The sequence below is a fragment of the Ursus arctos genome, unplaced genomic scaffold (assembly GCF_023065955.2).
Source record: "Ursus arctos isolate Adak ecotype North America unplaced genomic scaffold, UrsArc2.0 scaffold_4, whole genome shotgun sequence".
NCBI lineage: Eukaryota > Metazoa > Chordata > Mammalia > Carnivora > Ursidae > Ursus > Ursus arctos.
In genome coordinates, this window is record NW_026623056.1 from 2344438 (window position 1) to 2488616 (window position 144179).

The 144179-nt window shown below is 37.1% G+C and overlaps 3 protein-coding genes across 8 annotated transcripts; 1 reads left to right on the forward strand and 2 right to left on the reverse strand.

The window, feature by feature from the left end:
* Nucleotides 1–1030: 1030 nt before the first annotated feature.
* Nucleotides 1031–44486, reverse strand: PDCD10 (programmed cell death 10). Of its 5 annotated transcripts, none has more exons than XM_026499137.4 (9): nucleotides 44361–44473; nucleotides 43815–43897; nucleotides 26785–26891; nucleotides 18209–18262; nucleotides 11517–11634; nucleotides 10747–10873; nucleotides 4730–4808; nucleotides 4372–4454; nucleotides 1031–1512 (listed from the first exon to the last, which is right to left on the reverse strand). In XM_026499137.4, exons 3-9 carry the CDS (start codon nucleotides 26878–26880, stop codon nucleotides 1431–1433), a joined length of 639 nt encoding a protein of 212 aa, XP_026354922.1. In that variant the 5' UTR covers nucleotides 26881–26891; nucleotides 43815–43897; nucleotides 44361–44473; the 3' UTR covers nucleotides 1031–1430. The 5 variants fall into 5 exon arrangements, with proteins under 5 accessions (XP_026354922.1, XP_026354914.1, XP_026354905.1 ...); XM_026499129.4 differs by having other exon boundaries at nucleotides 26785–26996; XM_026499120.4 differs by lacking the exon at nucleotides 43815–43897 and having other exon boundaries at nucleotides 26785–26996; nucleotides 44361–44486.
* A 459-nt stretch (nucleotides 44487–44945) lies between these two features.
* Nucleotides 44946–114022, forward strand: SERPINI1 (serpin family I member 1). 2 transcript variants are annotated; one of them, XM_026499099.4, is made up of 9 exons: nucleotides 44946–45393; nucleotides 88055–88321; nucleotides 89355–89585; nucleotides 91467–91661; nucleotides 92966–93170; nucleotides 98777–98874; nucleotides 111673–111759; nucleotides 113384–113473; nucleotides 113705–114022. In XM_026499099.4, exons 2-9 carry the CDS (start codon nucleotides 88072–88074, stop codon nucleotides 113779–113781), a joined length of 1233 nt encoding a protein of 410 aa, XP_026354884.1. In that variant the 5' UTR covers nucleotides 44946–45393; nucleotides 88055–88071; the 3' UTR covers nucleotides 113782–114022. The 2 variants fall into 2 exon arrangements, with proteins under 2 accessions (XP_026354884.1, XP_057162740.1); XM_057306757.1 differs by having other exon boundaries at nucleotides 44946–45382.
* A 14411-nt stretch (nucleotides 114023–128433) lies between these two features.
* On the reverse strand, nucleotides 128434–128658 carry LOC113256747 (protein CEBPZOS-like). The gene has a single exon (XM_026500600.3). It carries the CDS (start codon nucleotides 128656–128658, stop codon nucleotides 128434–128436), a length of 225 nt encoding a protein of 74 aa, XP_026356385.2.
* Between the last annotated feature and the right edge of the window lie 15521 nt (nucleotides 128659–144179).

The window sequence follows — 144179 nt, forward strand, 5'->3', positions numbered from 1 at the left end:
TAGAAAAGTTTGCTGCTCAGAAAAAGATAAAACAGTATATTTTTTCTTCATATATTCACAAATCTATTTTGTAAACAACCATCTGTCTATTTCCAAGAATGAATAATTTATATAAAAAATAAATTGTATTAAAATCACCAATTCCATTTGTTTTACCAGCTATGCATTTAAAAAAAAATCAATTCAGTAAAATACCCATAAATTATGAGATTTCATCGAACTGTCTATTGGCTTTTTTTTTGTTTCTTTCCATATATTTCCTGTTTGTATCTAATAGGACAATTTCCTTTTATATTGCCAATGATAGTAATTCTTTAAAAATCTATTTCTAAAAATAAAGAAAAAAGTTTAAAAATAAATTGCATTATCGCAAAGAAATTTATGTTGCCAAACAGAAATTTAGTTTAACATTTAAAATCTTTATAAAAGATAAGCAAATCCTGATTTTCCCTTTATTTTATCATAATTGAAAAATGAAATCACTTGACATGACCACTTGATACATAATTTCCTTAAAACTTCTCTATGGTGAAACAAAGCTCTATTTAAAGAGTGTATATAACATTTATAACACTCATGACAATTTCAAACCAACTAGCATTAGTATAGCTTCAAAGTACTATCAGTTGTGGCTATTTTTGGAAAAAAGGTACAAAGCTTATTATGGCCCAGCATACTAGAAAAACTTAATTTTACATTGTCATAGAGTTCAAGAAGTGACATTATAGTGTGAAGACACTATAAATTGCCATTTCTTTCTCGTAAGTCTCTTAAAACAGGCTGCAAAAATATTCAGTACCTCATATATATTAACTAACAAAAATATTTCCATTGACTACCTTTTGCCCAGAGTGATTAAGGACCAAAAAATAGAATTCTTGTTGCTTTATTATCTGATAAACTGCTAGTAAGCTCCCGTTAGAAGTTCTTTAGACATTACACCAAGTCATCTTGGTCTTCTGATCATATATATATATATCCATATATATATATACATATATATATATGTATTTTTTCAAGTAAAGAAATGTTTAACAGATGTAAACTATTTATTGAATATTTGCCACCAAATATTGTTAAATACATTATCTTGCAGCATATCGCTTTCAAGTTAAAATGTCAAACAAACACCAATATTTACAATTCTTTTAAGGAATGTTATATAATGACACATTAAGGCGTAAATTCTTTTGGCTTATAATTCTTAAAAGAATGATAATAGCAAAAGTGATGCAAAATCTTCAGTGTGAGATTATGATTAAGCTACATTTTACAAAAATATGGTGTAAGATGGCAATAATCCCATTCAACATCCTGGATTAGATCCCTTCAGGAGGGACTGATAATTTATACAGTCAAACTTTAAAATTTACAGATAAAGGCAGTCCAATACTGCCACTGAGAAGTACATCTCTTAACATATACAACTTTCAGGCCACAGTTTTGAAGGTCTGAAGTATCAAGTTGGTTTGATGAATTAGTCGGTTGGCACTTATGAACACATTTATTGCCCTGTTAAAAAAAAAAAAAAGCATTAATTTTATCCAAAAAATTCATCCTTTAAAAATATTATACTTGATGTCATCTACTAACAGTAGCAAGGAAATCATTTTAGGGAAAAAAAAAAAGGGAAAGTTAGTACTGAGGACCATATGTTTTATACTAGCTTGGAACTGAATGGGCCTGCATCATTTGAAACTATCTAGGAATTACTGCCCCCTAGTGGTTCCGACTGGCAATAAGGTGCTGGTGGGCTGCTAATGATAGGTGGCGCCTCAACAACCAGATTTCGCGAGGTTGAACAAATAACTGGCCAAGAGGATTCAAATGCAGTCTCCAGCTCTGGTTTCATATAAGTTACCAAAATAATATCTGTTCCAGTATTACACTCAGCCCTAAAGTCTCTACATCAATGGATATAATAAATACTTAAGAAAAAGTTAAATACTTCTCATTTGATTTATCCCAATCTCTCTTACTTCTTTCAAAAACAAACAAAAAACAAAACTAAAAACTACTGAGAATTCTAAACTACTTTTAGAATAAATCTACTTTTAAAACAAAATAACCATGTGGTTTCAATATTTAAGAGCTAATGATATATAAAAATATGTTCTTAAAAAATTCCTTTCTGCTGCACACATTTATCCTATCAGCCCATCTTCATGTGACTGGAAGAACTGATGCCCTAGTCCCAACTGTGTGGTCTTATCAGTTTCTCAGTATCATAGCTAAAACTTGTATCTTCATCCTAGACATTTCTCAAAAACGAGGGACCAGAGAGAATTAGTCGCATGAATGCAAATTCATCCCCCTATTGGAGGATGGCTCAAAGAACAGGCTCTATTAACAGTTTTCAGTTTCAAGAAAACAGGTACAAAACTAAAACCAAAAATAATGCCACATTATTCATATACAAATAATTATAAAGAAGCTACTGAATGGAGAAAAAGTCATAGCAGGGAGCCTGAATAATCTATATGCAGAGTACATAACTTCAGATTAATGAAAATTAGGCTCTAAAGGAATTTCTACCTTTTGATGTACTTATTCCATGATAGTTCTTAATTAAAATCAGAAATAATGATCCCATCATGTAAATTATTCTTTTGATGTGTTTTGGTTATTTTGGCTTAGCAGTGGAGACCAAGAAAAAACAGATGTAAGTTTATTTTCAGAACACACCTGCAAGCTTATTAAACTAAGTCATCAAGGAGCATCTCCCCTAGACTATCTGAAGAGTAACAAAACCATTAATAAAATGTAGCTCAATATCTTTAACTCATAATATAAATGTAAGATTTCAACCTATTTGAACTGTTAAAAATAACTGAAAATTAACAGACAATTCTAATGTATTTTTATTATTTTTAAATATTATTATAATATTATAATGTTTGACATGGATATAGGGATCTTTAAACTTCAATGGTAGGATAAAATGTTATAGGTCCCTGCCAATTATATATGAAATAATTACTATTTAGATTGTTTTTCTGACTTTAAGCACTGTCAGAAAATGGTCTTGTCCACAAAATTTCTAGTATTCTACTTGAGATACAAAGAACTCTCTACAAGGTACAATGCTACAGGAGACATGGCCTCTCCATCAGCTTGTACTTTATATGTACTTATGTAAACTGTGTACGTAAAAACACATAAAGTTTTCTGGTTTTCTTGAGTGTTCTATAGGTAACTGTATGTAAACTTAAAAACAACATCCAATTTACCTTTTCAGTATGCTACTTATCTTACAGAACAACAGTGAAAGCCTTCCTCCTTCCAAAGAGTGGGTCACAAACTTTGTAGTACTTTTAAATCACCTGGAATACTTTTTATAAAAGACTTAAACCCTGGTCCCACTCCAAGCTACCAGTATCAGAACCTCTGAAGTTGGGACCAAGGCACTGGAATTTTAAAACACTGAACCAAAGTGATTCTAATGTGCAAATGGGATTGAGAATCACAGCTTTAACTTTAGTTCTCAACAGACCTGGCTAAATATAAGTATTATCTGGAAACTTCTTAGAAATGCAAATTCTTTGGGCACCTGGGTGGCTCAGCCAGTTGAATATCCGACTCTTGATTTTACCTCAGGTCATTATCTCAGGGTCCTGAGATCTAGCCCCGAGTTGAGCTCCACAGGCAGAATGCATGAGATTTTTTTCTCTCTGCCCCTCCCCCAGTTCACGTGCTCTCCCCCCCCAAATTAAAAAAAAAACAAAAAAACAAGAAAACAAAAAGAGAAATGCAAATTCTTGGGCCCACCCTAGACCTACAGAATGGAGGGGGGGGGGGGCTCCAAAAGCAATTATATGTACATGTGTAAAATGTCTATTTTGTTCTTTAATAAGCCCTCCAGGTGATTCTGATGCTCCTTAAGTTTGAGAACCACAGCTTCAGCGGCTGGTAAAGTAGGCCAGTAAGCCAAATCTCACTTCCCAGGTTTCTGTACAGCCTGTAGGCTAAGAATACTTTTATATATTTAAATGACAAAAAAAAGGAATATTATTTACATGAAAATCAAATAAAATTCAATTTCAGTGTCTATAAAAAAAGTTTTATTAGAACATGGCCATAATGTCACTTGTTTCCATACTACGACTGCTTTTGCACCACAACAGCAGAGTAAAGTAGGCAGTTCCGACAAGCCCACCAAATCAAAGTATTTGCCATGAGGCCTATATCAGAAAAAGTCTGCCAACCTCTGCTCTAGACTAGTTATGGCTAGATTATCAATCAACAGTCTATCTTAGTTACTAGTTAACTCAAGTAAGAACAATATAGTAAAAGGGTTTAATTTATATGGTTTTAGTATTATACAAAACCACATAATTTAATTAAAAAAGGATGATAAATGACAATACTTACTTGCCATCTTTAAAATAGGTTTTCAGAGTATCACTGAAGCTTTTGGAGTACTTTACAAATTCTTTCTTTTGGTGTTCAAGTGCCTACAGACATCAAAAAGAGTAAGAAAAAAATATTAAATAAGAAAAGAGAAATAACAAAAACCAAAATCAAAGACAAGAGATTACACAGAATAGGATGGACTTTATATTACAAATTAGAATTTTTAGAAATATTTACTTAAACGTATTTTAATTCAAGGACAAAACCAGTGGTTAAGATACAAAGCTATTTTGAATAATCAAGCCATCTTAATAAACAACTAAGGATAAATCAACATCTAGGGTGGCAGCTTATATAAGGCTTCTACTAAACTTACCCTGCGGTTCTGGTATTGATACTTCTTGAAGACATTATTCACTGTATCAAGAAGTTCTTTTATTGCACTAGCTATATCCCTGTTGGATAAGAAAAAAAGAATCTTCTTAAAATCAGTTATATTTAGAAGAGGGGTGTATATATACATTTTTTTTTCTTTTTTTTTTTTTAAGGATTACTAATCACACCGTTAATTACCACACTAGCACTGCACCAAGCCCAAACATCTGACTAGTTGGCTGGATGGAGTTTTTTAGCCTGTACCCTTCTGTGATCCTGACTTCTCTTGCACTGCTGACCAAACGTTCTACAACTAACTTCAGCCTTCCCAAATCAGTAACATTTCATTCAGCATTACTTACTCAAATTTGTAAGAATTACCTCTGCTTATCTTTTCTAGCTATGATTTTTCCTTTCTTTGATGTAGCTGAATTCAAGCTACTATATTCTCTACTTTTGCTATCTCATGAACAATTATATAAAATTTTACTATTACACGTAACTCACTTCTGTATTTATCAGCACTTCAATAGTTTTGATGCCTAATAGTTTTGATGTTTAAAATGAAATATTTCCTTCTCAGACATAGCTCTTCTAAGACACATCTACCTTCTAACAACTGCCTATACTCTTCCAAAAACTTTGTTGTCATTATTTCCTTTGGAAAATATATTTAAATTCCTGAGAGAGACAATATCAGAATATTTTTCTACCTTAACATTTTCAGCAATTATCTTTGGACTATATATGCATCAACACCTTCCCCCCCCCCCAGCTTTTTAAAGATTTTATTTATTTGATAGAGAGAGAACAGGAAAGCACAAGCGGGGGAAGGGGCAGAGGGAGAAGGAGAAGCAGGTTCCCCACTGAGCAGGGAGCCTGATGCTGGGCTTGATCCCAGGACCCTGAGATCATGACCTGAGCAGAAGGCAGTTGTTTAACCAACTGAGCCACCCAAGGCACCCCAACCTTCCTCTCCTTTTAACCATATAAAGAGAAGAAATCAATAATTCTCATGAATTGACTGTTCTTCCTAGCCATTAACCATTTTTTCCCCTAGACTTTTCTTATCTTTTGTATCTATGCTCTTTTCAATTTTCATCTTCTAACTGCATAGCAATTCTTTTGGTCAAACTGAACTTAAACTTTTGCTGTGCAAATGCAATGCAAGTGTGAAGATATGAATTATTAAGACCTAAATCTAGACTATCCCAAACATCATCTTTTATTACTTCTTAATCACAAATGTCAGATTTTGGTTATTTCATTCCTAAAACATTTCAGCTTTACTAAAGAAAAAACTGAAAAACTCTGTATCCAGATTTCTGTGTGTATATGTGTGTTTCACAGCATATTTCTTTTTCTTTTTTTTTTTTTAAAGATTTTATTTATTTATTTGACAGAGGGAGAGAGGGAACACAAGCAGTGGGAGTGGGAGAGGAAGAAGCAGGCTTCTAGTGGAGGAGCCTGATGCGGGGCTCGATCCCATAACGCTGGGATCACACCCTGAGACGAAGGCAGATGCTTAACAACTGAGCCACCCAGGCGCCCCTCACAGCATATTTCTAGTAAATAAGTGGGATGTCTAAGAATTACAAATATCCTAAGATATACAGGATTTGGGTATAAAAAGTATTTTAGCCTATTCTGAAATACTAATGACATTTATATTAAATACTTTAATAAATAATTACTTATTACCTCCTGTATGTCCAACATTGGTATTGGGCTGAACATCAAAATATTAGATTAAAATAGGACAATGAATGTTACATAGAAATGGTATTTGTCCACTCATTTTTTTTCTCCTTTGCCTCTAGTTTAGGAACGGCAGTTTTAACTTACATAACTGTTCCCTTCATTTATGGTTTCCAGTAAGTTGACTCCTGTACTGCTGTGATGTGCATAAATTCACCACTGCTTAACAAAATGATGTCATAAGACCATGACACGAGAAAAACTACAATTTCAACAAATAATTATTTGGAAGGTACTTCAAATCCACAATGAGCCCATTTAAAGCAGAATATAATGGAGCAAACTATAGTGATCAAACAGTGAGGTATTTATACATAACTACTTTATAGAATACTTGAATATTCTGCTTTAAAAAAGGGATTATAAAAATGTGCTTTTAGGGCCAACTGACAAGATGAACATATGCTCCATATACAATGATAATGGCTAGATTCCACAAATCAAAAGAGCAGATCAAAAGACCTGCAAAGAAAAAAAAAAAAAAGGCAAAAAAAAAAAAAAGGCAAGGGTTTTCTGAATGGTACCCCAGACTTACTAATGAATATTGGGAATCTGTCTGTACTTTAAAAGAAAACTTAAAAAATAAGTCCCCCAGGTGATTTTGTTGATAACCAAATTTGGAAACCCATGTTTGGGAACCTAGAGCCTAGAACTAAGGTTTGATCTATCATTGGCCACAGAGCTTTATAAAGAACTCTATAGAATGACCCAGGCTGCTTATCCCCAGGCCTGGCATTCTCTAAAAACAATGTGTGGCAATTTACATCAAATATTACATCATCTGTATGTACACAGAACAGTATTTTTATTTAAGGCGCTACGGTTTGCACCAGGGAAGCTAAATTATATTAGTAACTAAGGGTTTGTTTCCTACAAGAGAAAATAATCAGCACCAAAAAAATACTCCAGACAATTAAACAGACCAAGAATGGGAGAAAACTTGAGGGTAAAATAACTACAGTGTAATTATAAACAGTCTGGAGTTAAGTGATTCTGTGACAAGGGACATACAGTATGGGTATAATAGAACAGAATTTTAGCAATTTGCAGCTTTTAGTGTGGCAACTTTGGGGAAACATACACTGAAAAGAGAAGACAACAGGCATCAGAGGAAATGCAAACATACATCTTACCAAAAAATTGCCAATAGTAGACTTTATAATCATGTAAGCCAAATTTATATAACATATATTTATGTGAACATTCTAAAGGATGAAAATTCCTATGCTGTGTGTTTAGTTAGGTCTAGACTGGACATCTCTGGAAAAGCTACTCTGAAGCCATCAGGAAAACCAAACTCTGGTGAAATTTAGCGCATGAATATGCAAATACATATTATAAGAGTAAATAGATAAATGCATGGCTTTCTGGTTTATTAAGTCGCAAGTCTCTCTACTAGTCATCCATTAGAAAGTTATGAGACCTAAAAAAAACCCTATAAATTAAATTTATTAAACATTTGCATAAGCTTAAATGTAGTCAAACAGAAACATTCATTAATCAAAAGAACTTTTAAGATCACAGAGAAAAGGGGGAAAGAAAACCCTTATTTCACCCTTATTATGTGCTGCGAGCGCATACCAGGTTCATGTGAGGCCCTTTATGTACATCCTTTCTCTCAATTCTTAAAGTGTTACCCTCATCTTCATAGGCAGAAACTAGAATAACAGAAGCTAAGCAACTTATCCAGGGTCACACAGCTAAATGCAGGAATGGAAATTCAAACCTAGGTCTGCTAACATACACAAAAATACCTGGATATTTGTTAGCTGACAGGAATATTTTTCTACTTAATATAACCTATGAAATTACACATAGTACTTGGAATAGTTAGTATTTGATACATGTTTCTTGAAAAATACTGCTAAAACGAATGAAGAAGATAACTACCTTAAATACGAAAAAGTAAGATATTTTAAAGAAAAAAAAACACACAGTACGTTGTGCCTGAAGGATAAGCCATTTTTTATTCTGGTGCAATTTTATCTACTAATTTATTAAACAATTAACCATGGGGACAATATGTATCAAAATGTGTCAGTATGTATCAGTGATACAAATAATTACACCTTACCTATGTTAATTTATACATGGTCTCATAAATATATATTATCAACAAACTTTCCAGGGTCAATTATACCTCCTAAAATGGTTAAGATATAAATTTTAATTGCCAATACTCTTGATTCACCTGTGTGGAGTACACTCCAGAAAACAGAACTGAGGTATTACTACTGCCCCATAAATGAAAGACAAGCCCCTAATTCAGCTTCTGTCAATGGCTACAGACAAGGCTCTTTGGCTCCTGACCTCAACTTCCTTATGATTAAAATGTGGCTGTTTATACAGTGTTTTCAAACCTATCTGTCTAAAGCCACAATGGGTTCAGCAGAGATGCCTTGCGGACTCCCCCAGAGGGGTAAGACGGTGTCAAAGTAGCAGGGTGAGGGCTCTGGGCCTACCATATTTACCCCAGCTTCACCCCAACACTCTTCTCTCTCTTACCTACTGGCATTCTATATTAAGATATCCTTTATCACACCTCTTCCAGATTAGCTCAGACTTTTTTCAATCACCAAGTTAAACCAGCACTATTCATCTCAGATTGGGAAGCAGCAGAGTAGACCATGGAGTCTGTCTGCATTCGAACCCAGATCTACCAACTTACCAGCTCTGTGACCTTGGAAAAGTTACTTAATTTCTTCACCCATTATTATAGCATTGTTATAGTAAGTTAATATATGTAAAACGCTTAAAAAAGCACCGAGAACGTAATTCTAATAAGTGACTACTATTATTAAGAAGGCATTCATTCAATAAACCTCTCTTTCAATGACCTGAGGCAAAAATTTGCTGAAAATATTATTTTAAAATGTCAGATCGTCACAGAGAGGTAGCACAGATCATAAACAAATGTACAATCATCAAAACAAATTAAAATCTTATTCAATTATTTGAAAATTCTAAAAATAAGCTGTTTAAGCAACTGTGTGCTTCTGATAACTGGCAATTTATCCTTTTATGAGCTAAGCATGTTTACTTTATATTAGACTAAAAATAAAAATCCATAAACAGTTGACTATCTTCTTTTTTCACATATTAAAAATAATTAAAGGAAGCTGAGGCTTTCCTAGCAAGGTAAAATATTTACCTTGGGATTTGTTCCCTGTGACATGAATTTTAGCTAGGCAATGAAAAGTCTTTTTCATACTTTCAGGTTCTCAATTAGAAGACCTAAAAGAGGAGGGTCCCTCCTTAACAGCTGGGTTGTGTACCCATCACAAACTGTTACTTTCTACAATGGGATACTCTGCCCCCTATACCACTCAAAACAGGTGCCCAAACTAGCTAAAATAGCATTTTACAATGTGAATTACAAAAAATGCTGTTTCCAAGAGATGAAATCCAAGGTGAATTTACTAAAAGTGAACCTCTTTCCATTCTTTAAAGATACAAAGTATGATGATGCAGCCTCTTTCAGAAAACAACAACAAAACCTATGCTAAATCTTTCCTTTTCAGCAATTTCTACTTGTGGTTTCACCAAAAGGTTGTATTGACAGTGCCGCTCTAATTATTCTAAATTTTCTTCATATTATATCCAGTCAGGCTGAAGAAAATTGAAACTCTTTACTCACCCAAAAATTGTTTGGATTTTCCCCTCACTTTCCCACCCTCTCAACCCCTGAGGAGAGTGCCCCTGGTTTGAGAACCACTGCTCAAGGATGACCTTTTTTGCTGCTGCTCACCAGTCAGCCCCTGGCCCCCTGTGTATTCTCGGGCTTATTTAACCTGTATCCCAAAGGTAAGAATTTGGAGGTTTACAATTTAGCCAATATTTAAAAATGCTATTCAAGCCTGAGAGTACATTACTCATTCTAATGACTTATGCTATTTTTGAAACAAAAACAATACTACTGATATCCTTTGTTACCAATACAATAATTTATCTAATTTCTCTATTTACTTTAATCTGACATTTACATTTTTGCATTATTTTTGTAGTCTACACTACATTCCAATTTATGTACATTTCATTCAATTTTCATATTAACATTCTAAAAAATGTTATCATACTCTAAAGCCAAATACCACAGCTTAGAAGTTAATAATCAAAATGCAGCATTTAAAAATTTCAAGTCTGATTTCAAATTAAGATTTCAAATTAATATTAATATCATACCAAAATAAAACACCTAGAATGAGTGGTTCCTTTGAAGTACTTTCAAGAAAAGAAGAACCAAAGCCAAAAGTTGCTTACTTGATTGTCTGCAGAAACCTCACTCTGTCATTGATCTCATCTGGGATCTTACTGAGAATTTGTTTAAGTGCTCGTGCCTTTTCATTTAGGTCCTGGAATTCTGGCTCTGGTCGTTCAATCATATACTCTGATAAAATAAATACATAATAAAAACCATCATGCAACTCCCTGTCAAATTAAGTCTATGAATTCCCAATATTGGTTAAAGATGTGGCGGGAGAAGAGAAAGGGAAAGGAAAGGAAAGACAAGGTTGCAAGGCAGAATTCATTAAAGTTCAACTTAGTTCAGAAATAATGTTATGGCTCTCCCCAAGTATCGGAAGATGAAAAACTAAACATTCTCAATTTGGGATAAATGGACACTCCATGAAATCTTAAAACAAACTAATAAAAGATAGGCTCAATCAAATTTATCAGGTTTCTGAAGCTGTATTTCATAAGGAAACCTTGATGTAATGACATTCATAACAAATATAACAACAATATATATCTGTCAAGGGGGAAGAGGAGTTTAATAAAAACCTCTACACTGAATATGAAATGGGCTCATGGTATCAAAACCCAAACAACCTCTAATATCGTTAGCACATTCTTGAAATCTCAAATCAAAACACAAAATAATTACATAGATTTTTTCCCCGTTATCACCACAATAATAACAGTAAGAAAGGGGAGGAGTAAGGCAGGGGCAGAAGAACTATTTGTCAAATAACGACTTGGAGGAAGTGCTTTTCAACAACTGTGAGAAAATTAAACAAGGCTCTGACTACCTTCTACATCATCAGCTGCCATTCGAAGAAGGGACTCTGTAAAGTTAACTTCTACACTTTTTTTCTCTAAAATTTTCATAATGATGTCTTGTGTGAGTCCTGGATTTTCTTTTTCAGCCTATAAAGAAGAGAAAGCTAGTTTTAAGATACAGAAGCTCAATCAGCACTTTTTTTTTTTTTTGGCTCTTTCAGCCATTTCTTTTTATTTACAGTTTGTGTTCAATGCAAATCAATTCCATAACATGAGAAGTTACTATGAATCAAGGCATAAATACACAAACACAATATACAATCCAAAACAGATGTATAGCATTCAGGTATGAAACAAAATGCAATGTTCATTCACACACAGTAGCAAGAGATCTGTTGGATATGGTTGTTCTTGGGTAGGTTCCTAAAGATGGGAAAAAATGACTTTGGTTATCAAGACTACTGTGGCCATATTAGATACTGGAACATCTAAGCACCAGTGTGTGACCATGTGAACAAAAGACCTTAAGAGTATCTATTTTTAAAAAGCTTTCTGTGCATTGAGGCAGTTGTAAAAAGATTTACTTTTCAGAATCAAGTCCACTTTAGGCTTAGGACCAGGTTCTAACTATCTAAAAATATTGACTAACAGAAGTGTTCCAAATGTGGCTATTCTGATTCAGAGTTTAAAAAAAAAAAAAGGTATTTACAAAAAGAGTATAAAAGTTTTTCCGAATGTAATGTAAGCTTCCAGTCTTCACTTCCCAAATACTTGAGTTACAATTTCAGCTCCTGCATGTATTTTGCCTTTTTAATTTCAAGATTTGTCAATTTTACCTTCAAAACAGATCATTTTTTAAATTATAAAAAGTATTCAACATATGCAGAAATAAAAAGCACTTTGAAATTAGCTAAGGTCAATGTTCTACTCTTTGGAATCAGTTTAGCTAAATGAATCTGGCACTCTTGTTGAATAGGAATAAGTGATCAGTATTATAAATAAAATGTACTCATTATGCTTCAATTGGGGGGTCGATTCCAATCCATCATTGCCCTGGCACATGTCAATTACTATATAAAAAATCAAACGCAATGTCAAATCCAAAGCCTTAGAGGAAAGAGTTCATTTCCCAAGAAACAGTGATAGCTTAACGAGGTAGAACTTTTATCTAGAGTACATAGGCATTAAGTTAGCTGCAGAAACAATGCACTGAGGATTTACAGTAACACCTGGAAATTCCTTCTAATGTACACATAATAAATAGAATCAGGAAGCTTTTTGTATTAACTGTTTTATGGCCTTAAAAAATTTAATGAACCAAATGAGAACTGAATCTGTTTACATCCCATCTTTTATATCTAGGTGAGATAAAATCTATTCTCATTGTCAAGGTAAAATTTTACATGTCCATATTTCTTAAGCCACATTTAAAGAAATTATCTCTTAACTAATTATGGATGTTGTCTCTTCATCTTGTACGTGAAACTCCAGTAGAATTAACAGACATTCATCACCTAGTCAAATCCTTCACATGTTCTTCAAACCAATCAAATTTGGGAACCTTAACATTTTCTGTGTCAATAAAATAAGGTGTGGAATTAGCAGATTCAATGAAGACATGTTTTTTTGCTTGTCACTCTGGATGTCTAGACACCATGTGGATTGGGTTTAGAAGATAGGGAAGTATACATGTTTCTTGGCCGGAGTCTTTTAACAGTAGAGATGCAGAAGGGAGAACAAGATCATGAAGAGAATACCTGCTGACCGCAGAGCCAGTTGCTGTGGTGGTGGTATTAGGTGGATTTGGGGTAGTCAAGGTACTCTGGGAAGAAGAGTTACTTGAAAGTGTTACAACAGCTGTTTGATTTGAATAAATCTGCGTGGGTAGGAGCAGCGCCAGAAGCAGTAGGCCCCAGTCCAAGCCTGGCCACCATTGCTCAGCCCATGTCTGCTCCTTCAGTGTCAGTGTGCAACGCGTCTCATTGGATGCGGGGTGAGTGGAGAACTGCTGGCTGGGGCTGGCGCAGGAAAGGTGCCTCAATCAGCATTTTAAAGCCAAAACTTAATTGTTTAGAACCTGCTGGGCCCTTCTTAATCAATTTATGACAGCAGAAATCTCTGTAAAATAGGCGTGGCAATGGCATTCACTTATGTTTTGTCGGAGCTTACGCATTGTGACTCATTACAGCCATGGTCCCATTTGCCATTTGAACATAAAGTACTTAACATTTCCTATTTCTCCTCTACACTCACTTGCAATCAAACTAGTAACAAAAAAAGAAATATAGATTATATATATTTTGGTAATCCTTCAATTACTCTGTTCAGTAGTTTAAATACACTAAAGATTTTTAGCTTTTTTTTTCATTAGTTAATATTTCAACTTGAGGATCAAGCAATAACTCATCTTACCATATTTCGCAGATTCTTTGCATTTAAATGAACAGGATGTCAGGAAAAACAAAAATGAAACAAAAGATGGGATTTCTTTTGTAGGTTTTATTTAAGCTATATAATCCTTTACTTTTCCATATAATGATTTTCATTTCCTATTTTACTTCTGAAGCAAAAATATTTCCTTTTGTAGCAAGAGTAACTTATAGAACATCATTTAATCCTTTTGTTATCTCCTGAGCTTGTTTCACTGATGAGTTTGCATTAGTTCTATGTTACTTACACTCACTTGGGCACTAAAATCTTCTAGACTAAACACAGAAAGTTCTGAGTTTACCAAAGTTAATTTTCAGATTTGGGTTTTACCCAGTAATTCTGCCCCATTTTATTATTTTTAAAAATTTTGTAATGACACTCTAAGTTCGTTTCTTTTAGGATGCCTGCCAATTTTCATCATTATGCTGATGATTTCCTATCTTTTTTGCCCAATATTAAACAGCAAATAGAAACACAATTTATGATCCTAATCAGACAGCAATCTATTTGCTTCCGTATGTGTCAACCACATTTAACCTCTGCCTTTCAATTCCATTCTGGTATCACTGCAGATCCAGTTTTCTTCTGTTCCTACTGCTCTTTCCATTATAACATCTTGTTTCTCATTAGGCTTCAATATCAAAAACTGAAAGGTTATGGAATGGGAAAAGAAAATATTCACATTTATCTCAATCCTGGGATCATTTTCACTGCTGTCATATGCTATTCAAGGAAATCATTTTGATAGATGATTAATAACAATGAAGTGTGTTCTACCAAATTCCATTTCCTTTATAACCTGTTTTGATTTTTCCTTCCATGAATATATATTTAAGATAGAATCTATTTTTAAAAAATAAGAGATGCCTTTAAAGGAAAAGTAGTACAAACACGGGTTAAGATGGTGTCAACATTATTAATTTGGTGACCTTCCACAAAACTATATACACTATTTAGATAAGCTAGTATTTGATAAAGTGGTTTATCTTCTTTCCCTAAGTAGCATTAAATTACCGATATAATGCATTATCTTACGAGGTAGGGGAATACTCTCCATGTGCTTACAAAATATGCCAGCAGAAAAATGCTCTCTCTGATTAAGTTATAATAAATTGCCAAAATCATTAAATGCTGAAGCCTGAGAATAAAGTTTTCAACACCAAGTTGGTGTGGAGCCCCAAACTGCCAAAACTGGAGCACTACAGAAATTTAACAGAGGTCTCTAACTTTCTCAATTTACAAGTGTTCTTAGTGCTAAGAAAATAGTGGCTATGTATTGAGTAGTTAGGTTCAAATAACTTAGTAAGTACTTGTGTCCTAACAATTGTCCTTAAAAAATACACAAATTGAAAGAATAACATTTTATTTCATTCTTAAATAACCATGATTACTTATTAATGAGATGCATTCACCTGTTGGGCACTACACAATTTCTCAAATGTTGGAATTAGACTGGATCCTCCCATCCTCATTTCCTATTGGACACTGATCTTCTTGTGGTGCTTTTTATCACAGCAATGGCCAAAATTCTAACTTCACAAAAATAATGACATCACTGAAAGGAATGTAGCCCAATCTAGTATGTTGAAATTGCACCTAGCTACCTCAAGCTAGCATAGTTCACACAGTATCAGATGTTTAGTATCGTTGTGTTCCTTTAAAGTTTTAAAATAATTCATGGCACTCTTCTGAGTTTGCTGTGGGACCCCAGGGTGCCTCGGCACCTAACTTGGGAAAAACTCTGTTAGTATCTTCTGGCTGAAATCCTGATTAAGTTCTCCTTCTTTTTCATTTTAAAAGCCTTAAATTTACCCAATTCCTCTGATTGACAAAATAAATAGATCTGTGCTTAAATTGGAGACTTTTAACTATCTGTACCTTCAGGTTTTCTCCCAGAATACAACCTTAATTCTGTGGGGATCCAATTTCTACGAAGAATCCAACTGTGAGAGAAAACTATCCCCCAAAGGCAGGAACATCCACTCTCATGATTCAGTGATTCTCAAAGCACAACCTATCAGAACTTTCCAGAGGAGAAAAGAATCAAAGAGAATAGGTATCTTAAAAGATAATATTCATTAGTATTTTATCTTTGGGAAAACAATTTTAATCCTTTTTCTCATGATAATAAAAATAAATATTAAACCTTGATAAATGACACTTGTGGTCAAAGAACTGGAAATATGCACATATATTTTAGGGATATATGGGTGGGTAAGGCATTTATTTTATTTATTTTTTGAGAGAGAAAGTATGAGGGGAAGAAGGAGAGGGAGAAGCAGACTCCCCGCTGAGCAGGAAGCCTGATGCAGGGCTTGATCCCAGGACCCTGGGATCATGACCTGAGCTGAAGGCAGATGCTTAGCCAACTGAGCCACCCACGCGCCCCTGGGTGAGGCTTTTAAAATCTTTTTTCAAAAAGTTGTAGTTTCAAAAACATAAAAATCTTCATCTTTTAAATGCATACCCTTTTAACTCCATTTGAAATTTAACAAATTAAATATGATAATAAAAATAATAAAAATAAATCAATGCAAAACTGACTAATTTGTTTTCCTCTCAAAATAACTTCCACTTTCCCCAATTAACAATCAGTGCCATGGATAATAAAATTTATCCATATGTTAAACCAGATCTATCATAGCCACATACTTTAAACATATTGTTTGCTTTTAAATTGTACTTTAGTGTTAAAACATCAGATTATATGTAAGGGTGTTTATAAGAAAAAGCTTAATGAAATTCATTATTTTATCTCTTCTAGAAATGACACTGAGGAAATCATCTACTACCTCAGACAGAGTCCTCCTTATGATGATCCATAGAAGAAATTTCTCTCTGTTCTTGATATCAGAAAAGCTAAAACTGACTTTTCCTTATAATACTATATTGTGCAACAGGTCATCTTTCCTTCCTTTGGCCACAAAGAAAATAGTCAGCAAGTTAGCTTAAAATAGTTTCCATCATGCCTCCCTAATAGCCAAATATGCCATTCCAGAGCGATACTGAAGCTCAAAGAAAAAAGAAAAAAAATTGATGGTGTTGCTTCATTCATTCTCTTCATTAACCCAGTGATTTGTCAGAACATATTTTAATTAAGCTACTACATATATATACATAGGGGCAGCATTTTAAGAGTATTAATCACATCAAAATAGCTCTAATACAATACACGCAATGTAGATTATTGTGGTGAGGTAAGAGAGATGTCTAGTGACATTACCTCTGCTGGCAGTTAAGAGTGGTATCAATAAACTACCTTTGCCATAAAAAGAATTCAAACTTGATGGATTTATAGTTTTAATCCAATAAAACTTAATTATGAATTTATTCTAGATTTAAACATTAAAATACTTTACCTGAAATATAAGTTATTTTAGCTATTGATGGGAACAAACACACAACAAGTAAATAAAAATTGAAGTTTTGGGCACCCTGATATGTACTGGGAAAGAAAGCGGTATGGATAAAGTTTTATATGAAAGAATGCACCCAGGGTGTAGAATAGGGCTACCTAATAGAAATGTAACACAAGCAACAAATATCATTCATTCTAATTTTAAATTCTCTAGTGGCCATGTTACAAAACTAAAAAGAAATACGTGAAATCATTTCAAGAGTACATCCAAAATATTATCATTTTAACATGTAATTAATATAAAATACTTAATACTAAGTTATTTTACATTCTTCTTCTTATAGTAAATATTCAAAATCTGGTGTGTATTTTATACTTGGGAGTACAACTCAATTGGAACTGGCCACATTTTAAGTACTCAAGAGCAACACGTGCCTAGTACTTATCAAACAGTTCAGGTCTAGAGACAACAAAAAAGTTCACTCTGAGTGACTTGGCTGTTATGTTTGCAAGGTGCCCTTAATCTGACCCCCACACAGGTCTTGTTTTCCCATCAAAAATACTGTTTTATACTTATGTTCTATAAGTAAGCAATATGAAAAACATCTTTTTGAATTATAATTTTACAAAAATTTTTATTAAGTCAAATAACAGAAAAAGAAATTCAAAAATATACCCTAAAGATAAACAGAAAAGACACCAAAGAAGTCAGTTCCGAAGCACAAAGTGACAAAAAGATGAATGCTAAGGAAACAGCATTTGTTTCAATTCACTTTGGAGAAGTGTTTTAAGCTTTACGGAGTACACTAAAACAGACATCAGACAGCCAAAGAGGTTTTCACTAAAAAGAAATAAGGTGGCAATTACCACATGGTATCCAGATTTATATACAACATACATTTTAATCATCATAATAAATTACTTGCACCTCACCTTAATGAAAGCTGCTCTCAGTGTCTGAGCTGCAGACAGGTTTACTCGTTCTAGCTGCAATATAAATTTTAAAACTCTATTAATATCAATTTCCTTAGAAAAAGCACATTTCTGATATTCCATTCTATAGTAATAACACTGATACAGCCATCATTTGATCAACAGAAATACTGGCTAATGATTCTAAATCACCTTAATTCTTCAAATACACAGGTCATCTAAAATTTTCATTAGAAACCATGAGAAATTAAGGGACGTACGAGTTCTTATTTTAAAAACAAGACACACTCTACCTTAAAAGTAGATTTAAGATAAGCACAGAATGCAAAATACTATCAAGTCCCTACAGAAAGAATAAGCACATTTTCTTCAATTATTAAAAACAGGGTTCAAGATCAACTCTCAGTGCTCTGCTGCAAGTATAGAGCAAACTGGATGTGCACTGAATAGAAAATGATCAACACCAAGAAAACATTTATTATTTAAGATTCTTTGTACTCATTACCTTATTCCTTTTTAATTATTTTACAGTACTTCAGCCAGGGATTAAGCTGAGGTTAGTCTATTTTATTAATTAGCAAACGGCACTGACAAAAGGTTTGATACTAAATAAAGACTGCAGATCATCTGTCCTCTATATTATCTGGATTAAAAAAAGGTTACCTAAAATACTGAATCAAAAGTTCAATACCAAAGCTTTTAATTTTAATATCAAATATGTGAGGTTTATAATTTTGAAAGATACATGTCCTTATTATATACTTAACAGAATTCATTTTTCAGTGAGCCAAAAAAGACATACAATTCCATTAAAAAAATGCCATTTGTTGAAGAGTTAACTGCTAGGCTTAAAATAACCACCTTCAGTTAGATTCATATTTTTTTAATCCCTAAAGATTGGGCTAATTAACGCAATAAAACTCAATATATATATATATATATTTTTTGTTGTTGTTGTTGTTGGGGACAATACTGAATGTTCAAAAACAATGCTGACTTTTACAGGATTTTTATGCAAGTGGAATCTTTTTACAAAAATCTTATAAACAAATCATATCTCACAATAAATATTCCTTTCAATCCCTCAAGGCAATAAATTGAAGTTTTCCTTTATAAACAACATATATACAAATACACATATCTAAGGAATGGCCTACACTTTATTAAATCAATTTATTTTCTAAACAAGACAGAAAAGCCAAGAACCTTATCTCCCTAAAAGTTATGCACCTTAAGCAAAAAAAGCAACAAAAATGTGCCAAGATAAATACTTTATCTCCAGAAATAAATAATAGGCCATGTAACTCAGTTTTTAACTTGGCTTCTACAAATCCAGTAAAATCTAACATTGCCTTAGTAGATAAAAGGGAAGACACAAGAGGACCAGGTAGGCAAATACAGCAAAAAAGCAACTACGTAAGTTTATAAAATTAATGAAAATATGCTGCCACAAATGAAAATTTTCTTTTTCCATGGAATTCATTTAATTGTAAGGAATCCTATTTAAGAATAAAATAATAATACAGCTCTTCTGATCTCAAGTTGTGTAAGGGAGGGAGAGGCAGACACACAGGATGAATGTTCCCATTCTGATAGGAACCACTTCCTTATTTGGGTTTACACCACACTCTGACCTCTTTCAACAAGTCAAAGGTCTGAGTCAGATGTGTACCTTCAAGTTTCAGCATTATTAACTCATTCTGTACTGCCCTGACTGGTATGTGAAAGGGTCAAGGCAAATAAAAGAGGCCCAGAAGAGTCAGCGAAGAACTAATAAAATTAGCCAGACAGACATCAGATTTCTAGATTAAGTTTACTTACGTGTATCTTAGAAAAGAAAGGGAAAGGTCAGGCATATACTAAATTAAATCTGTGAGCTGTGAAGCACCTCAACCAGAACTCTGTGGGAGTCATTCTGGGATACATCATATACCCACACATCTTGCAATAAACCCCAGGCTTCATTACTCATATGATATCCCCATTGCCCAGGGAGTACCAGGCATACAGGCATGTATATACTTTTTGAATTGAACTTAATCTCTCATCCATAAATTTATCTAAATTATTCCTGAATCTATTTATAATATTCAGCTAATACTTAGCAAGATATGTTTTTATCTTCCCTAATAAAAAGTACTTCCCTTTTAGATCTTTCACTTGTGATAGATGATTGGATGATAAAATCATGTTCACCTTACCTTTCATGACAGTATAAGGTTCTGGCAGTATCCTAGTAACAGTTATCATTTACTTAGCACCTATAATGAACTTTGTTATGTATTTTTATAGAGAGGATCTCATCCTCACAATCTGTAACTAGCTATCATCATCTCTATTTCACAGAGGCAAAAATTCAGTTTGCATAAATTTACCCAATGTTCAATAGCTAGTATGTACAGAGGCAGGATTCATAACAAATCTGTCTGAAAACCTGTGCACAAGCCACTTAATGCTATCCTGCCTCCCTGAATTCACCGTTTCCAGACTGGCATCCACTCTCTCACTGAATCTCTTCAACTCCTTAAGAACTAACAAATTCTTGAGTTTCTACCATGTGTAAGAAAGTCAGTGTGAGAGATACAAAGAAATAGATTATAGTCCTGGAACCCCAGAAGATCAATTTAAGTAAGCAGCTACATGGAAACTGGTGGGATCACTATCAGCTGAAGTAGAAAAAAAAAGTCTTTATAAAGGTGAGATCTGTGAGGAATGCAGCTTCTTAAAATCACCTTCCTTGGCCACTTGCCCACTTATGGGTTTCTTCGGGGTTGGTAACATACGGGAGTAAAGTTTTTATGTAAGTTTGGAACAGAAAAAATTTCCATTTTGCTTCCAATACTTCCACTAATTAGTCCAGTAATTTTTTTTAGCTTTTGAGATAACAGTTGTTGGCTAGGGTATCTTTAAAAAGCCAATGCAATCATTTCTTAGTAGCAACTGGTTCTGAATTCAAAGGAGGAGGAGGGAACATACGATTATACCTTGCCTTAATGGATATCTGGACAAGGAGAGGCTTTCCTCAGGTCTCAGCCATCTAGGAATTCCATGTCACCAGTAAAAAGGTAAAGGAAAAAAAGAGAATAAGCACAAGAGAACAGGGCAACTAATCTCATTTCATCAAAAAGATAAGGAAAGTGCCTCCTGAAGTCCCAGCTAGAGGGAAATGATAGGCTGGGTGAACCTAACAGCCGGGCTCTCACCCCAACCTCACGTTCTGCCTCCTCTGTTTTGTAAGCTCCTCCTGTAATTTATTCTTGATAGCTACTGAGAGCACTATTAACTGCAAACTTGTCAAATTTAACTCTCTATAATGTTTATAAAAATATTTCAAAAGCTTACACATAATTTTGATTCCCTAGAGAGTGCATTTATTGCATTGGTCCCTCCAAAGGTATCGGTTCATTCCTATACTTATTTTCTAGTTATCAAGCCCATCTCTTACATCTGTAATTAAAAAAAAAATCCATTTAACTCTTTGGTTACTCAAGTTTTATAGGTCTTGCATAAAATCTTTTGAAAGCATGCTTTCTTTTTTTAAGGTCAAAATAATCAGGCTAGTTGGTTCTAAATTATCTACAAATTTTGCTTCCTCAAAATCAGGCATGATTTCTCCATACTGACATCCTTCTCCCCTCCCCACAAAAACTATTGATCCTATTCTTTAAAAGGAATCAAACAGGGCCAAGACACAAGAAAAAGGGGCGCCTGGGTGGCTCAGCTAGTTAAGCATCCAACTTGATTTTGGCTCAGGTCATGATCTCAGGGTCCTAGGATGGAGCCCCTAGGAGAACTTGGCTCCCCACTCAGCAGGGAATCTGCTTGTCCCTCTCTCTATGCCCTTCCCCCTGCTCACATGCTTGCTCTCTGGAGCGCACGCACTTTCTCTCTCTTAAATAGATAAATCTTAAAAAAAAAAAAAAGACACAAGAATAAAAGGTACATCTCTTATGACTCAAATGAAAATGAGGTGAGTCAGGTAAAAAAAAAAAGCTAGAACATAAATAGATGGATTCAAGAGACACCTATTAACTTTTGTGCTGCCACAGAGAAGACAAATGCAGTCATGTGTTTTATACATACTAAATGCAATAACTGTTTCTAAAAATAATCTGTTTCTGGGGTTGCCAAGTTGTCCAGCAAAAATGGTAAACAGAGCCACCTATTATAAAAACGTTTCATTAAAAACTGCCTACGAGAATGTAAAACCCTAAGGAATGATCACAATTTTATCAGAAAATTGCACGAAGACTTCTGAGTAACAGCTCTAACACTTAACTACATGCCTGGTACTATTCTCAGTACTACTATATATTAAGTCATTTATTTCACAGAGTTATGAGAAATAAGTATATTACTGTTTGTCATCAGTTTATAAACAAGGAAGGAAAGAGAAGACTACATAGCCTAGAATAAGGGGCAGAGAAGTAATTCTTATGCAAGATACTAACTGATCACCTCTGGTTGGTGGGACTGCAGGTAAAACTCATGCCTTTACTATGGAGAAGTATGTTTACTATGCCCCAGTTTTGGGGTTTGATTTTTTTCTTTCAATTAAAAAAAGGGATAGTTAGGTAATGTGAATTGGAGAAGTATTCGCAGATTTCATTTGCTTACTGAAAAAATTAAGAGTTGCATATTCTGCTGAGTTGGTAGAAATAACTGTGTTGGATGCATGTGAATAGAATATTAATTACTTATTCAGAAGTACCATTTTTGTGTGATTTATAAACAAGCATAAAAACCCTTGGTGATCTAAAATTCATATTTGGTTGCAAAATTGTTTATTCCTATCTCAAAACACAATACATATTTCTTCAGAAATTATACTTCACCTTAAAACAGTTCCTCTAAAAAGTCATAGGAAATGATGATACATGGTGCATATTTTCCTGGAATGAAGAACTGAACTATACCTCTCTCCTCCTCCATACACAATCAGAAGAAAGTAATACAGTACTTGAGAACCTGATCTAAGACTTGTCATGAGGCTTCCATAAACTATTATTCCATAAGGTAACCAGGAGACCTATTTCACAGTACATTTACAACACATGCAATATACCTGGACTCTGAACTCTGCAGCAGCTGATTAAATAAGAAGCCTACTCCTTTCTCAGCTGTCTCGGCATAGCTTCATTAAGTTTAGCAAGCATCAAACTCCCAGAATGCCATAAATAACTTTGCTTTGTGAGCAGGAGTAACAGTACTAAAATTTCCCAGGTGTAAGGATGCCCTACTATCTAAAAATCTGTTCTACAAGATGACTTTCAGACTACCATTGTTACTACTATGGATATAATGTTAAGGTGAGAATGCATAAGCTTTTTTAACTCTTCCAATAATACACTGTGGAAAAAATTAAGTGTATCATTCAGCTCCAAAGTTAAACATTTATCCCTACTCTGGTACTATTTTCTGTAAGATTAATTTGACAACCATTTTATCTTTAAATCTGCATAGCAGAGAAAAACAGAGCCAAACTAAATTTTAATTTCCCCATTAGTAGATCTGTAGAAAAATCTATGTTTGAACTACAGTCAAATATTTTTTTTAATATTTTATTTATTCATTCGACAGAGAGAGAGACAGCCAGTGAGAGAGGGAACACAAGCAGGGGGAGTGGGAGAGGAAGAAGCAGGCTCCCAGTGGAAGAACTGGGACGCCAGGATCACGCCATGAGCCAAAGGCAGACGCCTAACGACGGAGCCACCCAGGCGCCCCTAGAGTCAAATATTAATGTTTAACTGATTAGGTATCTTATTTTAGATGTTACATTAATACACTGGAATGTCAGACAACAATGCTAGTATTTTATGCCTTTCAACCAAACACTTCACATTTGAAGGCACAATTATTTTATTCCATTCCTACATCAAGTCCCAGATTTCATCTGTATAAAAGAGGAGACCTAATACCACTATTCCTAAAAGCCTATTATTTCTGAACACTTAAAAACAAGTGTTCAGAAATAATTTGTATAAAAAGCTTGATACCATGATGTTAGATCATAAATTCGAGAAATAGACCCTAACAATCTGACACAGTATCTCTCAGTCTGCTACATCTAACCATTTCATTTTCAAATTCAGTTCTAACAATTAATTCTTGAACCAACTATGAAATATTTGGCAACATGTTCTAATTCTGGGCCCATTAACCCACATATTTTTTAGATATCACCTGGCAAGAATCATTGCCTTTATTTCTAGAAGAGATTTACTATCCATTCACAGCCATTTCTTTTTCTTTCAAATTAATTTTTTCTTACACATGAATAAATTAGAAAAGATATCTCAGTATTAATCCCAATAGTTCATTTCATCAGAATCTCATATCCTATATAACTATTTTCCAAAGTCGAGATTCAAATAAAATCCATTTTCCTTATGTAGGAAAAGATCACTCTAATTGTTAGGCAAAAAAACTTCTCTCACTCCTCTTCACTAACTAGAGGGTCAAACAGAAGCTCTGCAATGTAAATTGCCCTTCCTTCACGTACAGACTGAAAATACTAGATAAATACAGAAATGCCGCATACAGCTTGGCCCAACAGCCCACAAGGGTAGCTAGCTATACAGACCCAAGAAGAGGGAGCACCTCCGGGGAGAACTGCCATAATGGTTCTTGACGTCCCTGAGAAGTTAAACACTAATCATCAACATACATTACCTTAATAGTTTCAGTGACTGTCTTACCTCACACCTGGTACAATGATAATTAAATAATATATTTGCTTAAACATCTGTTTAAGATTTTTAAGAACATAGTTAGTTCCCTATGGTTCTTAAGAAGAGGTATAATGCCTTTTTCTTTTCCACATCTCTGGACTCTAGCAGACTACTCAGCAAATAAATGGCTGATGTTTAGTTAATATTTACTAAACAGAACTGAAGCACTTGCTTCCAACAGTAACTGTAGTCTTGTAATGAATGGGTACATATTAGAACAAAATGGTGGAATTGATTACTGGAGTGTTGGCTATACCTGCCAGAGATAGGCAGACCTAAAACAGTGCCTCCAATGCTACCGTATTAGTAAAACAGGGACAGGTTTTTCAAAAGATGCCTCCTATTGCTTCCTCTTTAGTAACAAAATTTCTAAATTTCCCAACCTCCTTTGCAGCTAGGTGCAGTCATAAGACTAAGTTCTTGCCAATGAGATGTAAATGGAAGTCTTGTATAGGACTTTCAAAAAGGTTACTGGAAGGAAGCTGAATTGGCTGGAAGTAACAAGCCACCCTCCTATTCCATTTTTTTGTGCCTTCCAGACAACAACTTAAGACATGATGAATGGCGATTCAGCAGCTATCCACGTGCTGAGGTGACCTTGATAACAGAAAGTAAGCACTAGGATACCGAGTCATAAAAACGCCAGCACTGGACTGCTTACCGCCACAATTTTTATACAAGAGAAATAACTTTTATCCAAGCCACTGTTTTTGAGTTTTCTTTTATGGTCACCAAACCTAATAACACTATTTGATAGCATCTAGAATTTTAAAATGTATGTCTGAAATGCAACTAGGTCTGTGATTTCCAAGTTGAAGAGGATGAATCACTCTCTACCGTCCCCAAGACTTAAGACCACAAATGCATCAAATACATTATTATTAAACCTAATAATGTGGGAGAAAGGGCTTTGAAATCCAGAATCTTACTCTAATACAAATACTTTACAAAAAGGAATAAAAAGTCATTGGAAATAGTGAGGGTTTCCAAGTTACAGCAGGAACAATAAGGTCAATGGTGTTGATAGCTTTATAATTAAATAGCAAAACAAATAAACAAAAAGACCCTAATTAAACATACCGAAAGGCTAAGGCTGAAGCCACTGAATTTGAAATCCTAGATTTTAGTTCTAGGTAATTTCAGGAACACCATTTCACATATCAGCAACTCACTTCATCATTAAAAGGAGGGGAGTGATTAAATTATTTCTAAGGAATTTCCAGCTCTAATTCTCTAACACCTCAGCATTTTAACATTAAAAGAAAAACTGAAAATGTATTAAGTCCTAGAAAATTCCTCAAATAAAAAAGCAAATGCCTCTTCTCTAGAAACTAAAGCAATGGTATCTTCCATTTATCAGTAAAAATATGTTTTGTCTCTACCGACTAGAATTCATCACGGTATTTTTATGCCTGCTCTTCTGGCTACCTAAAATGTGCTCATCCCGAACTCAACTGTCTGTTATTTATCTCTTTTCAATCTTAGCATATATGTCTCATCTTCAATGAGGCTGGTGCTAACCCCTAAAGCAGGTCCTACCTGCTATTTTATTGGACATACCGTTTTTTGTAACTTCACAGCACTTACCACAACTTTCCATTTATATAATTACTTGTAGTCTTTTGTTCAATGTCTGTCTCTCCCTCTATAATGAAACCTCCACGTGGGAAGAAATATATCTAGGTTCCCCCCTCCCCATTGTTTTATGTCCAGTCCTGGTACAATGCCTAACACACAGATGAAATTCATTTACATATTTGTTATATGAAGGAACAAACAAACAAACAAAATTAGGCAGGCAACAAGAACTGAAGAGATCAAATGAGGAAATGTTTACCCGCTTACCTCATTAAACACAGGATACATGACCGCATAGAGGGGCATAGAAACCATGGAAGTGGTCTCAGCTTCATTCTTCATCTCTTCCATTGTCATCCTCATTCAAAAGCCAACTACAGTAGAAAAAGCAGTGCTAAAATGCAGAGGAATCTTCATTCACTGCAGTATTTCTTCTCTTTTTTTGTGATAAAAGAATAGGGCACAAAATATATACTGACCTGGTTAAAAGGGAAGAAAGAACAGAGATTTACTATATTAAGGGAAAACTACAAACACCAATAACTTTTTTTCCCAGTGTCTCTCTTATGAACAGCTGATTTGTTAATATATCTTACTTGTGAAGGTACCCCTGATCAGTAAAGACATCTTTTTTCCTCCTCACACTCAAGAATTTGCCCTTTCTTCAACTAATTTTCCCTCATTAGGTACTAATTCACAAAGCTGTGATTCATGAACCCAGTCATCTTTAACTGAGAGAGAGCGCTCCCTGAAGCACCAGGAATAATCATGCATCTAATTCCATAGTATATATAATCAAAAAAGTTAATACAAGAAATTATCAACAAAGTGTGTAATTATAGCATTTATACATAACATAAAAATATAACTGTGAAATACATAAAGCATAAATGTTTACTGAGAACTGCATTAAGAATTAAGAAAAAAGAATTAAGGTGTTTAGATTAAAATCTTTTTCCTAATAATTCATTGATTTTGCCACCAAAATAACAACAGAAGCATAGCCAAGCACCAAAGATTTAAGACAAATCTTAAAACTGGGAAAATTCTATCAAGGGAAAATGTTATTTAATTTTGACAGTGGTATTTTTGAATCTTTGTCCAAATTTGTCACAAAAACTAAGTAGAGAGATCCACAGACACTGACAGTTTGGCATTAAGATACTGAGAATTCAACAATATAAAAGAAATTTTGTCTTGAAGAGTTGAGGAAGGATGTTGGTTTTTAAGAGAAAGCAACTGTATTTATTTCCTTTGTTAGGCTGAAAAATAAGCCTAATTATAAAGTGAGAGAGTAATATTAGTGACATATCTGTATTTTAAACAATGTATATTGGTATACATATTTAAAAACCATCAATTTTTAATAATTTCTACCATTTATAAAGTAATTTTCAGATTATAAAACATTTTTCACATGCTTTTAGTCCTCACAATTACTTTACATTAACTGTCATTCTAATCTAATGGAAAAGCGGGTTCTGAGATGATAAATGATTTGACCAAGAACACATAATGAAGAGGCCCAAGACTTGATCCTAATACTCTCAATCCAGATCTGATAATTCCACATTAAAAACAAACAAACAAAAAAAACAACAACTCAGTTTGAAGTAGAGACAAAGAACCTCAGCTCACCTACCCAAGAAAATACCCAGAAGTTATTCATTCACTGAATAAATGTATGTTTAGCATCTACTCTGTAAAAGATGCAGTGGGGGGTGATTAAGATGTGGTCCTAATCATTAAAACTTATCTGGGCCAGCCTGTGAAAGACCTAAGTGGTTTGAAAGATATAATCAAAGTCTGAGTATGCAGAGCTTCAAAAAGCTCTAATAAACTGTCCCATCTGAGAACTGCTTACTGTCCTTCCATAATCCCTACCAGTGAAGGGGAACTTGACATCTACGGAAACCGTTTAGTCCCATTTCTGGTAGCTCTAAACATGGAAAGTTTTTCCATTTTGGGGCTGTGAGCTGCTCCCTGAGCTCACAGGACCAAATCAATAAATAAAAATAAGAAGGCCTGGGGCGCCTGGGTGGCTAAGTCGTTAAGCGTCTGCCTTTGGTTCAGGGCGTGATCCCGGAGTTCTGGGATCCAGCCCCACATAGGGCTCTTCCGCTGGGAGCCAGCTTCTTCCTCTCCCACTCTCCCTGCCTGTGTTCCCTCTCTCGCTGCCTGTCAAATAAGTAAATAAAATCTTAAAAAAAAAAATAAGAAGGCCAATTCCTAAGTTTTATTCTATAGGGTAACAGAAAACCATTACCTGATCAGATCATTTATTTAAGCAGATTGCTTTGGTCATACTGTTAAGGATAGAATGGAGGAACATAAACTGATGGCAGGGGAAACTTAAGAGACTTAGTATAGTTATAAAAAGACCAACCGGACCTGAGCAAGTAGCAAGAGGAAGAAGGTAAGTATCAATTGTGACCCTGCTGTTTCTATTTAACTGGCCATTTGGTAATCTACTTTTCCACTTTAGAAATAAATTGTATATACTTTTTCATATTAAACTTGGAACAAAAAAGAGGGGCTGAAATGCAGGGATAGTAGTCAAAATGAAAATGATGGATACTGGATGCACAGTATAGACAGTAATTGAAGGTACCAGTATCAATGAAAAAAACAAAAAAACAAAAATAACCCCACAAGTGAGAAATAGCAGAATAGGGTCAACACCAGAACTGGAAGAGCTACCTCATGGGGTAACAGGAAAAAAAATTTTTTGTTTATTTAACAAATATTTATCCATTATCTATACAGAATTAGGCCTAAGACTAGCTACGGAGCAGTGAACAAGACAAGACAGTCTCTGACCTCATGAAGCTTATACTATGAAAGGAAAGCCAGAAAAATGAACAACTGTCAGTATCACAAGGGAGGAAGTCCAATGGGAGAATTGGGTGAGAGAACCAGCATCACAGAAACCAGGTGTTTCTAAGAGAAGGTGGCCCAAAGTTTTAAATGCTCCCAATCATGGACAATAACTTTTTAAAAATTGTTGGATTTCTTGATGAGGTCATGAATAATGCTGAAAGAGTAATGTCACTTGTATACTGGGGGAAAGAACTACCTACCTGTAGGAACTGAGACAGTGAGCTGGTGAAGAAAGGTGATCTCAGTAAAAAGGAGGTGAATTCCTAAACTAGGCTCAATTGGATTATTTTTGTCTTTTACTCTTTTGAACATGTATGTATCCCTGCATATATAAAGGCAGACAGAAGTGAATGGATCAGTAAAAGTAACCAGAGTCACTGAGAATTCCTGCTGGCACCTACCTATCTACCCACTAAACCTGTTCAAATACTTGATTTTTACCTTTTGTAAGTAGCGGCACTGAATTTTTTTTTAATTGTGTTGAATCAATAGTATTGTCCTACATCAGGAGTTTCACTTAAGATATTTATGATTCAAATTTAAGAAAAACCAAGCATATATATGTATTTCTTGCCTCTAAGACTAATTACAGTACTATCAGCTACCATTTGTCATCAAAAAGAAAAGTATTACAGGGGCGCCTGCGTGGCTCAATCAGTTAAGCATTTGCCTTGGGCTCAGGTCATGATCTCAGAGTCCTAGGATCAGCCCACATGGGGCTTCCTGCTCAGCGGGGAGTCTGCTTTTCTCTCCCCCCCCACCCCGCCCCTCCCCACTGCTCCTTTTCTTTCTCTCTCAAATAAATACAGTCTTTAAAAAAAAAAAAAAAAGAAAGTATTATAGCAATATTATGAGCTAAATAGGTATCTGTCCTACATCACACTTACCTACCATGGAAAGTGTTCCAAAGAACCAAGTTACAAGTGAACTTCTCAGAACACACATTAATCAACTGGGGCCACTCACAGTTTCATTAGTGTTTACATGAGATTAAAAATCAACAAATTCAATAAGGCTTTTTAAATATGCCAATTTTAGTTCAAGTTAAAATATGCTGTCATTCCTTCTACATGCTTCTTTATTTGAAATGGTTCAATGGACAACCTGCCATTACTCCAAGCAATAAAGAGCCTGTTAACCTAAAGAGCAAGGGTCAACTGAGCTGAGCAAGCGATTGAGGTCCTGCCCCTTTGAGAATGTTTCTTCCTTTCACCATGGGTGTTGCTCAGGCCCAGGGCAGCTGGGCAGCACACCACCAAAGTTTCAGTTCTCTAAGGGACACTGGCTTCTGAGGTGAGTGCTGGTCATGCACGCACAGCAAACTGAAGATTGGTAACTCCAAATCCCAAATCTGGAAAGGCCTTAAAAAGTCACCTCATCTACCATGTAGTACAGTAAAAACCACAGTCCAAAAAATGACTTGCCATGGTTATAATTGCTAAGTAATAATAAAAAATAAAAATTTAATGTGGGTATAGGGGCAACATGGCAAGAACTACTTAGTTTCCCATTTCCTATATGTTGCATCGGGGGAAAAGTTTTCATTTCAAAGTAAGCTTTGTTTCTCGAGGAGTTAGCATCACAACATTTTTAAAAAGCCAAACTATAGATGTGAATAACTTAAGACAAAACATAATACTTGTAAGCAACTTTTTCTTCAAAAACACCTTCTGTGATATGGTAATACCATACAAATGGAATATAAGCAACCGGTTCATTTATACTTCCCCCCCTTATTTCTCTGAATGTTCAAAATAGCACTGCTAATTTCTGACACAAGATGTGTTAAGTATTAAATTACTTCCTGCACTTAAGACCATTATTATTTGTTTAAAGTGAGGGGAAAACAAAAATAGGTTCCGCCATCTCACTGCCAAAGTCTTAGTCTTAGGAGCTTCTGTCCTGCCCTGCCCACAGAACCAAGAGGAGTCTGTTCGTTTAAAGAACTATACTTAGATATATCTCAAGGGTCAGAATCAGCATTTCCTGAGAGAGCCTCATTTTAATCCATCTGGGCAGGAGATAATTCTAGAGCTGAAGTTATTACTCACAAATATAAGGAGTGTCCACTGGTACTTGGTACTAAAATACCGCAGTTCTTGGGGAGAAAAAGAAAGCTCCTAAATAAATTCCACACTTAAAACATTTGTAGGCAGGTATATTTGTCTTGTTTTTCTTTATAGTCAAATCCAAAACTCAGCCCTCTCACCTGGTCTTAAATTCTTATAATTCCTTTAATTTCCCTCCTTAAAGGGGGAAAGATTGATTGATTGACTGACCGATTTTTATTGGACCCCCAACCTATTCATGAACATTTAGCTAAAAGAAGTTTATTCATTCTGCAGTAAGCAGAATTCACGCTTATGCTACCATCTATAAATATATTTCTTTTTCCCAACAGAGACATTAGTCAGTGTAGAAGGTACATAGTAGACAATAAATGTTTGTTGAATGAACAAATTAATAAGAGATGGGCAATTTATAAGTTGAATCAGTCTTGCTAATACTTTTCAAGTATCAAGCCTAGCAAAACAAAAACATAGAAATCTAATTATTTCTACTAACAAAATCGAATTTACCAGTCACATTTACCAGATTTTACTACTTCTTGCTATCCCAACCTCTTCCTAGTATGATAAGCTAAGAGAATATTAGCATCAGATGATTGCAACTGGAATCAGAATTCCAACAGAAATTTACATGAAAACCAAATAAAACTAAAGAAAAATAAAACAATCACAGATTATAAATTCTAATGTCTTTTATTTGGGCTGCTAGGATATCTTTTAGATCATGGGACAAAACCGGCATATAATTCAACAGTTCACAAAATTCTCAAAGTGCAAGAAATTTCCAACGTAGTTTAGCTTTGCTTTATACATCAAGATCCAAAAAGTTATCCAGCTTTCAGCAAAAACCAAAACTTTCGCTATGGGACAGGGTGCAGGAGTGGTGTGTAGTTTCCAAATGTTGGATGACTTAAGCCATCACAATCACTTCAGTCCTTATTAAAGATATTCTCAAGAGGACTCAATCAGAATCTCCAAGATGGGGTCCAGGATGCTGTATTTTTAGCAGACAACCCCGACGATTCTCATGAACAGGACAAGCTGGAAAACCACTGATATGGAAAGAACAGTGCCTAGAGAGTCAGAAAAACTAGCTGCCAAGGCCAGGCTCAGGGATTTGAGTAAAACTAAGTACCTGAGACAGGGGTTCTTTTTGGCTCTGACTTCGTGGAAGTTTCACTTAATCACTGGCCTTGTTTTCCCAACAGAAACAAAGAGGGAATAAAATTATATCACTTTAAAGGCTCTGGTATTCTAGGGGCGCCTGGGTGGCTCAGTCATTAAGCGTCTGCCTTCGGCTCAGGGCGTGATCCCAGCGTTCTGGGATTGAGCCCCACATCAGACTCTTCCACTGGGAGCCTGCTTCTTCCTCTCCCACTCCCCCTGCTTGTGTTCCCTCTCTCGCTGGCTGTCTCTCTCTCTGTCAAATGAATAAATAAAATCTTAAAAAAAAAAAAAGGGTCTGGTATTCTAAATTTCAGTGATATCAAATAAAATTTTATTACTGTGATCTACCACAGGTTCAAAAGTAATCTTATGGGAAACTAAAAATTTTTTTTATCAGATCACAAAAACTATTTACGAATTCTCATAGAAAGAGCCTCCCCAATAATGGGTTGATTGAAGGTTTCAAATACCTGACAACTCTTTGCGTTCTCTCAAGCACCTGGGATCGTGAATCATACCCATCAGGCTCCTAGAGAAAATAAATTTATTCTAAGGCTGTATAGCTCAGTCTGGCCATTTAGCACAGCTGAAAAGGTGAGCCTTTGATAATCACAACCTACCTTTTAGGGTCTTCTCACCTCAAAATGCTGTAGCCACTTTTAAATGAGACAAAATATTTAAAGGAGAAAGCTAGGAAAAAGGGACACAGAGGTATAGGGTTAAGTAGATCCTACTTAGACCAAAATAAGCTTAAAACCTTCAAGATATACCTACATCTCTCTCCTTCCTCTGCAAATTATATTTTCTATAATAAGGTCTTCCATATGTAGTTTTCTTTTTTAATAAGGTTATGTGGAACTCCACCTCCCTGAGAATGCACTACATGCATGCATAGTTCAGTTTTTACTGAATTTTGCATTTAGGGACATCTAGAAATAATCCCTTGTTAATGGTTAAATGTAACATATGACACTTTGCCACCCTATTTGTTTACATATATCAAACTTTTTTTCTAGAGATCTTCAAGATATCAGTGGAGAATTTGTGCACAGCTACGGGAAAAAAAAGCCTAGGCACTAAGGTCTGAAAACAAGGGCTCAAATTCTGCATACTGTCATTATAAACCATCTTATCTCTGAGCAAGGCACTTCACCTCTTCATGCTTTAGTTTCTTTCTTTAAATGGACAAAAACCAAGCAGCACACTTGAAAGAGATGTAGTTAGAATAAAAGATGAGGTGATTTCTAAATCAAACCATAAAACTTCTATATTAAATACCTGTAATTTACTAAGCACTGTGCTTTTGCACTTTTAAATAACTATTCGAAGAAACTACACATTCCACTATGAATTACCACTTCATTGGAAGGTCTAACCTCTCGATGAAATTTTTAAAGGCACCCTCTCCGTTGTAACACAATTTCCAGGTATCTGATACCACTAACGGCTGAAGGACTCCAGCTACGGTTTGTGAAAAAACAGGGTAAAAAAGATAAAGTCTTCCATATCTCTGTAAACATGATTGACCAAACAAGCATTTGCTAAGCTGTTAAGAAGTAACAGAAGTTCTAACTAAAACATCTGAAAGCTAAGATGGCTTTGAAAACAGGTAACACTAGCAAATTAGAACACAATGACCCATAAAGGAAAAATGCAAAATGTAGAAGTGCTCTAAATTTAACTCCGTTCCTTTATCATTCTTTGTTAATTCCCATATGCCTGTCACAGACAAGTGTTACTTTACTAATAAGCAGACTTGGTTCTAAACATACACTTACAAATTAGTCACTTAAAACTTATGATTTATTTTTCTATGGAGAAATAAAATTCTAAGAAACACTTCAAAATCCACAATGTTACCTAAAGGAAAATAGGAATAGCACTGCTTCCATTATACTTAGCTAACATTAATAGCACTGTCATTAGAGACCTGAGTAATAAGCACAATGATTCTAGAATCAGACTTAACCTAGATTCAATCCTAGACCTACCACTTGCTATATGGTGTGACCTGGGGCAAGTTACCTAACTTCTTTGTGCTACAGTCTTCTCATCTATGAAATGGGAGTAATAGTCTCTCTCTCTTAAGGCTGATGTGATGATTCACTAAGTTATTACAGATAAAATGTTTACAACAGTGCATGGCACACAGTAATTTTTCAATATTAGCTATTATAACTACACTGTAATCTAAGATGAAATATCAGATCTTTTTTCTAGAAATCAGGTCTCCTGCACAATCATCTAGCCAGGCAAATCAAGGATGCTTGAAAGCTAGATAAAGAAAGATAAGTGATTTTAAGCCTCTTTAAAACAGCAGAACTGTTGTTTTCAAAATAAGAGCTTTTTATCAAGAGAGATAAAACACACTAAAGTGTTCATTCATCCAATAAATGGATGAAGTCACTAGTACCAGCCCCTAGCCCCTCCTTCTCATAGGAGTTCTTTAAGCAACTCTCTCTCCACAGTTGGAAAACTATTGCTCTAGGACAAACAGGACACAAGCATTATAAACAAGCCATTATGAAGAACAAAGGGGGAATGAATGGTCCCAAAAGTAAGGTTAAGTGCTGGCAAAAGCCCTTCTGGGCCCAGATTTTTCCATAACTCAGTTCTAAGTCTCAATCTCTCACCAGTAAATTTACCCTTACTCTTGTCATATGCTTATGCATTTAAGAAATTTAAATGTTAAGACCCTAAAATTTTAAATTGAAAAGAGCCATTATATACTATTTCATCCCATCTCCAAATTTTACAACTTAGGAATGCCCACAGAAATTCACATGAAGAAACAAAACAGAACGGTGACAGACATTTCAAATATGCTACTGAGCTACCACAGCCTATTGTACAGGACATGTTAGTCTGCCAAGGGAACTACTTCTAGACTAACCTGCCCTGATCTTTACATCATCCATGGGTCAGTCTGCTTACAGCCAACCCCCAAATTCCACAGAGAGTGTTTGAAGACTGAGGCCAGCAGGAATGGGGCTCTGATTTAAAGTGGTACTAAGCACAAATATGTGGATCCTCAATTTGGTGCTGCCGAGACCTGTGACTCACTCACCTTAAAAGTTAACCACATCATGTCAGTGTATGCACTTGCATATTTTGGAGAGCATAGTTTCTTGTGGGGGAGGGGGAGTATTGTTTCTTAATACAGAAGTCTATAAAATGGACAAGAATTAAGTTTTTCTACACACAGACAGTACAGAGCACCAGGTATGCTCTCAAATTTGAAACAAGGACCTGAGTTTCAATTTTTGCTCAACTGGGTGTTATCATTTAAGTTATTCATCTCTCTTTCTATACTGAGAAATTAATGAAAATATTGAAGTACTCGCCTTACATGGTTATTAAGAGTACTAAACACATATGAAGCAGTTAATACAGTGGCTGACACACAATAAGCACTTAATTAATATTGTTACATTTTATTTATTTATTTGACAGAGAGACAGCACTTGCGCAAGCAGGGGGAGAGGGAGAAGAGAAGCAGGTTCCCTGATGAGCAGAGATTGGGATGACACAGGACTCGATCCCACGACCATGGTTGGGATCATGACCTGAGCTGAAGAGAGACGCTTAACTGACTAAGCCACCCAGGCGCCCCTGTTACTGATGTTTTAGACAGAATTCTATGAACCTGACATAGCAACAAGTTTGGAACTAGGGTGAGGCAAACCAGAACACTTTGAGCACAAAACTTAGCTCTGACTTGTATGACACAGAGTAAGTGCCTCCTTAAATTTTGTACCCTAGGCCCCTCATTTACCTCACACAGGTCCACACCTGCACAGCACACACAATGACAACCTTCTTATTGGTATCACAATGTCATAAAGGTCACTTTACATAGTGTATTAAAAATTTTTTTTTCTCCTCCATTTGCCAAAATGGAGGCATAAAATACCTGGACCACCAGAAAAAAAGTTGCATATCGTCCAAAGCAAGCTACATAGCTTTAGAATACTTAAAAGAATTTGGCTAATAAGTGAATTTTTAAAATTATCTGCTAAGCCTATGTTAAAATTACTTTTTATTCTCTTCTTGTAAATAGATCAACTTTAGTAGAGAAAACTGGCCCAGAAGCACACCGGGTAGCAGACTGAAATAAAGATATAATCAAAGACCTCAAGATAATTCATAAAAGGGCACAACCTACATAGGATAATAAATAGCTGACAACAAAATCAAAGGGCTCGTTACCACCGAATTACCTGCTAGGAAATGGGAACAATAAAAGTAACAACAACCGGCTTCTAAGATATTTCTGCACAAGTAATTCAGGGGAAAATAGTTGTGACAATTCTCAATTTTTTCCTATTACAATGCCTAAACTTTTGTTAAATCCTAGGCTGAACAAAATTTAAATGAAAACATGTTGTAGGGCAGAAAACAAATTCAACCCCTTGAATACGTTCATCTTTTGTTATAAGTTTTTAACCTAGTGGCTCATCAATCAAATAATGCTCAACTGAGTAGCCATTAAGTGTCTGAGGTACATCCATTTTCCTTTTTATTGGTATTTGTGATCCATTTTAATTTCTCCAATATAATGTTAAAGCTTTCCTTTAAAGTCCCTTAGAAATTCAACTAAACTTAAACCTTCATACTGTCCCTATGTTCTCTATGCTTGAATGTACAATTTAAAGAGCCTGCACCACATGGGTTAGGGCTACGTGTTCTGTATCACTTTCAATCTTAGATACCTACCATTAATCTTAATGACTCTTAATTGCCTAAGGTCCTCTACCAAATGCAGTATGTATTTTCTTTACCTTACTTTACAAAATTTCTTTGCACCAAAACACTGCCACAAGGCACTCAAATGTTGATAAAATTGTTAGCTCCAGATAACAAATTCACTGGGTCATTTGTTTAAAACCAAGTGCTAATAAGGACAAGGTTTTATCTTGATGATAGCATTTAACTTCACTTTTAGCTCCTAACTATTCTCAAATACAAATGCTATTAGTAGCATACACACACACAAAAATGAGGATATCTGCTTGTATATATAGTTCCTCTTGTAGCCTTCCTTTTAAAACTGTAACTTTTTAAGGAGACACACCAAAATTAAAATAGGACCCCAGAAATCTGGAGTTTTGACAACAATGCCAGAATGCCAATTTTATTATGGATAAAGACATCCAGAAAGCATATATATTTCTGAATAAGAGACCACAGCAAAATTCAAAGTTCTTTGGAATTAAATTAATTAAACCTTGCAACACTGTGAACTGGTATAGGGAGCAGTTGCAGCCTAGAGGCCAGGTCTGACTCATCTACCATTCCCAACTGGCTTTTGTGGTGGTAACCTTATATAAGTCTAAGACAGCAGCAGGGGTGTAACATCTTAGGATTTTGTCATTCCTTAACTCCAATCTCCATTGGAGTTCCAGGTCATCCTGAAGACAGGATGGTTGAATGAGGCAGGAAGGCATGTTTCAGTACCAGAGACTGATGGTAAGTTAGAGAAACTAATTTTTTTCCCTTTTTATCAGCTCTCACCCAAAATTATCAAATGAACCGATGCATACAAAAGTACTTAATATGTAAGTAAGGGGGTAAAAGAGGTCAAAAGATAAAAAAAAAAAAAAAATCAGAAAAAAAATATATTAGAAAGGCTAACTGCCCATGTAACAGTCTTCCCATCCCCTGCCCCTTCTACCCACTAAATGATAAACACATTAAAGAGAAGTTTTATTTCTTTCTCCATTTCCTAGTAGCTAGTGCAGTACTTTGCATAGTCAGTCTAAGTCAGCAAGTGTTAGGTGGAGATGTGGTGATGAAAAGTCAGAAAGTCCATGCCCCTGAGGGTGGTGCAGTCTTGCAGGGAGGAAGAACAATAAAGAAACACAACACGTCAAGCTGCCACTTTGCATAACTCCTCGAGCACACCTGTCTCATGTTATACATATACTTTCCGCACACAAGTTCAACACGCATGCTTAAAATTTTTTGAAGGAAACAAAAAAAGAGAGAGAACTATTGAAATCCATAGGTGATCATAATTCCATTCCATGCACATAAGCCCCAGAATGAAAGACAGGATAGACATGGATCTGCTATTCCCCCGGCCAGACTTAGAGACACAGTACTTCTCACTATGAGCAGCTCACCACACTATGATTCCTGTGTTATACGTATTTCTTTTCCAACATGGCTCTGAATAACAAGTCAAATGCTTCACCTACTACTCAAAGGAAAAGTAATTCTATCCCAGTGCTAAAGGAAAACTGGCTGGGTGAAAGTTATGTTAGTCTCCAATGTGCTAACCCCCTACAAGATTTTCTCTAGTAAGTTTAAATATAAGAAATTTTTGCCTGCCATAGTGACCTTAGCATCTAATATAAAAGTTCTCTGTAACCGCAACTCTAAATCTAACGGCCCTCCAATAGAGCTCAATCATTACATCATTTTTACCGCAATGATTTAAAATATTAAATTCTCTCTCTTGAGTGAGGCAGCCTGGATTCAAATCCTAATTCCAAGCGATTACTGGTTATATAACCTTGGGCAAGTCGCTTAAACTTTCTGTACTTTAATTTCTCCCATTTAAATTGGGGATAATAGTGCCTTTACCTCATAGGACTGTTGCAAGGATTACATGAAATCATGTGGCATGCTTAGTATGATGCCTGGCACTGAGTTACTGCTCAATAAATGCTATCAGATTATATTCCAGCTCATCCTAAATATTTAGGGTAATTTCACACATACTATATACTCAATAAATATCTGACAAATGAATAAACCAAAGTATTATTAAGCAATCTATACTTACTTCTCGTAAACTTATTTCCAAGGGACGGGCCTCAGTAAACAGTAGTGACTACCATTTAATACGCTGCACTGCTGTTACCCAATAATTCATAAGCTTGCTGATAAAATCCTTTTTTCTTTCTTTTAAATAGCAACAATTAATTGATTCTAAGCAATCACAGAAAAGTAAGATTAAGACTGAACAGATTCAACTCACTTTTTGGGTAATTAAAAAAAAAAGGTTATTCAAAAATATAAGGGTGATTTTGAAAAATAAGACTGTAATACTACACTACACCAAAGATGCAATTAATTTTGTAGATAAAATTTAAAAACTGAATTTTTCATTTCTACAAAAATGGACCACCAAACTACATTTTTTACCTTTCTGCAAATACATTATTTCTAAATGCTGCAATACAGGTGTTTTCATTGGTTACACTGGGTGTGCCCCCAAAAAATCAGTATCTAAGACTACAACTTTCTGTAACATTTCAAATGCAGTAATATATACAAAAAAAAAAAAATCACACTACTTAACTTCTAAATCTCCTTTACAGTTTATTTACCATGAAATTAGCTTAAAACCCTTAGTAATACTACCTATTATAATGACCCTAACAATCCAAAAACATGTAAGAAGCAGTACTTCAGATTTATTCTCCACATACTGGTTATACTAGGTAAATATGAATTTCTTGGATAAAAAATATCATAAAAAAATAAAAAATAACATAAAAACTGACTTTTTAAAAAAAAGTAAGTTTAGGACTTATCAAAGACTTACACTTATTAATAAAAACTAGGAGCGTTATCAAATTTTAAAGCCAAATACTAGCAATCATTTTTTGACAATCTCTCATGGGAGAGAGAATTGGTAAATTCATGAAAGCATATAAGGTTACAGCAACTCAGAGCTGTTCAATTTATTCTATGCGATTATTATAGTATCGCAAAGGATTATTGAACTTGTTTTCACAACCAAAATCTGACACAAATTTATCCCTGAAATTTGGTTTGCATGTTTTTAAAATAATGATCATTTTACTCTCATAAGTATCTAAGTTTAAAGCAAACAAGGCATTACCTTAAGACCCAGTGAAATATGAAAACCTTCAAGAGCCCAAAATATAAGCTCCTTTGAAACAAGCATGACTCCATTTTACAAAGTCACCTTGTCTAAAGCAGATGATATTAAAAGTAAAATTCAAAATTACATACCATGGTTAAAAAACAAAATGAAACAACAACAACAAAAAGCATGGATTCTGTTCAGGACAAAAATGAGATCACATTAGGGAAGCACAGAATCCATTAAAAGTTTGTTTCCTCCACATCTGTATTTTGTTATAATGAATGTTGCTTGCAAAAAGCAGGACAGTGATAAGGTCTCCAAAATGCTCTGTTACACACAAAGTTTGCTGTAACAGAAAATGACTCCTTTGTCATTTCCCTATAGAAAACAATCTATCCTGATTTCAGAGACCTCCAAAAAGAACAAACATCTTTCTACAATTTATATTCTAAAACTTCTGTCATAACTCCTTTCATCTAAGGGTGTAAAGCAAGTCTGTTTTTGTATTTCTGTCCCCAGCACAGTGCTGGAGGCACTGCGCATTAATGCACTCATTCATTCAATCATTTACTCACTCATTCATCAAGTATTTACTGAAAACTTACTTTCTTCCAGATACTGCCTAAGTAGTGAGGTAAGGCACAAGACAAATGAGGGGGTCCTACCTAGGCAGCTTATCGTCTAGTGAGAGAGACAGACATTTAAGAAGTAAGTAAAGAAATAATTAAGTTCCTATTGTGATGATGTTACAAAGATGTACAAAGCTGGTGAAGATACACTGGGAACTTAGTATTCTAAGTTCTAGTTTTAGGAAGGAAGGGTCAAAGAAGGTCAGGAAAGGTTCCCCTGAGGAATGACATTTAAACTGAGATCTGCAAATTAACTCGGAGTTTGTCAGATTTAGGAAGGGAAGGGAGAGCAGTCCTGCAGGAAGATGGAACATGTACAAAGGTTCCCAAGTCAGGAAGGAACTTATGTATGTAGTAATTGAAAGGTGCAGTAAATAAGAAAGGTTGGGAATAAGTATGGAGAGCTGGAAAGAAGGCAAGGATAAACTGTCAGCATTAAAAAGAATATAAAGAGAATTTGAATATTTAAGTAATTTTAAGTCCTTATCTCATGTAAAATAAATCATTTTAGGAACTGAGTCTTTATTCTATAATAGTAAACTCTACAGTCAGAAGACCTGGATTATGCCTTAATCCCACCAGTCACTAGTTTCACGACCTTACACTTAACCGATCTGAATTTCATTCTCTGTGTAAACAGGTACTCAATTATTTTACCTACTGGGAATGCAATGATAATAGAGTCCTGTTCTCATGACCTTCTACCCTCAAAGATATGGGAGACATCCCAAATCCTGTAAGAGATGATGTCCAAAAGCTGACACAAGGCTTCTGCAAAACCAAAAATGAGAACAAATGTGGATACCGGTGAAGTGAAAAGTGTTATAAAAATACAAGTATACACATAACTCTGGGAACCCTAAATTCTTCATTGTGCAGAGATCCAAAATGACCACAGTACACCAGCATGTGACTGAAAGATGATAAATACAATAAAAACCCTACTCCATCATTGCAATATAGGTGAAATATCAAAACTATAATGGGCCTCAGATATGAAGAGTAATGATAGAACTGAAGCCAGGACAAAAACTACACACTGAACAAGTGCATTAAATTAATTTTACTTATTTCCAAATTTTCCTAACTTTTTTTTTTTTAAAGATTTTATTTGTTTATTTGACAGAGATAGAGACAGCCAGCGAGAGAGGGAACACAAGCAGGGAGAGTGGGAGAGGAAGAAGCAGGCTCATAGCGGAGGAGCCTGATGTGGGGCTCGATCCCATAACGCCGGGATCACGCCCTGAGCCGAAGGCAGACGCTCAATGACTGCGCCACCCAGGCGTCCCCAAATTTTCCTAACTTTTAATTCAAAAGCTCATTCCATAACCTCAGAGCTGCATGCCAAAAGTTAGAGAACTCACTTCACACTTCCCCCAACAAAAAAGGAAATGCCTACACTGACATCTAGAAAACACATTAACACTCTTGCTTTACTATCACTAACTCATGTTCAGTTTACACTCTATATAAACTACCATTTCCTTCTATAATACAGCATGGAGCCAGTTAACCCCACATAATTTTCTGTTTGTTTAGTTGGTCTTCCTTCCTTGTGTACTGCATTACTCATAGTGCTATGTTACTCCTATACTTCCTACTTCATTCTATAATATCATATCTCTATTCTATTTTAAAGGTTATATTAATTTCCAGACCATCTTAACTTCAATCATAGCGGAACAATATACAATATATGATCCTAAAAAGCGTTTTTGCATTCAAAAGTTAAACACTTAATATTTGCAGAGTACATTCAAAAAGCAGCATATTTCAATGGTTTAATTCTATTAAAGATCCAGTAATATTCATGAGCTATAAATGGTCACACTAACAATTATAAAGGATAAGACCGTTACAAGGATACTACTTTCTGCTTAATATAAATATAAACGTCCGATTTTTCCATGGATGAATTAAAAGTCATTTATAATGCTAAGAAAAATAAAATAGCACTTGATGATTTTACACACACACACACACACACTGGAGACAAGAAAATGAGGGGAAAAATAAATAGAAATCAATAAAAACGTGATGTTACTTCTAAGAATAACTTCTTTTCTAGTAATGAGCACAGTAAACTCTCTTGATGCTACATTACTTGTAAAAAGTGTAAAATACGTTTTGTGAAAGAATTCCTATAATACTGTTGTCAGTTTTACAAAATCGGAGTAAAAACCGTCAGTCCTGAGGTAGGGAGGAAAAGAAATATCTTTTAAATGTAAGGAAGGGATATATTTTTTGACATTCTCCTATCTCATTATCTACCGTTTGAAATGGTGGTACAGTCTGTCACTGAGTATACCCGTAGTAAGTAGGCTGAAACTCATTCTTATTTTTCCAAAAAGTTAGTGTGTGTTCCGGTTTTACTGAGGAATTTCTCCCAACTCAAAAAACTCTTTACCTTACAAAGGGCTTCTCAGAAATACATGAAATGCATTACTTTGCAATTTCCCCCACTCACTTCACAAAACCACCAACCTCCCTACTCTTTCTTTCTGGTGCTGCAGCCCTGATTCAGAAACTGGATTACAACTGTATCAGATTCAGATCAGTCCCTACGTGTGTGACCTTGGGCACGTCACTTATTCCCTCAGTTTCTCATCAGCATCCGAAAACAGTGTCTTTGAAAACAGAACGGGTGTAAAGATACCCTTGGAATTACACCTAACAGGGTTAAGGTTTTCTGCTTAGAGGCAAAATTACCTCCTTAGAAGGGCCACATCATGAAACTGGAACTGAATCCGTAGATCTCTGTCAACATTTGACTCTTCCTTTACAGTTCTCCTCTTCGTTCAAAGGGCATAACCTGAGTCACCCCAAGAGCAGACTCCCAAGCGCCCCTTCCCTTCTCCACTCCTTCCCTATCCTACTTCTAAAGCAGGGGGAAAACAGCAGCCACATCTCCCCGCCCCAAGCCACACCTTCAGAGGACCCCACCCCAGGCACATCCGCCCTCTCCCTTCTCCAGGGGCACCAGAGGCCAACCTCGTCCTTCCCCTCCCGCCCCCACCTAGAGGAGACTTCCTGGAGGCGTTCAGGCCCGAGCAGGGCAGGCAGCCTTTACAAACCCGCTTTACGCCACTCGCGTAGGGTAACCTCGCTTACGCCCATAGGGCCCCGTTCCCAGCCCCGTCCGCTCCGCCTGCCAGAACCAAGCCCGAGTGCCTCAGCCACGGCCCCTGTGTGACCCCAGACCTCTTCTGCTCAGCTCGGGGCTACAGGGACCGGGACAGAAGAGCCACACCTTACCGGCAACTGAGGCACTGACTTCACTTCCCACCTTTGGAGCCCTCCTCAACTCCCGGATCAATTCACTCCGGCGACGCCGGAAGGACCCGAGAGGAACCAGGCGTTGTCCGGAATCCTGCCCAGCCGTAGTCGCGCAGGGGCCTATGGGGACTCGTAGTCCCGCTCGCCGGCGTCGTCGGCAATTCCTGCACAAGCAAGACTACAATTCCCGGCAGGCTGTGCGGTAGAGCCTAAGGCGATGGGTGGGGACACCTCTAGCCAATAGTAAGAGAGTTCCCTGCCTTTGCGGGAGGAGGTGAGACCGAGAGAGAGGGTGTTCGAAAGGAGGAGGAAGGGAGGGGTCAGTTCTCACCTGCACCAATCAGGGTGCTGGGTCGGCCCTGCAGGCGACTCACCCATTGTGGGGGCGGGCTAGCAGAGCAGAGGAAGGAAGGGGGTTGGGGGGAGAGCTTGAGGCGTGTAACGTGGGGCGGCTGAGCTGTGGACGCTGCACCAGGGGGAGGAAGCATCGGGGGAATCGCCGGCGTAGAGGGAGGGAGCGGTGTGGGGATGCGTCCTGGCCGGAGGAGCGGCTTCCCCGAAAGCGGACAAGCCCCAGGCACACCAGGCGGCCAGACCTGAGGGTCGTCGGGAAGGGATAGTGTGAGCCTGGGTTTCTGGGGGAGGCTCCCGGGCGGGGCAGGAGGCAGTTCCAGGTGTGAGGCCACTGACTGAGGAGAAAGGAGTCCCCAGGGAAAAGGAAGCGGCGGAACAGCCGCAGAAGTGCAGGGAGCGGGAAGGTACTAGGGCAGCAGCTTCCCGCCGCCACCAGCCGGGGCAGCAGCCGGAACAGCAGGGGGAGGAGCAACAGCTGCCGAATTCGCCAACTAGAGGAGGGGGAGGCGGAGCTTGGGTCCCTGTAGCCGCCGGAGGCGCAGTCTGGACTCTAGTTTCCCGGGAGAGACGAGAGCAGAAACACGAGCGGAGCGGAGCGGAGCGCAGTCCTCCGAGCATCAGCTCCAGCATCCCGCCAGGGGTTGCAGGTGTGTGGGAGGTAAGCGTGGGTGCCTCTTCTGGGCGTCCTCACACTGCCTGGGAGAAAGCGTCTTCCAATAGGAATTCTGTCAAGGCACAGCTAGATAGAGTCTCTGACTCGGGTTAGGGAACTGGTGCGAACCCTTTTAGATGAAAGATGTACATTTTGGACTTTGTAGGGGGGAAAAAAGCAAAGGGTGGCTTGATTCTGGGTATAAAGGGCGTGGTTAGTGTTTTGGGTGTAAGTTATACCATTAAAACTATTCAGGGAGATCTTGAGATTGTGGGAAACCCTGCTAATTGAGGATAAGGTGGATGATATCTGGATAGGTGCGTAGCTGGTAAAAAAAAGAAAAATTTTGTCATTAATATAGAATTACTTCAGAACTCTTTTACTAGGAAAATAACTTTGCATTCTTCTTCAGTGTCTACCCTGTACGTTGTTTTATCAGATTGTCCTGCTACCGACCTGTTTTCCAGGGTGGTTTACTGCAGGTTTCTAAAATTGAAAGAGATTTGTATTAAGGAAGCAAATGCAGGCAGGAATAATCAAGATGACTAGACCTATCAGAAGTATAACTTTGCCGGTAATAATGTAAAAACGTTTTAACGGATGGATACTTAGCTTTCCTGCCAGTGGCTCTAGAATATTGGAACAAAGACCAGGACTCAGCTTACAGTGGGAACATATGGTGTACTTCATTGCTGCTGCTTATTCTCTCATTTGGGTCTGGTAATATTTGTACATTAAAAAAAACTAAAGTATAAGAAAAACTGTGAGGATCTTTTCTGTTTAGGGAGTATGTGCCAAATGATTACCCTTAGTATGTGTTGTGATAGATTTAGGCTTAAAACACATGTAATAGTATCATAAAATAATAATTTATTCTTGGTATTAAACCATGTGCAATTTATTTGAATGTTATTAAATACCTGTGGATGAAAACATGTTTTCATACTAGGTGAAGGTGAAAGTCCCACCTCCCTTTGTGTAACTGTCACAAAATCGCAGCCTTCTTTTTAGAAAAGTATGTAAATAGCTATTTTCCTAGTCATTTTCTTTTTGTTACAGAGGTCTTTCAGATTACATGGCTTTTAATCATAGTAGCATATTGCAGCACATTTTGCTCTGAAGTGCTTTCATTGTGACAATTGTGTATTCCAGGGTCTGGGCGAATAATCTGTATTTTTTTTTTTTTTAACTAGAATCAATACAATGGGGTAATTACCTTCTATTTTCTTGTTTTCATGCTTTTCTCATTTACTTAGGGTTTTTGGATTTTATTTTTGTAACACACACAAAATTCCTTTTAGAAAAGAAATGCCCAGAAGGAATTCTCTTCATAGATTAAAGTTCTATCCTACTGAGTGCTACTACTGATAAGCCTAAATGACTTACCAGTGTATTTACTCCTCCCCTCCAGCACCCCCTGCCACATTCTTACAGAGAAATATATAGATGGACAGATCTTAGAACAACAGCTGCTTTTAGACTGTCCTCAGGCAGATCAGGTATTAGAAGCAGCAGAGAGTTTAGAATAAAGAAAAAGCAACAGTAGCCACTAAACTTAGCCATGGTAAAGATCCGAGTTTATCTTTACTATGTCACCAGAGAGTCTGTTAATCCACATAGCCAATGAGATCCTACGTAAATGATTTTAGGAGGAAAAAAGTGGGTACTGGAGCATAGTGAGGCTTGGAAAAGATTGTGTTTACCCTTGTTGTTTGTGATTAAGTGGATTGTTCAGAGTTAGAGTCTTAGAATCTTTCTTAGACTCTGCCACTGATTGATTTTGTGAAATTGAATACTTGCTGTCACTAATTTATTTACCCCATGTAATAATAATTACTAATAATATTGGCAATGAAGTTCTTTCACAGCCTTTATTAAAAGATCTTTTGAAAGTGTTTGGTTGGGAATCAGTTAATAATCAAATAAATGGAGTAGAAAAAAATATCAAAACAGTTGAAATTCAGATGTACTTTGAATCCCAACTATTTCTAGGTCTTCTGCTGTGAGGTATCGTAAAGGATAGAATCTCACTAGAAGTGGATGATACTTTGTGGTATTAAAGTACTGGATTTTTTGCCTGCTTCCAAGATTTGGATCCTCTTTAATTTGTCAATGAAAGAGATTGGGTTCCTGTATCATTTGGGAGTAAGAGCATGTTTTTATACGGGAGAAAATCATTAGCAATATATAGTACTTAGGTATTTGTTACCTTGAACTCGTCTCAAGAGATTTTAAATTGGTGTTCATATTAAATCTCAGATAACCTGAAGACTTCTTGACTATATGTTACTGGTGTTAAGATGATTCTTTCTTTATGTGACAGCTTATACTTTTATGTAAAGCACTACTTAGGTTAAAAGCATATTATTTATTCTGCCCTTGATTTTTACCATTTGTGTATGGCTATTATTGAGCATATGATATGAGAAAGAAAAACCAATGGAGTGCAGAATGTCTCTCTGGAATGGACAATGCTCTGGGGATCACTGTTCTTTTGCCAAAAGACTTGGTTAATTTCAAATTATGATATATTTTGAACTTTTTTTTATTCAAAATTCTGACTCGAAGCTTATTGAGTGAAAATAATTGAGTAGCGTGGATTTCTCCTTCTAACAGGATTCACTGATGCATGCAGCACAAAGAGTGAGACTTTTGTTCAAGATCAAATGTTTTTGGTGTTTTGGTAGGGTGATTTATAGAGGGGGATAGATATAAAAAATACTATTTGATAAGCAGTTTGAGAAACTGTCCTTATCAGGAGAGAAAAGAGATTTGATCTATTCTGTTAAATGCCTGTGAGTGGTTCCATGACCTTTTTCCCCCAATCGTTTCTAGAAGCCTAATACCCATAGTGGGAGACAGTACTTTCCTATATTGTCATTTTAAACTGGAGTCAGAATGACATTAATTCATTAGATTTTGAGGAATCATGGGTTATTAAAGCAAAGCAAAAAAGATCCTCTGTGTATACGTTCCCTTCTAAGTGAATGAGTTATTTGGATATAATATTAAAAAGAAGTAAAAACCTAAAAGGTGTTTCCCCCTTCATAACAGAGATCCTTGAACCAGACACTAAAGATGAGCAAGAAACCTCTTTCCCCCTTTTTACAGCAAACTTCTAAGGTTAAATACTGCTTTGGGGGATCAGGATTAATTATTATACAAAGGTAAGGATTTGTTTTTGTTTTGTGTTCAATCTTCTAATGTTTTCAAAATTTAGTCCTTAAAGTTCGATAAATGTGTTTTAAGTAACTAGATTTTTAGCTACTGGAGACTACATACTTCTTTCCTATCTCCTGCTTGTTCTGAGTATCCTGTGTCACGCTCAGCATAAAGAAGTGGCCCTATAACCACTTACAGATTTAGAACTAGTGACTAAGACTTTTTTCATGTACACATTGAGACATTTTGCATTTTGATACACAGAGTTAAGTTGACCTCACAGGATAATTCCTATACATTAGGCTTTCTGAGAATGTCTTTGTGCCGATTGGCCTTTGCAAAAGTATCCATTGGGCCCAATTTCATTTAGATTGTGTGGGCGGCAAAGACTGATCTACAATTTTGTGTGCCAACATTTCTAAATTCATACCAGAGATAGGAAATATGGATGAGGGGAAAATGCTGTCCCACTGGTAGCAAACAAGGTCGGCATTTTCTAGCCAGAAAAGCCTATGGCTCAACACCGTTTTACCTAAGTAAGATACCTTTGTTGAAGCTTATTCATGAAACACATATTTCATTCCATAAAAACTAAATTTTGTTCTTCCATTTTTCTAATCATTTCTTTAAAAAAAAAAACACAAGAAAAGAAGTCAGACTGTGTTTAAGCACATGTGGAGCTGGGCATTTATTGTCTTTTGCATTCAACCTTCCAGAAACGAATTAATCTAATTAGTGTTAGAATGAAGAATTCAACTGTGATTTTCCTTTCATTATTATAAGACCTGGAGAAGTTAATTACAAATACTTTTTTAGTACTAAATTTAATAATAGCAGATATTTAACTGTCTTTGCTTTGCTTTTTAACATCTTTCCAGCATGCAAATAGATACAGATTGGCTTAGAATTGATAATTGATTAACCTTCCTTCTTCATGTTCCTTTGGCATTGCTCTTCATGCTTAGCATTGTGCCTTGTATAGGGTTAGCTGAGTTCATAACTGTCTTCCTCACCAGATGCTTAGTAACTTCAGAACTGAATTTCATTTACCTTTCTATTTAAAAGCCTTATATAACATATAACTTGATAACAATTTGTTTAAATATTTGGCAACCTATAATGAAACATCATTTTACATTTTTCACAAACAAGTACAACTAGAAAAGTGAATTTTTCTTAGGCATCTGTTTTAGCACCAAATGCAGCCCTCTGCCCACAACAATTGCTTATATTGAGCTAAATATAAATATTGGTGTCTACTGTTGACTTTGTGAATGAATAGAACAAATATTGCTATTAATTGCAACCTTGCATATGAATGTAAATTCATATGAATAATAAATTTATTAATTGTATGCCTTTTGGAATTTGGTCTCTCTTTGCCTTTAAAATTTTGCTGACTTAAAGATGTACTTTTAAGTAAGATTCCCCACACATTCATACACACACTTTCTATGACTTTTTTTTCTCCTGGACAAAGAAATAGAGAAAAACAGATAAATGTAATATGCGGCCTTAACTTAACTAAAATTTAACTGGTCTTTGATGTTCAGTTTTTTAGTGAAATGGTTACATTGGGAGGCCTGATTCAGGCTTGTTAAACCTAAATAATACAGGTATTTGTCATCTTTGAGTGAGCATGGGGAAGGGATGAATTCTGAGATTGCATTAACAGTGTTCAGTGCTAGCTTTCTATACATCATTAACTGCTGAAGCGTACATGGTACCTCCAGCTCCAGCCACTGCTTCAAGACCTCCTTCTGCTTCTGCCTAGGAAAGGAGCCTTCTGAGCTCCTCACAGCTCCTAACTTAGTGTGGGAAGGAAGGCAGATGGAATTTATTTTGATTTAATAATCCCATTTTCCTAAGTGTACCGTTTTTCTCAGATATATCTCATACCAGAGTTCTCAATAACAATAACTCAAGTGTCACAAAGTGATAACTATTGCACAGTCTAGCAACTTAATGAGAACCTAACAACTTGAAGCCCATTTCCCTTGTAGCATCTTGACTTCTTTTGAATGGGCCCAAAACAGCTCACTGCAATACTTTTGATATGTTGCCCATATCGAATTGCTTCTGTCATTTTTTTTTTGATGACCTAAATTTTGCTTTGAAAAACTGACTAGTTTTATTTGAGGTCTTTAGCCCTCTGTCACTTGAAGAGTTAATAAACTTTATTTTTTCCACCTTTTAATAGTGTGCTATAAACACGGTATTATGATGTATAATTTTGCCTTTCATTTAATTGTTTGTACTTCACAATGCAATCTAAAATCATTGAAGCAATTAATGTTTTTTAGATACAGTCAGCCTTCCAGTTAAGAAACCTGTACAAAGTATTCTAATTTGCTTACAGATATTAAATTACTTGTTCTATGTTCAAAGCAGATTAAATTATATTTTTATTTTTTTAATTTTTTTTATTTTTAAAGATTTTATTTATTTATTCGACAGAGATAGAGACAGCCAGTGAGAGAGGGAACACAAGCAGGGGGAGTGGGAGAGGAAGAAGCAGGCTCATAGCAGAGGAGCCTGATGTGGGGCTCGATCCCATAACGCCGGGATCACGCCCTGAGCCGAAGGCAGATGCTTAACCGCTGTGCCACCCAGGTGCCCCAAAATTATATTTTATATCATAAGTCATTTGATGTATAATACTGGATAAATTTTGATAATACCAGTATCCTTACAGCCACATAACAAGGGTATAATTTTTGTTTTTACTAAATCAGGGAACTTTAAAAAATTATATTAAAAATAAAATGCTAATAACCTGAAATTATAAAGGCCTAATAATAACTATTCATTTTTTTTACTGTAACAGATTTAGCTAATAATTACTAATATAAAGTTAAACATTTTCAAGAACAAGAAATGTTACTATCAAGATTATCTGAAAAAGCAAATTCTTACTCATATGGCCCAAAAGTAATTGACAATTTAAAAAAACAGTTTTATAGTACATATCAATTAGAAATGCTTTCAGCTTCAAGTTTTATGTACAATAACATAAGACAATAGGGATTTATTATTCGAGAACAAGAAGTCTTGAAGCAGGTGTTTACTTTTTGTTTAGAGGCTCAGTGTTGTAAGGGTTTTGTCCTCATGCTTTTTCTCCTGCTGGCTGCAAGATGGATATTCCTGCTGATCCAGATACCATATTCTAGTTCAGGGCAGGAAGAATGGAATGGCTGTACGTCTTGAGTGTTTCTCTTTTAATCAGGAAATAAGAGCTTTCCCAACATGCTCCTCCTGCAAATGTTTACTGTGGACCTGCTGGCCCCTAGCATGTAGATGGCCCTAGCTTATTTAAGAGAAGCTGAGGTATTAAGAACTTTTGGCCTTCATGGTGGATAAAGCAGGGAAATAGTGGTTTGAGAATGATTTGGGGGTAACCAGTTGATAGTTTCAGCTGTTGTCTGATAATTAAAACAATGTTAACTTTAAATTGTATTTCTTCTCATTCTAACTGACTCTGCTTTATGTTTTATTTGTTGTTTTCCCCCAGGTTAGAAAATGCTAACCTTCTTATACCCAAGTTTTCATTTCTGTGACTACCAAACTTCAAGTCTCTGGGCAAAGGCATTCGTCAGAGACTGACAGTATCTCTGGTTGAAGGTCATCTGGCCCATACCACATTTAACACTTGTCTTATAATTTTTATTACAGACATAATAACACCTGAAAGGATGCTTCTGTCTATTTTAAACTACTTTAAACCTCAAGGTGTCAGAGAATCTCCATGTAGCCTGCATTTGAGAACAAATGAAAGAACAAGTAATTATTAGATTCTTTTTACAGAAGATTTGTTTAGCTGCCTGAAAAAGCAAAATAAGCCATTGTTTCATAGAGAGGAGCTCATTCTAAAAAATTTTAATCCTGGAAAATGGTGTTATTACTCGTTTCTAAAATGTGAAAAATGTTATCAACATCCATATAGTAATTAATACCTAAATTTTGACTAATTCTTACAAGGAAGAATCTTTGACTTATAGTTTTGATAAACTCTGATTCCTTGAGGTTAAGAAAGTCTGAGGAAAAAGTGGAAACTAAGAAAATGTTAACAAATACATAGTTTTTCTACATAAAAAACCCTCATAATCAAAGATGTTGACCATAGAATCTTGGTTATATTACAATTGTCTACTTTTCCATATCAGCATCTTGTTTTTCAATTTTTACATTTTTATCATGTGATTTCAGGTGGGTGGTTTTATCAAAATTCTACAATACAGTGATAGGTAGATTTCTAAGCTACTTTTACAATCCGTAGTGTGGGGTTGGTGCCTTAGATACAACAAAAGGTATAAAGTCACTTACTCCTTGGCATAATCTTGGCTTTGAGGAAGAAGTAGGGCAGTGTGATGTGTTGGTTAAGAGCACAGGGTGGCACACTATGGCCTGCAGGCACACTACTTTTTTGGTAAATCAGGTTTTATTGAAACACAGCTATGCCCATCATTTACATATTATGAAGATTGCTTTCTTGATACAACAGCAGAGTTGAGTCATTGTGACAAAGACCATATGGCCCAGAGCCTAAACTTTTTCCTATCTGGCCCTTTTAAAAAAGTTTGTCAACCATTAGTTAAGAATGTGGGCTCTGGGGGCGCCTGGGTCTTAAGCGTCTGCCTTCGGCTCAGGGCGTGATCCTGGCGTTACGGGATTGAGCCCCACATCAGTCTCCTCTGCTAGGAGCCTGCTTCTTCCTCTCCCCCTCTCCCTGCTTGTGTTCCCTCTCTCGCTGGCTGTCTCTGTCAACTAAATAAATAAAATCTTTAAAAAAAAAAAAAAAAAGAATGTGGGCTCTGCAGTCAAACAAAACTGGGTTCAAATTTGGTTTTGTAATCTGTAACTTGACTCAAAGGCTATTTATGTTGATATAATGAGATTTCACACAAAGTGCATTGCAGAATACCTGGCCTGTTCATAAATGTTACTTTATTACATATTAGATTTCATTGTTATGATTTATTATTTTCTGTGAACTGTAACTTTTAATTCAAATGAAAACTAAAACCTCTAAATTTAAGTACTCCCTACTGCTAAAATAAATGTTCAGGAAACTGGGAAGGGTGTCATCTAATTGTAAAACATTTTCAAGTGTTGCACAAAATATGGTATAGGTACAATGAGATCAGTGTAAAAGTGAAACAACCTCAATGTATGGAAAAGTAAAGCCCAAACTTTAAAACACAATTAAGAGTGAATAGCATATTGAATATTGTAGGAAGCCATGACAGTCAATTAAAAAAGAAGTTAAGAATTTAGAAAAAAATGATATTTAGAAGTGAATATACTAAAGAGGAGACCAGTCTTACAGAAATATAAGATTATTAGGGAACACTATGAACAATTATATGGTATTAATTATATAACCTAGGAGAAATGGGCAAATTGTACTAAAACACAAGCTACCAAAACAGAAAAAGAAAGAAAATATGAATATATACTCAGAAATCCTCAACAAAATACTAGCAAATCAAATCTGGCAACAAATAAAAATTATATACCATGATAAGTGGGGATTTATTCCAGGAATGCAAGGTTGGTTTAACATGAAAATCCTTCAGTATGATGTACCATATCAGTAGAATAAAAGGCACATGATCATCTCAATAGACACAAAAACACTTGACAAAATTCAACTCATTTTCATGATGAAAACATTCAAAAAATTAAGAATAGAAAAGAATCTCCTCACCTGATAAAGGACATATACAAAAACCCAACAGCTAACATCATTCTTAATGGTGAAAGACTAAATATTTTACTTCAAAATCAGGAATAAGAAGGATGTTTGCACGCACCCTTTATTCAGCATTGTGCTAGAGGTTCTAGCCAGCACAGTTGGGCAAGAAAAAGAAATAAAAAACATCCAGATTGGAAAGGTAGGAGTAAATCCATCTTTATTCACAGATGAGATGATCTTGTATATAGACAACCCTAAAAACTCCATACACACACACAAACACACACAAAACTACAACTATTAAGTTCAGCAATTTTGCAGGATATAAAGACATCAATTGTATTTTTATGTACTGGCAATGAACATCCAAAAACAAAATTAAGAACATCTGAACAGAAAATATTTTAATCCAATTAAAACAGCATCAAAATAATTGAATACTTAAGTACAAGACTTGTACAGTAAAAAATGATGTACAAAACATCACTAAAAGATTAAAGGAGACCTAAATAAATTGAATATATCTTGTGTTTATGGATTGAAACACTCAATATCGTTGCTATTTCCTAAATTAATCTGCAAATCAATGAATCAAAATAGATATTTTTTGAAAAAATTGACAAGGTGATCTTAAAACTTATGTGAAAATGCAGTGTACCCAAAACATATATTTATTTTTTTAAAGATTTTATTTTATTATATTTTATTTATTTGACAGAGAGAGAGAGACAGCCAGTGAGAGAGGGAACACAAGCAGGGGGAGTGGGAGAGGAAGAAGCAGGCTCCCAGCAGAGGAGCCTGATAAGGGGCTCGATCCCAGAATGCCGGGATCATGCCCTGAGCCGAAGGCAAACGTTTTAATGACTGCGCCCCCCAGGCGCCCCCCAAAACATATATTTATTAGTGGAGTAGCATTGAGAGTCCAGGAACAAACCCTTAAATTTATGGTCAATTGATTTTTGACAAGAGAAAGGACGTTCTTCAACAAATCATACTGAAACAACTGGATATCCACCTGCAAAAGAATGAAATTGGACCCTATCTCACACCATGTACAAAAATTGTAATTCAAAATGGGTCACAGGCCTAAACATTAGAGCTAAAATTGTAAAATGCTTGGAAGAAAACATAGGAGTAAATTGTCATCACTTTGCATTAGTCAAAGATTTCTTAGATACGCCAAAAGCACAGTGATAAAAGAAAATATAAATTGGACTTAATCAAATTTAAATTAATTTAAATTAATTAATTAAATTAATTACAACCAATTAAAATTAAGCAAAAGATTTGAATAGACATTTCTTTTTCCAACCAAGATATACAGATGCCCAATAAGCAAATGAAAAGATATATAAGGTTGGTCACTAGGGAAAGGCAAATCAAAACCACAATGAGATACTACTTCCATTAGATGGCTAAAATAAAAAAGACAGACAATAACAAGTATTAGGATGTGGAAAAAATTGAACCTTTATAAATTCCTGGAGGGATTACAAAGTGGTGCAGCCACATTGAAAAACAATTTGGCTAGTACTCAAAATATTAACCATATAGTTAGCATATGACCTAGCAATTCCACTCTAGGCACATGCCTAGTAGAATTGAAAAACTATGTCCACACAAAAACTTGTACACAAATGTTACAAAGAAGCGTTATTAATAGTAAAAAAGCAGTGTAAACAGGGGTGTCTGGGTGGCTTAGGGTGCCTCAGTTAAGCATCCGACTCTTGATTTCAGCTCAGGTCATGATCTCAGGGTTGTGAGATCAAGTCCCGGGTTGGGCTCTGTGCTGGGCATAGATCCTGCTTAAGATTCTCTCTCTCCCTCTGCTTTTCCCCACTTCTAAAAGGCAGAAACAGCCCACTGCCCCTCAATGAATGTGTATAGCCATACGATGGAATATTATTTGACCATAAAAAGGAATGAAGAACTGATAGATGTTACAACATAAATGTCTCTTGAAAACGGTAGGCTAAACAAAAAAGGCAAGACACAACAGGCTATGTTTTATATAAAATATTCAGAATAGGCAAATCCATAAAGACAAAATAGGTTAGTGCCAAGGGACATAGGAAATGTACAGTCACTTCTGATGGTTATAGGGTTTCTTTCTAGGATGATGAAATGTTCTAAAATTAAATAGTGGTGATGATACAGCTTAATAAATACATTAAAACCCACTAAACTATATACCTTAAAAATGTGCATGTAAAAATGTGAGTACAGTTGACACTTGAATAATACAAGTGTGAACTGCACAGTTCCACTTATATGTCAATTTTTTTTATAAATACAGTACTATAAATGTATTTTCCTTATGATTTTCTTAATATTTTCTCTAGCTTTATTGAAAGAATACAGTATGTAAATATATGCAAAGTATGTATTAATCAACTTTAAGTTGTCAGTAAAGCTTTTGGTCAACAGTAAACTATTAGTAGTTAAGTTTGGGGAGCCAAAAGTTACACATAGATTTTCTACTGTACCGAGGTCAGAGCCCCTAATTCCCACATTGCTCACAGGCCAACAAAATATTATAAAATTTAAAAAAATACAGGGAAAAGTTATGGAAGATTGAATTATAAGGAACCCAGACTAGCAGACAAAATAAAGGAAATAGTCTCATTTTATATAATTTAATCTCAGAACACCAGGCAAAATTAATGAACGAAGACCAAGGTCTAGCCATGGTTTGTTAGAGTTGTTTTTTCACTTGTTAGTTATTTTAAAATGAAAGGGAGGGGGAACCTTAAAGAACTGCAAATAAAAAAAAAAGGGAGTGGAAATCAGCTTGTCATTAGACTTCCCTTCTGCAGCATTTAGTAATGGAAGATAATAAACCAATGTATACAGAATTGCAATGGAATAAGTTTATGATTCAAAACTGGTTCTCCAACTGGGGTATGATTCAGTGTGCATAGGAACAAAAGAACAATCTTCTCATCATACAAAGGCAGACACACATACCACCACCACCACCACCACCAAATGCACACTTACTTGCCAAATAATGACAATCAAGAATTCAAGATTGGGTCTATGAAATAATGAAACAAATGACATTTATATAGTTGCTGCTATTGTTTTAAAACAAGATGTTAAAATTAATTCTTATAAAATAAGGTTCCTATGGTAGGAAAAAGTTAATAAAATTCTGGGTCAAATCCCTCAGATCACTTCAAAAACAGGAGGCTATAAGAAAGTGTATTAAATGCCTTACTGTGTAGATCATGGATTCAGTAGATTTTTTTTCCCTCACACTCATAGAAAACATATATTTCAGAACATAGGAAAGAAATGTGATTAATGCAAAAAGAAAAAGATAAGCTATGACAAAATGCCATACACACATATTACAATTGCCAATAGATTTAGTCTTTTATTGAAAGATAGAAATTACCACGCTGGATGAAAAACAAAATCAAACTACTAGTTTTTCAAAGAGACAAAGCTAGGCAAAATGACACCAGCTTAAAGCCAAAAGGTGGCAAAGCACTAATAGACAAAAATTAATTTAAAAATATAGGGTGGCCATATTTTTAGAACAAGACAGAATTCAAGGCAAGGGCTTTAATTTGGTGGAAAAAAGTATTTTATATTGGTAAAGACATAATCCATACAGAACATTCAATAGCCATGAGCCTATTTGTACTAATTGTGTAGAATTAAAATATGTAAACAATCTGGAAAAGAAAATATGGCCTTGGTATCAGATCTGGATTCTTGGGAAACAAGTAAATAAACGTACAATGTAAAGAATAAAGAGAGGACAGAAATGGACTTGGGAAGAAGCAGAGGTGAGGTGCTGACCCAGAGATGACAGTAATGACAATGGTGATTCAGGGAAAATTTGGGATACACAACAGTTTTTGTCCCTGTGTTAGCTGCTGTGCAGAGATTATGAAACAAGTCAGAAGTCAGCCCACAGGTAAGTTTGTGTGTGTGTATGTGTGTGTGTTTACTGTATTTGAATACCGTTTTTCCACAATCTCCACCATTCTCTTTTGTCTTATATGGGGCTACTTAGGGTCATTTACCTTATGTCCCTGGCTTCTGCAGGCATTTCAATTTGTGACCCCTGGAATGAGATAAGGGGAATGGCTAAGGAAGAATGACTAAGAAAGTCGTGAGTCTGAGAAATAATAATTGTTCAGAAAGTAACAATTGCATACACTTAAAAAATGGTTAAGATGGGAGAATTTTAATGTTTTTTATCACATTAAAACATAAGTTTAGAAACCTAAAAAGATAGTAACAATTATGAATCTACTGAACCGTTTAAATCTGTCTTAAAGGGACTGTGCTTATTCATCTGCATTTAGTTTGGTTCATATTATATTGAGACATTGATATATGACTATGTAAAAATTTTCCTTTGCCTTCAGAGCAAAGAAGTCAACTTTAATTAAAACTCTGTCTCATTTCCTGTCTTTGCAGTCTTAAAATTTTTGTTGTTGCTCTAGTTTATGTTCATATCACCTTCCTTTTATGTCACCCTATTTGGAAAATTTTAGTTTTTGGTTTGATACCTGCTTCTTAAGTGCCACAAAGCATTAATTATGTGTTTTACCCTTATAGGAACATAACGTTCGGCTAGCTAACTAGCATGAACAATCAATCCATCACTGAGAATCAGTAACCATATAACAAACCAGAGTAATTGCTATCTTTATACAAGTAAAGACAAGCATTTGATTGTAAGGCTGACAACAGCACAAGTTTCTCTTTATGTATTTGTTTAATAGTACACCAGCTGATATTTTAAGAAATGTTTTCTTTCTCCCCATCAGAATAAGTTGTAAATGAAAACCTTTAACAGGAAGATTTCATTTATCAAATGGATCCAGAATTCCTACCAAAACACCAAACCTTAGAACCCAGGAAGTAAGCTTCACAACCCAGCCAAATTTGCTGCTGTGAAGGTCACTTTATTTGTTAGGCCCTTAAGCCCTATTCAGAGCCTGTTTACTTCCAATAAACTGTTTAATTGACTGTTTACTATTTAATTTGTGTAGACAGATTAACAATGATTCGATGGTATAAACCCTCTCAATGATATAAATGAGAGGGAAAAAACTGCAAAACTAAAAAAGTGTAGTTATCAAAAGGTCACATGTCTTGACAACTCAGTGAAGAGGTTTTTTTTAAGCCAGATGGAAAACTGGAGATGTGTGAAATCACAAGTGCTTACCCTGCTGAATGTGCTTACCAAGGAATAGGATTACTGGGGTTCTCAACAGTCAGAATATGGTGATAGGTTGTCAATGGCATTTTCAGGCTGTCAGCCTGATTGTCAGGGTAGAACTAATTGGTAAGTGGTATGTAGCATTAGCGTGTATGATTTGTTTTAATGTCTTTTGCAATATCTAAGGTAATATAGAAGCCTCTAACGTAAGCAAAAGATTACTTTTCATATGTGAAAGGGCAACATTTTAGAGCTGTATACTATCCCATGATTTAAATGGATTCTGTTCCAAATTGTATTTGTATTAGGTTGAACTTCATGAAGTTGCCAAATTTTGACTGTTTTTGTATTCCAACCTACATAGTATTGTTCCAAACTGGGAATGTGTTTTTTAAGGGAAACTAAAATATAATTTTGTTTCTAGGTGAGTAATAAACATGCCTTGTGTCCCTTTCACCAGGCCCTGTTCTCACATAGATGATAATTTTCTCTCTTTGTCCTCCCAAGTCTTACACATAATGGAATTTCCTAGAACTTGGCCATAGGCCATCTCCCTCACACCCCCCAGGAAATCTCATCCATCCTGCTAGTCTTAAATGTGCTGACAACTCCCAAATATATCTCTGTCCCAGACGTGTGCTCTGAACTCTAACCTTGTTTATCTAACAGCTTCCTTAACTCCCAAAGTGAATGTCATGTAGGCATCTCAGATTTATCTAACCAGAGCACAATTCCTGATGACCTTCTCTCAACCCTCTCTGTTTTTGGTTCAATCTTCTCCGTCTAGAGAAGGGCACCTTCACCCGCCCAAGTGGTCTAGGAGAACCCTGGAAGTCATCTTTCCTTTCGTTGCTATGCCCTGTCCAGTGAGTTTCCAGACTCTGTCTGCTCCTTTTCTACCTACATCAATACAGCTACTATCTCCTTTCACCTAGATTGTTGTAATAACTACTCAATTTGTCCTTAGGCTTCTACTCTGGACTCTCTAGAATCCATTTTGTAAATATCAGCTTCTTAAATTGTTCTGCATTTTGGAGAAAACACAGCCTCCTTGCTACCTACAAGGCCCTGTATGATCTGGCACCTACCTACTAAGCTGGCCTCCTCTTTCCCTTTTATTTACTGGTTTCTTTCAGTTCCTCACAGTAACAAAGCTCTTTTCTGCCCTTGGGCCCTTGTGTTATTCCCTCTGTCTGGAATACTGCTTCTCTCTCTCTTATTTATCGTTCAGCTCTCAGCCTACATGATCTTCGCTCAGAGAGGCCTTGTCTGATCCCCTCTCCAATAGGAAGTAGGCCCCCATGAATCTTTCATATAGCACAGTATGTTTTATTCATTGCACTTAACACAGTTTGCAATGAAATATTTGCATGTATATTTATTTGGTTGGTGTAAACTGCAAGAGGCAGGGTGCTTGGTTGCCGTGCTCACCACTGTGAGGGCCCAGAACATAGTAGATGGTACCTGCTTAAAGTGAAAAACAGCCTATCTTGGATGTTTGTACTTGAAGACCAGACTGTTCAGAAAGAGGTTGTGATAGGTCAGTGCTCTGGAAGTATGGTGTATACGACATGGAACACGGACTGCTCCCAAATCTCATCTTCGCTTCATGGGGTAACACGACTATCCTGAGGCCCTAAATTGTAAGCTTTGACAGAAGATACTTTGTCTCTTTAATTCACTACTGTATCCCCAACACCTAGAAAAGTGCTTGGTAAATAGTAGATGCTTAATAAACACTTGTTGAATGCATGAACTTCTGTTTCCTCTTTTGTAAAGTTCTTGTCTCATGATGGCGGGTTTAATTAAAAACACACACGCACGTAAGTGCCTAGTACATAGCAGGTACTCAGTAAATGCCAGAAACTCTAATGTCTTCTTCAAAATGTAATTCTGATTTTTTTTTTACACCACTGATTCTCTAAAGCTCTGGGCTCCCACAAAGATTGAGAATGAGGGGCAGTGGGGTGGGTGCATCAGCCTTTGAGGCTTCGTTCAAATTACCTAAACTTCACTCACCTCACCTCCACTGCCTACTCCAGAGTGGCTATTATTCAATATATTCTGTTCCTCAGGTGTGCTGAAGCACAGGTTAAGAGACACCCGCCTAGAACCAATGTCACTGGAATATCTGATAAATGAGGGCTGTTTATCAGAAGACTGTTAATGTTCTTAGTCCAAAGTGTGTGTGTGTGTGTGTGTGTGTGTGTGTGCGCACATGTGTGTGGAACGATATATATAGTGAACTGCAATGATTCTGTAGCAGCGCCACTGTCTTTCTGTTGGTGAGAAATTCCAGTTTGTGTGCTTGATAGAGTGTTCCTCTGGATCTATTGCCTTGGATTTAATTCTAAAGACAGTTGCTAGTCCATCATTTTTTTTAGAAAAGGGGGACGGGGGCAAGAGAGATGTCTTCCGCTCTGAAATCATGTATGAACCTTACTTGAAGCTCCTTTTTCAAGGGAACTATTTATACTTCCAATGACTGATCGGAAGAGACTCAGTTATGCCACGTTTACCTTTGCTTTATCTCAGTTTAAGCATTTGTGAGCTCTGCAATCGTTTTTATATCAGTTAATTAGGCATGAAATCCAGGCAAGAGAGAGAGGGATGAGGATTAGAATCACCACAGGATGTCCACAAATCCCAGAAATTGGGGCAGTGGGAATTCATCAACCAGTAGAGCCACATATCCCAGCCAGACCCCTGGCTACGGAGACACAACTCTGACAGTCAATCAGAATAGATGAAAGTGCCTCTTAAAGCCCTCTACTGGTCTATAATTGTAAAATGTTTACAACCATTTGGATTATTTATGCATTTGAAATATTTAAGCAATTCGAAGTGCCCTACTTCTGTGCAGCATATATTTTCATAAGTTGTAGTTTCTGGCATAAAGCTGTTCTTTCTATAGTATACAGAGGCTGTTCAAATTTGAATATTTTAAATGTCAACGTAGAATAACATTAAGGTTTATGACCTGGCTTTAAGAAAATCCACAGTACAAAATCTGAATTTACACATCTTTGGGACACCCTGGGAGTGTCACTAATCAGATGAATCCATTAGAAGTACAACTACTTCTGGTAGAGCTATATTCAAGAAGAGAAGTTAATTGAACACACCTTTAGGATTCCCCATAGTTGTAGCAAATTGTAGCATTTGTCGTTTTCCTGCTGCCATTCTGTAGTGCTCCCAGATTTGAACAGCTAAATCCTTTCATTGCCTTCCACTTGAGGATTTCTCAGTCTTTCATTGCTGGCCTAAATGCCCACTCACCCATGGATTTCAAGGTTAAACTGACCTTGTCCTGTCCCCAGCTTCCATGCCCAGGTCCCAGTAGTTGTGAGCCTCTTGGATTCCCCCTAGCACTTTCTCTTTCTCTGTGACTGACCACCTAACCTTGTTGGCCTTCCTGAGTTACTTCTTTTCTTCCTTTCCTACTGTTCACAAACATCTTTGATAACTTTCCTGCAGCCTCAGGCAGCACAGTGAGCCATTCTGTTGTCTGAACTGGTATTTTCAAACATATTCATTCAGCAAATCTACTCCTTCCTCCACTTTTACTTTGATTTTTCACATCTAGCAGATTATGAGGTTTACCTCTCACTGTAAGCATTACACATATAACCCCCCATCTACATTTCATAAATGTATCTGTAAAGGGGAAAATGTTACAATTTAATCCATAATGTATTTCAGGACAGTAGTTTGGAAGCACTTCCTAATTAAGAAATGGAAAGAAAGCACATGGTATTGTGGTAATCCTTCTAATCTGACCTCAGAGTAAATTAAGATTTTTTTTTTATCTGCAACACACCTTCACCTCTGATTTGGAGAGGCAAGTAACCAATTATGCTGATAGATTCAATATTTTTTAATCAATTTACATGTGAAAATAAGTTCTTGTTTTAAAGAAATTAAATGACAGTATCAGACTCCTTCAAATGAGCTCACTGTGCTATTGTTATGCTTTATAAAAAGATCTGTTATTTTAGGTTAAGATGTTGGGAGACAGGGAACTATAAGAAGTCTGTGGTTAGGACTGGAACCTTGTATGATGCAGACTAATATCACTGTTCAGACTTGAAATTGTAGCAAATATAAAATGTGAATTTGATGTGACATAAATAGTCTTTTTAAAAATATCTTGGTTTTCATCTGTTTTTACTTTTCTTCTCTGTAACCTCGGAGATTATAGTTCTAGCTATTACTAGCTATTTTTTTTAAAGATTTTATTTATTTGAGAGAGAGAGCACGAGCAGGGGAAGTGGCAGAGGGAGAGGGAGAGGGAGAAGCAGACTCCTTGCTGAGTGGGGAGCCCGATGCGGGGCTCAGTCCCAGGACCCTGGGATCATGACCTGAGCCGAAGTCAGACACTTAACTGACTGAGCCATCCAGGTACCCCTAGCTATTACTAGCTATTAAAATGAGTGTGTGTTACTGTTTTTCTAATTTTTTTAAAAAAATTAAACTTCCAAGTAAGTATATCTGACCATCGGTCATAGGACAAGGCATCTTTCTGATTTTGGAAGAGGTAGATAAGCAAATGCCCCTTAAAATTAATATGGCAGTCATAGCCATAAAAGCAGTTTCTAGTCTACCATTACAATTATTTAGATTAGCCATTTGATTTCCATTAATCAAGAGAAGAAAACTAAGTAACTGCAATATGCAACCGTCTGCCTCTGACTTTAAAAATAACGTATTCTGAGTCTCCACTGACTTTTCTCATGTCACAAGTCTGAGCCTCTGCGTGAAAAAGAGAGTCCAGGGCTGTATGTAAATGAGGTTTTCCACCCATAGGGTATCAGCTCTGAGATTCAGTAAGTATTTAAACAGCTACGAAGGATTTATTAAAGAGAAAAGTGCATCTATTACTGATTAGGATATTTTGATAGAAAGGCACATTAAACAGCAATTTTTAAATAATCAAGTTAGTGAATCACAGTATCAAATGACTTTACTGCTAAAAAGAATCTTTAAGATCAAAGGCTAACCCTCCTATTTTACTGATAAAGCCAAGAGCTTTTTCTAGAACCACCTGGAACATTTCAGCTTTTTGAAAGGACCTCAGTTCCACTGAACTTCAAGGTCACTAAAAACAGTATGTAATTGCTGCTTATATCCATGGTATTTGCACAGTGCTAGGGACATATTAAACATTCAAAGTATAAGTCTGTGTGATGAATTAATAAGTAACTTTATGAACAAACATGATCACCTGTCTATTGCACAGGGACTTATGTTACACAAATCATACTCAAGGCTGGCTTTATCTGTTTTCAAAAAGTTTACATTAAAGTAGCCTAAACTGGTAATAATCTCTTTCTCTCTCTCTCTCTGTCTCTCTCTCTCACACACGCACGCACACTCACACATATGTACACACACCCACACAAAAGTACACACACACCGTAAGATACAGTTATTGATCTTCTTGCCAGCCTCTGTATATTCAGATGAACAAGGGATATAAATGTCCCTACACACCCTTCTTGCCAATTGCCAGATGGGTAAATCACCAGCTAGAGTACAGATGTCTAGGATATTCAGTACCCTGAACCTCTGTGTGCTTATAGGTGTTTTGTCTTCATTTTCGGAGCTGGTAGTATCTGGGTCCCTGTGTCCTTGATACTCCAGACATTTTTTTCAGCTATACATTTTAATTTTTTCTCATATGCCACATCTCCAAACAGGCATTTCTTGGGGTAGATTGATTTTTAGCAAGGCTTTGATCTGTGTGAGTTGAGCCATCTAAAAAGGCCATAGCAAATCTAGGACAACATGAGAAGTAGAATAAATCATGATAGAGATAGACTATATAACCCATGGAATAAAATAAATACCTATGGATCCATACTGATACAAATAATTTGAATATATAAGTAAATGAGAGAAAAGGGATAGCTCTTTCTTACAGTTGAATTCCAATTAATGAATGTACAAAGAATAATGGAAGTAGAAATTTCACCATTTCGCAAACACTCTGTTAATTGTTGCAGATAAGAATAATCAATGGTTATGAAAATTAGCGGCCAAAAACATGTTGAGAAATAGGATATTTGCAGTCTTAATATATCTACCCACAAGATACTTTTTAAAAAATTGGAGGAGATGGGGGTGCTTGGGCGGCTCAGTTGGTTAAGTGTCTGACTCTTGATTTTGGGTCATGATCTCAGGGTCATGAGATTGAGCCCTGCCTCGGGCTCTGCACTGGGAGTGGATCCTGCTTGGGATTCTTTCTCCCTCTCCCCCTTCCCGGCACCCCACCCCCCACTCATGTGCATGCATGTGCTCTCTCTCAGAAAGAAAGAGAGAAAGAAAGAAAGAAAGAAAGAAAGAAAGAAAGAAAGAAAGACAGACTAAGGAGATATGACAGCTAAATGCAGTGTGAGACCCTGGATAGAATCCAGGACCAGAAAAAGGAAGTGGAATAATTGGAAAAATTTGAATAAGGTCTATACATCAGTTAATAGTAACATAGCAAAGTTAAATCTCCTAGCTTTGATGATTGTGCATCAGTTATAAGTAAAATGTTAACATTTGGGGAAACTAGGTAAACTAGGTAAAGGGTATATGGGAACGCTACTTTTTTTCAATGTCTTTGTAAGACTAAAATTATTTCAAATTAAAATTTTAAAATATTTTTTAAAATAAATTACAAGGCCATAACACTTTTCTGATATTTGAATGGCCCTTCATAAAAGAAGCCTAAGAGATAGGGAGGTTTTTTGATCCACACTTGACATAGGAAATATGTGCCAGCCATTTCAGTGATTTGCTAAAGGCTACCCATTATGGATCCGGGTTTCTGTTCTATCCCATTTTTCTCACTATAGCCCCTTTGTTCTCATAACCACTTCACAAGGAAGATGGAGAAGGCATTATTATTCCCACTAAATAGACTTGGAAACAGCAAGAGGAAAAGATTTGCTGCTTAGTGAGTGGTAGAGTTAGAAGTCAACTTCAAGTCTTCCCACTCTCAATCCAGTTTCTTTTCATTCATATTCCGTAAAAACAGCTATTTCTCTATTACTTTCTTTCATTCAACAAGCATTTGTTTAGAATCTTCTAGTCAAAACCTTACACTGAGAACTATGCATATAGAAGTGGAAATGATTTGTGGGGGCCGACTTCAATGAACTAGTTATGGAGAAGCAATAGAAGTTAACCAGGGGGAAGGGCTAGAGATATCATTCTAAGCAGGAATTGTAGTAACTCAGCCTCCGAAGATGGCAGCGAGCACAACAGAATTGGCCTTGAACCAGCATCTTTGCAGTCCCGTTTATTACTGCTCTGCAAACATTGAGCGTCCATGCACCAGTGAAAGGCCACTTACAGACTATTGAAAAGTAAACTTTAGTTTCTTTCTATTAACTTTGCTCTGGGGATTGTTTTAGAATCTACTTACATCCTGCTTCACTGGCAAGCTTAAATTAATGTTGCTGCCCGAATATCTCTGTAGTCCAGCTGGCTAGCCTCATCAGTTCCTCTGTGTGGTGCCATCAATCAGATTGTACTGAAGTTATAATGGTTCTGCTAGGAGAAGAGCCAGCCACCAGCTAGACAACTAAAGTCAAGAGAAGATGCACCTACCTGGTTTTGGAACTCATCATAAGCTGTCCTGACACCAGGGCAACGGAAGGCAACTGACCAGAGAATGAGTCAGGCCTCCAATCTTCCCACACTATCCCTGGGTTGAAAATTCATAAGCTGATAGCAGGAGATTCTTTAATTCCGGTAGCCTTGCTCTAAATTGTGTGGTGTGTGTGTGCGTGTGTGTGTCTGCGAGCGAGCGCTCTAGCTTGCGCATGTGTGGTCTTGACTGCTTTAAAATCCTTAATCTGCTTAAACTATATGGATTATTTAAGTGGAACATCTCTCCTGTATTGATCTAATCTGACAAAAGATTATACAGTTCAAAGGATCTGAATTTGCCTTTCTCCATTGGTTTCACACCTATGTTCTCATTGGCCGATGCAGGGGATGATTTCAACATCATTATGATTTAAGGTGTTAACATTTAAGTTTTATTCGCCACAATTCTGCAAATAACAGTGGCCAAAGTCAGGGAGAATAAGACCAGATGATTAATCTCTGAATGGTGGCTAGTCTCGAGTCTTTAGCTTTGGAGTGCCATTGTTTTGATAGCATACGGGATATATGCATCTGTATTTCAGCAAGATTTAATACTAGTACAGCTCCCGATACACAATTAGTGCAGGTGAATTCTTTGCTTGTACAAGAGCCCTCTTCAGTCTAACCTGGAGCAGGGGAAAACAATGCTGCTTCTATGGTTTACTCAGGTATGATTTTTTTGTTGTTGTTCTGAGCCTGCCTTCAGGTATTTGAGTAATAGATTTTTGAGATCACAATTTTGTTATAAGTTTATTCATTGCAAGATTAGCCACTGAGTTGCAACACCTTTAAGTCTTAAAGAGTCCAAATAACAAACTAAACTTTCAGGGGTGGCAATTTCAGTGTGTTAAACTATTCATTGGCCCCAGATTAAAAACTCCGTGGGCCTGTACTTAATGACTGAGGAATTTGCCCAGATTCTCTGTTTAATAAAATTGAAGTCCCAATTGTATCAGCTTCCAAGTGTATCATTAACTGTATTAGTTTAAAAACGTTAAGCCATGTTAGCCTTACAAATTTGATTGATGTGTTAGAGTGGAGGAGGGGTGAGTAATACCTGTATTATCTGACTTATGTTTGTCTTTATTTTTTTTAATGTTTTTTTATTTTATTATGTTAGTCACCATACAGTACATCCCTGGTTTCCGATGTAAAGTTCGATGATTCATTAGGTGCGTATAACACCCAGTGCACCATGCAATACGTGCCCTCCTTACTACCCATCACCAGTCTATCCCATTCCCCCACCCCCTCCCCTCTGAAGCCTTCAGTTTGCTTCTCAGAGTCCATAGTCTCTCATGCTTATGTTTGTCTTTAAATGGTGTGTTATCTTTCAACCAAAATTACTTGATCTACATTAACCCTCTAACACATGTTCTACTGATGTCCTAACTTCATAAGACATTAGACTGATTTCTGTTGCATAAATGATAGCTTTCATTGCTTATAAAATGTGCTTAGACACACTCAATGATGCCTTCTTCAAACTTATATTGCATTGATTACATCTGGCAGTCCCATATGGTGAAACTTAGTTACAACCCTTCCAATTAAATTATGGTTGGAAACCCACTTCTGGAGTGCAGCTCAGCGATCTACTAAATTCCTCAATGACATTCAGAACATGAAATAATTTTGAGAGAATAAATTTACAGTATAAGTGGGAGCAGAGAAGGTTTTCAATCTGTATTAATTTATTTTTCAAAATTCATTACTTGCACAGTTTACTTTCCAAGCTAATTCTAACCAAAGATGAGTAACACTGCTTTGGCAAGAGTATGTGCATATAAGATATTTCCATATGTTTTAGAAGAAATACCAAGTTCAGTGCTTACATACGAGTAAGCGCAGTGAAAAATGTTCTGAAGGCAGGTTCTCTAGCACCTGCTCCCTGGCTTGTTCTCAGCTAATGACCTTATAACCTATTTCATGCAGGAAAAGGGACCCATTAAAAATCTTCCACAGTCTCCTGCTACCACAGCTCCCCACCTAAAAAGCATCTGTACCCACATACTTTGCCTTTTCCCCTGTGTCTGTAGATGAATTATCTGTGCTTCTATGCAAGACCACCCCCGACCTGGACACAGGTTCTCATCCTCTCTCCGCGCAGCACCACTTCCGCAGTGCCCTCTCCTGAATCATCAATCCCCTCTCTCTCGCAGCATTGTTACTAGGAGACGAACATCCTGTTTTCTTTTGTACCTCAAACAAATAGGCAAACAAAGTAGACCCTTTCCTGACTAGTGTCTATCCAGCTACTGACAGATTTCTCTGTTCTTCAAAGGGGCTGTCTTTGCTCAGTTCCTAGACCCTCTCTTCCCATTCCTCCATATCCACCCACTCTCCTCCTCGCCCTCTCCATTCCCCCTGGGTTAGCTTCTTGCTGATCTTGGGACCAAACAGACATGCTCCTTCCTCAGGCATGTGCTCTTGCTAATCCCTGGCCTCTGGATCTAGTTATCAGGGGCTTGAAGGGGCTTTCTTGAAGGCTTTGTCCAGAAATCACCTATTCAGTGAAGCCTTCCTCATCTTTTTTATTTAAAACTAAAAAAAAAAATAAGATGAAAATTGGGAGGCAGACCATAAGAGATGCTGAGTTTGCTGGAGGGGAGATGGGTGGGGGGATCGGGTAACTGGGTGATGGGCATTAAGGAGAGTACTTGATGGAATGAGCACTGGGTGTTATATGCAACCGATGAATCACTAAATTCTACCTCTGAAACTAATAAAAAAAATAAAATAAAACTGCAGTAGGCCTCGTCACCCTTTCACTCTCTTATCCCCTTTTGCTGAGTTGTCCCCACCCCCCGCCCCAGGATATTTATCACATTCTAAAATACTATATAACTTATTATATTTTCTAAATAAACTCCATTACAGGGATTTTTGAAGATTTGAGTGTTAATAGGCTAAGTTGATGTAGGTCTCCTTTACAAATAATCTAATGACCCACGACAAGATGGGGCTGTTAAGGGAAAGCCGCCTGGACTTTGATACCAGCCCTGAGTCTCTACTCACTACACACAGGGTGGTCTTAGGCTACCTACCCTTCCCGAGTCTCCTCGTTTTAATTAGCACTCCGCTATGTCTTCCTCCGCTGTTGCGCTCCCTGCTGCACTGTTTTCACCTCACTTCTACTGACACAGATCCTCCTCAGTACCTTACCAACTTGGTTCTCACCCCTGAGTACGTCACACAATCCCCTGAAATATCTCTGAAGAATACTGGGGCCCATGTCTAGAATTTCTGATTCAAGAGGTTGGTGATGTGGCTCCTAGCCTGCGCTTTCCTGCTTTCCTGGGAAATTCTGATGGGGAAGTCCCCAGACCACACACCGGGAAGTGCTGATTGAGAGAAATAGTTTTATTAGCTCCCTTTTTAATACTAGGTTATAAAAACATTTTAGAGTCATGTCATTCTGAATAAATTATGCTTCCCCAGAAGCCATTTAGTCTGGGACTTTTGCCTCAGATTAATGATATTAACGATCCTTAGAGGCTACACGCACACACTATCTAATCCTATGAGATTCTCAGTCTCAAAGTAACTCGCCCCTCTGAGGACATCTTTTGTTGCCTAGTAGAGTAGCTCAATTACAAAAAAATACTTGAGGAGTTTTAAAATGCCATCCACGCTCATTGCTAAAAAGTGAGGAACATCAAAGAGAAGCACAACCCAGAAAGAAAATGGACCAGAAAGCCTTCCTGCCCAGACACTACAGAGAGCCATCAACAGATGATGCTGACTGCTGCCATTATTAAGCCACGCAGGTTCAAATATGAACGTAATTTCATTTCATTAACACAATTAGGTTAAGGCAAGTAATTTTGAAATACGACATGTTCTGTGATAAGGTCATACCCACAGAACTATTCCTTGGTAAGTAATCACAAGGTAAGTTAGGTTTTATTCAATTCAGAATTATTGAAGCCTGGAGAATCTGACCTGTGGGTTAAAAAGCAAAAGCACACCAATGACAATTTATTATTTGTCTCTTAAACTACAGTCATATCACAGTTAGCTGTGTCCCAGGAGAAATTTGTTTTTCCGTACCATTGAGTTTTCCAGACAAATGAAATGTATTTTGGTAAATATCCCAATATTTTGTTTCTGATGGCTTATGGTAGTTTATCAGACGTGTATCAGACATCCCATATGGAGGGATGTACTGAACAGACTAAGAATTATTTCTGAGATGGCTGAAGGACAGCCTCATGAATATCTTACACTGGGTGCTGCAGAAATACCATGATTCTCATAGGAAATGTGCCTATAGTAAATCGTCCTGGACTTTCAGTCTCTATGTCAGATCTGCATAGTTTTTCACTGACTGTAGAACAACATTTTTTGTGGCTTCTTCCTAAGGTCAGTATGAGGGCTTCCAGCAGCCTTTTTCTCAATTTTTTTTTTCCTTTTAATTGCTAAAGATAGGGAACCAAACCAAAACAAACATTTATGTTAGGATTGTATATAGAATAAAAGTAAGCATTCTGGAGTAAGGACCAAGGTATGCCCTTCTGAGTCAAGTATACAAGCTTCAATACAAAATGTGTATTTTTAGGGATTTTTATTTTTGACTATTTTTACAAATTTAAAGATTTTGTTTGTTCTAGTTTTTCCATTGCATTCTGGATTACAGAGATCATCTGACGTTGTGACCTTTGTGTGAGATAGAACCATAACACCAATCCTAGAGATTACTGGAGTGTTCTAGAATTTCTAAGAGGTTACTGTGTTTTTGCCCCAACCATTTTTTTCTGCAAGTCAGATGGCCTGAGCGTCATTTTAAATATTAAGAGTTAAGGCCTTAATATTACTTTAAAAAAAAATTCATTTATTTGACAGAGATAGACAGCCAGTGAGAGAGGGAACACAAGCAGGGGGAGTGGGAGAGGAAGAAGCAGACTCCCAGCAGAGGAGCCTGATGTGGGGCTCGATCCCAGAACGCCGGGATCACGCCCTGAGCCAAAGGCAGACGCTTAAGGACTGCGCCACCCAGGTGCCCCAAGGCTTTAATATTACTTTTATCAATCTGATATGTAACTAATGGTACCTCAGTGTAGTTTTACTTTTATTTTTTATTTATTTATTTATTTTTTTTTAAGATTTTATTTATTTATTCGACAGAGATAGAGACAGCCAGCGAGAGAGGGAACACAAGCAGGGGGAGTGGGAGAGGAAGAAGCAGGCTCATAGCAGAAGAGCCTGATGTGGGGCTCGATCCCGGATCGCCAGGATCACGCCCTGAGCCGAAGGCAGACGCCCAACCGCTGTGCCACCCAGGCGCCCCATACTTTTAAATAATAATTATAAAAAAAGTTTGACCACATTTTTCTGTGTTTAAGAGCTTTTTAAATATCTTTTTGATTAAAGATCTATTCATGTCTTTTGCTTAATTTCCATAGGATTTTTGTTGGTTTTATTGATTTATAGAGGTCTTATGTATAAAGTAGGAAAATTATTGTTTTATCTGTAATTTAAGATTTTTTAGTTTGCCACTTGCATTTGACTTTACTCAAGTGTTTTTTGCTGTAAAGATTTTTTAATTTTTGTCTGTAGTCATATTAATCTTTTCTTTAATGGCTCCCAGTCTTTGTCACACTTAGGCCTTTTGTAATTCAACACTGTATGTGTGTAATACCTCTTTAAATATTTAAATAGTACATACGCATATATACACATAACATACACAGATGTAATATACACACATACATATGTATATATACATGTTTTATGTATGGAAAATATATGTGTATGTGTGTATACTTATATATGAATATATTTGTAAGTTCCCAGGATTTTTCCTTGGAATTTCAAAGCTTCAGTTGTCACTTTAAAAGTTTGACCCACCTGGTATTTATTTCAATTTAAAGTACAAAGTACTTATCTTCTTTATTTTTTAATATATAGATATTCTGTTCTTCTGACACCAGTTAGCACTTCCTGAATGATCTCTTACTCCACTGATTGGACATGCCAAGTTTTATCATATACTAAAATATGTTTCTAACCACCCTCTTCTAATTATTATAGTTTTTAAATGCATTTTAGTATCTCATCACTATTATTTTTCCCCAGAATTTTTTGTTTTTTGCTATTCTTGCTTAATTTTTCCTCTGTGAACTTTAGAATGGCTTGTCTAATTTTTAAAGGTTGCTATTTTTATTGAAATTGCACTAAATGTAGAGAGTAATATCTTTATGATCTTGAATATTCCTATCTAAGAATAAGCTGTCCATTTCCATTTATCTTAGACATTTCCCCCATTGTCTCATAATACTGTACATGATTTTTAAAGTTTGTTTCAACCAACATCCAAATAAAGGCCAGGCATTGAAATCTCTTGATATGTCTTCTAAGTCTCTTTGAAGCCACTGGCTTCCTGCCTCCCCAGCCCTCACTGCCCTTTATTCCTGCATTTTATTTGTTGAAACTGAATCAGTTGTACTGTGGAGTTTCCCATGGCCTGGATCTTGCTGACTGTACCCCTATGGTGTTGTTTAATATGTTCATCTGTCCTTATTTTAGGAACAGTGTTACATAAGAAGATGAAACAGTCTCGTCTTTTTTTGGTGTCTATTTTTTAGCAGCTTTTCAATTTTTCTTTTGTTTAGGTCTTCCTTATTTTTTTCTAAGTATATTCCTAGGGTTTTTAATGATGCAACTCCAATGGAGGGCAGTTAGACAATATTTATCAAAATTACAAGTACTTGTGTCTTTCGGCCTAGCAATTTAACTTCGAGGAACTTATCCTGCAGAGATAATTGCACACCTGTGAAATGATATATTTCCGAAATTAGTCATTACCTCATTATTTGTAATAGCAAAAGATTGCAATAATCTAAATTCCCATTGGTAGGAGACTAAGTAAATTATGGCATATCCATACAGTAAAATGCTGTGAAGCTGCTAAAAAAGTAAATAAAATAAAATAAAATAAAATAAAATAAAATAAGGAAGCTCTTTATGTAATGATAGCAAATAGTTTTCAAAATATGTTGCTAAATGAAAAAAATGAGGTTGCAAACCAGTGTATATAGGATGCATATTATGTTATTATTTCTGTAAAAAAGGAAAGGGGAAATATATATACTGTATATACATAAGATATCTCTGGTTTGATAACATTGGTTGGTTCCACCAAGGGAAACTGGCAGACTAAGGAATAGGAGATAGAGGGTCTTCACTATAAGCCTTTTCATATCTTTTGAATTTTGTTGTCTGTGAATGTTTTACCAATTTAGCTTTTTTTAATTAAAAAAGCTAAAATATTGTAATGTACTATATAGCAAGTTAAGATCCTAATTAATATATTTTATACTTAAACCCTATTGTAACATTATTTGCCAAAGGTAGGAGCAATACGTTAAAGGAAGTGAGATTTCATCTAAACATTACGAGCTACCTTGCCAGCATGGAAGCCAATCAAACACTGAGATGTCCCACATACACATACATGCACAAACACAAAGCTGACATACACACAGGAATTTAAGCACAGTCAGTCTTGTGGAGGGAATTCCCACATTCAATATGAGAAGTAGATCAAGTGACCTCTAAATCCCATCCAACTGGGACAGCAAAGCATAGTAAAAATAGCATGGGGTGGGGTGGGGTGTGCCTGGGTGGCTGGTTGTGTAAGCCATCGACTCTTGATTTTGGCTCAAGTGATATCAGGGTCCCAAGATTGAGCCCCACATCGGGCTCTGGCTCATCACAGAGTCTGCTTGTCCTTCTCCCTCACCTTCTGCCCCTCCCCCTGCTCTCTCTCTCTCTCTCAAATAAATAAAATCTTAAAAAAAAAAGTAGAATGGCATTTGAAGCCTTCAGATAGAAGCTCAGATCCCCTTTCCATTCCTTAGTAAGCCGTGTGAACATGGTAAAATATCTTAAACTCACTAAGTTTCAGTTTCTTAATCTGCAAAATGAGGTTACCTTCTAGCTTGTTATGAGGATTAGCAATACTTTGTTATTATGTATAGATGACTAGTCCATTATAGGATTTTAGCCCTAGAAGTCCCTGAATTAATTGGTCGCTGGGGAGAAAACCAAGGTAAGAGGATCTATTTTATATGAAAAATTTCTCTTTTCATTTCAAAACTTAGATAGTCCTAGCATATTCTTGAATTTTATTAACAATTCCCTAGTCTTCAAGCTCTCAGACTCTCACTTGTAGGCTCTCAAGCAATTCTAGAAATGAGAAAATATGACAGCATATTCCATCCTATTTGAGTAGCCTCTCTTGAGTTTAACTCAAGTTGAGCTTTGACTCTCATTGTTTTTCTTATTGGGACTATAACTGTATATTTAAAAGATAGATCTATAGATCTGTTTCAGCATAAAAGCTATGAAGCTCGTGCCAACCTGATGCCCATCCTTCCATCATTCTCTGCAGGGCCAATTATCTGTATGTATTTTTTTAAAAGTCAACTTGAGAGAACTATTTCATTTTATCCTAATTTACTTATAGACAAGTCATTTGCAAGAAAGACCCTGACACATATCTTGGAGTCCTAAAAGTATTCTCTGAAATTTCTCTGACACACCTGGCTTTAACTTTCAATAATGCTCAAGACGTGTAAGAAGCAGCCCCCAAGTGAACAAAATGAAAAACCCACCTGCTTGCCTGCATTTCACTGTGACACTTCTGTGATCTTTCAGTGGTTAACTAAGGAGACGACACATCCTCACTGAGTGCTAGGGCAGGGAGCGCTAGTGCTCAGCATGAGAGCCATGAAGTATCCTTCCCATTTTACCCACCCAATGATGGGAAAAGCCTTGAGCTGCTGTGTAAGGAGTTGATAAGGGACAATTTCTTGTCAGTGAGGATCGTTAAACTTAGAAGACAGTCAGAAGAAAATAATTATATCCGTGTCTCTCCAGATCTCTGAAAATGAAAGCGGTTGATTACTAGTTAGATTGCTTGAAATGTGGGGACGTACACTATCTCCCCAAACTACTACTACTACTACTACTACTACTACTACTACTACGACTTCTCTCTCTCCTTTTTTCCCCCTATCTAACATTAACACTGGCTTATTTCCTTAATTCATCTTTCTACAGACTTCCTAAAGCTGCTACTATATTGTAAATGTGGTTCTGAAAATTACAGGGAAATGTAACCAGAATACTTTCATGGAGCCTTTTTATATCTACTTAATGTTTTACTTGTTTGCCCACACTCTGAAATAAAGATTACAAGTTGCCTTTTCAGACACTGACAGTGATGAACAGGAAGAGGAAACCAAACTTTTTTTTTTATAGAAATTCCCCTATTACAATGTGTGTGGTAGGTTTATAAATAGAGTTAACAGGTGGGTATTTTCAGGTAACATTAATACAACATTAGTCAATATCAAGGTAATTTTGTGTCTTTTGTTTATAGGAGTATTAAAAAAACAAAGCAGCAAAATTATCTTTTGACACATTCTTTCTTACTTTCATTTTCCCCATAGTAGTCCTGCAAAAGACTGTCTAGAAAATAATGTAGGTAACTTAATTTCCCCAGGGTACAGTAAGTAAGCCACAAGCATTTTTTTGTTTTTTCTTTTAAAGAAAGAGCCACCTAATTTAGGTTGGTGTTTTGTGTCAGAGAGATCTTTCTGTCAGTTTCTAGCATTTCTAGCACAAAGTAAAAAGAATTTTAAGAGAAAATCATAATAAATTTTTTTCAGATTTCTTAACTAGTATGCATTTTAAAAATGTGAGATATGATGACTTTTCAAAACACATTTTGAAATAACTATGAAATAAAAGGTAGCAAAACAGGGGTGCCTGGGTGGCTCAGTCGTCAAGTGTCTGCCTTCGGCTCAGGTCATGATCCCAGCGTTCTGGGATCGAGTCCCGCATCAAGCCCCACATCGAGCCCCACATTGGGCTCCCTGCTTGGCAGGAAGCCTGCTTCTTCCTCTCCCACTCCCCCTGCTTGTGTTTCCTCTTGCTGCCTCTCTCTCTCTCTGTCAAATAAATAAATAAAACTTTAAAAAAAGGTAGCAAAACAGCATACAAAAGTTCTAATCTCGGCCTGATACATAGTACATTCTCACTAAATAGTAGGTTGAAGCATATGAACATGCCAACATTTGACTGCTTTGACTTGTAAAAATGGCAATTTCACAAAATTTGGTCTAATGTTAATATCCTTCTATAATCATCTTGGTGTCAGAAACCCATGAGTCTAGAGGCACCTGGGTGGCTCAGCCAGTTAAGCATCTGTCTTCGGCTCAGGTCATGATCTCGGGGTCCTGGGATGGAGCCCCACACTGGGCTCTGTGCTCAGTGGGAAGTCTGCTTCTCCCTCTGCCCCTCTCCCTGCTCATGCTCTCTCACTCTCTTTCTCTTTCTCTCAAATAAATTAAATAAAATTAAAAAAAAGAGAGAGAGAGAAAGAAACCTGTGGGCCTACACCATTTAAGTAAAAGAGTACTTGGGTCTTGGGAATATTATAGTTATTAGCCAAGATAGGAAAACAGATTTGTGTGGTCTCGACAGACACTGAAGCGAAATGAAACTACGCATTTCACCCCAGGAGAGTTTAGGGATGTCCTCAAGCCCTCATATGTATTCTTATAAAATAAGGCAAGAGGTTAAAGCTAAAAGAGAAAAATAACAACAGCTATAAGGGCTCCTAAAGCTAAGACAGTAAAATAGTGGGGAGAGCTGGAGAATTCAAAAAAGAAAGACAAGACAGAAACACTATAAATATAACCCAAATAGAATTGAATATAAATACAAATATAAATGCCTTATATCTGTGCTATTTTGGTGTGTATGGCCAACGGCCCTAACTACCAATGTCCTTGGTTAGGATATAATCACATTACAATATTGTATTTGCAGTTATAACTGTACATCATCAAGACAGGTTTAAAACTGGCTTTCAATGCTCTGAAAGTCTGCCTGTGAGAATTTCTTCTTTAAATACTTTCTCTGGATATATTACCTCCTTCCCCAGCCCTTCAAGATATACTCAAGCATTAGCAAATGATTGGAAGGTAAGTTAGGCTAGTGTTGAGAAGCAACCTTACATCTGAGTTTTTCAGGGACATAGCTGGCTTTTAAAAATTTTATTAAAAAAATAAATAAAAACTTTATTACACAAGCAATATTTCAATATTGAGAAATTAGAAAATCCAATATTTTTAAAGCTCTGAATAAAAAGCTGGACATCTCTTTAAGGAATGCATACCTAATACATGAAGGAAAACTCCGCAAAAGCACATCTCTTGCATCATCCTGTTATCTTCCATATCCCTAGCACCTAGTACAGGACCTGGTATGTAGTTGGCAAGAATAAGTAGTTATTGAATGAATGAATGAATGAATGAATGAATGAATGAATGAATGAATGAGTGAATGATTGAGTGAATTAAATTCTGGGTATTGCATTCACATTTAAAATTTATGTTTTTTTTTTAACATCTATAGTAGCTCATTAAGCATCCTTTGTGTACAAGAAGTTGTTCAGTACAGATGACTCAGTTTTCTCACCTATAAAATGAGGGTCTGGTCAAGGTGTTCCCAGCAGGAACATTCTGCAGTCTTTTAAACAGCTAAGCCCTAGGCTGGGTAAGAGCAATCAGCAGGGATTTCTTAAAGCATTAATGGGTAAGCTAAGACCATTAATGGCTGGCTTAGTTCCCAAATGGCCTTGAGCCACACATGACCTTGATTGATGATGACTTTTTAACCCATCTCTTTGAAACTGCTCCCTGAATCTTGCCTTAGGGCTTGTGTGTCACTTGTTCAGCTCTCCTGACAGTATTCCAAAGGAAGTCATTCATTGGCAAGGACAAAGTCTCCCTGCTTGTGCCAAACAGAATTATTCATTACCATTTTATGGAAAGCCCAAGTCACATTTCCAGGAGGGCTGGGATCTGCCAGCTCACTGATGCTTGTTGGCATTGACTTTATTTTCCCTGGTAGTTACCTGCGTTAATCAAAAGCCTTTGGAATTCCAAATGGAGCCTCTTTATCGAGATCTCTTGATGAAAAGGAATATGTTTATAACTAAAACATCTTATGTAAGGAGAGATGTTTTAGGAGTTCATACTACTAATTTTTCTGTTTTTGTTTTAAACACTTGTATTTGGTTGCGAAACAATGTTATGAAGAGTAGATCTATTTGGGCTACTTCTAGCTCTGCATTGTCAAATATGGTAACCACGAGCCACATATGGCTATTAAAATTGATTAAAATTAAATAAAATTAAAATACATGTTTCTCAGGTGTATTGGCCACACTACAAATACCCAATAGCCACAAGTGGCAAATGGCTACCTTATTGGACAAGTACACATATATAATATTTATGTCATTGCGTGAAGTTCTGTTGGACTGCATTTTTCTAACTTTTTGAAGGACACACAATAATTGAGTATTTTGGGTTTTGATTTTAGAAATTTGTTATGGCCTAGCATGGGAAAATGTTTGATGAGAGACTTACTTATTCATCATCTATTTATTAAGTCAAACAATTTCCCAAGAGGTTATCTTTGTTGTGAAATGTTCTTGAAAGTTTATAACCCGTATCTCCCACTAGTTAGAGGATGTTTGGCACCAAAAAATCTCCAAAGCTCCTTGGAAGAAAGGAACTCTTGTGAGTCATGGTCCATCTTCATTCCAATTAACCTCCCTCTTGTTGCTGAGGAATTCAGACTTAATATATTTATATTTACCAAAGCACTTTAGAAATTCTGGGGGAGTTTTAGCACATCTTCCCTTGGTTATTTCTCAACATTTCCAGGACTGGTTAGTCCCTAAATGAGCAGACCACCACAGACTCTTCCAGGCCTAAACTTCCTCTTGGATGCATGCAAAATCCCAAGAATTTTAGACCTGTAGCATAGCCAGCTTGGTGCTAGCTGCTATGTGATCCATAGTTCTAAGCCACAGAGTTCTAGTAAATCATTTTGGGGTACCAGTGATATAGCACTAATTCAACCAATAACAAGGAATATTCAGTGATTAAGAAAAGACTAATATTCCAGTTACTTCCTGCTCTGATTGTTGGATTATCCCATGAAAATAAACATTTTTTGAAAGAAAAATTTCTAACTATAAGGATTTTTAAAATTAAAGGATAATTATTTTTAAAAGGTTATAATCTTGACTCTCAAACAAATATAAAATGAACAGATATCAAAGATTTTATTTAGCTCATTAACTAAAGAATCAGTAAGCTGTTACAACCAATTCATTAGAGAGTCCAAAAAGCAGATGAATATATAAACTCATGAGAAATACTGAAATACATTTGCTTAATAGATGCAGAACTGGTCAATATCCACAGGGCAATAATCAATTGCATTCAATCATACATGTACTCTGTGCATTTTTATAGACAAAAATCATTTGCATCACTATCAATTATCTTCAACTTAGAGAACTATGAAGTTGTTCAAAGATGATGAAGGGCCCAAAACTCGTAATCAGATGCACTGGAAGGGTATGTTCTAGATAATTCATAGTTTTCCATTGAAGACATGCAGTAATTATCTGGGTCCATTTGCAAGTCTTTTCATAATTTTTTCTGGTAAATTACATATCTGTAGCTTACTCTCTCCATAGTTCTGTCCCTTTGATTTACCTGGCCGTTTACTCCTTGTTTGAAAGATGCCAGGTAAGATTTCCTTTTCGCTTGATGCAATAGAACAGGGAAAAGAACATAAAGATGTGGTTTTTTGCAAAATGTAAGAGAGTATGGAAAGAACCACAGGCTAGATAGCTGAGGGGAGAAGCAAAAGAAAGAGAAAAAGATGGAAGGATCATAATTTCATAGATGTCATGATTACAGAATTAAACCTCCTGCACTCCTTATTTCCTTGGTTCTGGTCCCTTGGTTTTTAAAATACATTGCAATTGAAGTAGCATTTTCTTTTTAAGGAGAAAGAACATTTTAAGGAGGAAAATGTACAGTTCTTTTTAAAATATAGCACAATGAAGTATCTTTATTTATATGCTAGCATATTATGCCCTTAATAACTAAGATTTTAAGTCTGAGCCTTCTTTTCATCCTTCTGAATCACTTCTGGCCATTGTTTATCAGGCACATGACATGATACTTTTCATAATCCATTTTCTGATCAAAACTTTCAGCACCTTTGTGATTGAAAATGTAATCTTAAGACATTTCAAAGACCACTGGTGCATTCTCTCCATTTCCATTTGATTATTTGATTACTCCATCTCCACACCCCTCCACACTTTTCTACAGCTAATTGGAAAGTTATCAAGAAACTACTGACAGCCTACTGCCTGAGCAGTAGTCCTTCACAAAGCACGCATGGATCATTTACCTTTCCTGGCTTTGAAAACACTGTGATTTATATCGAGAGATTTGGCAAGTTCTTATGCCTCTAATTGGGCTCCTTGGCATCCAACAAACAGTTCTTTTGTATATATCCCAAGGACAAGAGATACAGATCCTTGCACAAATTCACTTACATACATGGGTCTTATATTCGTGGATCCTTTGTAAAACACTCGGTTGTTGTGTTACAAGAAAATCAGTAGGTTCATTTCTCGCGTGATAAATGCTTGCATCACTTACCGTAAACTTACATCCTCCCCTCTGTTCACTGCGTCCGTGGCCCTTTTTCTTTTTCATGCTGCCATACAGTACAGTGCTATTGAGGACAGCTCTGGGTCCAAGTTTAAGCAAAACTTTGACTGTGGGAGGCACACCAATGAAAAAAAGGTGGATTGAGGAAACATGGATAAACAAGTAGCCAGAAGTTTACACTCTTCTGGCTATGACGCTTACACATGAAATGAGCACAGTACAGCTTGTATCTCTGAGGATTGACTGGTTTCTTTGGACATTGATCATAAGATTTATTCTAATTTCCAAAAAGTTAAAATTGGGGGTGGGGAGGAGCGCTACACATGTTGCCATTGAAGAAATTTGCTAAATTACAGGTTGCTAAAATACAGACTGTTTCACAAGGTCATGACTCCTTTTTTGTTTCTCCCCCCAAGATTTTATTTATTTGTTTGAGAGAGAGATCACAAGCAAGGGGAGGGGCGGAGGGAGAAGCCGCTCACTTCCTGAGCAGGGAGCCCACTGCAGGGCTTGATCCCAGGACTCTGGGATCATGAGCCCAAGGCAGATGCTCAACCAGCTGAGCCACCCAGGCACCCCAGTCATGACTCCTTTTTTGTGTGTGACAAATTCTTTGACAAATTTTCCAGCTTCACTGCTGCTGATCTAGGTCAACCCTTTCTCTTAGTAAATCAGAGAACAAACGTCTGGAGACCAACCTGTTCCAGATTTCACCAAGTGAACTAGTACTAACCAAACTTAGAGCAGTGGTTTCCAAACACTAAGTGCCAAGCCATGGGGTGGCGGGGGGGCGGGAGCGGGGAAGAAGAAAGAAAAAGTAGTGAAACCATGAATTCAAACTTATCCACTCTGAAGAACTGTCTTCTTTTCATCACAAAATGTTCATTCTTTTATGTGATTGTAAGAGGCATTATTTTTGTTAAACTGTTTAGCCCCCATCCCAATGTATTAACTTAATAAAAATAAAAAGTTACCAACCTTATATTGGTTCCCTCAATTAAAAAAATAACTACGTGCAAAATTCTGAGAATTAATACGCCAGAGTGCTTCAAGATAATGTTCTTTGCTTTAGGCATTTTTTCCTTAGTTATTTTCTATGGCTGTTTTTGTTGCTGTTGTTGTTGTTGTTGGAGTAAGGATCTTCCTCAGCCATGTTTTTTCACCTTCTAAAGAGCACCTTTCTTTTTTAGTTAGTTCACAATTATGAAACCATTTTTTTTTACATTTCAAATAATTGAGTTATCCAAAAAAAGCAACAAGTTGCATTTATGAATATCAATCTTTCTATAAATAAGAGTAACTACTAAGAAAGTTTTTTTTAAGTCTTTCTTATTGTGCTAGATTTCTACTCTGTGATTACTCACACCTCAATTATAAGATTTAATTCCCTGACCTGTTTGAATGAAGTGTTTGCCAAAGCGCATTACTCACGTACACATGCCCCCAACCTATTGTACCACTAGCAACGTAGAGGAGAGACGCAAGAGTTAATGGCGATTTATTCGTAGTTCAGCTACTCTGACTTTTCTAGCACAACAGCACAATCTACTACTATTTTGGTACTGAGGCCCCTTGTTTTTATGTAAAGGCCTTTTACTCGGTAGCTTGAAAATAATGAATCTACAAAGTAATGCTCCATGTGAGAGTAATTCATTTTAGAATGTGTTGATTATTATGACTAATGGTGGGGCCCTGGCATTTTGTAGACTGATGTGAAGACAGTAACGTTTGGGTAGCACCTTTTGTGATTTTTCAAGGTGGTGCGCTTGTCTGTTAATGCATTGCATGTCCAGCCATCGCGTTATGCCAGCACTGGTGACAGAGCCACTTTGTCAGACTGGAAAGATGGTCTCAGACTCAATAAGGCAACACTTTATCAAAGGGAATAAAAAATGGAAATGAGCTACTACCTGTGGACTGAGATTAAAGTAGCTTCGAGAATTGAGGGGCAGCAGCTCCTCTTGCTGTTCCTTCCTATGCAGCATTTGTGAGCCTTGACATCTCAAGCTATATTCATTCAACAAATATTTGGTACCTACGATGCGTAATGCACTAAGTGCTTATTCTCATTTTTTTAAGATAGACAAAGAGGAATGCACTTCTATCTGTGTCTTCAAAAAGCCGAGGAAATGAGCTGACTCGTGTACAGAAATATCCGTAATAGAAGGAAGCAGTGGTATGTGCTGTTGGAGAGGTGGAGATAAAATGTGCCAACATGTCAGAGGAGGGGGAGATTGCTGTTGTAACTGAAGAACCAGGAGGGTATTCACGAAGGAAATAGAAGTGGAGCAGAACCTTGGGGAGTGGTTAGGATTTGAACATATGGAGCCAGGTTGAAGTAGTTCCAGACAGAGAACGACACAAGCCAGCAACAGGAGACAGAAATTCTGGGGTATGTATTGCAAAAAGGAGTCTGGCTTGAATTGCAGGATCCCTGAAGGAAGGGGAGTGGTGGGTAGAAACATGTTGGATCACAGTACAGTGAGACTAAAGATTTGGGGCTTTACTCTAGAGGCATGAGGGAGATTGTGAGGCTTTGTAAATATAGGAATACCTGTTCATAATGGTACATCAAAACAATTCATCCAGAGCCTATGCCTCCTTTGGATTGAAGAGGGCAGTAACCTGGGCTTCTGAGAATGGATGGAAGTCATTGGTGGAGTCCTTGAGGATGAATTAGGAGGGAGAACTGCCACTATGGCTATGGGAGTGGTCATGGGTTAATGGACAGAAGAAGTGTCAGAACGCAGTATGGAATAAGTGTTGACAGCTCACTGAACGTAAGGGAAAGAGAGGTGCACAGGTGTCAAAGACTTTGATGTTTTAAGAAAGAAATGGGGAAAAAAAAAAGAACGGGTTTGACAGACAGAGTCCTGTTTGAGCCACCTTGAATTTGAAGTGCTGGCAAGAGTCAAAGATTAAGACAATCCCAAAACAATTTGCAATGCACATTAGGAATTAAGATAAAAGGAAAGCCAGAGCTAGAATTTTACTTACTGGGGAATTATATGAACAGGGATACTAGTTGAAGTACCTTTGTTTTGAGAGAAGTTCACCAGCAGGCATGAGAAGAACAGTACACAGAAGCGGGCCAGGAAGAGATCCCTGGAGAGCACTCCCCACTTACAAGGTAGGAGAAGGAAAGGAAATCTTCCCTTCTCCCCAGAAAAACAATGCTCAGAAGGAGTAGTCAGAGGCAGCAGGGGTGAAGGGGCCAGCGCCCAGGGGTGGGGTAGTTAGGATCAGAAAGGCTGGACCAATCTGTCAGAAGCCATTTTTTTCCTGCACACTGGAAATTTTGCCTTTAAAAGAAGGAAAGATCACTTAACTATAGATAAAATGTGTTTCCAGAACAGAGTTCTTTAAATCTTGACTGAGGGTTTCCTGATGTAACTCGCTCCCACCATTCAGAGCCATACCGCTTCTATTCCCGGCAGAGCATGTAAATCATGGCCTGCTACTGCTCACTGCCCTGGGAGGAGCCCTCTCTCAGACAAACGGGTGTTCTTTCCAGGAGTCTACCAGAAGCCTGAAGATACATTTAGTGCTTTTGACATCTCTTTCCCCCAATAAGGAAACACAGCAGAGCTGCAGGTCCACCAAACACTGCTTCTTTCTGCATCTGGACCATCTCCTACAGACCAGGGGTTCCTAACCTGAGCCCAGCAGATACCTCGGCCAGTGAAAGCAATGTTCTGTTAGCCACATGCATGCGTTTTCTGAAGAGATTGCTTACCCTTCTCCTGATTCTTAAAAGAATCTGTTTTCTTAAAAAGAGAAGAACCATTATAGTGGATGACCCGTTCTTGTACAATGCTGTGAGTGTCTTGAGGACAAGATCCCGTGCTTATACATTTTGGTATCTTCATGGTACCTCTTTCAATCTTGGCTGAATGAATGGCATTTCATAGCACTATGTTAGATGAGCCAACAGGAAGGATAAAATACTCATTTTGGCTCTAAGCCTCTTCCTTGACTTAACAAATATACAGACCTAGGAAACATATTCTCTAATGATAGTGTTTTTTATTAGTATACTTGTAGCTTAAAATGAGTGCTTCAAACACACACTATTTCATTTACGTCTTCAATAATCGTGTAGAGTTGAGACTGGCATCTTCATTTCATGAATGAGGAACCAAAGACTGAGAGAAGGCCTGCGATTTGCCAAAGGTCATACATAATGTGTTAGCTTATTTATCTCATGGCACATTCATTTTTAAATAAAAATGCTGATGAATATGATAGACTTGGCCTTGTTTTTCTAGAATGCTTGTTGGTTGGCAATAGGCTGGCTTTTGTTTTATATGAATGACACCTTTTTGTTAACCTAAAATTTGATACTCATGTGAAAAGCAATGGTTTCCAAAGAGCCATGTTACTGAATGACAGATAGATATCACTATCATCTAGTGACTTCAACTTCATGGTCTTTGACTAGATAACATTAAGCGAAAGTAATGAGGCCCGGCTTTGGGACTTTGCGGGATATGTCCGACAGTGGGATAGTGTCAGGATTAAGAGCATGAGCCTTTGAGTCTGACTTGGATTTCTGAGTTCTAATAACCAGTGTTACATCCTAAGTATTAAATACCAGCTCTATCTTAGGGTCTCTTTCAACTTAGAAGGGTACCTGCTAAATTTCCATCTGAATGTAGAGATTGAGAAAGTTCCCCTATTCTGCTTCCCCCTTTTCCTGGGGTCCTCTGGAGCCCAGAAGGAGGAGAGACTGCCACTTCAGCCTCCCACTGATGGCCCCAGTCCGCAGGCTGGCTGGCTGGCAGCTCTGTTCCCTGCCCTGGGGTTCGGTCCCAGCGCCGTGTGCATCACAGACCCTGTTCTGCAGCAATGCGCTTGCTCTCCCACAGGCAGCCACCCTTGTCTCCCACAGCGTGGGGTGTGAGTCCGTATTTACATACAGGCTGAGCTTTACCTTCCTGAACAAAAGAGAATGATCTACACCTTAATACAAAAGCAGAGGGATAAACAGCAGTGCTTGGAGTTGCTCAGACAAAAAAAACAAAACAAAAACAAAACTGATACCTAAAACTGCACCCTAAAATGTGAAGGACTTACAAATTAGTAAGCAGTTGTCTGGAAGTTGGAATTAAAAGCACTACAGAGTGAGGAGGACATTCTGACTCAAACCCCTGTTAGAAACACCTTGCTCTTAAGTAAAATGTGTATGTATGCCTTCTGTTAACTGAGTAAAGGGGACCGTTAATGCTCCATGCTCACTGAAGTATGATTTTCCAAATGTGTTTGCGCAGTATCACTTTACATGCTGTTTTCATGATAATTTTTTTTTTCTTGAAGGTCATGAACAAGTAAGCCACTTAATTGTTTGACTAGGCAGTTCAGCTTTTAGATGCCTGAAGTGACAAAGAGGGAGAATACAAGGAAAAAGGGAATTCTGTCCCAGCTGGGTGCCTGTCAGTGTGTGCTGTATGTGGGGAGACAGGGCTTCTGGAACACTGGTGTGCCAGGAGGAAGAAATATTATCCAGAGATGTCTGGGCATTGACACTTTCTCTTCCAAAGAGAAAATGGTTCAAGAACCAGATAAATCTGATATTTAGATATATTCATTGAAACAGAAGCATCCATAGGCTGATATAAGCTGAAATAGTAATATCAGCCTGAGTGTAAAAGGACAGTGTGGTAGAAGGCTCCTCCCTGCCCAGAGATTACCACTGGGAGCAGCAGCCTCATAGGGAGCAGCCGTGGAAGGGAAAAGTGCACACGGACGCGCTGAGCCTGCCTCTTCTCTGGGTTACCACTTCCTGTGGGTTCTGCAGCTGGGCCTGCATAAACTGGGGCTGGTGGCAGGTGTGTGTCTGAGCTTTTCCTGCCAGTTGGCAACCCAGTTGCATGGTGCATTAATTTTATAAATTATAGTAAATGGGTAGAGCAACATTTTCAAATGCCTGACTTCACTAGTTCATCTTAAACCCTGTAAATACCTTTCGGTTTCCATTATTGTTTTCCTGGACCTATGTAGTTAAGTGTAAGCTAGAGTAAATTGTTTCAAAATCATGACCAAAATACATATGGTGAAGATATGAAAAACTGATACATTCACCTCACCAAACATGGTCTATAATTTTCCATTATATACGTAGCCATACATGCTCTTAAGTCCATGAAGGTGGGGACCAGGGCTACCTTGTTCCTGGAAATATCCTCAGAATTTAGCAATGTTATTTGTTCATTTGACTATTAGTTGCCTTTTTAAAAATAGTACCTTCCAACATATCCTTTAAAGGGGCTTTTGTTAGGAGATAGTAACAAAGTAAATGTTTAGAAACTCGGTTTGCTTTACAACTTTGCCAAGAGATAATTCTTATTTTTATTTTTTTGCCTTTGACTCCATTCTCAGAGATAATTAATGATTAATATGGAAATTACTGTTTTCCAGGCTTGAGCTCTCCCAACATGGCTTTCCTTGGACTCTTCTCTTTGCTGGTTCTGCAAAGTCTGGCTTTAGGGGCCACTTCCCCTGATGAAACCATTGCTGAGCTGTCAGTGAATATGTATAACCATCTTCGAGCCACTGGGGAAGATGAAAATATTCTTTTCTCTCCGTTGAGTGTTACCTTCGCTATAGGAATGATGGAACTTGGGGCCCAAGGGTCTACCCTGAAGGAAATCCGTCATTCAATGGGATATGACAGCCTGAAAAATGGTAAGTGTGCTGAAGTTTAATTTTTCAAGGTGGTTTGACTTTAACTTTCAACTCAGTTATGTTGTCTTGGGCCATAGGTAGCAATACTCACATAATGTGAGACGGTGATCTCATTGAGGTGGTATGGCTAGGAGAACCATTAGGAAACCCAAGAAATGTATTAATTCCTGGCTGCATCCTTAGCTGAGTTAATCTAAGAAACTTATAGATTTTATTTATTATTATTTAAATAAACCTCACTGTGGATAAATAAAAGCAAGCATGGTTCTTACTGAGTTTCCAGTCTAGAGGGAGAGGCATGTGTCAATCAATTATCACATAAATAAATGAAAATTTACAACTGTGGTAACTGCTATGAAGAAAAGCAACATGATTCTCTAAGAATATCAGAAATCTTTGCTTAAAGCCAATTGTATCTTCATTTTTTAAGTAACATCCAATAATTTTTTTGAAATGGTTTATTATGAAAATGTTATGTATTGGGGAAAGTTTTTAGCCAAAAGGTGTTTTGTAATCATTTTGACATGATGTATGATTTCTATGGTAATGCTTTTACTATACATGAGAATCAACTCATTAAAAAGTTAAGAACTCCCTGATTTCTAAGGGACTTTTTTAGTTATAAGGCAAAAAAAGCCCAGTGAAAGTAAAATTTCAAGGAATATTTTGATTTTTAAATTAGGTAATTAAGCTTAATTCTTATTCCTGTTAAATATAAAATGAAGACCAATTTAATGAGAATAACCTAAGTACTTTGAAAGGAGACAACCAAAAAATCTCTATAGATTCTACTGAGACAACAGTTAAAACGAAAAATAATACCAGTGTAGAATACTCAAAGTTAATTTGAAAATGTAGAAATGGCACAAATATTGGAACCTGCTAGTCATGTCGATGCGGGGAAAAAACTAGTGCTCTTCCCTTGGGCTCCTGTCTCATCAATCTCCCTTGCTGTGTTTTACTGCTTCTCCACTCCCGGTGGTCATTCACGGTGTTTGTTCCACTAATAAACTTATTGTTTGTCATTTTGCAGGTGACGAATTTTCCTTCTTAAAGGATTTTTCTAGCATGGTAACTGCTAAAGAGAGCCAGTATGTGATGAAAATTGCCAATTCCCTCTTTGTGCAAAATGGATTTCATGTCAATGAGGAATTTTTGCAAATGCTGAAAAAATACTTTAAAGCAGAAGTAAATCATGTGGACTTCAGTCAAAATATAGCTGTGGCCAACCATATTAATAAGTGGGTGGAGAATAACACAAATAGTACGTCATTTGGTTCCTTTCTTTCTCTAGTAGCTTAGTTTTAACTCTCCTCTACTTCTGAAATTGTCTCTTCACTCCATTTGAATTTTTGAATGTTAGCATTTAGTTGAGTATCTAATAATTATTTTGTATAGATTACAGTCTTTTTAGAGGCATTGCTTATGAATAAACATTTTTAAAAAAGATTTTATATATTTATTTGACAGAGAAAGAGAGACAGAGAGAGAGGGAACACAAGCAGGGGAAGTGGCAGAGGGAGAAGCAGGGTTCACCGCTATGTGGGGCTCAATCCCAGGACCCTGGGATCATGACCTGAGCTGAAATCAGATGCTTAACAAATGAGCCACCCAGGCGCACCATGAATAAACATTTTTGAAAGAACTTAAATGTTTTGGCATGTGAAGAATCTTGGCACTGTGATAAATCAGTCTGAAATCTGTCTCTTCAATCATGGTTTTCCTCTGCATGGTAATCTTAACTACTGTATGGAATTTTGGTTGCACTGACTTATTTAAGAAGTTAGATACCAGTTAGGATGGCAATTGGTGGGCCTCTTAAAAATATACTTAAAACAGAATATAAGAGTTAAAAATCAGAGTTGGGCTTTTTTAAAATAAAGATTTTATTTATTAATTTGAGAGAGAGAGCGAGAGACAGAGCGAGCACAAGGAGGGGGAGAGGCAGAGGGAGAGGGAGACACAGACTCCCCGTTGAGGTAGGAGCTCAATCCCAGGACCTGGAGATCATGACCTGAGCTGAAGTCAGACGCTTAACCATCTTAACCATCTGAACTACCCAGGCCAGCCGCCCCCAGAGTTGGGCTTTTAAATGACAGAACTTGATTGGTAATCAAAAAAATTGTATAGGATTTCTTAAAAAAAAAAAAAAAAAGAGCAGCCCATTTTAAGCCCAAGTAAGTGGAGAATTAAAAGAGACACATTTATTTTCAAATTTATTTCTAATCTTGGGGTACTTGACTGGCTTGGTTGGTTCAGCATGTGACACTTGATCTTGGGCCTGTGAATTTGAACCCCACATTGGGTGTAAAAAAATAAAATCTTTTAAAAATAAATAAAATTTGTTTCTAATCTATTCTTTAAAAATGTATTTATAATACAAATTTTGGTCCTAACTTTTTCAACTATGACGTTAAAATGTAGGATAAAAGAAACTTATGTTCATATTTTAACATTCAAAGAATAAGTCAAGAATAATAATCCACTTTGAATAGATTGAATGATTAAAAGCTGTCTATTTCCAAAATCTTTTTAAACATTTTTAGCTATCAACAAAGACCCAGTATCTTTGAAAATAGATTTGTAAAGGAGTATTTCAAATGATAGGTAATAAGTCATGATGAGTTCAATTGGCTTTCACTCATCTGTTTTCACCTGGTCTAATGCAGTTATATTTGGTGGAAAGATATCTAATATATATGGGGGAATTTTTAATTGGTCGACATTTTAATCATGTACACTGTTCAAGAATAAGCTCAGTAAAGATTATCGAGGGCTTACTCTGTGTTAAGAGTTGTACATGCATCATTACAACTAGAAAGTGGTGAAGCCTGAGATTCTGTTGTATGTGGTTCGATGGTTTCTACACGTGTCAAGATCCTACCAGTGTTATTGCAGGTGGGTGTGTTTTAGATCTCCTTAATCTGTAACTCGTGTGTGTGTGTGTGTGTGTGTGTGTGTGTGTGCGCGTGTGTGTGTGACGTTTTCCCTTTGAAATCAAGATACTTTCAGTTTTTATTGTAAATTTGGTAATGGTATACAGTTTTTCTGGTTACTCTATCAGACAGTAGTTTGATAGCCTTTTGGATCCGTTTCACCTTCAAATTTAATACGAATCTTCGTCTATTCATTTCTTCCTGAATAGGTCTGTTGAAAGATTTGGTATCCCCAAGGGATTTTGATGCTGGCACTCATTTGGCCCTCATCAATGCTGTCTATTTCAAGGGAAGCTGGAAGTCACAATTTAGACCTGAAAATACTAGAACCTTTTCCTTCACTAAAGATGACGAAAGTGAAGTCCAAATTCCAATGATGTATCAACAAGGGGAATTTTATTATGGTAAGACATTCTGGCTTTTATTTCTCTCTTCTTGCAGTATATTAACAAGTTTTTAAGAAAGAACATGAAATATTTATTACTCAAATATCTTGTCAATCTTGTTTGGGCTACAATTCAATTTCCTTGGCTCCATTTTCAAAGGCCTCTAATTAGATCCTGAGTGAATATTATATGCATTGACAGTTTTCCAATATACTTCTTTAACTTATAAAGTTGATTTCACCTGCAGAGTGGCTTTATTCATGGGCAAACACCTGACCTTGTATAAGAACATTCTGGGTTACTCCAAAAAGCATTGGCTTTGGGGTGGTTGTCAGCGACCCATATGTTCCACTTTGCTCTTGCTTTGGATTCCTTACCACTTTTTGAATTACAAGCATTTCTATAAAATTTTGCTTTCAGACTGTGTATGCATGCTCAGACATAATTATTCATTCATAGTTTTATTTATTGAAAGTCTATGATTTGTGATACAACTCAATTTTCTTGACATTATTTTCAAAGATATTTCATTGGACTTTTCAGAAGTTTAGGGTGTTAATCCTTCTTATACACTACTTGAGAACCAAAATGTTTAATGGTCTAAAGGACCTAGATCAGTTATAGGAAAATACTCATAACAGAAGCATTACATTATCTTTTTGAAAATGGGGGAAATTTTAAGGTAACAGCAGGGCCATTTGTTTTAAAGACTTCTTTATTTTTTTTATGGAAGCCTGGTGAATTTAGCTAAATTGTTAGAACACAAAGCCCATTACCTAACTAACCTCATTACCTAATTTGAAGTCCTTAAGCACCACAAATACCCTAGGTAACTACTGTAGAATGTAATAGATTTCATTTTGACTATGCTATCTTGGCCTCAAGACTTTTAGCTGTGGTAATAATCAAGTCCCAGGTAGTACGTGGTTCATTTTTCCCTCCTTAGAAATTAGGTGGGTATTTGCAAATGTGAATTACATCTCACTTGGATCCAGGGCTTTATTTTTCTAACCAGGACTTAGCATCATTTCTAAAGATATTCTTTAAATATATATTCATTTGAAGTATCTCATTTAAAAATAAAAAGTAAATCTAGAGAACATATGACAATTTTGATATAATTCTAGGGATTCTAAAATAAAATAAATTCTTTAGGACTGAAGATTCATTTGATTTCAGGGCCTATTTTTTTTAAAACCCTCTTTTTCTTGGATGCCTGAATTTCTTATATTCTATACACTATTTTGGAAGAAAGTTATAACAAATTAAACCTTTTATTTGAGCTGGGATATGGGCCTTGATCACCTTTCTTTTTGTTTTAGGAGAATTTAGTGATGGCTCCAATGAAGCTGGTGGTATCTACCAAGTCCTAGAAATACCCTATGAGGGAGAGGAGATAAGTATGATGCTGGTATTGTCCAGACAGGAAGTTCCACTGGCCACTCTGGAGCCATTGGTCAAAGCACAGCTGATTGAAGAATGGGCAAACTCTGTGAAGAAACAAAAAGTGGAAGTGTACCTGCCCAGGTACGAGGCTCCTGTGGGCCCCCTCTGGTAGCATGGAGGGAGAGATGTCAATGTAGGTTCCGACTCAGGAAAACTCTGGCCACTGCCTTTGAATTGTAGGTCTTACCTGCTCTCTTCCTCCTCCCTCCTTTCCCCTCCTCTCCTTCTCTCCCTTCTCCTTCTTGTAACTCTTCTTTTGTACTCACGAGGTCCTGCCCAGAGACACAAGCTCACTTATTGATTCACTCAGTACTATTTACCAAGACTTAGTTTCAGATCCGAGTCAATATTCTTAGCTTCATTTTAGAAGATTTCTCAATAGATCGTCTCTGAATATCATTTGCATTGGCAGTCTTCTGTATTTCATTAATATTTAAAGTTGATTATAGCTGGAGAGAAAATAATCTCCCACGTTGTTGGAAGAAGCACAAGCAAGTTTCTGTGCTCAGTGCCAAGATGCAACCATAAATAAGGAGGAAAAAGCTGAAATTTCTCCCTGTGGATTCAATAGTAAAATCTATGCAGGGCCTTGATGTTCTTCTCAACCCTACCTCCGGCCACTCCCCACAACAAACCCTTTGTACCATGTACTACCCATGTGCACGTTGCCATGCTACATACAGATAGCATGCTTCTTGCCTGCCTCCAGGTCTCTACGCATGTTTTTGCATTGGCCTAAAATGCTCTTCTCATGTTTCTTTGCCTGATACTGATATTGTGTACTTCTCTGTATATTTTTAAAGAAATTCTTTTTTGATAAAATGAGAAATTCAGTACAGTGTTAATGCTTCCCTTATTAAGTTCCATGAATTAAGTGCAGCATGTCCAAATGCTTCAAATCCGTGAGGACGCAGTTATTTAGGCGTATTTTAACAGAATTTTAAATGAATGCTTAATAAGTATCACATATTCTAATTCAACCATATTCACTAGAAAATGTGGCCTCCAGGTCCTGTCCACTGAGAAATTGAACGTGGCAGCAGAAGAAAATTAAATTTTCATTTTCTAAGAGATACTCTTCAATTATGAAATAGTTTAGCTTGCTTGCTCATATTAATGCCTGACACTAAACTAGGCACAGTTGATTACCATGTATCCATTACTCCAGAAGTTCTACGAACTCTCCCTCTGCCTGGTTAGTGCATAGAGAGAAAGGCTAAATAGCTAGATAACATGAATCTGGTTTCCCTTTTGAAGAAATTGACTGTTTTCAAATACTGATGTGTAGGTAATAATCAATAGGAAACGATCCACCCCTCCCATTTGATAGTATTAGGATACGCTAAATGTTCGATGAGGGTAATGATGTTTATGACCTCACTTTAGCAAGGGTAAAAATGTGTTATGAGCCATTTCCCAGGTTTACTCAAGTGTCTATCTTAAAATGTTTGTATAATTTTATTCACATGGAGATATTACTCTGAAACGGCAACTTTGCATTTCTATAATTTGACCACATTCTTGTCCTGCTCCACAGGTGCTTTTACTTTCTATTATATTAGATTTTATGCATATAGGTTTGAAATGCCTTTTTTAAAAGGTATAGGGTATATCGAGGGGGGAGAAGGGGCAACTACTTTTGTATTTTTATTAGTTTTCCCCCTGAATGATAAGTCCTACAGGAGTCAGATGCTGAATTGAAACTGTATTTTTATACAAAATATAAAACTCTATTCAGGAGAGGGTAAAATTGCTATACCTATGTGATATCACAAATCCAGTGAAATACCAAAAGGTTAGTGCACAGTCATACATTTCTAAGATTTAAATGAGATGACCAGATATTCTTCCAATTTACTCATGGTAGCAAAAACATTTTGGCTAATATAGTAAAAAATATATGTAAGATATCTAAAAAGCATTTTAGAATAATGCCTAGCACAGAGTAAGCATCATGTAATTATTATCTGTTATCACTATTATTATTTATTTTCAGTGTACATTTTAAGTCCTAGTATTCACCTTGTGTTAATCCATGGGTAGCTTTATATATACTTTTCTAACAGTAAGATTTTTTTTAAAAACCTTGTTCTGATGAACATTACCCTCTTCATTGTATAAGGTGCAAGACGATTGTTCTAAAGTGAATATCAAATAACTTAATACTTGGAATGTAGAGGTACCTGGCTGCCATATCTTTCCACTCTGACTTTTGTAGGCTCAGATTTATCATTTGTGATCAGAGTGCTAGAAATCAATGGATATAAAGTGGTTTTCTATTTTGTAAGCAGAGACCATCCTGTTAGTTTGAAATGATTGTCTTAGAAATTAAGCACTTTAGTTTCATGTTTATAAAAGAAAACTAATACATAAGCCGTCCGATTTTGTTCTTTGACATGAGTGCTTTTTATTAGGTTTTTCTACAGAAGGTGTCTTGATTAGTTTCTTAATTGCTTACAAGTTTTATAAACCTCCTTATATGTAATATATATTTATTCTTTTCTAACACTTGCTCTCCACACCTGAGTCTCTGATGCTTCTGCCCTCTACATACCTCTTCAACTTACTCAGAAAGTTGCAAATGCACGATTACATTATTAAAATAGGCATGCTTTTTTGGGTTTAAAAAAGCTGTGTTGTGGCTTTTTATTTTTAAGTTCAGTGGGCGAAATGTAAAATCTACCTATAGTTTGTTTGTTTTTAAATAGCCATTGTTAGAATTATAGTTAGTGGTGGGGCACTTTGCGGTCAGACAGACCTTAGCTCATATCCTCATTCTACCACCTACTAGGTGTGTGACTAGGGCAAGTTGCTTAGCTTGTCTGAACTTTGGTTTGTTCTTCTGTAGAATAGAGATAATAGTACATAATCTCATAGGATTCTGTGATGTTATCATAGGATGATTAAAGAGATACCGTATGTGAAAGAACTTGCATAGTGTCTGGGACATTGTGAGCCCTCAGGTATGGGAGATGATAATGATTATTTTATGAATATTAGTCTATAGTAAGAGGAAAGAGATAGTAAATGCATAAGAGCTATTTCTCGGTAGTTTGATAAGGAAACAAAGACGAGAAATGGATAGTGGAAATTATTCACATCCTGTCTTCAACTTTGAACAAACATGCTCATGGTCACCTAGATTGTTTTCACTTCAATGTATGTGTATTGTTCTATACCAGACACTATAGATATTGAAATAAAAAAGATACTAGATTTGACTAATTTACATCTAAAGCAGCAGAGATGAAATAGCTATTTAATCAAATTACTCCACCACTACTAAAGTGCAAATATACACCTTAACATCTATAGTAATGTGAATGTTATACGTCACTGCAATGTCGTAAGTGCTATCAACACAATCTGCCCTTTATTACATGCCTCCTACATGTTGGCACCATCCTAAGACTTCTAGGAACCTTTGGGGCACTTGGATAGCTTAGTTGATGGAGCATGGAACTCTTGATCTCATGGTTCTTAAGTTCGAGCCCCATGTTGGATGTAGAGATTACTTAAAAATAAAATCTTTTTTTTTTTTTAAAGACTTCTGGAGGGGCACCTGGGTGGCTCAGTGGGTTAAATGTCTGCCTTCGGCCTAGGTCATGATCTCCAGGTCCTGGGATTGAGCCCTGCATCTGGCTCTCTGTTCAGGAGGGAGCCTGTTTCTCCCTCTCCCTCTGCCTGCCACTCTCACTTCCTCTCTGTCAAATAAATAAGTAAAATCTTAAAAAAAAAAAAAAGGACTTCTACAAACTTTACTCAATCCCCGCAACAATACTGTGAGGTAGGTATTATTAATGTCACTTCCTACATGCCAAATCCAAGGCTCAGAAATTAAGGAACTTGTCCAAATTCAACCTGGCTAAATTACCATCCTCACCTGAAACAGTAAACCTCAGAAGTGTGAAACAAACCAGGTTGCTCTTAAGAAGTACAAAGCATCCTTACTGATCTCTTCCTTCACTTTCCTATTTCAGGTAGATCAGGACATACAGAATACGACCTGGATCCATGCCCCTGCTCTGCCATTTATTAGCCATATGACCTTGGTCAAGTTATCTCATCTTTCTCCTCCTTGGTGTCTTCTTCTGTTAACTGAGGATAATAATAATACCTACCTCCAAGGATTTTAGTGATATTTGAACTAATCTGTTACACTCTTGGAATAGTTTTTGGTATAGAGTAATCTCCATATAAGTGACAATCAATCAATCAATAATAAATGTAACACACACACGCAAAGCACCTTAATCAAGCCATTGAATGTATTCTTTGAGACATTCCATACTTCCCTACTCATCCCCCTTTTCTACTTTCACAACCAACATCTGCTTTTTGTAGGAAACAAAAGAAACAGTGCTAAGTCCAAGTTAAAGTGTAGGATATGGATAAAATTCAGGACTTGGTTTAATATGTTTGCTATACATTTATTTCTCTATTTGTCATATTTTCCATAAACATGAACTTGCTAAAACTATTTCCCCCGATTATTCCTCTTGATGTCTGAGTGTTGTTTATAGCAACCATTCCCTTGTCATTCTTAAAACCAGACATCAGTAATCATGCTAATGTGATGTTTTGTGACTGTGACAAACTTAGCTTTTTTAAAGATACAGCCCATTGCCTAAAAACTTACATTTATGATCTTTATTGATCAAGAAGCAACATCTTAGGAGAAAAGGAAATGTTTACTTCTAGTTGTTCTCACTTTTTATGAAAAAGTAATAACCTTTGCTTAAAAAAAAAAACAACAACTGCATTTGTGTGTCAATGCAGCCATGTTTGCTCCATGGTTTTCACTAGAAAGATGGGGGATACAATTCACTGGTTTGGGAGAGACTCTATATTAGGACCAATCAGACTCTCTGTGGAAACCATTTTTAAAAATTAATATTCTGTTCATGACCACTGTACTTATTTTCATTTCAGTTTTAAGTAATGTTTTATTTCTTCTTGCAAATGCGATGCACATTTATGTATAATTCATAAAGCCCATTAGCACAAAAAAAATACAAATTTGTTATTCTTTTGCTTAAAAAAGAATCTCTAATATAATTGTAAAACTGTACAGTTTTTAATATGTAATATTTAATTCACTTTCGTTGATTAACATCTTTTCTGTGATGCTACCTGGAAAACAGGCTTAGGTCCTGGAGGTTAATATAACCAGGAAGATATATCTTTTTAACATGGTAGCTTTTATGTTTCCTTCCTCTGAGTGTATGGAGTTGAAATGTAAGATGTATCTGTTATACAGCAATTGGATACAATGTTGGCTCTCCCTTTCCACAGGGAGCTGAGCAAGGATGCTCTGAAAAGAATGAATGTAAATGTTTGATTAGCCATTGACAGCTTAAAAAAATCCAATATGTTACTAGGTCACACGATTTTGAAGGCTACTCATTTACATGTTTTATATTCTTGACCTCAAAACACTTATTCTACCATATATATCACAGTTTTGTGTCCACATCAAATAGTTTTCCTACTTAATACTTTAATACTGTTCTGATACATTATTCTTTTTGCTGTCTCCTCTTTTTATAAGCACAATCAAATACTAGCAGTCAAAAGCCAGTTTTAGCATAATTTATCATTAAAATCAACATATCCAACATTTTTTATTCTTGTCCCAGGTAACAGGATGCTGTAACTAAATGCTTTCCCCCCTCTGTGTTCTCCAGGTTCACAGTGGAACAGGAAATTGATTTAAAAGATGTTTTGAAGGCTCTTGGAATAACTGAAGTTTTCATCAAAAATGCAAATTTGACAGCTTTGTCTGGTAGGAAATAAACACCAGTTTTTTAAAAATGTTATTATTTCATGAAAGATTTTAAAAATGATGATGTTCTCAGCACCTTAAAGATTTAAGGGTCAAAATTGTTCCAGGGGGTGGGGGAGATTGTAGAGGCTGCTTTTAGGCAAAAGGCTTGAGCAATAGAAACTTGATCAAGGCAGAAGAGCCCACAGTGACCCCCTGGCTGAACGTAGACACACACAGTCAGAGTACCCGTAGGCCCTACCTAACCAATGGGCTACTTGCAACCCCGTGCAGTTACCAGAAAAGGAAAAATTCCATTTGTCATCATATCTCTTCACCTTCCCCCTTTAAAAACAGCCTCCACCCACTGGCCTCCTGGCAGACAGCCTCTCCTCTGCTGTCCTGCCCGCTGTTCCCTTATGGTGTATTCACTAAACTTCTAGCTCCTTTTAAAAAATTAAATAAATAAAAATTTTTAAAGAATGATGATGTCGAACCCTCTATTTACTATGGAGTTCTGAGGTAAAATAAAGTTATCATTTGCCAGATAAATATAACAAATATATTTACCTTCTATACACAAAGCTATAAATAACAGTCATAACATTAAGTTTATATTATTCTGGTCCACATCTTATCTTCAACAGTAGATATTCTCCAGAAGACCTGTCTTATACATCTTTAAATTCCCCATCCTATCTGACACAATGCCTTGTAGATAATCAATAAACATGTTGATTTAATACCTCAATATGTCCAGTTACAGTAAATTATATAGGAAAGAAAGAAGGAAGAGAGGATAAATGCATGCCTGCTGTGAGAACCACACTTTTTAAAAGAATACCTAGTGAGATTATGTAAAGATTATTTGAAGTCTTCAATAAGAAAAGAGTGGTTTTGAAGAAGTAGCTTCAAAATATAGCCGGCATGTTGGATGTTGAGTGATTTCTTTTAAAAATCCCAAGGCGAGGGGAAACTAGTTGAATTATTGGATTCAGATGTCCTCATTTGTTCAGGGTAAAAATCATTAACATAGTAGCAACATTAAGTACTTAGAACATGTAAAATCCTTTTGGAAATATTTTAAGCAGCTAATCCCAAGACATTTATCATTGAAATAAGGTAACTGTGAGTTTAAGACTTAGCTTATATAATGATGTTCTATCATTTCTATAGAATATGGAAAATAAAACAATTTTCTGATGATATCAAAATAAAAAAGAACCCAATGTGTAAGTCCTCTTTATATGCAATTTATTGGCCCTGACGCTCCAACCAGAGAGCTGAGGCATAGAAGTTTCCTGAGCAGTTCATGTGTTACAGGAGAGAATTTAATTTTCCTCTCCTGGAGTAAGAGCCTATAGAAAATCAAGCTGCCCCAATAATAGCTTCTAAACCTGGAGTATGAGGACCCATGGATTGAATTCAGTCAAGTGGATGCTCTACCCTGAAATTGCATGTAAGTGTGGACTCACGTGCACGTGTGCATGCACACACACAGAAAAAAGAGAGTGGAGATAGGTTCATAGCTTTCAGGAAGCTCCCAAGGAGTTTATAATCACAAAAGGCCTTGCCCTCCCAGATTTAGAATTGGACAGATTGTTTTCCAAGCAGCACTCAGCGATGAGATGATGTTGATGTATTTGATACTACAACTTTTACCCCTTAATTAGAGAACTCACATCTCAAAACACTAGTAGAGTTTTTCTAAATGTCTGCTATATAAATGTTCCTGTCCACCAGAGAAATGCAAATTTTGCTCGAGTAAAGGAAAACCTTTACTTGGCTCACATCCAAGCTCCTAGGGCTCTGATCTTTTTAGCGGGGTTGTCAAGGAGGTAGAACTGGTGGAGGTTCAAAAGCTCATGGGTACTTTTGTGCTTGAGTCAGAAATATATTTGTGGCTCAAGCATAGTATAATTTAAAGTTCTTATGTTCCCTTCCTCAGGAATTGAGAGAATCTGTCTACCATACTGGCCAAATTCCAACTGGATAATTACATTCCACTTTCTTACCGTGGCTCTATTTTCTGTTTTATTAGCGATTCCTCACTGTTTCACCCAAACATCTCGGCAGTTATTTCCCCCGCACAGAGTATCTGCAGCTTTTCAGTCTTCAGAGAGTTGTGCTGCAGTGGCAAATCAATTACTGTGGTCAGTGTAGCTTAAAATTTTTGACGTATCTGGGAGGTTTATAATGTAATATTTAATTGCCTTTAGTATGTCCAGAGACAATAGAGAATAAATATGTATTATGAATGCAGATGGTTGGAAATTTGAAATAACACTCAGGTATTTCAGGGTTCATATAGTCCATGTGTGAAGTCTCTGTTCGTTTGACCAAACCAGTCAGAATTGAATCCTTCTCAGAGTTCACAGCTGCATTCCCAGGGCCTGGCACCTGGCTGACACCTAGTTGGCACACAGTCGATGTCCACTGAAGGAGCAAAGGAGGGAGGGAAGGAGACAAGAGGTTTCTTCGCGACCACCTTCTATATTACATTTCTTGGAACACTGAACTCCTTAAAACATTAGTAAGAAATCCAGGATTGGCCATCCTCAACCACCACCCAATTCAAGTCTTCAGGATAACTTGATGAAAGATCTAAAGTCAGCTTCTCAAGCTTTCAGTGGAAACTCTTTCATTCTTAACTCCCTGGTTTTGCCAAGACCTTGGTAGCCTCAGCATGTCCGCCCACCCCAAACAATACTTCCTTTTTCTCCTTCTCCCTCCCTGTCTCTCTCCCCTTCTCTCAATCTCTCTCTCTCACACACATGCATGCACATACACATTAATTTATGAATCATTCATTCAAAAACTACCTAGTGACACAAGTATAAAACTTCCCTCTCTGCTTTCACTAGATTTGATAGTATTTATTCCCTGCATCATTCATTTGGGCACCATATGCTCTGCCTTCCATGGTTGGTGTCCTTTTCACAGTCTAGGTTTCTGCCTCTCCAAATGATGTGAAAACCCCACTGATTAAAGTGTCTATATGCTTAGTAACCCCTACAAGTACCCAGGAAAGTTACTAGCATGTATTTGATTATTACTTTCTACCTTAATGAATTTCATGGGGAGAATTTCATGGTGTTTAAGATACACATTCATCACATTCAATGCCATGTCTCTTCTTTTCATTTAATAACTCTTCATGAGTCAGTTGGTGTGAGCACAGGACCAGGTCATAAAAATGAAGACATGACTAAGATATCATATCTGCTGTAAAGAAGGACACAGACTTGTGGGGAGAAAGACATAGACAGTTGGATTTAATACGAAGAAGCATGACAGAAATGCCTTATTGGAGCGGTGTGTCCAGGACACACCAGGACAATTGTGTCCTCCAGGGAACATCTGGCAATAGCTGGAGACCTTTTGGGTTGTCACGACTGGGGAGAGGTACTGATATGTATCTGGTAAAGGCTGGGGGTGCGTCTACATATGCCTAATGCACAGGACACAGCCCACAACAAAGAACAATCCAGCCCCAAATGTCAATAGTGATGAATCAAGAAACCCCACACTACGGAAAGCATTGTGGAGGCAGAGAGGGAAAAGAAAGTCAGCAGGCAGAATGGGAGCTTATTCGTTCAAAAGATGGAGGGGGAGAATATAAGTATGCAGTTAAGCTTTCAAATGCATTGAACATTTTTGAATAATGTCTTAGAAAATGATAGCAATGGTTGCCTCTAGAATACAGAACAGAGGCTCCCAAATGAGAGAGGAGATTTTGTTTCATCTATCGCTGTGCACTGTTGGGGATTTTGCCTTCGGTATGTATTACTTCTTCAGTTAAAACTCTTACTTGAAAACTGGGAAAAACCTTAAAAAATTGCACTTAGAATTTGTAAATTCAAAAGCACCCAGGAAACAATTCAGTACTATTGTGACAGTACTCATTCCTAAATTATGCAATGAAATTTTATCTTTCTTTAAAAATAGCAAATATATGTTAGCAGTGGAAAAACAATCCTGCTCCACATTTTCTTGCTTCTGGAAAAATTGAGTGACTTGAGAGTCCTTTGCTAAGACCTCTTGAATCCACTCTTTCATTCTGTATCCCACGGCATCCACCTTTATTTCAGACTCTCATTACTGCTGCCCCTGACGATTTCGATAGCCCCCTAAACGGTTTCCAATCTCTTTTCCATCTAATCCGTCTTCTCTACCACTGCCAAGATTAATCACCTTAAAACCCGCTCTCAGGTCCTCCCAGTTCCTGTTCAAAGCCTCCCTTCAGTCTGCTGTGCCCTGCCCACTGCTCTGCAGGGCATTCAGACCTCAGCTCCCTCCGCCTTAACGCCGGCTGATTCCTTGCACACAGCTTTTGCTGCGCCTCACGTCTCCCCAGGGCCCCAGTTTTATAAAATCTCTCCCACCCAAAACATCTCCTGAATGGATCTTCAGCTCAGACATCCCCAATTTCATCAAGCCACATGATTACACCAACCAGAAGTAATAGCTCCTTCGTAAATTCTACGGCATTCTGTACTTCTGCTTATGCTGCATATCACATCTGATTTCACATTATCATTATTTATGCATCGGATATCTTTTGCCAGAATTTAAACCTCTCCAAGATTGATCCCTATGTGTGTTCAGGGAGCACACAGCTCTTTTCTGCCTCGTACTCACTGAATGAAGAAATGAATAAGATGAGATGCTCTGTATTTATTGTGCTTATTTTTTTTCATCTCAATTTGATGTCCGTGGCTTTTGTCGTGAAATTCCGTTAACATAAAACATAGTCAGACTCATACAGTAAACATGGAATCTAGAGACTGCTGAGAGTCATTTTCTTCTCAGGCTCGATGTAAAAGGCTCATCTAGTTGCAGAGAGGCTCCTGTTATAGAGTAGGGATGTTTTTGTAATGGAAATGAATGACTGTCAGCATTTGGGTTAATAGATAATCCTCTTGGAAGGTGGAAAGGGAAGGAGAAAGAGACAACTAAATCCTTCAGCACAAAGTACAAGCTTTAATAAAGGAGCCAGTAAAATAAAGGAATTAAGAAGACACAGCAAAAGCCACATTCAGGTCGGACTCAAGTGCTTAGATTTATGCCAGACTGACTCTTCCATCCTGCCCTGTTTGTTCGGCTCCTCCTTGCACCCGTAAGTCAGAGGACTGTGTTTCTCTTCCAGAGCCCCACCTGCACTTCCCCTCTCCTTTCTTGCCTGGGCTATTGTAACAGCTAACAAACTTGATGGTCCTGCCCCTAGCCGTTTCCTCATCTGATTCACGCTTTACAGGTCCTGCACAGATATCTTCTAAAATCAAAGCAGATGTGCCCTGTTACTTCTGGATGGAGCCCAGGCTCTCCAGCCTCATAGTCCAAGCTCTTAAAATCGGGTGTATCCCTTGCCCTCCCCCCCTCCTTATGATGTAAGCAGGTTCCAATAGGACCTTCAAGTCCTTGCTGCTGCTTGTCTCACTTGACAAGTATAATCCTTTGCTTGGAATGCGCTTGCGTGATTCTCTGACTTTCCCTTTTCTGCTTATCCTTCAAGAACCAGCCCAAATGGCACCGCCTCCAAGAAGCTTTCCCTGATATCTCTCCCTTTCAAATGGTTTACTTTCCCTCATCTGGGCTATTGTGGTGCAAAGTGCTATCACAGGTTCTACCTTTTCCTTAGATTGTTTGTTCACATACCTGTCTCTGATCTCAGAGCTCCTCAGTAGCAAGGGCTGTGTCATAGATGACTTCTGTCCTCAGAGCCCAGCATGGTGTGGAGACTGGGACAGATGCTGGGGGGGGGGTGCGTGCGGTTGGAAGTGGTGCTGGGCCCGCCTCGCTCCAAGTGTGGAGGCTTCTCTCAAACCCCTGGCCCTCCTCACTCTCCTCGCTCCAGCCATACAGGCCTTCTTTTGGGTCCTTGAACACACCTGGCTTGTATCTGCCTCTACACTAGCTTTTCCCTCTGCTGGAAACTACCTTCAGGTGTTCCCATGGCAGGCTCCTTTGTATTCCTTAGGTCCCAGCCAAGTTGACCTTCTCAGATATGTCTTTCCCAACACCTCAGGTCAAGAAGGTCCTCTTCCCTGCCCTCATCACCAGCCAACACATCACCTCATCTTGCTTCTCAGTAACACTGACCAGACCCTGAAATTGTGGCCATTGCTCAATTTGTATTTTTATTGTCATTGTTATTTAATTTCTGCTTTCCTCCTCTTAGGAAGGAACTGTTTAGTTCACCAGAGTAAATCCAGTGTGTATCAATGATGTCTGGCACATGAGAGGTGCTTCGTACCTGAATAATGAATGAATGAATGCATGAATGAATCAGTAGTCTATAACAACATTTCTCCAGAAAACCAACCAACCAACCAACCAAACAAGATTCCTACCTTGAAGGAGCTCAAATTGTACAAACCTTTCTAAAGTTCATGGGTGGGGCTGAAGCTAAAAATATTTCAGCAACTCAAGTACAGAGACGCTTTTGGTATTCTCGGGTTCTGTTATGGAACTCTCTTCATTTTGTTATTTTAAGCATGTCCTTGGTGACGCAGAAATCTATTTCGATGGGCTGTGTTCAGGAACAGTGCCGCGAGGAAGCGGTGGCACGCACTGGTATGATGGCCGCCCCGCCACGTCGTCTTCATCACACATACCCCGAGCCTTTGGTGCCCGCACAATATCTCAGACGAACAGAGAGCTTGATAAATATTTGCTCAGTGACTGAATGAACGCCTTAGTATTTTGCCCTGCTTTCTTCAGAAGAGCTTGAATTATTGCCCAGCTCTTCTCTGGGAAACCTAGGGTTTGCTGGCCCCGTTCCCATCGTATCCTTTGTGAAAAGCCGGCTCCTCACTGCCCAGAGGAAAGTTACTTGGCAGCAATGTCTGCTGTGGCCAGAAGAGAAAAGACTGCTTGGGGCCAGCGTATGGATTTTTTTTTTTTTTTTTTTTGCCTGTAGTTTTGTCTTTGATTTATTTATTTTCTTTTTTAGAGAACAATGAACTTTTCTCTAATTGATAAGACAGGCTCATCAGTGTAAATCTCCTTCACCCCCTCCCATTCTGGTCCATCAAATATGGTGCTTCCTTGGTACCCAGCAGTGTGCACAGAATTGCAGGGAGGGGATAAATTGGATGAGCACATCCACACCCTTAAGGAGTAGGTGTGTGTGCTCGCGGGAAGGACGGCCTTGATCGGCACATCATTACATCAGGATGAGCAACTTTGTAGGACAAGCATAGGAAGCTTGCGCTGTATGCCACGATTGGGCGGCCGCAGACCCATTCTCGTTGAAACCACTTTCAGCTTACATTTGAATGTGACTGCTTGAAGTTTGTCCCCAGAGAGAAAGGTTTCGTTTTCTTTTTCTCCCCCTCAGGATTTGTGATGTGATTTCTTTGTCGCATTTTCTCCTACTGGTGTATCTAAAGGGATGGCGGTTTTCTATAACTTGAGAGTCCTCAGGTCTCACTTACATCTGCAGATGTTTGCTGTCTGTCGTGCAGCAGTCCATCACCCCTGGGAGTTGGAACATTGGATTCAGTCTTTGTGCTGCTGTCTTTGACATATAGATGATGCCGCCGGCCTGCTGGATCCCATCCCCTAGCTCTTCTACTCAATTGGATTTTTAAGTCTTTTAGCCTGTGCATGGTCTTTGTGTTCTTTCCCTCCCTAGTGCTGTTGTCCATCCATTTTCCTAGAGCGTCTACTTTGGATTAGTGTCATATGTTTTATTTATTACAAGAATACACTTTATAGCCACACCTGTGAACAGAATTGGGGTCATGGTGCCCTTAGAGGGACAACGGTCTTACAATAGGAAATAGCTAGTCCCTTTCATTGAACAATTACTAAGTTCCTGTTTATTCTAGGTGAAATGCTGGGAACTTGCACATGACCACGAAACTCTCTTTTAGTTCAGTTATTAGGGCCACCAAATGCTAGAAGCCAGGCACACGACGGGCAGTGGCACAGTCCTTGCCTTCAGGAATTTGACAGTCCAGGGAGAGAGATAGATGCAGTATGGGAATCAGAGCCTGGGTTCAGTAGGAAAGAGTGGTCCATTCTGCTTGGTGGAGAACAGTAATCCAAAGAGAGCAGAAAAGGCCTGCTAGGCCTCGAAGCTGAGCTGCAGAAATAGATTGGGTATCTGACTGTACAGGGTTGAGGGAGTTTGTGGGGAAGCAAAGACACAGAAGTGAGCGAGGGTGGTATGTTTAGGGGACTGCAGTTCAAGTAGCCTGGAACCCAGGGTGTGGGATGAAGCACGCTAAATGAGTGACGCGTGCGCAACCTCTCGGAGACCCTCACGCTGCACCCGAGGTCTGTGGGTACGCAGTATACAGAAGGCAAGGTGGGAGGCAGAGCCAGCACAAGTGGGAGACAGGGTTTTAAGTAGGGTTGTAGTGGCATAAACTGGCTTGTGTCTGATGAGATCACCCCAGAGGAAGGCTTGGTGTGAAATGGAGGCAGTTACAGCAGTTCTCAACTGCTGTCATTACACACTGTGACGTCCCTTGAAAACTCATTTTAAAAACGTATTTGCATACATTGCTGGGTTTAACTTTCTGATTAAAAAAACAAAACAAAACTTTTATCTCTACATTAATAGGTGAGCTTGGCCTATGATTTTCTTTTCTTAGATGGCCCTGGTTCAATTTTAGTATCAAGGTAAGATTATCCATAGATGACTTAGATTGCTTTTATTCTCTTTTTAGAGTTGAAAACAGATTTATAACAGAAAACCCTATCTTTTCCTTGAAGGATTGGTTAAATCACCTAGAAAATCATCTAGGCTTGGATTTTTTTTTTTTTAAAGACAGGGGGAGGAGGGGAGGGCCAGAGGGAGAGAGAGAGAGAGAGAGAGAGAGAGAATCCCAAGCAGGCTCCAGGTCCAGTGCAGAGCCCAACGCAGGGCTTGATCTCACAACCATGAGATCATGACCTAAACTGAAATCCAGTCAGACGCTTAAACCACTGAGCCACCAGGTGTCCCTAGGCTCACATTCTTTAATTTTGAGGAGGGAAGAAGTTTTCTCTACTAATTCAGCTACTTTAATGGTTACTGGATTACTCAGATATTCTATTTTTTCTTCATTCAATTTTATAATTTATACATTTCTATAAAATTGTCTGATTGATGGCAAATGTCTTTATTTTCAAAATTATCTGCATAAAGAAGCACAAGAATCTTTTGGGGAGATGGAAATATTCTGTATCTTATTTGTGGATGTGGTTCAAAACTTACCGGGGGCTCCTGGGTGGCTCAGTCGGTTAAGCGTCTGCCTTCAGCTCGGGTCACGATCCAAGGGTCCTGGGATCAAGTCCCACACTGGGCTCCCTGCTCAGCGGGGAGCCTGCTTCTCCCTCTGCTTTGCCACTCGGCCTGCTTGTGAGCTTGCTCTCCCTCTCTCTGACAAATAAATAAATACTATCTTTAAAAAAACGCAAAAACTTACCAAATTGTGGTGTGGCTTGTAAGATATATTTTGCTGTCCTCTATTGTAATTCTTATACTGTAAATACATGCAGTTTACAATAAATAGGTCACACCTCATAAGCTGGTTCACATACATCTGCAGGAAATGATACAAAGTATTTTTTGTGATTTTAAAAAATTCTCTCTGTATCTTTAGACATGTTCTCTTTTGTCTTCATATTGTTTATTTGGGTGGTCTCTTCTTCCTGAACCTTGTTAAAGGTTTGTCCATTTCATAATCTTCTAAATAACTAGCTCTGTGGGAAGAACCCTCAGCATCCTTGCTTTCTTGATCTCTCCGCCACGGTGCCTTGCACCCCTCCCCAACCTCTCACCATTTCGTGCGGGTCCATGAAGGCGTATAGGAGGTTAGATGACTGCAGAAGGGTACCTTTGTGGCAAAAGCCAGCATTGAAGGGATGAGATTCCTTCTTTCAAGGTGTCTAGTGCAGTCAACGGATCAGGCTCAGGAGCTAGGAGGCAGTTTCCTCTGCTCAAGTCGACATGGCTCAAGTATCATTCGGTGACTATGAGAACTCCCCTCAGAATAGGTAAAGAGGGCTTAGCTGGCAATGTGGATACTCATTACCCTTTAGGAAGTACATTCTGTCACTTTGGCATTCAGGGCCGTAATACTGGCTCTTGGTGCCTGACCCCACCTTCACTGGCAGACTGAACGAAATGGGTAGCAGGATATGAAAAATAATATAGCATCAGTTAACTACTAAATAGTTAATATATTTTTCTGTCTTGGAATTCATGTGTTTGTTTCACCAGCTAAATATATCTGACTAGTTACTTAATGCAATTTATATTGTTCTTTTTATTTGTTTTTTTTTTTTTTAAGATTTTATTTATTTATTCGACAGAGATAGAGACAGCCAGTGAGAGAGAGAACACAAGCAGGGGGAGTGGGAGAGGAAGAAGCAGGCTCATAGGAAGAGCCTGATGTGGGGCTCGATCCCATAATGCCGGGATCACGCCCTGAGCCGAAGGCAGACGCTTAACCGCTGTGCCACCCAGGCGCCCCTGTTCTTTTTATTTGTTGAAAAAAAAAACTAGTCTTCTGGATTTGAGGGAGCTAATTATACTTAATTGTTTAATGTAAAAGCTCTATTGCTTTTTATTTTTCTTCTAGTCATCAAATGCATTCTAGAAGAAAATATCATAATATGTGAGACAGACTCTTTCAAAATGCAATCCTTATATCTTAATACTAAATATAAGCTGAGAAAGTAATATCCCTATTAAAAGTGTATTCAGAGTTGCCACTCAGTAGTCTTGGGCTTATTCAAAATAAGCAGGTGCTGTGCAACAGATGTACCAAAAACATTGTTGAACACTATTCCCTATCAGTATAAGATAATTATGTGTTTTTGAAAACTTGAAAGAAAAATGTATGTTGTGGGTAGGACTTGGTTACTGACAAAGTCTTACTAAGTAACCTAATGGGAAATGCACTGTGCTTTTACTAAATGGTGCATCAGCCACAAGATTATCTTAAATTTGAATTCGACCTCCTGGAATGGAAAAAGGGGGTGGGGGTGGGGGCAGAAACTTGAGTAATCTTGTATCTTGCTTCCTTGTGCTATTTTTCTTTTTATGTATTTGAACCATCTTTTGTTCATTTTGTTTCAGTCTTGGGGACAAAAGTTGGAAGCCCAACACTGAAAGCTATTGCGTAGTTTGCTGTGGTTGCCCTAACAAAGTCCCCCAGACTGGGGGGTTTGAACAACAGATGTTTGTTTTCTCATGATTCTGGGGGCAGGACATCTGAGATCAAGATGTCTTCAGGCTTGGTATCTTCTCAGGCCTCTCTCCTTGGCTTGTAGATGTCTGTCTTCTCATAGTGTATTAACATTCTCCAGATAAACAGGACCAACAGGGTGTGTGTGTGCATTTATATAGAGAGATATATCTATATCTATACAGAGAAAGAGACAGACAGAGAGACTGAGAGATTTACTTTAAGGAACTGGCTTGCACACTTGTGAAATTTAAAATCTGCTGGGTGGGCTGGCAAGTTGGAGATTAAGGGAAGAGTCCAAAGGCAGTCAAATGGCACAATTCCTTTTTGCTTAGAAGTCAGTCTTTGCTCTAAAGCCTTCAGCTGGGGGTGCCTCAGTGGCTCAGTTGGGTAAGCTCCTGCCGTCAGCTCAGGTCATGATCCCAGGGTCCTGGGATCGCGCACAGAATGGCGCTCTCTACTCAGCGGGGAGTCTGCTACTCCCTCTCCCTCTGCCTGCCGCTCCCCCTGCGTGTGCTCTCTGTCTCTCTGTCAAATAAATAAATAAAATCTTAAAAAAATAAATAAAGCCTTCAGCTGATTGGATAAGGCCCCCCACATCACAAGGGCAATCTGCTTTACTCAAAGTCCACCAATGTAAATGTTAATCTCATCCAAAAAAAAACATCTTTGTGTAAAACATCCAGAATAATAGTTTGACCAAATATCTGGGCACAGATATCTTGGCCCAGCCAGGTTGACACATAAAATTAGCCATCAGACATGGTCTTCCCTCTCTATCTCTCTGTGTCTGAATTTCCTCTTCCTACAAAGACATCAGTTATATTGGAGTAGGGCCAGCCCTAATGACTTCATTTTAACCTAAGACTCTATCTCTAAATACATTCATAGTCGGAAGTCTTGGGGGCTAGAACTTCAACACATGAATTTTGAGAGAACACCATTCAGCCCATTACAGCCATTAATTTAAAAGTAAACATACATAGAAAGACAACTCGAAGGGAGAATGAGACCTCCTAATACTGAAAATATGTTATTTCCTCTGACTTTAGGATAAGGCATGTTTGTGAACCCTCAGATAAGCCAAATAACTGGAATGGAAAGTAACTTATTAATATTCACATTTCTACAATCCAGCAGTCAAATTTGTTTTTCTTTGCCAAGGCTATTTCTATTATCAGAGTAATTAGAGATTAGATTTTTAAAAACTTCTTACTCTGGTTATATCTGGATTTCACCTGTTTTCATTTTGTGCTTTAAAAATTTCAGATTAGAGTGCAACTTGTGAGATGTTTTTATCTTGAGTTATGAACTAATTTGAAGTTGCTATTAAAAACAGAGCCACATTTCTGCTTTCTCTGGCAATATAAGAAATAAACAATGGGAAAATTACCAATAAAAATGAAAGGAAACATTAACAAGAGAATATAAAATAAGGACAAATAGAAAACACATCTTCAAGGCTTCTCTGAAATCATAATATAATCTGACGACATTATCTCTTCTATTTTATATGAGTACCTTAAGTCCCTTGTATTTTCCAAAGCTGTTTGAATAAAGGGTAAAATGCTCCTCTATTTCTGATACTGAAGAAATTCTTCTTTTCTCTCTCTCTCTCTCTCTTTTTTAGATAACAAGGAGATTTTCCTTTCTAAAGCAATTCACAAGTCCTTCATCGAGGTTAATGAAGAAGGCTCGGAAGCTGCTGCAACCTCAGGTGCCAAGTTATAATTTTCTACAATCTTCTCACATTTTTTTGATTTGTATTTTTAAAACAATTTTGGCCGGGGTGAGATGAGGGTCATTTTTAGAACAAAGCTAAAAAACACTGACTCTGCTTTAACTCAGAAATCAAGCTAATGCTGAACGAGCTAGAATTTTCTAAATAGAATATGAAGCATGCACTTACCTCCAGTGCCCTGACACAGAGTAACTCCCACCCCTAATGAGAGGCAGGAGGACATTGGCGGCTCTGTGGGACAGATTTCCCCCATGTGCTGCCTGTTTAAATATTTTAAATATTTTCTTGTCGCCCATTTAAACATTCTTCTTCTTACCTAATTACTTGTGGAAACTAGTTTTTTGTTGTTTTTTTTTTTTAGATTTTATTTATTGGTCTGAGATAGAACACAAGTGGGGGAGAGGGGCAGAGGGAGAGGGAGAAGCAGACTCCCCGCTGAGCAGGGAGCCCAACCAGCTGGATTCCAGGACCCTGAGAGCCTAACCTCAGCTGAAGGCAGATGCTTAATGGACTGAGCCACCCAGGCGCCCCTGGAAACTAGTTCTTAATTTTGTCAAAAGTTTTAATTTTTTAAAAGCACACACATAAACAAGACATAATAGTTTTAAATAATTTTAACCGAATAATGCTGAAAAATAATTTTAAATAAATAATTCTAAAATTTTGACTCAAATCATGTGTTCAAACAAAATGTTAAATGTCCTTGATTATTTTGATTGTTCTGATTTCCCCAGTTAAATGAGAATGATTTTTTTCAATGACTTTTATTTATTTATTTATTTATTTATTTATTTATTTATTTGGATTTGTTTCAATCTCATGTTCAACTGCTATGTTCAAATTTTAGTAGGATTTTTCCTTTCTCTGGTAGAATGTAACCTATCATTTTTTAAAATTTCTGCATACATTTGTCCACTAAAAGAATATCACCAGTTAAAACAGTGTTTTTAGGAGGAAATAGAAACACAGTAGTCTTAGGCATCACGAAAGCTTAAAATCTTACATAATTTAATCTTGACCTTTTCCTGACAATGAATCACCCTGCAGCAACTATAAAATGATTATCCCATAATAAGCATCTCAGGGGAATTCAGTTTCCCAGCTGTAGGAAACATCATGCTTCTCTTACTGTGTATTTTCCCTTTAATCACTGCCATTCTGGCCACTTACTAAAAGCCTGGCTTGCTTGCTATGTAAAAATCCCCATTTTAGACAAAAGGAAATAATGATTTGGGAATATAAAGAAACTTGGTTTTTTGTTTGGGGTGTTTGTTAATTCTCCCCCTTTCCTTAGCTCAAAGGTCATTTTGGTAAAGCCATATGTATCTATGTGAAACTGAGAATAAAAATTTAGTAACAGGCAGAATATATTTTTCTAGTATTTTTGGCGGAATGGAGGTAGGAAACTGTGTGTGCATGTGTGTGTTTAAAGATCAAGTAGAAATGTTACCACCTTTACAATTTTTTCTCTCTTTAAGTCTCTAAAATTTTGTTTCCTGTAAATTGTTGCCTTTGCATTACAGTAGATGGTTTTAAAAGAAATCACTTGTTAGTCTTTGCACATGCACAGACATGTAATTACTTTCTCCCTGCACTGTAGGAATGATTGCCATTAGTAGGATGGCTGTGCTGTATCCTCAAGTTATTGTCGACCATCCGTTTTTCTTTCTTATCAGGAACAGGAGAACAGGTAAGTCTGTAAGGAGAACAGAAGTTTATTTATAGGCCGAAAAGAGATAATTTATTAAAATTGAGAGCATTTTTTCCATATTACTTATCAGATAATTTCTAATGTTCAAATTATTTTTTTAAAAAGAGAATTATTTATATTTTTAGAACACTGCTGATTGTCAGCAAGAAGGAAAGTAAATAGCCCCTTTTTTTTTCACACCCTGTTTTGTTCACTTCCGACCCAATGCAGGTACAGTCCTCTTCATGGGACGAGTCATGCATCCTGAAACAATGAACACCAGTGGACATGATTTTGAGGAACTCTAAATCATTTCATATGCAAAATAGTAACTAAACACGTTATGTTTGCAACTGGTATATTTAAGATTTGTGTTTTACAGTATATCTTATGATAATATTTAAAAGTAGTTCCAGAAAAAACAATGTATGTAAATTATACGCCAACTTGTCAAGGAATGTGATCAGTGTCATTGAGGTCATAGTCCTGTGCTGTCATTGTGTCTGTTGCGCTGGTATTTAAAATAAAAGTACATATTGATCATGTGAACAACTCTGTTTTCATTTCACAAATTGTAGTATAAGGATACTTCTAGGTAAGATTTGGAAATGGTGATGTTTGGGGACATCTTAAATCTTTCATAAAATCATGCAAAAGCAAAGCAGTGGAGTCCGTTGGCACTATTACACTCGCCGTAATAAGCAATAACAGGTCAGAGGAGGACAAGCACTCCCGCAAGCTTCTAATTGTTATTTCTCCGACGATGGTGTGTAGTGTAGAATAAAAGAATGTAAACTGAACATCTTCTGTAGGCTCCATGATAAAACCTGATAGAAAAGAACAGGACTATGCAAACCCCTAGATTGTGGCTCCAGCTTATTTACGAGGTCTTTAAAAACCCACTGGGCTTCAGCAGCCTGATGTAGATTAGAAACCTGGTGTATCACCATGTTTTGCGGCTGCAGGTAAAATCCAAATTACAACAAAGTTCCCAAAAGTCCCCAAATAAGCCATATGAGCAAATTAATAATAAAAATATGCCCTTTGATAGGTCACCAAAAAATTAACGAGAAAAACCATGCGAGGGCAGATACTGGAAACTGGCAGGTCAGGGGCTGAATGCTGCCCTCAGAAATGTTCTTGTTCTTGTTTGTCCCTGTGGAGGGTTTTTATGTTTTGAACTTGAATGTCTGTAATTAGGGTATCACAGTCCTGGTTTCTCCCATTGGTCACCTGATGGCACTTGGATGCATTTGTGTTTGGGACCCCTGGAGAGTTATAGTAAGTACTTTGCAGAATATAGTCGTCTTTTTTCCTAGTACAAGTAGTCAATTCCAGTGGGGGCACTGCCCACATCTGAAGGTCTCCAGTGAATGACTTGGTTATCCTTTGGCTGAGACAATGATATTCCTTGGGGCAAAGGGATGGGTGGGGAAGGAGCTAAGGGAAAATTATTTCATCAGGTTTCATGAATGGAACCAGGCCCATATGACACCACATTTTTGATTCTATGATTAAGGGTTGCAAAAAGTTTGAAACATTTTCAGAACTTAACAGAAACAATTTGCATGTGACTCTCCTGCGTGTTAGGTATTTTGCTATGATTTGGAGCTGTCAACAAGAACTGATATTATCACTAACTTTAATTCTGTTTAGGGGAATAATTGTTTGAGGAAACCAGGCTTGGCCCCATACCTACTGAATTCTAAACTCTGGGGAAAACCTTGAAAATCTATGTTTTTAACAAGTTCCCTTGGTGATTTTGTTACACACTAAATCTTAAATATCACAAAAATGAAGGATATGCGTGGAATGCTTACTTATATAGTAGTTGTTTAGATATAGTTAATTTATAGAAAATTAGACCAATCAATAAAGTACCCTAAAGTATCATAGCTTCTTAAACTTTAAGTGTAAGGGAGTAACCTGGGGATCTTATTAAAAATGCAGGCTTTTGTTTAGTAGGTCTGGGGTGAGACCTGAAATTCTGCATTTCTCACAAGCTCCCAGGTGATGTGATTGCTATTGGTACGTGGACTCAGGCTGGCATCAAAACTCCACATAATATAAGGTTTGCATGTTTGATACTTTTATATGTAGAAACAAAAGCTGTATACTATTCACACAACTTGGAGAGATTTAGAGGGTGGGGTAGTAGTCTACATTAAAAATGCAGTGCACTTACACAAAAAGAGAAAAAAATGGTTTTATTCTAAAGCTTCTTTTTTCATGTATGTACTGTGGAAAAATGCAGACTTCCTCTACCTATTAGAACACTTGAAATATATTCTTTAAAAATATAGAGACATTTATAGGCAATATGCACAAAAAATTTATGAATACCCAAGGACACAATGCTTAACACTGAATCTTTTACAGCTTATGTTTTCAGAAGACTTATAGTTTATTCATAAAGCCGAGATTGTTGTAGAACAGTGCTCTTGTTTTCATTTAGCATGTACACAGATTGGGCTAACTGGTGTTGGTTCAGTATTGATACTCGGAGTTTGTGATATTCTTTGTTACCATATCACTACTTGTTAAGCGTTACATATATTGCTATATCTGTATGTCCATCAGTCAACTAAATGAGTTACCTGTAAGGAAGAGTAAACATCATTAGACAAGCGTATGAATCTTATAATGCCCCAAGTGCAATTTTTATTAGCTGATAGAAGAGTAAACTCCACCATTCAGAATGTTTACCTTAAAATATTTCAATACAATTTAGATACCCCTTAAATGAAAATGGATTCTGCCTTGTTATTAACATGTCTGTGGAGTGCGTAAAAATAGAATACTTGATAGTACCAGCTTTTTCCTATTGTTGGACTTTATAATTTCTTTAACATCTTCTATTCTGTTAAAAAGGTAACATTTCATAGCTCAGCTCCATTTCCCATAAAAAGTGTAGTTGATCACACACATTGTACACAGCTTACGGAAATTTCTTTCTCTTTGAATATATATTTTGGGAAGAAATCAACAATTATATATCTTTTGCTTCTATTTTAAATCTTTCCAGCTTTATTGAGGTATAATTGACAAAATTGTATATATTTCAAGTGTACAATGAGATTTCATATACACATACAGTGTGAAATGATTACCACAAACTGATAAACACATCCATGATCTCACGTATCTTACCTTTGCATGTGTGTGTGTGGTGAGAAGACTCACTCTCTTAGCAAATTTTAAGCATACAATATAGTATTCTTAACTACAATCACCATGCTGTACCTTAGAAGCCCAGAACTTTTTCCTCTTATAACTTGTTCATCTTTGGCCAATGTCTCTCCGTTTCCCCCACCCCCTAGCCCCTGGCAACAGCCAGTCTACTCTATTTCTCTGAGTTCTACCTTTTTTTTTTTTTTTTTTAAGATTCCACATTATGAATGAGATCATACAATCTTTGTCTTTCTTTATTTGGCTTATTTCACTCGGCCATAGTGTCCTGCAGATTCATCTATGTTGTTGCAAATGGCAGGATTTCCTTCTTTTTCATGGCTGCATAATATTCTTTTGTATATTTGTGTATATATGTATATGTACATATATTACAAAGGAATAGTTATATTACATTTTTTATCATACATCAATGGACACTTAGGTTGTTTTTATATCTTGGCTATTATGAATAATGCTTCAATAAACATGGGAATACAGATGTTTCTTCAAGATACTGATTCTGTTTCCTTTGGAAATATTTTAGATATTAACCCTTTATGTGTGTATTGCATGTATTTTCTCCCATTCTGTAGGTTGCCTTTTCATTTTGTTGATGATTTCCTTTGCTATGTTAAAGCTTTTTAATTTGATGGAGTCGCACATGTCATTTTTGCTTTTGCTGCCTTTGTTTTTGGTGTCACAGCCAAAAAATTATTGCCAAGACCCATGTCAAGGAGCTCCTTCCCTGTGCTTTCTTCTAAGAGTGCAAACATGGAGAATATGATACTTAGCCCAGCCTCTTTGTTTCATGTCTGCCAACAAAGTTATTCTTGAAGGAATGTTGAAGCCTCGACATGCACATAAAAATAGCTTATGGGAAAAAAATCTGTGTCTCGTGAAGACAAGGCGAGAGATTTCCATAGAAGAATCAGTTTGTTTGTATTTTATTAATTACTGTGGTCCAAAGTGTAAGAGAGACTTTAACATTAATCAGCTCGGAGTTAAAGGCGCATCCTGTTCATGTCGGTTCTGATTTTGGTGAGACAGAGATCCATATATTTGTGAAAAAGATGTTTAATTAATGAAAATAAAACCAATGCAAATAAAATACATACTGTCCTTTGTCCAAATACATTCTTTATTATATATTAAGTATAGATGAAATTTTCCTCTATTTGAAAATTGCAGTTTTTGTTTAACTGGGGAGAAATAAAGTGGTTATGTGTGACATATGGCATGTTCCAGAAAATGTTTCTTCAGTCATCAAGCTTCCAGCTGATGTAGCAGTTTTTTTCCTCTTCCTCAAATAAGAGACAATGTTTCATCTCTCTCATTTTCTGAAAGTTTTGTGATAATTCAGGGATACATAAATCTGACATTTGTTCACACAATTGCTCTTTGCTCTGTCTGTTATTCAAAGAAAATTGCTGATGGAGAGATTATCTTTTTCTGTATGATTGAGTGACCCCCCTCTTCTGGTGTTTTCTGCTTAAATATTTATAACCAGATAGCTATGGAAAAAACACAGGCTGTGATATGGGAGAGAACCAAGTTTAAACATCAGATCTGCCACTTACTACATATCTGTCCTTGGAAAAAGTTGTATAATCTATACTTTCAAATAATAACATCTACTTCATAGGGTTGTATTAAAGATTAAATGATATAATATGCATGAGGAATATAGTAAGTATTTGATACATATTAATCACTCATGGAAGGCTCACTATTAGCATTAACAATCTCATATTGCAGATCTTCTAAGCCATATAATTTCTCACACTTTAACACTTATGAAAATGGAGTAATTGATAGTGTCTCACTATGGCTGGTAAAGGTGGCAGCAGTGACATAGAAGGCGTCGTTTGTGCATATAGTAATCTTGTTGCATGACGATCGTCTAACTGAAATCCCTTGGCTTTTCAGTCAGAACTCTTTGAGAACAAATCATAATGACTATTTGAGGAAGCATCGTAAATCCTGGTTATTGTCTAAAAACCTTTCATTGATTTTTTTCTGTAAGATAGTGCCAGCTTCAAAATTTGTAGAATAGTTGTCGATAGCTTAGAAAAAAGTTCTAGAGACAGAAATTGCAGTCTGGGCATGGCTGTGTCACCAATGCTCTTAGGGGCACAGAGGACAACGGTGTGGGCAAACACAGACATCAAGCACTGCACGGAAAGTGACTTGGATCTGGACTCTGTGTTTTAGAAACATTGTATTTTGCTTTACTTTGCATTGTATTTTGCATATTTTCATTTAAAAATGTATGTAACTATGACACATAATAAAATTTATTTAAATAAGTCTAAAGACATACTTAATGTTTTGAATGAATTTAAAATAAATGTGTATTCTACTCAACGTGCCACAGTTTAACTGAGTGACCTTTTTTTTCTTTCTTAGTAGTACATAAAATGAAGGAGTATCTTACAATTTATGTCTTGAATTGGATGAAATAGTACATTATTCACATCAACACTTGTGAAGGAATCACATTTATTAAAGTACATAGCAAGTGGAAATGTTGTCACCTATAATTTCCAAAAGATTGCCTTTATCAGCCATTAGAAGGGTTATTTAGAAGTTCAAATTCAGAAAGAGAGGAGGGAGTAAGTGAGGGAGGAAGGCAAGAAGTGGTAAAGCAAATATTCACAAGCTACCTGCAAATGATACCTGCTTTCAGCAAAATGACTCTAATACCAGGGTAAGCTTGGTCATTAAAAAAATATCTGAAAGAAGATTTTTTCTGTTCTTCATCACATAGAGGTGAACATTAGTAACCAAAACATGTCTATGTTATGAGGGCAGGGGAAAGATTTGGGAATGTTGAGTCCAGTTTGTCTTTAAAAAAAATTACATCTCTTAATGGAGCTTAATTACATTCTCTCTTTACATACTGTACATTCTCATTAGAGGCAGTCCAGGAGGAGGCTGACCACAATCAGATTTAAACTGCAGAGGTTTCATTTTGCCCTGCAAAAATTTTTTCACTTTCAATAAAAATCTTTTCTCCAATAAGATTCTTTTAATTAGCTGGTCTAACCATCCACAAAAGCTATGATCACACAACACTTCCTTAGCTGCAGACTTTTAATTTTTAATTTCATTGTCTTTACATGGATTACACTGAAGCCAATTTCTAGGGTGTTTCCTATGTCATAATGATGCCAGTGGAAGAAAGTTTTTTTTTTTTAAGATTTTATTTATTTATTTATTTATTTATTTATTTATTTATTTGAGAGAGAGAGAGAGATAGTGACAGATAGTGACAGAAATAACAAAAGAGAACACAAGAGGGGAGGAGAGGGAGAAGTATGCTCCCACTCAGCACGGAGTCCTATGTGGGGCTCGATCCCAAGACCCTGGAATCATGACCCAAGCTGAAGGCAGATGCTTAATAAACTGAGTCACCCAGGTGCCCCACTGGTGGAAGAAAGTTTAAAATAAATGCTAGATCTTGATCTTTTAAATAAAATATCTTTCCAATTGAAATTATTCAAAAATATTCACTTGAACTAAATGAAGTGAAATGTATTTTGCTCATTTGGCTTCTACTTCAAATAGTGGTTTCTGAATTTTTTCACCAGTATAAATTACATTCATAGTGCTAAAATTCTTTAGCAAGAACTTAAGTGTTACAGATTTACCTGAGCAAGATTTAAAAGGGAAAAGGATATGCCACAAGATGTCACTGTAATCCTAATAAATGGGTAAGGGTAATAATCGCTTTTATTTCAACTTTAAAGAAGTTAGGTGAAAAACCCTCACAATAGACACAACACAGTTGCTAACATTACAGTCTATCTTTTCAGATCTACACATAACTATAAAAAGTGCACCCTGGAGTGAATCCCTGGCATTAAATGGCAACTCTCATAGAATAGACGAAGAATCTTCCTCTCTTAAAAAAAAAAAAATCATCTTCATTTCATGACACAATTCCATCTAGCGTATTTCTGATTCAAATTTGAAGTGGAATAATACTTTGGACTTTTTGGAAATAAAAACTCCAGGTTAAAGATCTAGTAGAAGCTCATTAGACCCATTCTATGTTGTCTTGGATTTATGAAAGTTTCCACTGCCAGCCAAGATGGAGATAAAATTGTGAGAAAAACACAGTTTGGGCTATGTAAAAAAAATTAAAAAAATAATTGAAAAAAAAAAGAGGAAAAGACAAATCCTGCTTGGTAATGTACTTGAGACACAAATAGTAAATGAACTACCCATTCTTGTTAATTTCCCCATTGACAGTCTTTTTCTGATGCCTGTCCTATAGTCAGAGCACACAGATGAAAGGGGCATCTATAAACCTATTTCAACCATATTGACAAAATCATGGGGGAAAAGTGTTTAGTTGGATATTTCAAGATCGCTTTTACCATTACTTGTAGAGAAAAATCACATATTATTTATGAAAGGAAGCTCTTCCATGTCTCTGAATGTGTAAAATAATGTCATATTCAGAGTCCTTAGGTGATAGTTACAAGGGACTGATTGCCTGGCATACATGGATTTGGAGGCAATTTTTTAAAATTTGTCCTTTACTTTGTAAAAAAAAAAAAAAAGAAAGAAAAAAGAATGTCTCCACGAAAACATTTCAAAAAGGAAATCTTTATAACTAGGTATGTAAAAGCCTTTGCTACTATAAATTTGGTGATCAGTTTTCCTTTTACTAAAATTTTTCCATATGTATTCACTTAAGAATTGCTAATTTATTATGCATTAAAGATACAAAGATAATTAGACACAGAGCCAACAGACTCTTATAGCCCTTGAAACCTAGCTGAAGAAGGCAACCGTATTAGCTGATGATATTAGGATAGAAGATCATATTGGGTGCACCTGGGGCACAGAGGACATGATGAATTCTTCAGGACATAGGCTGAAGAGGTCTAGTTCTATATAAATTCCAAAGAGGAGGAAACAAAGATCTTCAGGTGGTTATTTTTTCACTTGATAGGCTGATATATTTTCTCTGTCCTAAAAGAAAACCTGACAAAATGCATGATTTCAGTTTTCTTTTCAGTTTGATAAATTTACTTAACTAATCAAATCAACCATTTTCTAATTTGCATGATGTTGTTAACATGAAAGAAATGTAAGAAATTATTTACTTGAAGATAGAAAACATTTCTAAAGAGGTGTTCTCTAAAGGAATGCTCCTGTGGCTGCATAATCATATTGAATTCTATGCTTGTTTGCTTTTGCACATAACTTACTGCCAAAAAAAAAAAAAAAAGGTGCTTACCCAGTGCTTATTCACTGGTCTGTGAGAAAGGAAGAGATTTAACAAATCACTCTGATGGTTAAGAAAGATACAGTAAAGCCTATGAGTTTATCTTGTCAGCTAGAAGTTCTCTCCCCATTTGTAAAGCATTTTTAGATTCCCCCCCCGCCATGTAGTTTCTAGAGTTAGGAAAATGGCTTCTCACCTATGATAGGGCACAGTTAGAACTATCTATGGGAAACCTCAGTACAGGCATCGATGGCCCTGCTGTTTACTTCCAAGTAAGGGAGATTACTGCTGGCACAGAAAGAATTTTTATGGCCAGGACTTGGACATCTAAGCTTTTACTGGGCACTGACCTGGCTGGGAATGGACAGGACCAAGTTTACATCCTAAGGCTCCTCCAGCCTTGGGTAGATCCCCATCTATGAATATCACTAGGACCACCACCCCTTGGACAACTTCTGCAAGGGACGTATGGAATACTGTACCCAACCACCCACATCTGGTTTTGTTTATATCCTTGCACAGCTTCTTTGCTATCTGGAGCACAAACTCACATACTGGCAACTCAAACTAGGTTCAAGTCATTCTTACCCACCCTGCAACTCCAACCAGCTTCTTTGGTCTGGCCCAACACTTGCTATGGCCTCTTCTTAAAGTAAAAGTTCCAGCTACTGTCAAACAGGAGACATTTGCTTCAGAGAAGTGGATTTTTAAATTTTTTTAAAGGATTTTATTTATTTTGGAGAGAGAAAGAGCACAAGCAAGGGCAGAGGAAGGCAGAGAGAGAATCAGGCTCCCCACTGAGCAGGGAGCCGATGTGGTGCTCGATCTCAGAATCCTGAGATCATGACCTGAGCTGAAGGCAGCCACTTAACCAACTGAGCCACCCAGGTGCCCCAGAGAATTGGATTTTTTAAAATGTAAAAGCAATTACAGAGTTGAGTTGTTTGGGTGGCGCAGTCAGTTGCACAGCCAACTCTTGGTTTTAACTCGAGTCATGATCTCAGCGTTGTGGGATCAAGCCCCATGTGGGGCTCCATGCTCAGCATGGAGTCTGCTTGAGACTCTCTTTCCCTGTTCTTCTGTGCCTCCCCCACCTCTCTAAAATAAAATAAATCTTTGAAAAAACCAATTTTGTAAGTACATTATAATATATATATAAAATGGGCAGAGAACGTGAATATATTTTTCCAAAGAAGGTAGACAAATGGCCAATAGGTCATAAAAAGGTACTCAACGTCATCAATCATCAGGGAAATGCAAATCAAACCCACAATGAAATATCATCTTATACCAGTTGGAATGACTTTCAGAAAAAAGACAAGAAATAACAAGTGTTGGCAAGGATGTAGAGGAAAGGGAACCCATGTACACTGTTGGTCGGAATTGAAATTGGTGCAGCTATTATGGAAAAAAGTATGGAGAGTCCTCCAAAAATTAAAAATAGAACTACCATATGATCCAGCAATCCCACTTCTCAATATATATCCAAAAAAAATAAAATCACTATCTCAAAGAGCTATCTGCACCTGCATGTCCATTGCAGCATTATTTACAATGGCCAAGACATGGAAACAAACTAAAGGTCCACCATGGATGAATGGATAAGGAAGATGTGATATATAGACACAATGGAATGCTATGTAGCCATAAAAAAAGAAGGAAAGTTTTCCATTTGCAATAACATGGATGGACCTTAAAGGCACCACGCTAAGTGAGATAAGTCAGAGAAAGACTAATACTGAATGATCTCATAATGTGGAATCTAGAAAAACTGAACTTACAGAAGCAGAGAATGGATTGGTGGTTGCCAGAGGCCAGGGGTGGTGAGTGGGGGAAATGGGTGAAGGTGGTCCAAATCCAAATGTACAAACAAGCAAATAAAAACAAACCTAACAGTTGGAAGGAAGGGAGAAAAAAAAAGAAGCCTTTCACCACTAGTTCCTTTTCCTCTTGGGCACACAGCATATTCCACCTTACCCTGCAGCTGGGTGCGACCAAGTAACTAAATTCTGGCTAAAGGTATGTGAGTGGACATATGTGTGTCATTTTATTATCCTCTACCTCTTTCTCTCCCCTCACCTGTTGGCTGGATGTAGAATGTCTGGAGAGGGGCTCAGGCTCCAGGAGCTAGAAGAACTCCAGGAGGGAAGGAGCCTGGTTTCCTGTGTTGCCACTTGCAGAAAAGGTGTCCAAAAGAGCCATTTAACCAGTACATGAGCAACCACTACAACTTGCATAGTTAAGTAGCAAAAGTCGAGTCTGTTCATTATGGCAGTTAGCCTACTGTGGCCTCTCTGAGCATACCCACGACCAATTTCTTCTCATAAGTATGCTGTATCCCTTTTCAGTTTTTTCCACTTCTTTCTCTTGACATTTACTGAAATAATACTCTGCAATACACTTATCGTAGGTAACAATTGGTTCCCAATAGCAGACACATTTATTCTAAATTAATGTTTGATCTTTGTGAGGTTGCATTCACCAAACACGGTTAAATAATGCAGGACCTTACTCTCAGAGGGATTTTCAAATGCTGGCCCCTTCATCAGCCCCCTTGCACAGGCCCAGTGGGTCAACTATGAGGTATTGATTAGATTTTTGCCACTTCTCTGCTTCTGACTGTAAGAGCGAAAGACTTGAAGCAGCCTTTTGTTTCCTGGACCAGTCTGCCCCAGGACATTGCATTTTTCTTCCATGATTGTCTCCTTCTGAGGAGCTCAGAATGCACTGAAAAAGGGATCTGACTGCTGGATCGCCTCCCACCCCCTCAGGCTGAGGCAGCTGGGACTATTGACTACCTTTAACCTCATCTCTCCTGCCAGGTCTGATCCACTAAGAGAAGCAGCCAGGCAGTATAATAGGCTATCCTATTAATGAATGCTTATTTATTTATTAATTCATTCACTATTGATTGAGCACCTATCAGGCTCTGTGGGGGCACAGAGAAGCAAGTGAGCTTGGCTCGGCCCCAAGCCTCAAGAGAGCTTTCACTGTCGTAGAAAGAGCCGGGAGAGAGACAGACATGGACATAGACAGTTAGGATCCTGTGCAAGGTATGTGATAGAGGGAAGCTCACGGTGGATATTTGTCAGAATTAATTGAGCTGTGCAAATGTCAGGTTTGTGCATTTTGTTGCAAGTAACATAATACATTCGAAAAAGTACTGTTTCAAAAGAGCCTATTAAAGCATTTTTTAAAAATAACATCTGTGATTAGCCTCCCCCTTCCTCTCCTGCAAGGAACACTTCCTTTAGATTTGTTTTCATACTGCATTTATTTAAATATATTTACCTGTTATTTCTGATGTTTAGTTTGGGACTTTATTTTCCCTTGAAAATCAAGATGTTTACTGATCCTTTATAAACTAACCTACTTTGGGGGTATTTATGGCATTCTCATTTCACAGGCATCACACAAATTAAAACAGTGCTAAAATACTTTGAAAATATAACAGGCTATGGAAGCTCTAAATGATAACAGAGCAGATGAGGGAAAACTTGCAAGCAATTTAGCAGTTTTGTGTGCACTTTCCCCCAGAGAGACAAACTGAGTCAACGCTATCAATATACGAAATCAGCTCTGAGAATAAATTTCAAAATCAAAACAGAACAGAACAGATAAAACTCTGAAACCCAAAATGTCAAGCAAAAATAAATAAATAAATAAAAGCAATTGTCTAAAATAAAACTATGTGCCCCAAATACTATAATGAGAAGGACATAAATAGAATTATTTTTAATGAGAGTATAGGAAAATAACAGGTCATCAAATATGATCTTTGAGATATATATTTTAAAACTGGTTTTCAAAAATATATAGTTCTATTTTTTAGGTGTTAAAATCCTGACACACTCAGTAAATACTATGAGCAACATATCAAATAATGATGTATTTTGTGTTATAAATGTGTATGTTTGCAAGGCAGACCTTAAATTTTTGGAAGTGGGAAGAAATATAATCAGCAACTGCTTCAGTGGTGACCAAGACCACTTTTAAAAAAAATTTTTTTTTATTATATTATGTTAGTCACCATACAGTACATCCCTGGTTTCTGATGTGAAGTTCGATGATTCATTAGTTGCGTATAACACCCAGTGCACCATGCAATACGTGCCCTTCTTACTACCCATCACTGGTCTATCCCATTCCCCCACCCCCCTCCCCTCTGAGGCCCTCAGTTTGTTTCTCAGAGTCCATCGTCTCTCATGTTTCATTCCCCCTTCGATTATCCCCTTTCTTTATCCCTTTCTTCCCCTACCGATCATCCTAGTTCTTATGTTCCATAGATGAGAGAAATCATATGATAATTCAAGACCACTTTTTATTTTACTATGTTAAATTAAAGAAGATATTGCTAGAATTTGACATAAGTCATAGATGGGCACTGCAAACACTATGGATAATTAACCTATGTACATCTCAGGAACAGAATTGTTATTTTTGTGTATTTGTACTTAAAGACCTCCCAGGATACATAGTTTACTCTAAGGCAATGGAGGTACAAATGGTTTCTGCTAGGAGCAACCCCTGGGCGCCCAACTACCATTTATTGACCTTTTTTTTTTTTTTTTAAAGATTTTATTTATTTATTTGACAGAGGGAGACAGCGAGAGAGGGAACACAAGCAGGGGGAGTGGGAGAGGAAGAAGCAGGCTCCCAGCAGAGGAGCCTGATGTGGGGCTCGATCCCAATACCCTGGGATCACGACCTGAGCCCCAGGACCCTGGGATCATGACCTGAGCCCAAGGCAGATGCTTAACGGCTGAGCCACCCAGGCGCCCCCATTTATTGCTCTTAAAGAGAACCTGGTTCAACCTTGTATTTCACAGTTGAGGAAGCAGAGACCGAAAGAGAATGTAGCTCTTGCCCCACATAGCCATCATGATCAACTTCAGCATCATCTTGAATTTACTGTGCCCTCTCTATGTGCTGGCCACTGAGCGGTACACACGTTGTACCGTGACATCCTCTTAACAATCCTAGATGCTAGGGACGCCTGGGTGGCTCAGTCAGTTAAGCGTCTGCCTTCAGCTCAGGTCATGATCCAAGGGTCCTGGGATCGAACCCTGCATTGGGCTCCCTGCTCAGCGGGGAGTCTGCTTCTCCTTCTCCCTCTGCTGCTCCCCCTGCTTGTGCTCTCTCGGCATCTGTCTCTCTCTGTCAAACAAACAAATAAATAAATATCTCAAAAAAACCCAATCCTAGATGTTATTTTCACCCCTATTTATGAACGAGCAAACGAATGTTCGAAGCAGCTGGACGCCATGCTCAGGGGCACACAGTTACAAATGTAAGTCCTGGGGGCTCCTTCTTCAGAGCCGCATTCTCAACCAGTGCACCAAACTGCTTATTGGTTGTGGTGTCATGGTTAGAACCCAGGGCTTAGGACGACCAAGCAGTCAGTACAGTTATGACACTATTTGTCAAAACATCTTAGGCACCCAAAGCTATTATGGAGCAAACGAACAAGTGAAAGTTAAACTCACAAAATATAATGTTATGTCTTGTAGCGAATTTTCATCAATCCATTTGAAAGAGTGGTTCCATCCACACAGTTAGTTTAACATGCTTTATTCCCTTTCAAAATCCCCTCTTCATTTTAATCACTATTTTAACAGAAAATGAAAGATACTTCAGAGAGGGTAAGTGTGCATGAACTGCCACGAATTGTGACCTGAGATGTGGCTAAGATATATGAGTGTATATTGAAGAAAATAAGAATAAATGTAAACAACAAAGAAATAACGACAAAATTGAAACTATTCATTTTTTAAAGAATTAATATAACATCAACTTTTTGAAATTTCTAATAAAATGATGGCCTATAAAGTATATAGTGATATGTATATATACATACCTATATTTCCCTAAGGGAGGGTTGGTTTTTATGTCAATGTACTGTCATCTGATACTCCTTTATTAGAGCTTTAACGTGCTCTAGCAGGTATCGAATAAAAAGACCTGCAAGGCAGACAAGAATCCATTTTAATCTACCATAATCAGATGTTTCCGATTTCTAGGAAAATACAAATTTAAAGTATATATTCTGCCCACACTCCTTATTACAAAACACACTCCTTATTTCCACATTTTGACACCAACATGCCCTGTCCCGGGCTTTCTTTTCAAGCCAAAAATCAATATATTCAATATCAATTTATTCAATAAATACCAGATGTATGTTTGCCTGGGAAACTTCTATAACAGAGTTTAAAAAGAAAAATCTTAAACACATAGTATTGAGCTAAATATATGTATATAGTATGATACCATTTCTTTTTTTTTCCCCTTTCTTATCCTAGTCTTTTTATTTGTTAAACAGTAATCTTTAACAATAAAAGCAGAAGAAAAGCAACACACAAAAGCAGGGGATTTGCATAGTGGGTGGGAAATGATTGCTAGCCTTGGCAAGCCAGAAAAGTCCCTGTTTTGTTCTGTGGGACGGGAGTCTACAACATGGTGTTCTCATCTTTCTTCTCCCCCACAAAGGTCTTAAACAGCTTAGAGGGGAGGCTGAATACGATGACTGGTCCTAATTTTTGCTATTCAATCATTTTTCTTGATCTTGTTTTCTGACTCTGTACATTTTAGAATGTTCAGTGGATTTGTAATGAACTTCCAAGATGAATGGAAATTTCTTGCTTATTGTTTGCCTGAACTCTTGGCTTATGCTCATCTTAATAAATAAAAAATGTGCTCCAAAAACGCTCACAAGTGCAACTTCTAAAACTCCTTTAAGGATCATCTTTGCCAGTGGTTCCATAGTGTGGGCCATCATGTAACCAACAGGCAGGTGAGTGGGTGGGAAGGGAGAACTGTTATGCTGTTTACAATGCAGTACCTGAGGCGCTTACGTTTGATACCCATTTCTATAAAATTTTAAGCCATATATAACAATACCATATAGTACTAAATGGATGTACATAGTAAAAATATGAAAACCTGTGTGGATTGATAAACAACAAATTTAGGATAGTGGAGATGGAGAGAAAAGACTAGAAATGAGATCAAAGAAGGGCATCCAAGGGAGGAAGACATCCAATCTATCTGTAGTACAGACCAATAATTAACCTCTAGGCAGAACTTAGCGGTAACTCTAGGGTCCCAATGCCAACAGGCTTTTGCCCAATGTCAGAAAGTGCTTGTTTCTTATCTTTTAATTTTTTCAAGTTTTTTAAGGTAGGAAAGTAACTCCTGACCTTCTTGTTTCCTTGTGATTTGAAGTGCAAATCTTATTTAATTCTGAAAAAATAGCAAAAAGAGGAGGGAAGGAAGAGAAGAGAAGAAGAAAAGAGAAGAGGAGAGGAGAGGAGAGGAGAGGAGAGGAGAGGAGAGGAGAAGAGAAGAGAAGAGAAGAGAAGAGAAGGGAAAGAAGAGAAGAGAAAGAAGAGAAGAGAAGAGAAATCTCTGAAATTGACATAGTAAAATGTTATTAAGACCTGGCACTTTGACTTTCCAGTTCTGAGATGTTTATTATATTATCCTTTATACTCTTCTGTGTATTTGAACTATGCCACAATTTAAAAAAGTAAATTACTGAAAATAGAAATAAGAGAACACTTAAAAAATTCTGACAAGCCAAAAGGAGAGAAGACATTTCCGTTATTCCACCACCATAATTCTACCATCCAGAAATAGCTGCTTCTACATTTTGGTGTGTATTCTATGGTGGGAAACGGGATAATACTTTTTGTTACCATTTAAAACAATTATATTGTAAATATATTGTCAGAATATTAAATATTCATTCTTACATCTTTCCTGAATGACATTTCATTGTATTTCTGTAAAATGTTTTATTTAATCAATCCTCCCTTCCGGGAAATACAGGCTGTTTCAATTTTCATAATTTTAAGTAATGTTTTAATGAATGTTCTTCTACATGTATTTTCTATACCTAACCATGATAATTTCCTTAAGATATAGTTTTATAATAGTTTCTGGGCCAAAACTATACACAGTTTTTTAGGTTTAAAGCGTATTTTGAAATTGCTTTCCAAAAAGATACGATGTCATATCGACATAATATGAGAATGCCCGTGTTCTCAGAGTAGAATTTATTATTTTATAAACCTTTAATAGTTACATAAAATTGAATTTCACTTTTTTATTTTTGGAAATTTCCTTTTCATACCTTTGCCTATATCTTAGCCAGACATTTATCTTTTTTCTTACAGTTCTATAAGATTTTTATATTAATTTATTCACCTTTTTTCATACATTGTGAATATTTTCCCTATGTTGTGTTTTGCCTTTCCTTTTAGAGTGTTTTTAATGTCTTGAAATGTATAAGTTAAATCTATCAATATTTCCCTTTATGTTTTCTGCTTATATGTATAGTCATTTATATAATCTTAAGCATTTCTGTTTCACTTTCTATTTGGATATTCACCACATATGGAGTTTATTTTAGTATATTTGAACATATGGTGCTAGGAATCTTATTCTATTTTATTATAGATTATTACAAATAGTTGATCAACTGTCTCAAAGGCATTCATTGACTAGTCAGACTTAACTTGCTAGCTTCACTTTTTTTCAATACTTAATTCTCATTTATCGTGTTAGTGAATTTTCAATTCTCTTGCTATAGGCAAATAAAATATTATTTTTTCACAAAAAGATGTATTTCTAGTACATTTTTGAAAGAACTTTAAGTTTTCCTACAGTTAACATTGTGTTTAAGTTTTTAATGCAATTGATATAACTTGAACTATTGCTTTTTCTTATTTTCACTGCTCTTGGAATTCTAGTCCACTCATGCCTAGAGAAGACCAAAAATGAGGCATGATCTATTTTTTTTTAATTTTTTTTATTATATTATGTTAGTCACCATACAGTACATCCCTGGTTTCTGATGTAAAGTTCGATGATTCATTAGTTGCGTATAACACCCAGCTCACCACAATACATGCCCTCCTTACTACCCATCACAAGTCTATCCCATTCCCCCACCCTCCTCCCCTCTGAAGCCCTCAGTTTGTTTCTCAGAGTGAGGCATGATCTATTGATTCCTGACATTTAGAATCATTATAATCAAACTGAAAATTCCAGGAAATTGAATTTATAATCACAATAGTTAAATATATCAAGCACAAAGACAATACTAACTCTTCATTGGCTAAAATGTTAATAACAGGAAACTGCAAAGTTAGGATATATTATCCTCGATTAAACTACTGTGTGTTATCACCCAACTGATTGAAATCTCAGTTTTACACCTCTATATTTTGTTCCTTCTTTGGGTCAGTGGAAAGGATGAAAATTCAAAGGACATGACCCAAACTTTCTTATTTTTATCCTGTTCTCACCTGTGGACAATGAGTACTTGCATTTTTTAATATTTTCGCTTCTCCAATTACATGAAATTCTAGAGTTATCACCATGGAAGAGGGGATGTACATATGGTATTCCTTCATTGGACATACCTCCCTGAGCTTTAAGATCTACAACTTTTGCATTTTTTAATTAATTGAGCTATAAACACACGTACAGTTTAATTGCGATAGAAATTTGTGGATGACGTGGCTGAATCGTCATGTTTCAAAGAACATGTTTCAGCCCTTTTCTTTCTAGGTCTCCAGAAAACTCAATGACATTTTTGCGTTATAGGAATTTTAATACACATAAATATAGAGAGAATAGGAACAATGGACAACCATATGTCCATCACTGAATTTTAGTAATCATCAACATTTTGCTGTTTTTGTCTCAGTAGCCTTTGATATGACGACATCACCCTCCTTTTCTCCTGATAACACACTATCCTAGTTTGCATAGTTGCCTCTTATCCCTCTGGCAGCTCCTTCTCAATCTTTCCTCTTTTCTGTAAACTATCAGTTTCCCTGTGAACCCAACCACTCCCATGGCTCCATTTACCACATAGGAGCAACTCCTACCTTCATATGCCCTGCTCAGATATCTTTTCCGGGGAACATTAAACTCAACACCACCAAATGTGAAGGCGTTATCCTTCATACTCTCCTCAGCACATCTCTTTGGTATCTCAAGAAATGATGTGTCCACCCAATTATTCACACCAGAAACAGAGATGTGATCCTTGATAATTTTCTCTTCTCTGAAAATTGCCAAATTTGTCAATTTCTTCTCCTAAACACTTTTCAAATATGTCTACTTCTTTCCATCTGCACTGTCAACATGGTGATCGGCAGTGTCTGATGAAATATAATGTAATCCACACATATACGTCACACATATAATTTTAAATTTCCTAGTAGCCACATTAAAAAATAAAAAGAAACAGATGAAGTTAAATTTAATAAGATGTTATTTGGTTCAATTTCTATCCCAAATATTGTCATTTAACACATAATCAATATAAAATATTATTAATAAGATATTCACATTCTTTTTTAAAAAATATTTTATTTATTTATTTGACAGAGAGAGAGAGACAGCCAGCAAGAGAGGGAACACAAGCAGGGGGAGTGGGAGAGGAAGAAGCAGGCTCCCAGTGGAGGAGCCTGATGCGGGGCTCGATCCCAGAATGCTGGGATCATGCCCTGAGCCGAAGGCAGATGCTTAATGACTGCACCACCCAGGCGCCCCTACGTTCTTTTTTCTTCTTACTAGGTCTTTGAAATCTGGTGTGTATTTGATACTTCTCAGCACATCATAATTTGGACAAACCACAGTTCAAGCCCTCAGTAGCCACATGTGGCTAGTGCTGACCACATTGGACAGGGCACCTTTAGTCATGATGTGTTAATGGGTTTCACACATGCCCACTTGGTTTCCTTTCAGTTCATTCTTCATTGGACACTCAGCATACTTTTTTTCAATGTAAATCTGTCTTATGATTGCAAGCTAAAATCCTTCAGTGACTTTCCATTTTTTCTTTTTAGCTGAAGTCTGAAACGCCCAACAAAACCTCTAACACCCTCTTTGATCTGACCACATTTGGTATCTCCAATCTGTGTAATGTACAAAGCTTCTTCCCATTCACAGCCTTTAAACAAGCTTGAAATATTTTCCTCCTATCATCCTTAATTCTAAGATGAAGTGCCACTTATTTACAGAAATCTTCCTTGACACCCCTTTCCTCTTGCTTCTCCCAGAGTAGGCTAGGATTCCAAATACATCGTCTCATTATGCACAGTAATTTTAGTTCATGGCAAAAATTATTTGTGTTATTATTCGTTCAACGTAGGCCTCCCATTTCAGACTAATAGTTACTCTTGTTCATCTTTCTATCTCCCCACCAAGAATAGTGCTTAGTACTGAATAAGTATAAGTTGAATGTATGAATTTGACCCTTTTAGCATTATTCATGTGAGAAAAAGCTGAGGTTACCAAGATGGGCTTAGATCAACCATGATTCACAACCCCGGGCTAGGGGAAGAACTCATTCCTTGAGCACAAAGGTACCTCAACCTTGAACAAAATTAATGTTCTGTGAACAAGAAAAAGGGGAAGAGGTGGCTACTGGGTAGCTACCAGTGCCGTCTACCAGAATTTCCAATTTATCATTGTGATAGACTGCTCACCTACTTTGGCTTACATCAGCCTGAGAAAAGCAAGGCAGAGCCATATGGAGATAAATTTGTGGATGGAGGAGTTTTGTTTTGTTTTTAACTATAAAAATAAAGAGGAAGAAACACACTGTATTAGTCAAGGTTCTGCAGAGAAACAGAACCAATAGGATATATATATAGATATATATATATATAAGAAGATTTATTATAGGAATTGGCTCACGGGATTATGGAGGCTGAGAAGTCCCACAGTCTGCTGTCTGCAAGCTGGAGAACCAGGAAAGCTGATATAATTCAGTTCGAGTCTGAAGCCCTGAGAATGAGGAGCTGCTATGTCCAAGGACAGGAGAAGGCGGACATCCCAGCTCGAGAACAGAGAGAATTTCCCCTTTCTCTGCTTTTTTTTCTGTTAGAGCCCTCAACACTGGCGAGGGGAGATTTCTTTACTCAGTCTACTGATGCAGATACTAATCCTTTTTGGAAATACCTTCACAGACGCGCCCAGAAACAATGTTTTACCAGCTATCTGGGCAGCCCTTTGTCCACTCAGGTTGACACGTAAAGTTGACCATCACATGCATTGTTGACCAACATTCACATTTTCCTGCATCATCACATTTGGTCCTCCCAATAATTCTGGACAACCTCATTAAGTCGCTGTTATTACTCACCATCATGCATAATTACAAAGGAGAAATCTCAAGTCAGAAATGTTCAGTGACTTGTCCACGGGTACTCAGAAATCACATGTAATGATTAGGAGAGGGACACAGGTGTTCTTATTCCCAAATCCAAACTCCTTTCCCTACACCAGGGTTTTTCAGTATGACCCTCACCTGGGAACATGTTAGGATAGCAAATTCTTGGGCCCCACTCCAGACCCAATGAATCAGAAACTCTGGGAGTCCAGCCTAGGAACCTGTGTTTAAGAAGGTTTCCAGGTAACTCTAATGCTCCGAAAGTATGAGAACCACTGCATTACACCCTACTACCACACTACTTTGCCCTAAGTTGGTCGATTTTTTTTCTAGTTGTTTTATGATTTGGCAGAAAAAGAAAAATCCTGCCTTTGTACTCAGGCACATCATAAGAAGTCAAAGTTGTCTCTACCCTACTTCCAGACTCAAAGGGCTCTTGAATTTAGGGATCCACCATTGGGCACCATTTTCAAGGTTACATTCTTGAATCAAATGAATGGTAGCCAGTTACTCCCTGTCTACAGCCTGAGTTGTATTTCTATGTGAGCAAGCCAAACAAGTGAGGGAAGTCCGCATCTCATAGAACTTATTTTCTTTTACTTAACAACAAATTACAGTGAACTCTCTCCTCTGCCAAAATGAAAGCCTTTGCCCTCTATTTCCCATATACTTCTGTGACCCAGCCTTTTTACCACAAAACCTGCAGTATTTCTCCTTAAGAAAACAAAAACCTAAAAACATTTCAGTGACTAATAATCATCTCTGACAAAGATGCCCTAATTCCAGCACAAGATAAATTAGTCTTCTGTGGGGCCTGGGTGGCACAGAGGTTAAGCACCTGCCTTCGGCTTAGGGCGTGATCCCGGCGTTATGGGATCGAGCCCCACATCAGGCTCCTCTGCTATGAGCCTGCTTCTTCCTCTCCCACTCCCCCTGCTTGTGTTCCTTCTCTCGCTAGCTGTCTATCGCTGTCAAATAAATAAATAAAATCTTAAAAAAAAAGATAAATTAGTCTTCTTCCAACTTTGCCCTTGTCTTTTGCTACATTATCAGTACTACAATGATTCTAACCCATAAATCAGGGGCTTATGCCCTGCAGACTGCCTATTCTCCGCATTTCTGGCATATTTGTGAGAATAAAAGAAATCGCCAACCCAAGGTCAATTTCAGTCCCATCTGATATATTGGCAAAGTCTGTCTCTCTCTCCCAGTTTTGGAGCCCTGGTGCTCTCTGTCTCGTTATGGTCTGCCTGACCACAATAGTTATCTACAGGCTTTTCCTGCTGCATAGTTTTCTCAAAGTTCTACGCTATCAGGCTTTACCATATTGTTTCCCCAATAGCATATCTTATACTTACAACCTATTAAAATATACCTCCACGCACAAAAAAAGCATTGAGCTGATTCTGAAGTCAGTTCAAACTTATATAGCTGATGACCTTGAGCAAGTGCTTACTTTTTCAGTTCAGTTGCTCATCTATGAGATGGGTATATGCAGTGGTTCTCACGTTCTAGGGTATATTAGAATTACCTGGAGAGTTTGTGAAAAGAAAAAAGTGGAGTGCTGGGCTTTTCACAGAGTTTCTGATTCAGTAGGTCTAGTGAAGGGCCTGAGAATTTGCATTTCTGATAAAGGTCACAGGTTATGCTGATGCTGCTTCTCTAGGGACCACACTTTGAGAACCACTGAAATAATGTTGTTAGGATGAGAAATACTATTTGTAAAGTGCCCAATTCAAAGTAACCACTTAATGAATGTTAGTCTCTTGTCCTCCCCTCTATTCCACATGTCCTCAAAGCAAAGGAAATAGACGATAAAAATGAATTAATGACATTGGATTTGAATGGAATTGGGCTAAGTGCAATTATGTCTGGGCAAAGCCTTTCTGGAAACAAACCAAAAGAGATATTTCTGTGAGAATAAAGTAAAGGAGGTATTTTAGGTAAATGAATCTTTAGAAGCTATTGATAAATATTGGCAAAGGCATCAGACAAAGGACACTTCTACACATCGTCATTAGAAAAATAACAATATATATAATGTTAGAGGACAATTTGGTAGTACCTACCTACATAAATTTTGAACCAACACTTCACTTCTAGAAAGATGTCCTTCAGAAATACGTACAGATGCACAGGAATATAGTGCAATATATTTGCATAGCAGCTCCTAAACTCATATATACAAGAAACGTAACTTCTTTTTTGCTGCAATGCAACTTGATTTATACTTCAAGCTCATTGTACCAGGTGGTAAAAATAAATCCCATTTATTTCTGGATTTGTTTCCTGACATTTTTCTGGAGTTGCAGCTGAGAAGCAGGGGGCATGAACAGGGTAGAGGCATCGGGGTATGCGGAGATAGTTGGTCTTATGTCATAATCCATCCACCTGTCATCTCCTGGTTTGGCCATCATTCTGTTGGTACTCGACAGATTTTATATACAGATTACTGCTACCTTATTGCATGATTTCCCCCTTGCAGTCCCATCCTGCCTGCTGCTTGTACTACCCACATACCATGTCAGGTGCTATGGAGGCTGAGACCCTCACTCTTTTGATGCCGCTTTCAGATGCTTGGGATCATGTTTCTGTGTCTTATAAATTCTGAGGTTGTCTAGGGCTCTAATCAAGTAATATCTTCTTATTCTAGTCCTATATATTGAGTAAATCAATAAAATTTAATGGCCAATTTTGAAAGTGTCACAGATTGCCATTTGAAACCTTGTATTACTTCAGTTTTTATCAAATACTGAAGAAAGGAAAATAACCATTTTGATGGTGAAAAATCTTGTTTTCAAGACAAGTCCCAGATGTAAGCCACTCCTTAATCAGTGACTCAGTGATTATAACTTAGCAACATGCAAGTCTGTGTTAGCTATATATAGCTCTATTTTTGTATGCATTGAAATGAGCCTCTTATGGTCAAAATAGTTTTGTATTTTCAAAATGATAGCAGCTGTTTATCCTTAATTTTGAGAATAATTTGGGGAGTTATGTACTTTACTTTTTACCCAAAAGACAGGAATGACTTCACTGTTTAGATACAGAAAGAAATATGTTAAATCGTTCAACCAATGCTGCTTGGAATAGACTTCTTTAAAGCATATTTTGATTGTGTAACTGTTCTGAACTAAACTTGGCTTGCAAAGTCTCTGGATGTTACATAACTTCTGAAAAATACACAAGTAAGAAAGAAAGACAGAATTAAATAAAAGACAATAAGGTTGAAGCATTTCAGCATACATTTTTCTAAGTAGCCATAAAGTGCCAGATGTTGTAATACAAAGATAGATAGAACACAGCTCCTGTCAATGACTCAGACTAGGTGGGGAGAAAATCAAGTAATAGAGACAGAATTCCATCAACCAATAAATACAAAGTACAAAGCCAGATGGCATAAATCCTATCTGAAGAAAGGCTTCACAGTGAAGGTAAAATTTAATCTGTGGAAGAGGGAAAGAAGCATATTCAAAAAGCAGGGACAGAATTTGCCAAGACAAAAAAATATCCTATTCAGTAGCTCCGTGTTAGGAGGAAGAATGTCTGATTTACCTACTATATCCTTAATGCCTAGAAAAGTGATTGATGCATAAGAGGTAATCAATATATACTTGTTGAATTAGTAAAAACATGACTTCGAGTAAAGATAAGTAGTTCCAGCTTGTTCTATCTGATTAAAGCACAGAAAGATAGTGGTTAACAGATGAGAGATGTTAGAAAGGTAGGTAAAGACCAAATGCCACAACTTGGATCTTTTAAGGAATTAGGATTTTGTCTTGGAGACAATGGGAAACCATTAATAACATTTGAGTAGGGCAGTGACATGGGTGAATATGTAATAGCATGTTGGGACTGGGGCTAAGTGCTTGGGAACAGGACTCATAGGTGAAGATGAGTGCAAAGTACCATAGCATATTATTTAAAGAACAGTCAATTATTCAGGCAACAGGCTTTACCTTGACCTCCACTGACCATCACCAGCCTTCCCCCAAACACATACAAGCAGCACTGGGAAAAATGAAAAGAGGGAGTGTAACCTTCTTGGTGATGAGGAATGTCCCTCTGTTGGCCAGGATGCCTGGGCAACCCAATAGCTTCTACTCCCTCCTTGAACCTCCATGCCCCTTTTCAGGAAGCCATGAGAATCAAAGTGGTCCTCTTCTTCTTTCCGAGGGCCACAGGACTTGGGGATGATGATCCTTCTCCCTCCCTTTGACTTTTCTTCATGGGCAAATTATAGAAGAGTCCATTTGGCTAAGCAAACTTTTGAGGCAAGCTTCTTGATTTCATACATTTCTAGACTAGAAGCAGAGTCCAGCCACCAGATTCCAGTTCAAGAGTCCCCTTCAGCGTATACCCAGCAAACTTTCCCAATGATTCATCATGCTCTCTGCTGCACTCTCATGCTCCACCAGAGTGGTCCCCAGATCCTGTAACTGATCAAGCATCCAACCAGGGATCAAAGTAAAATGCATCATTCCATCTCTTTCAAGGACCCTCAAACTCTTATTCCCAACGCTCAACCTCTAAACCTCATCACTTGACTTGTGGGGGTGGATGGACTGTGAACACAGGAAGGAGTTGGGGAAAGCTTCTGTCCATAGAGATTGTTCTCGGGAGTCATTGTTTGGTTGAATTTGGGATTGGAGGAGGAATAGTTCTCCCCCCTTTTAGCTTACAGGGTAATTTAGCCCAGTTTCTGGCTGTTCTCTTCGGAATGTGGTTCTAATTATCACTTCTTGTCCTTATCAATAGGTCCTAGAAGCCAATTTCAGGACAACAGGAAAAGTTTCACTCAACATTCAAAACTGGTTCCCAATAGGAATATAATGCAAGCCACATATGCAATCCTAAATTTTCCTAGTAGCCATATTAAAAAGAGAGAAAATGAAATAATAACAATTAATTTTATAATATACTTCAAACCAATGCATCCAAAATATATTTCAACACGTGATCAATACAAAAAATTATTATTGAGATAATTTTCATTCCTTTCTTCATACTGTCTTCAGAATCTAGTATGTAGGGGGCGCCTGGGTGGCGCGGCGGTTGGGCATCTGCCTTCGGCTCAGGGCGTGATCCCGGCGTTGTGGGATTGAGCCCCACATCAGGCTCCTCCGCTATGAGCCTGCTTCTTCCTCTCCCACTCCCCCTGCTTGTGTTCCCTCTCTCGCTGGCTGTCTCTATCTCTGTCAAGTAAGTGAATAAAATCTTTAAAAAAGAAAAGAATCTAGTATGTATTTTATAATTACAGAATATCTCAATTTGATCTAGACTCATTCCAAGTGCCCAGAAGTCATTTTAGACAAAGCGATTTATGTTATTATAGATTATCTTGTGACAAAAGCTAACAATGATTCTTTACAGTTGCATAGAATAAATCCAACTTCCTATTATACATATATTGTGGCTTAGACAATTGAGTGAAAGGGAAGATGCCCAAGGCAGGTCTCCTTCTTTCTCTACAGGCTTGGAAATACCACCTCTTATTATGTCCTTACTTCCTAAACCATTATTTAGAAACTCAGTTGTTTTAAAATATCTGAAAGCCTTTTGTATGTCTTCATTGGAAAAGTGTCTGTTCATATCTTCTGTCCATTTTTTTATTTGATTATTTGTTTCTTGGGTATTGAGCTTGAGAAGTTCTTTATAGATCTTGGATACCAGCCTTTTATCTGTAGTGTCATTTGCAAATATCTTCTCCCATTCGTGGGTTGCCTCTTTGTTTTGTTGACTGTTTCCTTTGCTGTGCAGAAGCTTTTTATCTTGATGAAGTCCCAAAAGTTCATTTTTGCTTTTGTTTCCCTTGCCTTTGGAGATGTGCCATGAAAGAAGGTGCTGTGGCCGATGTGGATGTCCCTCAAAAACTTAAAAATAGAGCTACCCTATGACCCAGCAATTGCACTACTGGGTATTTACCCCAAAGATACAGACGTAGTGAAGAGAAGGGCCATATGCACCCCAATGTTCATAGCAGCATTGTCCACAATAGCCAAACTGTGGAAGGAGCCGAGATGCCCATCAACAGATGAATGGATAAAGAAGATAGGTCCATATATACTATGGAATATTACTCAGCCATCAGAAAGAATGATCACCCAACATTTGCATCAACGTGGATTAGACTAGAGGAGATTATGCTAAGTGAAATAAGTCAAGCAGAGAAAGACAATTATCACATGGTTTCACTCATTTGTGGAACATAAGAAATAGCAGGGAGATTGGTAGGTGAAGGAAGGGAAAAATGAAGGGGGCTAAACAGAGGGGGAAATGAACCAGGAGAGACAATGGACTCCGGGAAACAACCTGAGGGTTTTAGACTGGAGGGGAGTGGGGGGATGGGCTAGCTAAGTGATGGGTATTAAGGAGGGCACGTATTGCATGGAGCCCTGGGTGTTATACACAAACAATGAATCATGGAACACTACATCAAAAACTAATGATGTACTGTATGGTCACTAATATATCATAATAAAAAATAAAAATAAAAAAATAAAAGAAGCTCAAATATGCAAATAAAATAAAATATCTGAAAGGATTATCTTTTTTCTAACTCAGGTTACTGCCTAATTAGACAGAGGAAAATATTCAGAATAACTTTACTTTAAACTTTGTATTACAACTTTAAAAAAAATCGATGAAATGTGTTATCTCTTAAAACACAAATCAAGCTTTTCTTCCACAAAGGCAGCTCAGCGTCACCTTTCACAGATGGATGGGTCTACTTTCAATGGCTTGGTATCTGAACACAAGCTAGATATGCCCCATCTGCTCTATTTCCGATTTATTTCTTCAGACTGAGCAAGAAAGAGTCAAGAATCAAGAGTAAAACTGCAGTCACTACCTTTTAAACTTATTTATTTTTTGTTGTTGGTTTGGCAAGTTGCCTCATCCTACAGAGACTTTACAAGGTGCTTATGTCTGACTTTTGAAGGTGAGAACTGTGATCGAATCTGTATTCTGTGTGTTGCTTAGTACACTGGGGGGGGGGGACACCTAATAAATATTAAACAGGAAGACTATTGAATCACTCTACACCATACACTTCCTAGTTCATCCATTGTGCCAGCCTCCAGTACAGAAACATATGAATAGATGGGTGGTTGGATAGATTCATAAGTGAATTTATTTGATAGTTTGGTGACAAAATTTTGCTACCTATAATGAAATCATATTTCTTGGTTTTCTCCCATGAATCACAAGGACAGTCTCACATTAATACAAAGCCTAAATTTGAACAAATATATAGTAAGCTCTGTGTCTCTGAAAAATTTAAAGCAGAGGTTAAAGCCCAATAAACTCCATTTCCATCAACTCATAAAACCAGAACCTCCAAAATGACCTTCTGGCACCTCAAAATCAAAACATTTTAATGATATCATGATATATGGAAGTCATAATACTGACTCCTAATTATTCAAAATTGAATTATATTCAGCACGGTTTTAATGTGAGAATGTTTTATTTCTTTAGAGCAACTAAGTTTTTTAAGCTCATTGATTTTATTTTATTTTATTTTTAAAGATTTTATTTATTTATCCGACAGAGATAGAGACAGCCAGCGAGAGAGGGAACACAAGCAGGGGGAGTGGGAGAGGAAGAAGCAGGCTCATAGCGGAGGAGCCTGATGTGGGGCTCGATCCCATAACGCCGGGATTACGCCCTGAGCCGAAGGCAGATGCTTAACCGCTGTGCCACCCAGGCGCCCCTAAGCTCGTTGATTTTAAAACATTTTATAGAGCACCTATTATGCTCCAGGCATTGTTTCCTGGCTCTGAAAAAACATTAAAAAATCCTGCTTTAATGGAGTGTGCATTCCATCAGAATATTTAACTCAATAGGTGCTCAATCAAAATACTTAAAACATTTAATCTAATCAACTAGTTTTATTTAATTCATTTAATTAATGATTTTAATTCATTCCCACTTAACAGAAAATCTACAAGGTAGGTGGTAGAACTAGGACAACAGTCAAGATTATTTGATACAAAATTCATGTTCTCTTCATAAAACTGTGACAAGTACTTGTCTTTCTATTCAACTTGTCCGGGATTAGGTTAGGAAAGCTGCAAGGTCTCTTACAATTCTAAGACATTTTCCCGCCTAGGTTCTGTAATAGGATAATGTAATCCAAATAAATCTCAAGAAAATCAGGTTTCAATTTGAAAATGAAGATAATAAGGCTAAAAATAATACCAAGAAAGCAACCCATTCCTAAGGGGTTCTTCCAAGGAAAGCTTATGAAAAACTTGAGCATAAAAATGCAATATAATCATGTCCTTATAGATCTGATTAAGATAATAGAAATTATATTGTACACTGGAAACATTCCATTTGATATTTAAATATATTAACCTCTATTCTTCCAGAATTGTTCTGAAATCTGTTTTTCAGGCTAAGATTTGATTATCTGCCTACAAATCATATATGTGCATATTATGAATTCCTTTTGACCTCCCCAAATAATATGACTTTCTCCCTTCCCCTGAAAGCCTTCCACAGTCAAACTCCTTCAGACTGCTCTTGAATGCCTATTACAAATATATTTGTGTCTTAAGAGGTTAGCTTAAAAGGTGGTAGAGAGGGAGGGCGTTGTAGGAGAAAAAAAGAGGTTAGGAGAGACCATCTCTTAAATAATTAGAGCCATTCAATTATTTAGAAAATGACTTGTTTTAAAAATTCTAAGAGAAATATTATTGTTCCAGATTGACTGTCTTATTTAAATAAAGGCTAGTTTCTAAAAATTTTTCTTTGAATTTTGTATCACAGCTTAAAGAAAATTAAATAAATCTATTATCTCTTAAACCACCAATCAAATTTTGCTGACTGAGGAAAATCGAGGCATCCCACTTGCAAATGAAAGGATGGATGCCCTCAATACCACAACATTCTGAGCCCCTGGATTATCTTCTTAATTCTACTCTATATTGTAACTGCTTTCTGAATTTTTTATTTCTTAAAGAAGTTGTTGGTATCTCAAAATCAAAATGATACCTTCCAGTTGCCTTTCTGAACTTCTCTTGATTTCATACATTCCAATGGCATTTATTAAATTGTTTCCTCTGCCAGATGCTATTTCACAGGGTTGCAAAAATGAATGTCATATTACCTGCTCTCAACTTATTCATAGTCTAGAAAAGAGAAATATGAGAAAAAATGGAGTTAAGTGAAGTAATAGAGACATGCATACTCTAATGAAAGTTATCATGAAAGGGTCTCTTGCCTAGACTAAGGACTCAGTGAGAAGGTTCCCTGGTGAACAGGATGCTCGAGAGAATCTGAAAATATTGGGATTCCTTAGCGAAGCACGTAGGTAAGTTGCCTCTGTTCTTTCCTGAAATTTATACTTCTCATGAAGCTCATTGGTATATTCCAGATGCTTCATATCTCCCACTCTCACGAGTTCTATAAATCAAGACTCATATCTGGCACAAATTTCTCTCTTGCACAGGGTCTAAAATAATGTTTTTAAGACATAAACTCTCAGTCAAGCAGTGCCATCCTGCAGTACATAGGTGATTTGGAATTAAGAGAGGTACAAGCCCAGTGAAAAGGTTTGTATTAATTACATCAGAAATACATCTTGCAGGACCTGACACTTTTCTCATATTGAAACAGATATAGACATTTGAAGCCTTTTAAGAAATAACTGAGTAACTCCCAATCTTCATTTGCTTACTGAATCAAAGAGCATGAGGTAACGCTATGGGAGTCACTTCCATTTTGTTCGGCATACCCTTTTGTCAAACCTCACATCAGAACAGGGTAGACAACATAAACGAATACTGAATGATGCTAAAGAGGGTAACTTTTCATACCGTATATCAAAATGATAGCACTGGAAATCAATGCAAGACAAAAGAATTTCAACCCTAAGAGACTGATCGAACTGTAGCTTCCTGATCCCTCTACTCTCACCACCTCGGTCAGTCCCAAAATTCACAGCAGGATGCCAACACATGCATTTGTATTTGCAAATGTGTGTGCACGCACGCGCGCAAACACACACACACACACACACACACACACTCACACACACACACACACAAATAAATTATAGTAAATTATAGTTCTAAATGCCTATAGCAATGATCTCT

Coding starts and splice junctions, on each gene's coding strand:
- LOC113256747 (XM_026500600.3), bottom strand. CDS start 128,658: ATGGCCCACACTATGGAACCACTGGCAAAGATGATCCTTAAAGGAGTT.
- PDCD10 (XM_026499120.4), bottom strand. CDS start 26,880: ATGAGGATGACAATGGAAGAGATGAAGAATGAAGCTGAGACCACTTCC. Junction 4,809..10,746: donor AGGTTTCTGCAGACAATCAA/GTAAGCAACTTT, acceptor CTTATCCAACAG/GGATATAGCTAGTGCAATAA. Junction 1,513..4,371: donor ACCTATTTTAAAGATGGCAA/GTAAGTATTGTC, acceptor TTTTTTTAACAG/GGCAATAAATGTGTTCATAA.
- SERPINI1 (XM_026499099.4), top strand. CDS start 88,072: ATGGCTTTCCTTGGACTCTTCTCTTTGCTGGTTCTGCAAAGTCTGGCT. Junction 89,586..91,466: donor GGTGGAGAATAACACAAATA/GTACGTCATTTG, acceptor CTTCCTGAATAG/GTCTGTTGAAAGATTTGGTA. Junction 113,474..113,704: donor TATCAGGAACAGGAGAACAG/GTAAGTCTGTAA, acceptor GACCCAATGCAG/GTACAGTCCTCTTCATGGGA.